Raw genomic sequence first — 138,303 nt, forward strand, 5'->3', positions numbered from 1 at the left:
CACGGTGGTCGCATTTTGCTTGGTAGAGGTAGCCACGTTCCCAGCTGATGTCTGGGTAACATCGCTGTGCCTGGACGAAGAGAAAAAATGACGAACGTCAGATTCACAGTACTCGTACACTACAGCAACACTAAGAAATCATAGTGAAGTCATGGTAACGTCAAAGAAGAGTAACGCGAATTGCGTGGGCGCTACACCCTAATAGGCCAACAGGGGAGGAGATGATATGTTCGGCTACACAACATGAATTTCGCGGACGTAACAGCCACAAAACATTAATTTGCAGTAACAAAATCTCTCACGGCGTGAGTAAGGAAGCCGCTATTTATGGTCTGCCCATGACGCAGGGAATCATGCATCTTCGCTCCTTCCGTAAATCTACCCACATAGAAGACAGAATCCCCTTCCACAAACTATATATCCATAAACAGCTTCCCAACAATTTTGGTAACATCACTCCATCACCCTCCCCCCCTCCCCCTTTCTCTAAACTACAATACTTGGTAAGAACCTATGATCAGAGAAAGTACACTAGGCCGCATGTGAGATGCGCCACAGGAGGAAAAACTTCTTCGTGTCTGGTTAGAAAATATGTTTGCGCGCATGTCAGCTGAACATTCTAGAACATAAGTGTCTCAACCACAGGGTATAGTACAACGAGGTTTTGTCCCATTCAGCACTTGTATGTCTTTCGCTTCTCCACACCTGTACTGAACCAACAGCATATTTCCCTGGCGGAATGCGTACAGGTAAGTATGTGTAAAGCATGACTTTCATGCATTAGCTTTCGAAAAGCATTTGTGGTACTATGACCTTCACCAGAAAGGCGGGAAACGCGTATAGAGCGAGTTTAGTCTATGATAACGTAATACCTGTGTCGCACGAGCACAGAAAATGGAAACATCCTAATACCTTAAAATTTACTGATATTTGTGCGGTGCTACACGGCTAAACCAAATGGCATTCCTCTTAATGTCATTTGTCATCTAATGCCTTCGCTAGAATCCATTCGACTGAGAAATCCGTACTCACGACACCAAAGCTTGCTCACTCTCATAATATCTGGGTATTTACGTCCCAAAACCATGATATGAATATGAGAGACACCGTAGTGGAGGGTTCCCGGGTGTACTTGACTGTGCTCTGATATCGCACAGTACACCTACCTATACCAATGCGGCTCCACCAATATACGACTGCCGCGGCCGGGATCGAACGCGCGACCATTGGCTCAGCAGCAGAGCACCGTAACTATACTGATCCACCGTCGCGGACGCTTGCTCACTCTAGTACACATGAAAAATTTGAAATAGCATCTGTCATGTCAAAAATACGTTATACATGACTGTTAACAAACCCCATGTCATTTGCCAATTGCACTATAGCAAAATTCACTTCAGAATATGAACAGCTTTCACAGGACAGGAGCCATGTGGGATTCCTGCCTTCGGATTCATATGCAATGACCAAAGTCGCTGTGACCAGTTCAAAAAAGTCAGCAACAATCTGAAGCTGAAGGCACTAGAGTACGCTTACTTCTGCATTTCACTACTCCTGAACGCAGATTAGAGTTGTTAAAATGTCTGTTCATTTTTTATGATTGCCTTAAAATTCTTCATTTCAAATGTACCTGTGATTTACATCTTGTCATATACTTTCAAATTTAGACGTGTAGCACCTCCGCCAAAAAATTGTCATTCAGGAACTTAATACCTTAACTACTGAATGTCATATCTCGTGCCCGCGGGGCACAGGTATTACACATATTTTTGCACTTGATTTCACTTGTGCCTATACCTGATTATGAAGGTGATTTTTTAACAAAAGCGTATGAATATGCCATTAAAAGGGATGCAATGCAGACAGATGTGGGTGACATAAACGTGAGGGATACTAAAGATAAAAAACCATTGTTCTTGTATCAGTAAATTACTGTTTCCCCGTTCCAAAATCACCGCGCTTGCTGCGAGAAGACACTTGGTTAGCGCAGAAACACGCAAAAAGAAAATCAGGGTGCCGACGCCACCTTTAAATTCCCGCCCCAAACGTCGTGACGTCATAAATATTGACGGCACCTACAAGGTCCTACTCAGTTGAAATGAAGTCATGTCCTTTGAGAGAGCCATAGAGTGAGCATACCAAGTGGCAGGAAATTTCGTTGAGAGAATGTCGCGAAAATACGAACCCGTGACGCCGCGTGGGGAGATTTAGACGTGAAGTCTAGAAATGAAACTTTGACCGTGACTTTCTCCTCTATTATTAAACCTATGATGGTGAAACTAAGGACATTAGAGTTCTCACAGTACAATTTACCTACCTAGACCGGTTCATAGTTACACTGTATTGTCCCTTTAAGGCACTGTGCTTTTTCGGAAAATAAAACAGTTGGCCGCATAAAGGACCATTTTCCCGCGGATAGGGAGCGCGAAAGTGGCGTCGCACTCTTTTCATGCAAAGCTCCACAAAATTGTGCGCAAAACAACGCTTCGCTAAGCAAAACTACTAGAACCTTTGCGACTTAGACACTATACTGTTTTAGCTTTACCTTGAGAGACGCAATATCTGTGAAAATATCTGAGAACCGAACATATCAGAACTACAGACAAAACTGAAGTTCTAGAAGTTCTTGATGTTGTAAAAAAAAGCGAGGAATAAAGAGTACATAAGTAACACCGCAAGTCAAGAAAGACATTCCCAATTTACGATATAAAATATGAATTACGCAACAATAATGTACAAGATAAGCAGACAGCTAGACGGCATGCAATAGTGGTGATGTCTGCAAAAGATGAGAAAAGGCGCCCTATAGCTGTCTTGTAATAGCGTGATCTAATCGGGGAAACATTCGAAGGTTACGATATGGGACATAATCATCACCAGTGTATCTTATCGTTATTTCGAAGTTTGATCAAATGTTTTAGTGAGGCAGTTCCATTCAGCAATAGTTCTTGCGAAATAGAAAACTGAAGTACGTGAGCGCTAGCAAAATATTGGGTTAGGGTGTTTTGTTGCTGTTGTCCGGTGGGCCTGCCGGTTAAGGATGTCAAATAAAAGGATGGGATCTAGGGCTAGTTTGTTATTCAAAAGACGAGAAAGTAATTCTAGATTTTTGCCTTTCTCCCTGCATTTGGGAAATGTTATTGGCTTGCATTAAATAAAAGGGAGTGTCTAACACGGAAGATTCCTTAAATAGAAATCTAACAGCCTTTCTTTGAATAAGTTCAAGACCAATAATATATCGCCTATCAGGGTTACATATAATGCTCGCGTGCTTCAATCTTGGTCACACAATAGCAGAGTAGCGTAGGGGTTCATCGTGAGTGGGAGCCGTTTTAAGTTTATGTTTACACAACAAAGCTTACGCATAACCGATCATTCTTATTAATTCTGCTGAAAAAGCTTAATTATCAGAAGCCAAACAAGTGCCCTGGAACTCTCCTGCAGGCCATTGACCACATTATAATTCTACCCCTTTGGACCATGAAGCGGTTGAATATTACCTGCCCTTTAATGCTATAAGAGGGAACTACCGTTCCATAATTTTAGCACTGTTGCCCCTTTTTGCAGTTGTATGACTTGCCTTATTTGCTTCGAAAAGGGCCCCGCTGGAATGCTGCGCGGACGTGCGCAACAGTGAAGGAGAGGCAAAGGCAAACTTTGGCCGATCTTGTGGTTGTTCAGTTGGAAAATCTTTTTCTCACTCAAAGGCTACTCTATTCTATTCATGACTTGTTTTGCGCAAAATGTACACGGACACAAGGAAAAAGAGGCAGACAACACGGGCGCAAAACAGGTCTTGCAAAACAGGAGTGGTATACCAGGTTCCGTTCAGCTGTGTCAGATCTTATGTTGGGCAATCTGGAAGATGTATAAACACCAGGTTGAGGGAGCATGACTGCATTACGTAGTTCAGGACGAACACATTTGGTGGATCACTGCAGGTCTTGTGGGTGCGCACCAAATTTTACAGACACAAAGATTCTGTCAACCACAGGAAAAAAATTAACAGGGAGTTGATTGAAGCATTCCATATTAGAAACATGAGAGGAAATTGTGTTAGCCAAGCTTCCGTCACAATGCCCGATAAAGAATTCAACTTCTTGAAAGGCACGTGCAACAATCCGTCTACAGATGCGTGAACTGTTTGTTCTTTGCTCCTTATGACGTAGCGCTGAATAAGTTTTCTTTAGTTTTCTCGTGTGTTCTTGGGTCCACCGGTGGGGGGCGTTTGTTATACGTGAAGATAAAAGTACAGTTCGTTGTTCAAAATAAATCAGTTGCGAGTTTGCGCCCGTGTTGTCTGCCTCTTTCTCCTTGTGTCCGTGTACGTTTTGCGCAAAAGAAGTCATGAGCGAGTACCAACTCGCCCAACTTTCACCACTGTTACTCTATTCTAGCTTTCTGTGTCATACCAACAAAACATGCTACATAACGATTCATAAGACATATTTTTACTTGGAAGGCTACATTGCAAAAATGAAGTCGCAATACGGGTCAAAATGCTATTTTTCCATAATTTATCACATTATTGTGGCAACGTTTCTGCTTCATTCCATTCTGCATTACATTTCCATTCTGCAGTATATGTGAATATAATACGAGGGCGGTCCGATAAGTACTTAGCCTTCAAAAGAAAAACGAAAATTTTGGAATGGTGTCGATTTATTTCTCAACATAGTCCCCTTCCAACTCTATGCACTTGATCCAGCGATCCTCCAACTTCTTGATCCCGTCAGAAAAATACGTTTTCTCCTGAGCTGCAAAGTAGGCTTCTGTGGCGGCGATAACTTCTTCATTCGACTCAAATTTTTGTCAGGCGAGTGATTTTTTCAAGTTGGGAAACAAGAAGAAATCACTCGGGGCCAAATATGGAAAATACGCTGGATGGGGCGCCATTTCGTAGCCTAGTTCGACCAACTTAGCCATGGCGACGGCGCAGGTGTGAGCTGGCGCATTGTCATGGTGGAAGAGCACCTTTTTCTTCACCAAATGTCGCCGTTTTTTTCGTAATTCGGCGTCGAATTGGCCCAGTAATTCAGCGTAGTAGGGTTCTGTCACCGTTTTGCCCTTCTCAAGGTAGTTGACGAAGATCCCACCTAGAGAATCCCAGCAAATGGTGGCCATCACCTTTCCGGCCAATGCGACAGTCTTCGCCTTCTTCGGAGCAGGTTTTCCGTGTGCAGTCCACTGTTTCGACTGTTCTTTGGTCTCTGGTGTGTACCAGTGGATCCATGTGTCGTCGACGCTCACAAAACAACCCAAGAACTCCTTCGGATTATGCGTAAACAGCTTCAAACACTGCTCTGAAGTGGTCTCACGGACACGCTTGTTGTCCGGAGTGAGCAAATGCGGCACCCATCGCGCCGACAGCTTTCTCATGCCCAAAAGTTCATGCAGGATATGATCCACGCGGTCTTTTGAGATGCGTACTGCCTCAGCTATCTCGCGCACCTTCAGTCGGCGGTCTGCCCTTACGAGGTCGTGGATTTTTGCCACGTTATCGGCCGTGGTAGCCGTTTTCGCGGCCCCTGGGCGAGGCTCATCAAAAACCGACGTGCGACCATGTTTAAACTCATCGAACCAATTTTTTACGGTTGCCATCGAAGGAGAAGACTCGCCGTAGACGGTATCCAGTTGCTCTTCGATTTCGCTGCACGATTTTCCTTCCAAAAACAAAAATTAAATCACCGACCGATATTGCTCTTTTTCCATTTTTAACGGACACACGAACAACACCTGCTTCCTCAAGCGGCCAAAACAAAACCGCGAGCCCGATTCGACTGAACCTTCGCATGTGTCCCTCTAAGAGAGCGTACTTAACGTCAGTATATGTCTCATGCGATAGAGTCGCGCCCTCGCGGTGAGGCTAAGTACTTATCGGACCGCCCTCGTACTCACACAAAATTAGTGCTCTTGCTAAAAAACGCTAAACATGCAGCATGTTGCAATTTTTCGTCAAGGCCAAATATAATGAATGTCAAAACAAAAATGAACGAACTATTATAGTCATGAATACAGACCGGATTTTAGGCAAAGGCCTATTTTGTATCCTTGCGCACCTATCATATCACTTTGTCATGCCATGAACATGAATTGGAGGTTTTGAAAGGCTGTTAAAGTGTTTTTACAGTGCCTAAAGTTGCGTATTTTTGGCGTTTGTGCCTAAATGCTCACAATTCGCTATAAATGCCTATATTCAAAATTGGCGCTTGTATGAACACTATTTAGCCTCAAGTTGCGCTACCGGGAGCAGTTTGAGACCGTTATTCATGCTACCGCGCCACACTAACTGTTCGGAACTGTGGGGTTCAACCTCGTCCTGTAGTTCAACCAACTCCCGGAAACAACTGCTAGCAGCCGTGAAGTGGGACACGCACATTCGCCACCGCAGAGACATGGCGTGCTCGGTTCGCGAATGCGAGACCGTGGAGAGCCGTCAGCAGGAAGAAGAGTGAAGAGCAAAAAAAGAAAGGGAAATATGATGTGCACGCGGCTTTTTTTTTGTGAGTTAATTTGTAAGGTGTTCACTGCATCAGCGTAGCCAGAATTTTTTTGTAACAGAGGGGGGGGGGGCGGGTTTAAACCATACTCTGTGTATGTTCGTGGGTGCGCTTGTATGCATGCGTGCATATATAAGCACGCAAAAGTGAAAAGTTTCGGGGGGGGGGGGTTCACCCCCTCTCCCCCCTTTGCCACGTCAGCGATTAACTGCCAGAGGAGAAATTTGCTCTACGTGATTCGACCCGGAGAATGGGAGGATTCCCTCCCATCTGGGGTTTTAGCGATCTGGCTATCTGCTCGTGCTCTGCCCTTCTCAGTCATGCCGAGAAGACACCCAGGAGTGTGTTGATTCGACAGTGGAATCTTGATTCACCGTGCAGAACACGGAGGAGAGACCGTGTTCTTCCAAACCGTGTTCGCCGTATCCTGCCAAATGAACAAGTACCAGCTAGCCCAATTAGCCGCGCTACTTCATATATACTAGCCCGATTTGTTTTAGCATGATAGGATATGGTCGAAAATTGACATAGTAGCATGTATTAGACTTCGTGTCACAGCAACAAGCTGTGGCACTGCACAGGTTGTATATATATATATATATATATATATATATATATATATATATATATATATATATATATATATATATATATATATATGTATATATATATATATATATATATATATATATATATATATATATATATATATATCGGTTCCAAGCAATGTCCAAAAACCTGAAAATTCTGGAAAATGCGTTATTTTCTCGCTACCTTCAAAACTGCTTTTTCTGTAGTCGCAGGCACCTTAATATGGTTAGGGACATCATTTGGGACTGTAATTAAGGAAGTTAAATAGTTAACTTTTTAATTAGCGGAGTTAGGCGCTTATGTCAAATAGGAGAATTGACGTTCTTCATTCCAATAACCCATCGCAGCTTTGAGATATATAGAAAAAGTGGGCCTCTAGTAATTATTGTGGCGTAATGGAATGCAGCCATATACAACGGCGAAACCGAAACCGACGAGCGCAAGAAGCAGACGACCAGAATGACGTCACTGTTCAAGACAACGGTTACAGAGCTATTAGCCCCGCCACGGCGGTCTAGTGGTCATGGCGCCGGACTGCTGACCCAAAGGTCACGGGATCAAATCCCGGCCGCGGCGGCTGCATTTTCGATGGAGGCGAAAATGTTTGAGGCCCGTGTGCTTAGATTTAGGTGCACGTTAAAAACCCCAGGTGGTCGAACTTTCCGGAGCCCTCCACTACGGCGTCTCTCATAATCATATCGTGGTTTTGGGACGTTAAGCCCCAGATATTATTATTACAGAGCTCTTGGCTGCGAGATCGAGCAGAGTCGGCACCTAGCGGCGAGCGGACGAAACCCCGTGGTGTGGATAGCTCGTTGCGTCGTCTGCTAGCCACACCGTGCTCACATGTGTGCGTTGCGTACGTCATGCACGTCCTCAGATTACAGCTTATTCCGTTGTGCTAGAACACTATCAAATGCTTGTACGTATGCCTACACGATACACATAAGCATTTTGCCTCACGAGACTTGTATGCACTCTAATAATGAGTACGTGCACGTGTCGGGGGGAAGGGAGCAATGTCAAGCCGCGACTGTGCGGCTTTTTTTCCCTCCTCCTCAGCCATGTATATATATATTTTTTTGTATGCATGTCTGAAATAAAGACTCAGACTCAGACTCAGACTCAGACTCAGACGTGCACGTGTCGACTGGTGCTAGGTCCAACCATCCTACAGTCCATTCGCCAAAATCATTTCAATGTGGGTACCACTTTCTCGTTCAAGCGCATCACATAGTGCATTTGGCGTCGTCCTCAACGAAAAAAAAAGGACTAAAAGCCGAGGTGTGAATGCAGCACTTTAGCGACACCATCTCGTGATGTCTTGGCGATTTGGAAATTCGTGTGATGCCGCAAAGCATGAACTAGCGTCTGCAGAGGATTGTTAGCGGTGAAAAATACCAGAAGCCACGCATTTCTACAGCAGTACGCGTATTCACGCAAACAGAAAATCAGGAAAACGAGAGAGAGGAAAGACAGGGATGTTAACCAGTTTGGCATAACCGGTATGCTACCCTGTACAGGGGGAAGGGATGGGGGGATTGAAAGAAGAGTAAAGAAAGAGAGAAAGAGAGGGGAACACACACGCACACACATAACTTCACAGCGCAGAGCGGCAGTCTTGTGCGGTATGCGGCATCATTAAAAAGTCTACAGCCGCTCGTGTAAGCCTGTTGTCCTTAGGAATTTGAGCAATGCCTTGGTTGCTTGAATTGTCGATGACTTATCAGGATGACATTGTAGAACTGTTTCTAGTGTCAACGGTCTGTTGTGAAGACGAGCGAGAGCGAATATGAGGGATCGTCTCTGCGCATCGTAGCGAGGGCAGTCGCAGAAGATATGCTACAAGGTCTCCTCGGTGCCGCAGGCGTCGCAAAGAGCGTTGTCGGCCAAACAGAAAATCAGAAACAGAAAATCAGAGTGCACAAAGTTCTACTTCATCTAATTACGCAGTAATACAGGCTCTCTTTCTTTATAGCCGCTAGAGCAAGAAGTAAATACTTCATTGGCTCAGTCGCGAAACACTGTTTATATTGTGGTATGGACAAAACACAATTTAAACACGTGAAAATAAAGCAAGAAAAACATCGAGCACAGTGCAAAATACATGAATGTGACCGAAGGCCAGTACGCCATTGATTGGCAGATTGCGCTCCTCTCACACGTAATAGGAACGTTAGGCCGGTTTCGTGTATTCATGTGCAATGGAGGGCGTATACATCACCAGGCTGCAGGCAACGCGCTTTATTCGCCGACAATCGACTCAAACCGCCTATGGCGAAGCGCCGCTGCGTACATTTGTATACGCGCCGCCGACCGCCTATCCACACAAACGCGGCGACGGTGCTGCCCCCTATAGCCCGATCTCGCGACGAATAGTTCCTTCGCGTTCGTTAACCTATATGCGCCATTAGCGCTATAATTGGCAAGCGCAGCCCGCACACCCACACAGCGTAGTCGATTGATGGCTGATATAACGACGCTCACTCATTCCGGACGTCTCAAAATAATATTGTAGTTGCGCTCTTGCGCGTTTCTTTTTCTGTTTCGGGGCTGAATACTGCTAAACTTCATTAATCTACAATTAATACTAGAGGCCGCTTTTTCCAAAATCTCAAAGCTGCAATGGATTCTTCGTATGAAGGACTTCAATTCTCCCAATTGACATAACCGTCTAACTCCACTAATTAAAACGTTAGACAATTTACATTTTTTAAAACTGTTCCAAATGATGCATTTAACCATCTTAAGATGTCTGCTGCTACAGCACAAGTAATTGTTTAGGAGTCCAACGAATATCGTGTTTCCCTGATTTTTGAGGATTTCGGGCAAATTTGTTGAAACACTCGGTATATGCCACCGTGAAAGAAGCTGAGGAAATATTCCACCCTTAGTGATAGTAAAAGATACAAGATGGTAGAAAGCGGAGGCCGGAATAACTGACTGACGTCATTCGCTCCAAGGGCACTATAGCAAGACGGCAAACGTGACCTATCGCACTGTCTGAAGAGCGCATGCCACGTGGTCGAACCTTCATTCTTTGTGTCGTGATCACTGTGGCTGAAAAGACGGAACGCAAAATGAAGGGCGAACGAAGTTTCCGGCGATAACAGCCGTGGAGAACTCCCTGTTACGCAGTTCCCAGAAGAAAAAAAAAAACCTTCTGTGCTTTTGCCGCATTGATCGGTATATACTGAGAAATATGTCGGTAGGCTTTTCTGCAAGGAAGCTTTCGCACCGAAGACTCCTTCCCAATATTAAAGGCCAGAGCGCTAAGTTGGTAAGCGACATTGAAGAACACACGCAGCATAGGAGAAGCGCTAACTTTGAATGTACAATAAACAGAGGTAAGAAAGTTTTGAAGAGCGAAGCTGTTCTAGCTCGGCGTAATGTGTGTGGTTGTGTGCGACCGTGCCCGAAAACTACCATCATCATGAACGAGTATGTGCCACGGAGATTGGGCAAATCCCACTACTCACCGAAGGGGACACCTCGCATTGCCGCAGAGAGAATGAGAGGACTCTGATAACCAGCGCGGAGAAAGAGATAAACAAATACCTTGCAAGTACGTCACACCGCGGAACTCTGGGATACGATCTCCGCATGCGTCGCCATCACGGAGCACGTGGCAGCAGACGACACCTGTACGGATCTTGCATTTCCCGTCAACGCCGTACGTCGCAATGACGATTTGTGGGGTGTTTGACTGCCGCACGAGAAGTGTAAATCAGATAAAAAAAATATTGGCGAAGCTCTCACTAAGCCGCGCAAGGCTTGAAACAGCGAAAATGGACGATTCCGAATGCTAGTCTGGTTGCTTTGTTTGTAGGTCTTAGCTAAGTGATGCAGATTGCTTCTTGGCTGCTTCTAGGGCATTGCTAGGCTTTAGCTAGGTGATGCTAGGTTGTTTCGACGTTGATAATCAACGCATTGAAGTTCGAGTTAAACCACACAGTCACAAACACGACACGGTTGTCCAAACTCCTGAGGAACTCGCGCTGAAACCAAGCTTTCGCAACTCTCATAGATCTACGGGCCTGTCGTCGTCGGCGTAGGCCTTCCATCGCTTCCGGGTCTTCTCGCAGCCGCCATTGCCTTTCCCGTTCTCTAGTATTCCCTCATTGCACGCGTACTCGGGGTCTTCGGCTCGCCGCCGTCGCTACGCAGCCATTTGGTGTTGGGCTAACTGTTGCCTTCTTCATTTTTAGTGTACCAGTGGTGAGCACTCCGATTTGCGCTATTTCTGTGGCACATGCCCATTTATGACGATGATAGTTTCTGCCTTCTTCATTTTTAGTGCACCAGTGGTGAGTAATGAGATTTTCCCAATTTCTGTGGCACATACCCGTTTATGATGATGATAGTTTTAACATTTTCGCTGTTACAAGAGCCAGACGCGCGGACGTATACTGTTTGCCAAAGGTGATCACAAACCCGTGTGACCGTACGAAAGAGCTGTCCGAGAAGCGGAGCCCATGGCTCATGCGCGCATAAGCAGGAACACTCAACAACGTCCGTGTGTGCGGGCGTCACTTCATAACAGGCGAGTGATGCTTCAAAATCTCGCGCGAAGATGTTCCGCCCATTACGTGCGACACTGCAGACACGGAGGATCTGAGTTCCCCAGTCAACACTGCTTCGCTGCAGGCTGCATAATGTCCTGAACGATTCTTCTTCGGCATAAGCGCAAGGCAAACGATAAAAAACCGCGCACTAAGCGAAACGATCCGCCGCGCGCTCACTGAGACGTACACTCTTAAAAAAAAAAGGTTGTAGTACTTACAAACTTTGCTTTACTAATATGCAAAGCTTAAGCTTCACATATGTTATACTACCCTGTTAGTAAGTGCAGTTAGTAACCGTTACTACCGTCGCCGTTACTACCGCAATTTGTAGCGGTTACTACCCTTCTCATTGCGAACTTGTAAACTATACGTAGTAATGGTTACTACACGAAAAAAGTAGTGACCGTGATCCTTTCGCCTCACGCATGGAGGAAAGAAAAAGAAAGGAGGTAGCATTACGTCTAGCAGCCAGCCATGGCAAGCCAACTCGCTTTGAAGCCAGCAGTGTCGGCCCAACACGTGACCTTCACGCAAGAAATGAGGTTTGCCGAGATGTCGGGTATGGCACCCGGTGGCTTTTAATCGAAGCGCGCTTGTTCGGCGCAGACCGGCCGGCTCACAGAGGACGTTCAAAAACGGAACTCCACCGGTAGTACTAATATCTACCCGCGCGCTCTGACGTTTTGATCACGTGGTGGGCCGACACTGTGGGCTTCAATCGCGTGACGTCATGCTCCCTCCTTTGTTTTTCCTTCCTCCATGGCCTCACGAGTCACTTGTTTTTATAACGGTGAAATTCGGGGCATCAACCTTGCGATATATCTTTTGGCAATAGTAACAACTTGATGTGGGCTAGTTGGTTCATAATTCGGGAGGCCTTTTGGATCCATAACGAAGGTAATAAATGTATCAGTTCGCCCTTTCTTGTACTCTCGGAGAAGAACTAAATTTCTTAAAAGAAGGAATGAGAGTGTGATTAGCGAGTGTTTGTTGTGCGCATGTTCATTCTGAGAATGTTTAAAAGGCTGGTTTTTCTTGAAATAAACATTCAGTTGGCAGTCAGCGCTTGTCCCGTGGTCTTCGTTCCTTTGTCGTCCTTGTTTCATTCGCGCTGTTACTTTCTTTGTTCTAATTATTTGGCAATTGTGCACAGACTGTAATGAATGAAAACAGCACACATATACAACGACAAGGCTACGCGACACTTTTTTTTTCTTTATTGAACAAGGCTACGCGACACGCTTAATTAATAAGCGGTTCCAGGAGTATTTATAGCCCTACCTCTGGGGTACGCAGCTGTTGCCGGTGAGGAATTAGGCTTTAAGACGAATAGCTTAAGTTATGCGCCTATATTTAAATAGCGCACAATTTTATCAAGTGCGCGATGTAACGTAGCGTAGGACTTTTAATCAAGCATATTAAGACAAACAATATGTAATGTTTATTTTGCGTAATATTGCCTCAACATGGCCTAATATACAAGAATGAAGACGGGGTATACGCCTTAATGAACGCCTTAATATCGGGGTATTCGCCTTAATGAGTTGATTTTTTAAACAACTCATTAGGTATAGCATACGCTATTCCTTGCCACCCAAAAGCCATTCTATGCCTGTTGACATGCTCTTACTAATGGGTAAGCACACTTTATGGAAAACTCGCGTGTTAGACAGGCATGCGGAACCCGTGGTATCATCGCTGTTCCATTTCATTCAAATGGCTCTTCAGCTAAAAGACTTTTATCAACAATAGCAGTTTCAACCGGACTGGTATCCACTCTTCATGAAATGTACTGCTGGTAGAGGCCGCCTTCTATATTTTGTTCGCAATCTATGCTAATTACGCACATTTGTAATAAATACTGTGAAAGAGAGAGAAAAAAAATGGGGAACGCTTAAGCTTCGCCTTTAAGAGTTGAACGCGATAGCGATATCCTGCCCCTAGTGCGCACTTTGAACACTACGAGTGTTTAACAGAATGCGTGCACTAAGGTGTGTGCCTTATGTAATGGGTAGGATGCTTTAAACCAGGAGCAATTATGCGCGAGAAACTTTTTCGAAGTTGCGATGCACCCACTACGTGGTCCTAAGGGAATACGCTCAGTAATGTGTGTGCCTTTTGTAATGGGTGGCTGTCTTTAAACCATGAAGTCGTTACGACATTGACATGGTGTGACGCCCGGTGGCAATGTACGCTTGTACCACGCATTATTACTGCGATATTACATCTCCTACTGTGACACCTCTGCACAGGACGCGTATTTTTGGGATGCATGAAAGTTCCTTTCAGTGCAGCTCCAAGCTGAGGCGTGGCTGTGTGCTAGAACACCTGCTTGCCACGCAGACGGCCTGGGTTCGATTCTCACTCGGACCCAACATTTTTATTATTTATTTTATTTGAAGCTTTTTCGATTTTTCGGTCACGGACAAGAATATGATTTTTCGCTCACAACCAACGGCGCCGACGCCGACGGCGGAATTTCTGCGATACGAGCTCTTTAACGCTATCGCGTTAAAATATCGTCTTAATGAACGCGACATGTGCCGCTCTGAACTGCAAGGTCACTGGTTCGATTCGTGGCACTTGCTTGTTTTTTTTTAGTGTTCTCGTTTTTTCTTTTTTGAGATATTGTATTAACACTCCTGTTCCGGAGGGGCCGTATTTTTCTTTTAACAAAAAATCACGCTTCGGTGATAGCGGCGTTGACGCCCCTAGCACTGGCTGTAGCGACTAGAGCAAAATAATGATCAGAACCGCCAAGCGGCACATCGTAGGTACTATGATGCAGAACTATCGATGGTACTATCGCTACTATTGGTAGCTCAGTCACTATGGAACTTTCGATAGTGAGAAATAACTATCGATATTGCTATCGTTAGTAAATTAGATGGCACTATCGATAGCATACAATCAACCGCGCGAGCTTATTGAAGCAGAAACTTAGTTCCCCGAGTGCGTGGTATATAGTTGAGCAGGAGGAGCAGGCTGAAGGGCAAGAAAGTTGGCATGTTTGTGTATTTTACCTGAACGCTTGGCTGACATATGATAATTAGGTTAAAACTGTTCAGCTGTAGCGAAAAAGACGCCGTTACATGTTGCGGAACTGGGCGGCTTCATATTTATATTGCTTTCGAAAATTTCAAAATAACAAAAAATAACAAGAGCTAAGTTTGTTAATTGTAAGGTCTAACTGGTTGCTATTCAGTATGAATTTATTGAACGACATATTCCGCAATTTTCACTTTATTTCTCTCGCCATAAATTGCTCATCACTTAAGCGAACAGAGTATTGCTGATAGTACTAACAGTAAGCTATCGCAAATGTTTTGGCAATATTGCCGGCCAGCAACAGCATCGTTATGCGCACCGCTTTCGATAGTACACTCTTAGAAAAAAAAGGCAGGCATATTCACTAACAAAATACTAATAGTAAAATGCAGGTTAGTGATATTTGCTACCTTGTCAGTAAATGAATTGTAGTAACTCGAATGGTTAGTCTGTTACTAAAATGTTAGTAACCGCACCAGCAACTTAGTTACCCTACTAACTCTAGCGGACTACAATTGGCGAAGTAGAAATTTACGCCTATTTTGTGTATATGTGCGTTTGCATTGCCATATCACGTTGATTGTACCGCAAAGGTATGTATAGGGCGAAATAAAAAAAATGGCATGGCTTGTTGCGCACAATTAACGACCGCTATTTTATGTGATTATTTACCACGGTAAGTATGCATCATAATAGCGTAGATTGAGGCATGAACGGATTGTAAGTGAGTACACACACAAGCACACATAAAATACCAAGGCTTCTACGCACGCGCCATCTACCATAATAGCAGTTTGATGGCTATTTATATACCTACTTTGGAGTAGCATACACTGCAGTACCGGTTAGCAGTAATAAAATTTATAAAGATTATTTTTTAGCCAGTCTATTGTATCCTAGTGGTAGTACATATATATGCCATCACGTATCACGATGCTGTTATTCCAACATTCCAAGTTCTGCCTAAATTTTCCATAAAACTTTCACAACTACAGCATAATAATCAACGGCATCAACGAAGCACCTGGCAACGTTGGTATTTTAATAGCATGCTTGAATACACCAAGAAAGGCTCCCCTATGAGTAACGGCAAAATTTACCTGCTTTCCTAGCTGCTGGGTACTAAAGGGATGTCGCAAAATACGCCCGATATTATAGTAAATGCATGCATGTACTAGCGGTTTACTAACTTGTTTCTACGAGTGCATTATCGCTAGTAATATTACCGATGGTACTATCGATAGTTTATCGATAGAACTACTATCGATAATTTGTTTACACAATCGACTGTTTGAAATAAGTCATAGATAGCCAAATTACCTATAGTTCTGTATGACTACTAGTACCCCCAGTCATAGAGTTTCATATAGATATACACCAGAGGGAACTCTGGCGCTAGTGTTTATCGGAGCTGCAACGCATGGCACTTCAGCCAGCATGGGAATGATGGGTAGTACACGGATTTGTCTAAACTTCGTTCTTTCGGCTTCGTTTGGCTTCGCGTCGCCTGCATCCGATTTGTCGCAAAACGAAGTTCAGCAAAAGTCAGCCGTTCCACACTCTAAGCCAAAAATGAAAAAAAAAATGGGGGTAACGGCGGGTTTTAGTCCTAAAGACCAACTGTTACTCCCCAAAAAGACCAACTGGAACAAGATGGCTGACATGTCTCAAGTTGGGGGAGTAAGCGTTTAGTGTTAGGTTGAAAGAGAGCAACAGAAGGACGAACGGCAACGGTTCGTCCTGCAGGAGAGCAACGGTTGCACTCGGCGCGCAACCGTTGCTCTCCTGCAGGACGCACCCTGTATCGGTCGATGCATGGGCCACATTTTCTTGCGAGCTGGCGTAAGGAAACTACTTTTTGTAAACTGAACAGAGAGATACGCCCGCTAATAGGGACATTTAGCTTGTACGCATACTTTTAACCGTTACCGTGTTAACGGAACGCATGTTTTAGAAAAGTTTTAGCTCTCCGTAAGTAAACATTTACGCACGTACGTAAACGGATACCTTTACGTTTGAATAAATCATGAGGTGGTGATGATAACGGCATTTAGATTATATTTAATTTAGATAAGATTGTATCACCGCTGCGGCAAAATCACGAGAGGTTTTTAGCCTGTACAGTGTCACGGCATGCGCAAAGGGGTGACGATAGTGTTGCCATCTTGTGACACTTCGTGCAACCATAATGTCATGGACACGTTTGTTTTCGCCTATATAGTGTTTTTCAGGAAAAAAAAATGACTGAAAAGGTAACTTATTTGTAATTATGCCGCGGCAAGGCTTCTACACCAGAAGTAGAGAAGTAGAACGCACGATGTTTCTGCAATAACAATTTTTTGCTTGCCTGGTTCATCTTGTTCCCGCTAGATGGCATCACCTATCCAGCCTGTCGGGGTATTTATGTCAAGGCTTCTCACGTTCTTACGGCTTCAGTATTCTATTTCTAGTTCTAGGTCACTCAGTAACTTTAGCCGCTGAAACAAGTGCGATCACAATTGGCGCTCGCACTTCGGCTTATTTTTACTCGGCGGCTGGAGCCTCGGCAAAGCGGGTATCGCGAGTAGCCGTGAACGACGGTGGATTTGCGAGATAGGGCCGTAAACGTAAAGCCAATCCGGCGAGTAGTCCACGTTCCGTAAAGGCCCGCGCTTGCGCAGATTCCTTTCGGCAACTCATAACACGGTAACGTAAAGCTAAAAGCCCCTAATACAAGCTAAACGCTCCTAATAAAAGGCATGGTTGCATTGAACACCAGTACCTGAAGCTGCTGTCGTCGCAAGTTAAATGACGTGCTTGCGTATAACATTTGGCATAAATATATAGCTTGAGAATGTGACAATAAAATGCGAAGCTTCGCGAGACTCCGTGTATACTTCACAACAAACAAGCGGTTGAGAGAAATACACAGTTGATAAACTTTACGTCTGCGGTTTTATGCTGAATGGCAGTCTCCACTACAAAGCAGCAAAAGCACCGACCCCATGGTTGCAGCAGAGATCACGCAACACACACTTATATCGCGATGCGCAGAAAGACTGACAGCGAACGAACGCCGCTGCCTCCCCCCCCCCCCCCCCGTCATCTCTACCTTGTCACTGGCTGATTTTGGCGGGAAGGCAGCTATCGCAATCGGTCCCGGTAGTTTGACTTTGTGTTTAATCTCAGAGCAAATGGACATTATCAGCTCGGGCGGTGTTGTCTTTTCAATGGGGAGGCGACTCTTCCGCAAAAAAAATTATTATTATTATTATTATTATATTTATACTGATAAAAATAAGAATAATGATATTAAAGAAGAAGAAAACACACCTCCGGGCAAAAAATAAAAAAAGAAATTACTGGCCTTTTAGCTAGCGCAAAGGGGAGCACTGGCAAAGCCTGTGTTTTCGCGAGAGACTTATTACCTTGACGTTTTCAGATGTTTACATTGTTACTTTCTATTCTCTTTCGAACATCACCATTGGTTCTGCACGCCTATGCTCATTTCACTAACGTGTCAGAACGCGCAACGACCCGTCGGTACCTACATAACCCCGTTTCCTTTCAGACAGCGCCGTAGCGTGTGGTGGCGTAGTGGCTAGCGTACGCGCATGGCGGTTAAGTGGTCGCGAGTTCGGATCTTGTGTGTTTGTTGCAAATTTTCTGAAATTTATTTCTGAATGAGATGTCTGTATGTCGTTTGTACATCTAAACAAATGTATGTATAGACCTCAATATGCTGTAGCAGTAAATAAATAACGATTTTTTTTTACCCAAGTAGAAACTAAGGAGTAACGGGAAGGAGCATCTGTTGCTCCCTTGAGGAGCATAATGAAGGAGTAACAGTTTGTCCTCAAGGAGCAACTGGGCGGACTAACCGTTCATCCCCTCAAGGAGCAACTGAAAGGAGAGCAACGGTTCATCCCCTTGCCGTTGCTCCTTTCGGAGAGTAATGGAAGTGGCAATGCACTTACTCCCTCAAAGGAGGAACCCCTATACCCCGGTTGCTCTCTTTTGGCTTAGAGTGCACTTCATTACTTTAACCTTTTTATGCTCACCAATACAAACCTGGTCTCGCAGTTCACAATGGTCCATTCTTTTATCCGAAGCGAATGCCAAAACACAGCACTAAACAAAGCCGCAAGTGCGTTCGAAGCCGTAAGCACGAAGATTGGGCAAATCCGTATACTACCCATCATTCCCATGGTGGCACAACGATCGCTGCGCCAGAGTCCCCTCTTAGAAGAATTGAGCGTTGGGCGAGTTGGTATTGCATTCCAGATGGCATTTTGCGCGAAAAACACGAACCCGAAGGGAAGAACCACGAGACGAGCGCAGTCTACTGCGCTCGTCTCATGGTTCTTACCTTCGTGTTCGTGTTTTTCGCGCAAAATGCAATCTGGAGTCCCCTCTAGTTAATTTTAGAAAAGTCTATATCCCCAGGGACTAGGGCAAACCCCGGACAGTGGCAAAATACATAGAACCGCGAAGCGGCACATCGTAGGTTACTGCACTGGCCCCCCAGTCAAACGGAAAGTTACACGACGGTGAAAGCACGACGTCGAAGTCGTCGTGTACCCAGCCATATCCGGCAGTGGTGCACGCCGTAATGCGCATAGCATCATCTGTCTTTTTTTTTCTTTTTTGCTAACTGTACCTGTCAATTCTTCTGACCATAGGTCGGCAAAAGATGTTGAGCTCACTCACAGTCACTCTTGAAATTGATTTTGCCCTTAGAGCTCACTCGGGCTCAGACTCACGAAAGTTTTCCTCAACCGGACTCACTCGAATCAAGATGACCAAATTATTACTCGGACTCACTCAGACTCAGACTCACGGCTCTATACGAGTGCGAGTGAGTCAACTCATGAGTCCTTTAGCGTATAACTGGCTTTATCGACCATGGTGTCAGTGCTCATTCACACCAATATCTCGCATAATCGGCGCTATACAAGGCGCCTTGTGATCTCGTACCTTCATATACGAGTTATGAGTGGTTGCAATCCAGTAAGGACATTTTTATTGAAAGGGATGACTCACACGAGGTATTTTTTGTCAAGAACTTCCTGTCAAATAGTTTGCGGGAGCAGGTCACGGTAACTCGCCCCCCCCCCCTTTAACTCACGCCTTTGATCAATAAATATTGAGCTGGCGTATGAACTCCAGGGCTTTGAATTACCTGTGAGTCGACGGGAGTATGAACGTGAGCCGACATAAAGCTGATAGTAATGCTGAAATGGGGTAGATAGAACAATAGGTCGGCAAAAAGGTGTGGAACTCACTCAGATTCACTCAACAAATACATTTTGCGCTTAGGGCCCACTCGAACTCAGACTGACCAAAGTTTTCCTCAACCGGACTCACTGGGACTCAGACTCACTAAAAATTTTTGTCAACTGGACTCAAACTCACCAAAATATTACTCAGCCGGACACACTCAGACTCAGACTCACGGCTCGATCTGAATCTGAGTGAGTGACTCGACTCATGAGTGTGTTTGCCGGCCTATGCTTCTGACACAATCTCAAAGAGTTGAAGAAACAAATGGTGAAACTGCTACGACCATAAAAAAAAAGTTATCTTTCTGAAGCCGTGATTCATTCCCCGGTGCACCTCTACCCTTCCTCACGTTAATAAATATCTAAGTTTTGATAAATGTTTACCGGGAAATATTCCGGAAATTATACGATTCCGATTGTGCTAAACTGTAAAAAAATGTATGCTGAATAACATAAATTGATAGCTATTTTCTCTTTTACCTAGATGTAATTTCTTGTTTTAGGAGAAATGGATACCCGCTTTTTCAAATAATGTATATAATTTCCCAGTTCTACCCAGTAAACAAATAGCTTCTGTAAATATCCCAACCACTTCGTAATATATACAGAACATTGTTATAGTTTACCTGTTCTTCAACAGAAAATATATGTTAGAGCCCTCTGTAAAACAAAGCGTCAAGACAATCGACACTGGCAATCTTGCAAATTGGAAAAATTCAGACATTGCGAAAAATTGATGCCAAACCCCAGATGCGTTTCGATGGTCACGGGAAGTGCCTTCTGTCGAGACGTTCTCCACGATAACGAACGCTACACAAATGAAAATGAAAAAAAAAAAAAGGTGTGCCTATGCCACATCACAATAAGGTTGCAGGGAAGGCCGCATAACATAAACGAATACTCGACACCGTTGGGAACAAAGCGTGCACTACTCTGATATTTGAACTCCATTCTAGGCAGAGAATAGCTTCGGTAACATAACAAAAAGAAGCATTAACACAAAAAGTGTGTGCAAATACAAAAAGCCTGGTTTACAGTAAGCTTCCATCTTTTCTCGCTTTTTTCCTGAAGACTTTTCGTGTTCGCATGACCGACTATGGCAATAAAGAGGTCCTTACGAAAACCAACAGACAATGAGGCCAAGGGGGTGTCATTTGTAATCTTGAACTACAATGTGCTAATTACGATATAAATTTACGTCGTAGTTGCCACAATACAGTTCCGGACTAAAAATAATGCCAATATACTTTCCTCGACTTCGTTGTCTGTTGATTCTCATAACATTGTACATAACAAAGGAAACGAGCGCTTGATCGGTTCCCCTTCGTTTGTTCACTAGAGATACGAAAAGACGAACACACTCGCAAACTTCTTGAAGTTCTAAAATAAAATGGTGTCTAATGGCGTCATGAAAGGGCAAACATACCTAGCCTCCTCGCGGCCATCGTCGCGTCCTCCAGAATCAGGTGGACTCGTTGACGTTGAAGCCATGTTGACGACGCACGGGTATTCGGTGTCCAAGGCGTCAAGGCAGCACCGGAACGGAATAAGGGCAACTGCTTCAATCAGTCGGCACACGAGAAAGCTTTGAAGCCAGACGCTGCGACGTTCTTTTACGCTTCACCCTCTGGGGTTGGGCGGGGCAAGCGGAAACGTATGCGCTTAATTATTGGTGAGTCGGAGTCACGTGGTACAGGGACCTCCTCCAATAAGTAAGGTACCTAAAATTTCTAGAATTCCCCCTTTTACCTAAGTAGCGACAACTGCGTCCTCCCCCGACCCTCTCTCACGCGCAGCCGTTGTCTGCCGCCTTGTCAAAAGATTTGCAAAGCCACGTGCGTTTAAGTACATTAGCCACGCACCTTTTAGCGGACAATACGCCATCGCGACACGCATTTCTCCGCCCCTTAATCGCCCGTGCGGGGGACGCGTCCCCCGCACTCGGTGGAAAAGTGTTAGGAAGGACAAGGCAAGCCAAAACGAGCCTTACCCAAAAAGATTCGTGGGTGGCGTTCCAGAGAATGCCGTACACCGACCGGTTGGTCTTTTTTCAAGGAAAAGACGTACGCTGGGGTAAGGTTCTCGGTAGCATGGTGGACTTACAGTCATGAATCTCCAAAGGTAGGGCGCATCCAAAACGGGACAAAACGAATGTCACACAAACACATGCACACGCTGAACAAGCTTAAAACTACGGGGATACACAACTTGACGAAAAGGACTCTCCGTTCCGCTATATTTAATTTTAACTCCCCTCCCCGCGTTCCTTCCAAGATGCTGCGCCTTCAAGTGGCTTTGAGTGCTTGTTTTTTATTGTTTTGTGTGTGTCTACTTAGCGCTGCAGCGTTTAGCTAAGGTGCTTCCTTCTTGCTTGCCGATGTCAACGTTTCCTAACTTGAAGAATTAATTATCAGCGGAGCCACATAGATGAGTCATCTCCAGCCCCTTTGTGCGCTTTCGGAGAATTCACCAGTCACGTGGTTGCCACGAGGCAAGGGATACAAGTTACCGATGGCAGTTTGGAAGGCTACAGGGACACTACAGTCAAACAATAAATCGGTTTACATTGATAAACAGTACTCTGAAAAGCCAGTGTCGTTAGTTTCACCATCATAGGCACATTAACAGACGAGAAAATCAAGTTCAAAGTTTCACTGCTAAATTTCGCGCTGAAATCTGCGCGCGTGACATTACGGATATCAAACTGAACTTTTAGTATTTTGCCGACATTGGCTCAACTAAATTCATTGAAACTTAGCATGTTAAGTCTCTGACCCCCTCGGAAGACAGTGAACTTATTTTTTACTGATTAGGAACTTCATAGGCCACAATAGAGTTGTAGACGCCGTGTAAATCTGTGACTTGAGAGCGATTGGGGCGAAAATTTGAATGCGGCGTCGCTATACATATTTTATTTTTGCTCGTTTACTTCTCTTAACAAGCGTCTTCTCGCGGCAAGCCGAGTGACTTTTGCATTGTGAAAGACTAATTTGCTAAGACGAGAAAAATCGTTGTTGCTGTTTAGCGTACGTCCCTTTAATGCTCGCAGATTTCAAGCACACGTATCTTAGACAAAGAGGTCTTATTTTTTAAATTTAGAACTGAATGACCAAGAGTAAGCACAATTAAATTACACGGGTTTTGGGTGGGGTCAAAGTCGTGCTAACAGTTTGAAAAAGCTACCGCAGTTATGGCATTATGCTTTTATTGCGGATTAGGAGCATATTTATCTGCTCCTTAGGCAGGGTTCGACAACGCTCGTCTTTTGCTCTTAATTATAAATGTGTTATGGAGAAGGTGGTGCTTATGTATGGCTTCGGCTTCTCCGCTTCTCTTACATAATAATTTGCGACATGACGTTATCAATAACAATACAGTGAAGCAAAAATGGCGCACGAAAATCTCCATTCACAAGAGCAAAGTTCATAGGTCATAAATAATGCTGACCCATCAGTAACAACGTGTTTTTATTACGCGTTTACTCGGCAATCATTAGAGATAGAATAGCATACCCTGCTCCAGTGCTATGGGGAATATCTCGTAATTTGAATGAAACCGTCCAGAGAATGATGGCCAGATGCCTTCGTATATGTCTTGGCGTGCAGCTCGCACCTTCTCGCCCTTTGGTCGTTGCAGAGTCCTAAAACCAACTTTTCAAACCCTTAGATTTACGCAAACCTGTCGGCACTACTTTCCATTGGCGACACAACACACTAATCATTCTCTTTGCCGAGCTGTTCAGGATAAAACTGTGGCAAGCAACCATGCAGATATAATGCAATGTAAAAATTTCTACGGCATGCGAAACTCATTCTTCATGGCGAGTCGGCGACTTGCCGATCCAGAAATTGTCACTTCAGTTCCGGGATTAACTCGAAAGTGTGCCGTGCCCGCCGTTGCAATAAAATAATTAGCTTTAGCCCATCTTTACACGATATATGCTGGTCGTATTAACGTTTCGGCTGATGGATCCTTTCGGAATCAAAGATCTACGTCAGCTTTCTATGTACCTATATCACAGGAGAGACAAGCTTTTCGGCTATGTCAGTTTACAACGTCAACAACGCCAGGACTGTTTGCTATACTTTCTTCTTTACGCTTAATTCATTTGCGGACAGTCGGGTCCTGTTTTCTGCGTAATTTTAAGTCATTTGCAAGCCTTATTATTGTGTATAAGACGTCAATTTACGAAAAACAAATAACATATGGACTTATGAAAGTCGGAGCGCAACCGCCATATTGCGAAAGATTTACGTCACGATATAGTTTTCCAGTGGATCCGAAGTCACTGTTAAATCTTTGTTGCTAGGCGTTCCACGGCGAACCTAGTTTTTCACGAGTTTTGCTTGACTATATTGTTCGCCGACTGGAATCGCGTTCCGTGAAAATGCTCAAACAACGCGAAGCTGCCGATGAACTTGCGCCGGTTCATGGCTGGTGCGAAGCTTGTCCGCCATCTTGTCAGCTTCTCGGTTCGTGAGAGTAAACCGTGCTCGCTCAGCTCGATTTGCGATAACCACGCTTAGGAGACTAACTGCTGTTACATCTGCCGTGCAGGTACCCTTAACCGTGGTTAGCCGTAACCGTAGGCAGCTTAACCACGGTTAAGGCCGTCCGAGTGACTTCGTGTACGCACTACTTACACTAAGAGCTTCCTGTATAGGATAAAAAAAACTGTGCTACATGCACATGTGAAGATGCAGAAGAAGTAGTGATTATATGAATTTCCCTATATGTGCTTGTGTTTGTTCATTTGAATCACCGTAGTGATTATCTTCCAGCAGTTATTACCTTAAATTCAGTGCTGATCGCATTATATGCCGTTGTGCCTGTTTATTGTGAACCATTTTCTTTAAACCGTATACTTACCTGTATTCGTATACTGTATTTATTCTTATTTTTTGCCAATGTGCAAATTCAGCAAATGTGTATCCTCTCTGCTAAAACCCTAAGTGAGGGTTGCAGTACTCATAAATATATTACAAATAAAAAAGGCATGGAGCACTTTCATCTACATTGTAAGAATTATGCTGTTCCCCATAAGAAATTTTTGAAAAACTAAAAAGGTTTAATAGACAGCCGCTATCACTAGCAAAAGTTTCAGGCGCATGGTCAATAGAAACTTTTCAAAATACCGCTGCACGCGCACTAGCGCAGTTTTTAGAGCAATCAGGAATATCAAAAGGATACTAATTTCTCTTAAACAATTATTGTTCGCATTGTTAATTATTGCCAGATGCTTCTGCTCTCATGTCTCGCATTGTTTCTCGCGTTTGATGACGGCTGTGCTTAAAGTGCGGACAAGCGTCCAGTGACTGTTGTGTGATCACCTTCTGTAACGAACAGTAAGATGAACTCTTTTGTAGAGCGCGAACGTTTCTTCTGTTTCTGGTGTGTCAACATTTTGTACTTTTTCTTTCCTCGTATGACACCTTTAAGGTAATTAATAATAGCATTTTTTTAAACACTTCCGTTACTCATTGATGAAGAAAGTGATTTTAGGAGCACTTATAAAACACATTACCTTTAATCGGCGTGACACATTTATTTATTCGTGCACTTAGTACTCTTGATACTTCGATTGAGAAGGGGCAGTAATTTTTGTCTGTTTTTGCCAGAGACTAATGCATACAACCACGTGGCCGAGGCTTCGCACGAGCAAATTTCTAACTTGGCTTTCCTGCAACTACTGCCTATTGTCACCTTACTAAGAAAACTTCATGGGAAGCTCTTCTCGCTCGAGCTCGCTAATCCTTCCACATTCCAGAGAAGGTCTCCGTGCACCACAAAGCCTTTTCAAAAATTACCGTGGTAATGTCCGGCCTCAAGCTCTGCAGTGAACAGAGTGAAAGGGGGAAACCAAAGAAAGGAAAGGCAGGGACGTGCATTGAATGAGAAAAGATGGTTTTGTTGTGCTAAAGGTAGATATTTGGCCTTGTTAGTGCGACATATTCATAATGTAAAGCGCCGAACTGAAATGACGAGGGCGGGAAAGGGAGTAACACACACACACACACACACACACACACACACACACACACACACACACACACACACACACACACACACACACACACACACACACACACACACACACACACACACACACACACACACACACAAAGTGTGTGTGTGTGTGTCACTCCCTGTCCCGTCCTCGCCATTTCAGCTCCACGCTTTACAACAATAATTCGTTCTGCTACTTGCAACTGGAGGGGTGCACGAATACAAAGACATGTTCACAAGAGATGGGCAGGATACGAGAGGGTGCCCCCCCCCACCCCCTCGTTGCACCACGTGGCCTAAATATACATTTAGGCCACGTGGTGCTTGCCGTATACAATAGAACGGGGGATCGTAAAATAACAGCGCAAAAGACGACGGACGAACACACAGAGGCAAACGAGCGCTGACTTCCAACTGGTTTATTTATGCGGAAATAGAAATTTATAGCATTCACATATCAAAAGAAACAGAAAATTAAATCATGCGCAGAAAATCCTTTTCTTTATGAAAAAGCTATGGAAGGAGTGCTGACGCACTGATCACCAAGCTTATCAATCAGGTCAGCTTCTATGATCTCACGCCTAATCTGCTCCCGGTTTTTAGCGACGACACTCGACTTGACAAACAACGGAACGCACCCGCAGCGAGAACAGTGATGAGCTTGATTGCCTTGCTTATATTTTTCTACATTGTACTTGTGTTCAGATAATCTAGAATATAGGCACCTGCCCGTCTGGCCAATGTACTTAATGGCCGGGATTTGATCCCGCTACCTTCGGGTCAGCAGTCGAGCACCATAACCACAATACCACCGTGGGGGGTGGCATTGTGATTAACACAAAAGTATATAATAATGCATTTGGTTACCTAATGTACTTTGGGAATATTTAGAGAATTTCGCTTTTTAGTTCACATTTGCCTCTAATATTTTCTACGCATCTCCTATAGTTACCTCTGTTCTCGGACCGGCTTCACCGCAATCTCGCAAGTACATTTTTTTTTACATTTCGAGACTCCTAATGCTGACACATGAAAGTATCTTGCGTAGGGGAGCGCGGATTTGGTTAGAAAGACACCACGACAGAAAGGACGCTCACTTGCAACTGAGTTTATTCTAAAAAACTGAGTTTATTCCTGTTAACGACACAATCCAGTTCTTAGATTTAGCCCTGTTTCTTAATTGTGACGACCATATTTGCTGGGAGTATAAACCGCGGTCAAAGAAAGCCATTTTACCCTTTGATTCATCTCATACTAAACTAGTAAAAAGGGGCATTGCTTCCTCATGCCTCAACTCGGCGCTGACCAAGTCATGCACTCATAAGGTCAGCCATAGTTTCGACAACCAGATTTCTCGCCTTTTAGCTTCGGGTTTCCCCTCCACCTTGCTTGTTGCCGTGGCATCCTCCCTTCTTAAGAAGGGTGCTTCACCTTCCGTTTCACCACAACAGGGTCCTATCAAGTATGTTGTCATGCCCTACATTCACACCATCTCACACAACCTTAAGAGGTTAGGATTAAAGCACGGCGTAAACCTCGTCTTCACGGCCCCCTTTAAGCTTTCCCGTTTGTGTGCTCTGGCCGGTGAACAAACCAAGAAATCAGGGTGCGAAAAGAAACACAAGAAGCCATTCGTCCCCTGTGATACGGAAGTGGTATATAAAATCCCACTCAGTTGTGGTAAAGCTTACATCGGCCAAACGGGCCGATGTCTTAACGATAGATTAAGAGAGCATGCGACCACGCTGGTGTCACAGAATGACGGGGCGCACCTTCCTGCGCATTGTAGGAAGTGCGGGTGCACAGCACTTTTTGAGGAGGCAGACGTAATGAGTAGAGCAAAGGGAAGGCGTGAAAGAGAGATACTAGAGGCGGACCAGATTAAGATTGCTGCAGACGCGTGCATCAGTGCACCTTCGTTGCATTTGACGAAGAAGGAAATGGACTTCCTTCACAGCGGCTGATCAAAGGTCGCACCTTTTAAGTGTTCTTAGATTGTTGCCGCATGGGCCAGTGATTCGCATTTTTTTTTTTGTGTATGACAGTGGCTGTTGTGAACGCGCTTGCGCATTAGCTTTCTTGGTGAGAAGTTTTTTTAGAATAAACTCAGTTGCAAGTGAGCGTCCTTTCTGTCGTGGTGTCTTTCTTTCTAACCAAATCCGCGCTCCCCCACGCAAGACATGTTTAACCAACTAGCCCAACAACTGACCATTTTGAAACATGAAAGTATATGAAATTGAAATTGAATTAACTGTATTACCCGGCATTCCATGAGGTCTGTGTCATTCAGGACTAACAATGCGCAAGTATTATACTTACGCGTTTTGTAATTCGTTATTTTATTGCAGTGTAGAGACCTCAACACTACTTCGTCGATCAACATGCATATATATACAGGGCGTTTCAAGAAATGTGTCCGAAAATCCTCAAAAAATCAGGGAAATGCGATAATATGTTCGATGCCTTCACAATTACTTTTTCTTAAGCCGCAGGTATATTAAGATGGTTAAAGACGTCATTTGGAACAGTAATTAGGACGTTAAATAAAAATGTAACTTTTTAATTAGTGGAGTTAGGTGGTTATGTCAAATGGGAGAATTGAAGTTCTTCATGTGAAGAACCCATTGCAGTTTTGAGATTTCGAAAAAGTAGCCTCTAGTAATAGTTGCGAAGTAATGAAATTAAACCAAATTTGGCGGCGAAACCGAAACGCGGTAGAGCGCAACTGCCATATTCTTCTGAGACGTCCAGAATGAGTATTGAGTAAGCGTCATCAGCCATCAACCGACTTTGTTGTATGGGTGTGCAGGCTGGGCCTGCAATAATACGCATGACGCACATACGCTAACCAACGCGAAAGACTACACCACTGTAATCGTTGTCTTGAACAGTGACGTCATTCTGGTCGTCTGCTTGTTGCGCTCATCGATGCATTCGGTTTCGCAGTTGAATTTGGTCGAATTTCATTACGCCACAATAATTACTGGAGGCCGCTTTTTCTATATCTCATAGCTGCGATGTGTTCTTCGCACGAAGAACTTAAATTCTACCATTTGACATAACCGCGTAACTCCACTAATTAAAAAATTATTTAGTTTAACTGTCCTTATTAGTCGTAAATGATGGCTTTGACCATGTTAAGATGCCTGCCGCTACAGAAAAATCAATTGTGAAGGCAGCGAGCGAATATCGCATTTTTCTTATTTTTGAGGATTTTCGGACACGTTTCTTGAAACACACGGTATAATATGCCGCTTCGCTGGAGCTTTCATGAACCACTCATACTGCCACGCGTACTTGTTTCTTCATGTTCATGTCCCCGTGTTTCCCTCACAAAATACACGTGTTAACACCGTTGGGCGCAGGGTGTGCCGGAAAGTTTCGGAACCTTCGTGATTGTTTAAGACTGCTCAGGTAAAACTGCGCGCACGACGCGAGTAGTTGAGTTTATTCTGGAGCTAGCGCGAACATCAGCGATAACGCTGGAGTATTCTATCACGCATCTACAAAACACGATGTATTTCACCGACGATCAGATTGTGGACGACCGACGACTGTGCTCGCCGCTGTTGCGCTGCGAATGTTGCTCGTTCTGTGAGTGTGCCCTTTTCGGGGCACAAGTTCGCCCCAATAAGTGACTCGATCTGAAATTCCAATAAATAACCGATTTGACTGATGGCTTCTTCACTGTCACAACCATGTGACAATATAGTTTTTATACTTTAAATATTCACGAATTTTTCCATCGAGGTATTGAGTGACCGGTTAATGCAAAAGACAGGTGAACGACGTTGTTAAAGCTTCGCTTTGTGAGTTTTGCCCCAGAAGGAGCTGCTGATTTGCACCTGAATGACGTTATGGAATAACATGAGCGAGTAAATATTGCACATCATAAAAGAGTGGAATTATGAAGGAAAGAGCCTACACTCAATATACAAATAAATGACAAGAATAAGTAAGGACTCAACCTCCTGCTTGGAAAGGAAACCGCGGAAAATTTTTTTAATACATTAAAGCTATTTTGTTGTCTTTGAACGATACGCTCATGTACAACGACTTTCATGAGCTCTCATGGCCAGTTACTACTCTTCTATGAAAATATGACGTCACACAATATATTAAACAAACTAAAAGATTGTTCGGATGAACTTTATTCGTGCTGAGTAGGTAAAATTAAGCAGTGCCCCAAAGTGGGAGCAGCACTTAAATATAAATATTAAGTAATGTTCTTCACTGCGAAGGTCTAGTTGCTTTTATAGCTTCTATAGTTTGTTGTTGTCTTCAATTATCATCCTTGCTCCCTTGTCGCCAATCATCAAGACTGCAGCATTGATGTTGCCGGATGTGATTTGGGGCATCACTGAGGCATCGATGACCCTCACATTTCTCAATCCTTTGACCCTGCGTATTAAATGAAGAGAGGCATTTAGTAACAAGAACACTCAGGTTGGATGGTTGGCGGAATGTAATGCAAAGGACAAATAATTTTGTTTGTCAGTCATCCTGTAGTAGCAGCATTAAAGGTCGGCGAATAGTTCTTTTCACAACTTAACCTTTACTCCACAACCTCTTTATGGGATTTTCGAATTTCTTGAAATATCATGCCCACAGCGTGTTTACGCGTTAAACATCTCACTTTTGGGGCATTGGATCAAGGTATAAAACGAGAAAACACCCGCAAAGTCCTGTTTTACAAAAACGTGGCCTAGTCTCAACATCAAATTTAAAAAATACCTCTAAAGCTGTTCATAGCCTACTTTATAGGATACGAGCACCCACTGCAAGCCTGTGACGCTTATGTTAAATGTGTTTTCTGTTTATGGTACGGGGCATCAGCGGGTAAATAGGCATTTGTGTCTCACACCGCAATGTCATCTGCATATGCCAGCAGCTTAACTTCGACTGCTGCCAAGCTGAAGCCACGTATTTTTTCGTTTACAGTTATCGCTAAGCACATCGCTTCGATGTAAATACAAAACAAAAGTGGAATGAGGGAGCAGCCTTGACGCACAGAACGCATCACGTGAATGGGGCCCCCAAAGACTTCTTACCAATTAACCGTGTTGTGCAGTTCTGGTACGCCTAGGCCACTCCCTCCTTGATGATGGAAACAACATCAGTATGATCTAAGATGACAAACAAAACATCATGCGCAACACAATCAAAAGCTTTCTCCAGGTCTATCTGGAGCACAGCAACGCCAAGTTACTCCTCGTCACAAAACTCTAGCACACACCGCATCTTGTGAATATTTGAGATAATAGTTCTGCCTTTGATTCCACAAGTTTGGTGCTCTCCAACAATTTCTTTGATGATACCTTGAAGTCGCGCTGCCAGAACCTTCACAAAAATCTTGTAGTCAACATTGGTCAGCGATATGGGCCTATACGTTGTCATCAGTTTAAGTATTTCCCCTTCGTCCGTTTTTGGAATTAATATTGTATGCGCTTTGCTAAAGGAATGCGGCAGAGTTTTCCTTTCGTAGGCGTCATTGAAATCTCAGCTAACCCCGGGGACAGTTCTGTTCTAAACGTCTTATGCCACGCAGCGGTTAGGCCATCGGGTCCCGGTGACTTTCCGGGGTTCAGATGACCAATCGCACGTTCCACTTCGCCTTCCATTATTTTGCCTTCTAAAAGCGTTTCTATGTCGTCACTAAGCCGCGGCATGCGCTCAAGAAACTCTTCTTTAAAACCATGTACATTCGCTTTTCGAACTGCGAAAAGTGACTGATAATACGGAATAAAATCCCGTTTTATGGCTTCATTGTCGCTCGCGAGAGTCCCGTTGCAATAGACCTTATGGATGTGGTTTCGGCGTCCTTGCGCTTTTTCGAGACCAAGCGCCCCTTTAGTGGGCGTCTCAGCTGCGGCAAGATCATTTGCTCGAGCGCGAACCCAGGCGCCTTGATGACGCTCTCTGTCATACTGTGCTAATTTTTCCTTGACACTGCGCTCCTCGTCTTTACAAGTCCCAGGGTCCCGACTTTGTAGGGCTATCAGCTGCTGCAGTGTTTTCTCCAGACTTGTTTCTTTTATTTGTGCTTCGAATTTTAGCGTGCTTGACCTGTCTAGCGCTTTCATTTTCACCTCGTGCTTTAAACACTCCCATTTCTCTGCCACAGTTTCCGTTTTTCCATAAGCACTTCGTTAATGGTCTCGTGCACTGCTTCTAAAAAAGGTTGATCTTTTAATAACAATGCGTTCAGTTTCCATAAATCCCAGTTGAAAGCTTTACGCTGTTTCTTCATGCCTATGTGGCATACAACCAAACAGTGATCTGAAAACGACACTAGCTCAACCGAAAAATCGTGACACATAGGCAAAATATCTGGGGATAGGTATATGCGGTCTAAACGCGCATGGCTATTGCCTTGAAATCGCGTGTACATCACTTCGCGATTTGCTACGACACATTCATACACGTCATCCAAGTCTTTTTTGTTTATTAATTTGCCTAGCACGTCGCTGCTTTTGTCACGGAAGCCAGTGCTATTGACTCTATCGCGAGCACTTAAAACACGGTTGAAATTTTCTAACAAGACCACCCTCTCATGACATTTTGTCCACTGAAACAGGTTAGAAAAAATCTGGGCACGCTCTTCTACACTATTCGGTGCGTATACGCATATTGCTCTGAATTCAGTGGCATAATAAACAAAGTCACAATAAACAATTCTGCCTGACTGGCATGAAAAAACACTTTGCTCAAGAAGGCTTTGCAATTTTTTCACAAAAAGAACACAACCCGCGGACGTTCCTATCGCATGGCTTAAGACCGCGTAATATCGGTCAGTGAAATGGCGCACCATGCTCCCGGTCTCCTCCTCTCCATCTACCTTGGTTTCCTGGACGGCTAGGACGTCTATGTCTTGGTCTGTAAGCAGCCGCAAGAGCTGACTTTGCCTACGCCTAGCCGCCAACCCTCTAACGTTAAGAGTAGCTATGCTGAATGGCGGAGTCAGTGCCATGGTGACTTATTCACTAAAGGAGTAGACCCGGAGCATGGTGCACCTTTCACGACCAGCCCTCGGCTAGCCGCCTCCAGGAACATCCTGATTCCCGGCGCTGTTTTCTTTTGCCTTGTCCGCTAGTCTCCTGTCGGTAGGGACTTTCGGCTTAGGTTTGAGACTAAGCCGCCTCCCTTGCGGCGCCTTCGCAGGTGGGTCCTGGCTGTTGGTGGACGACGCCCCGTCGAGCTCCCCCGAGTCGTCGAGTGGACGTTTCAGCGTGGCGCTGGTCACGCACATCTCGTCCTCGCTGTCCGCCGCCGTCTCTCCCTGACCCTCTGTTGTGTCGGCTGCCCTCACTGGTACCACGTCCCTTTCGACCCGCTCAGGCTCGACGGGGCGCTGGCCGGTGTAGTCAAATGCTGGAGAGCCCCCGGAACCTTGGGTGTGTCTGCTGGCGCCGCCCCTCCAGTAGTCACAGGGACCACTGGTCTTACGACCCCTTTGGCGGGGTCCTCTGCCTCGGCCGCATCCATGACATGCTCAGCCATCGCCTCGTTCATCGCTGGCCCCATTGCACTTGCGTACGTTCTAACGCAGTCGGCTTCGGCGTGTCTGAAGCGTTTGCAGCGAGCAACGGGGGACCTTGCACTCTCGGCGGACGTGCCCTGTGCCTTAGCAGCGCAAGCATGGTATCGGCCGACCAGGCATTACCAGCAAGGCCAGTTCTCCATCGATCCTGATCTGGTGCGGAAGTTCTTCGACCTTGACGCCACTTTTCAGCTTTAGGAGGGCTGTTCTTGTCGTCGAACACTTGTCGGACATGCCCGGTAGACGCCACCGCTCACGGCTCACCTCCACCACCTTGCCGAAAGCCGAAAGCGCCGTCCGTACTTCTTCGTCGCTCACCCCGTGAAGCAGCCAGTGTGTTCGCAGCCAGCACCTGCTGGTCCTGTGGGTCGACGATGACGCAGCGCCGCCCCCTCACCTGCAGCTCCTTCAAGGCGAGCAGGCGTTTCGTGGGAGCGGAATACTGAATGTCGACGCCCACACGTGGTTAACCTGCTACGCACCGAGGCTTACCACATCCGGCAGCAGGCTCGTTGGCGTCAATGCGTCCCTGAAATCTTCGACCTTGTATGGCCTCGCTCGTACATCACTGTGTAAAAACACGGTGTTGATAACAAGTCGTGCTTTAGGCAGTGGCGGCAAAGTAAACTGGTATTCGTTATCCCCGTTCCTGTTTCCGCGGCTAAGACTGGCCGCTATCGCCGCTCCGCTGGAGCCCATGACCCTGCGTTCCGTTCAGCACGGCTGCCGGAAACAGAATGAACCACCGACGCGATGTGCTCCGACCTGCACTCACGACATTGATATTGCGCAATACTCCACACATTTTCTAAATAAAAAATAAGTGCGTCGGCCGGGAATCGAACCCGGGCCACCCGCGTGCCAGGCGAGTATTCTACCACTGAACCACCGACGCTATGTGTTCCGACCTGCACTCACAGCATTGATATTGCGCAATACTCCACACATTTTCTAAATAAAAAATAAATGCGTCGGCAGGGAATCGAACCTGGGCCACCTGCTTGGCAGGCGAGTATTCTGCCACTGAACCAACGACGCGATGTGCTCCGACCTGCTCCCACGGCATTGTTATTGCGCTATACTCCACACATTTTCTAAATAAAAAATAAGTGCGTCGGCCGGGAATCGAACCCGGGCCACCCGCGTGGCAGGCGAGTATTCTACCACTGAACCACCGACGCTTTTTTTTCTTTATTGCCTGCATGCATTACAAAGGAGTACATATGTACATGCTAAAACATGTCAACCACAGTTTGGCTAACATTACAATATTAAAATCTCTTAAATTTCACTAAATCATCAAGAATCTCCACCCACACGGGTGGTTCACTCTGCGCACGATATATTTCCCGAATATACGCAATACTTTCGATGAAGTTGACTCTCGTTGAACGGGCATCCACATCAACATGTCTAACCGCAATTCTCGTTTTCCACAGACTGTGGAGGCCAAGAAGCATAAACATATCGTACGGAACTCCCCCCGCATTATCTGTTGGTAAAAAGCGAATTCCCAAAGGCGTAATCGGTAGTTCTTTTTTAAGAGTCCGCTCTAAGACGTCCCAGTGGAAGATTGCATCCCAGCAGTCGATGAAAGCATGTTCGATGGTTTCTGGTTTGTTGCAAAGTAAGCAGTTTACAGTCCACGGAACATGTATGCCTTTTTCATCCAGCCATGTTTTTACGGGTAGCGTGTTTGTATGTAGCTTGAAGAAAAACGTTTTTTGAGAAGGTCTAATTGGCATCTTTTTAACCCGTTTCAATACATCGTCTCCGTGGCCTCCCCAGTTTACAGATCTGTACAAAGGTATGGGCAACATTGAATCAACTAAATCTCTGTACAGTGTTTTTCTTGTCGCAGAACACAAATACTCCATTGAAAAGCGAGTGCATAAAAAACGGAAAGAATCAACCACTTCACGCAAATAGCCAGTGACGCTTCCTCCACCATTTCTGCGGAAGTTACAAGAAATTGCGGCAGTGCTTTCCCCAATCGAACTTGAATCACTGTGCGCAGAAAATCGTTTGTCTGCTCACGCAAAAAAAGAAACCGAGACACAATTTGTCTGATAAAGAAATGTGACAGACCTAGCCCACCACTGCGGACGGAACGAAACAAATTGGTTCTGCTTGCCCTCTCCCAACTTGAAGCCCATATGAATACGGCAAAAACACGGTGCATTTTTTGCACATTCGAACGACACATAGATAGGATTTGCAAGACGTACCACACTTTCGCCATTAAGAAAATATGACACACGGTAGCGCGTCCAAACATTGATAAATCGCGCCCCTGCCAAGCCTTTGTTTTTTCCCTCATTCTCTCTGCCTCGTCACACCAATGCTGCGTACTGTCCTTATAGTGCTCAAGGGGCACACCCAAGTACTTAGCTGGCGTTGCTGACCACCGGACGTTTGCAAAATGAGCCGGTGTGTTGTCCCAGTGACCGTGCCAAATCCCGAGGCTCTTCTCCCAATTTATCTGAGCTCCAGATTGCTCACAGTATGTCTTTACGAGGCTTACAGCTTCAAGAACGCTGTCGCGATCCTCGCAGAAAACAGCGATGTCGTCGGCGTATGCCAGTATTTTAAATTCAGCACGTTGTAATTTGAAACCTCGGATGTTTTCATTGCGCATCACTGCTAAACAAAAGGGCTCGAGATATAGCGCGAAAAGCAATGGGCTTAGAGGACACACTTGTCTGAGGGAAGACATCACTGAATGCTTTGCGCTGAGAGACTTGTTAATTATAATCTGTGTACTACATTGGTCATAGGCCATTCTCACGCCATGTAAAATTATTTTTCCAACATTCACGTACTCTAAAATAAGAAAAAGAACATCGTGGGACAGACGGTCAAAGGCTTTCGCCAGATCAAGCTGCAACAAAGCAACGCGTCCAGCGAAAGCATCGCAACACTCTAGAACACTTCGTGCTACGTGTGTGTTTGTAGCAATCGTGCGACCTTTAATGCCGCAAGTTTGCTGCGGGCCGACTAGTTCAGTTACGACTGCTTGAAGTCTCTTTGCCAACACCTTCATGAAAATCTCGTAATCGGTATTTGTAAGGCTGATTGGCCTGTAACCACCCACCGATAAGAGCGTCTTGTGGTCATCTGTTTTAGGTATTAAAACCATGTGCGCACTCCTGAAAGACGGCGGCACCCGTTGCTTTTCGTATGCCTCCGCGTATACATGCTGCAATACTTTAGCAAGCCAAGGTGCAAATGCCTTGTAGAAAGCAGCTCCTAATCCATCGGGACCTGGCGACTTGCCTGCAGTAAGTTCTTCGATTGCGCGTTCCTATTTCCCGTGCGCTTATCGGTACCTTCCAGACTAGCTTTGACCTCGTCATCGACACGTGGCATGTAATTTAAAAACCGTGCTTCATATTCATCTCCCGCATGGATTGGGATCCCGAACAATTGGCGGTAATGTTCTATGAAGGCCTGTTCTATCATATTCTTGTCGGAAGTAACACCATCACGATAAGTCCAACCCAGGCGCATGCCAGTTCTTCAGCATAGACGTAGAAGATCTTTACTACTCAATGCCTTTCGACGACCTGTTAAAAAGTGTCCGCTTATGCATTACTAATGAAAATGACGAGATCAAGTTCCGTAACTCCTGTGGTCTGTCGGTGAGCACTTTTTTGTAAATATTGTCCGTTTACTTACAATCCACCTTTGTGGAATGGTAAGGCAAATTCTACCGACAAAAAACAGGTGTTTGCATCGGATCTAAAGTTGCCCCTTTCCTCAGTAGCATTTATCTGGGCGGAATCGACAAAAAAATTAATGAAAAATTGGGAGTGGCAGCAACAAAGATTGTTAGATATGTAGATGATTTTCTTGTGTTCGTCAGTCCTGGGTGTTTTGGAACAGAAGGTTTCTGATGTTTTGAAACTGTTTAAAGAATACGGTCGCGGGTTAAGCTTCACTGTAGAACTACCGAAAGACAAACAATTACAGTTTTTAGATTTAAGGCTGACGGCTGGGGGTAACCATGTATGCTGGTCGTACTTTCCCCGTTCAAAGAAGCCGATACTGAACTTTAATTCAGGACATTCGAAAATTGTGAAAATGGGAATTGCAGCGTCCTGCTTGCGAGCAGCGCTAACCAAAACGTGTCCCGACAAGATAACGACAAGTTTCGGCCACCAACTACAAAGGCTAAAAGAAGCTGGTTTCCCGCAGACAGTCACACGCAAAGTGACCCAGAAGCTATTAAAATGCGTGAAATCAGGTTGGGAGGCACGAGAAAAAGCAAAGGAAAGCTGCGCACGTCGAAACCCGCAGTGATCCCGTACATTCATAAAATGTCCCATGGCTTAAAAAACGTGGCTAATTGTTTCGATGTACAAGTTGTTTTTTCGGCTACAAATAAACTCAATAAAGTATGCGGTAAAATAGACAGAAGGATAGCAGCAAAAGCGAAGTGCATAGAAAATAAGAAGTGCCAGGTTAAACACACCTCGCCTTTTGTTCAATGCGCAACATGTGTCGTGTACCTCATACCACTGTCATGTGGCCGTGTATACGTTGGCCAAACTGGCCGTTGCTTAAATATTCGCCTCCAGGAGCACAACGGAGCCGTGGCGTCAAGAGAGGGTGCCCACTTGTCCCAGCACTGCACCACGTGCGGATGCTCACCTTTTCTCGTTGACGCGATGGTTCTATCTAGGCATCGAGATAAAACCACGCGCGAACTAATTGAAGCTTTTCACATAAAGAGATGCGGGGATAGATGCGTCAGCCACCCTTCTATCGCCATAACAGAGATAGAATATTCATATTTGATCAACGCACTGCATTAAACTTGTCTGCCCTCCTCTCTCCCCTCTCCTCCCCCCCTTCCCCCACGCAGTTTGAATTTTCTTTAGTCCGGTTTTCTTCGAACTTCCTTTGTTTTTAGACGCATGCGCCGTCATGATCTGTTGAGGGGATACCCATCTCGTTCTGTTTTGTTTCGGCGAGGAAAACTGCACCACGTGCCCTTTTTTTCTTTTTTTAACGTATTTATGTGTACTCCTTCAATAAACCTTCAGTTGCGAGTGTGCGCTTTGTGTCGTCGGTTCCTCCCTTTTGTCCTTGTTCCCATAGTGCGCCTATTTGCTTTAAGATATGAACCGTTACCAACTAGCCCAAATGGCTGTTTTGCTACGATAAGTAATCCGTCCTATCTCATTTTTTCTCGCATACCGCTTTTCATCAGCAAGAGTGCGTTTGTTCGGCGTTCCATTCCTTCTGGAGCTTGTTTTCTTTCATTTTTTCATTATAGCGTCTAGTGGTGTCTATCTCAATCGCAGCCATCTTCACGTGGAACTTAAAGTCTTCCCATGCTTCCGCGTAATGTAAAAACTTATTTCTTAACAAGTTTCTAATCTGGCTGGTAACATTATTCACAAACTTGTCATCATCCAGTTGTTTTTCGTTAAACTTCCACATCGCCCAATCAAACCGCACTTTTTTGGACTTGGTGCCCAGTGTAAACCATACTATGCTATGGTCGCTAAAAGACACCGGCTGTACAACATAGCTATCGCAAAAAGGCACTAGTTCTAACGATATATAGGCTCTGTCGAGTCTTGCCTGGCAATCTTGCTGATAATGCGTAAATCACGGCTGCAATGTACTGGCCATAAGGGGACCTACATCTTCTAGGTTGTAATCGCTTATTAAAGTGTTTAAAAACACTGCACTCTTGTCACGAGCGGTAGTACGTTTAGCGCGATCTTCTGCATAGCACACACAGTTAAAATCACCCAGAAAAATGATCTGTCTGTCGCATTGAAGGTACCCCGTTCGACATTCGTGAAGAAAACTTCCCTTTCGTTTATGTCATTTGGCGCATACAAACAGATAAGCCTCCATTGTGATCCGCTAAAATGAAAGTCGAGGACTATCAGTCGTCCGTTTTCGTTCACAGTGACGGCCTCTTCACTTATACCTATGCCTCTTCGAACCAAGACAGCGCAGCCATCAGACGTGCCGACAGCGTGACAGACGCATACGTTGTAATATGTTTTAAAGGTCATTACCATTTTGTTTGTTTGCTCCTCACTTTCAACTTTCGTCTCTTGTATGGCGATAATATCAAGGTCCTTTTCAACGCATAGACGGCTCTGCTGGTACTGCCTCCGCCTTGCTGCGAGTCCGCGCACATTAATAGTAGCAACTCTAATTCCCCTCTCCAAATTCATTGCTAATACTTGAAAGTATTAAACACAACACATAATACATAATCACACGTAGCACCGTTAACTCTACTCATAGTTATGTCAACAAGTGTTCATTACGGCCAGAGCAGCTGGTTTTCTAAAGTGCAGTCCATAGCGTACCTTTCTCGAGGAGCCGCTGTTCACGCCATTCCTTCGGTATTGGTTAGCACTCGAGGGCGCGCCCGAGTGCTTTCGCAGGAACAGGTCTCTCAGTCTACTTAGGTGCCGTTTCCGCCGTTCTCTTGTCCGGCGGGATATTCGGCGTGGGCCGTACTGACAACCGGCGCTTTCCCGCCGACTTTTGCGGTGGTTCCTCGCTGTTCATTGCGTCGGTCTTCGTGCCGTCGTTCGTTGACTCCTCTCGCGTCCTCTTCCCTATCGAGCCTCCAGCCTTGGTAACGTCCATAGGTTCACTGCCAGCTGATTCCGAGGTGTCCGGCACTGTCTTCGTCGCGGTGTCCTTTTTTTGGACGTCGATGGTCGGGTCCTTGTTCACATGTCTTGAAGATGTTCCTGGCCCACGCGCTGCTCCGGCCGTTTGTCCCTGCGGTTTCGCCGATTCCGTCGCAGAGGCTTTCGCCTCCTTGACGCTTGCGGCTGAGGCTTCCTCAGCTTCCACTTCATCCATAAGAAGTTCAGCGTTTTCGTCTGCGGCCGTTGGCACTGCCACGTTTGCGTACGTCCTCACGCACTGCGACTCTTCATGGCCGTGACGGTGACAACGTGTGCAGCGCGGGACGCGGCAGTCGCGCCGGATGTGTCCTGTGTTGCGGCACCGAAGGCAGAGTGGTGCTCTTCCAGGAATAACTACTAGGGCTTCCTCACCTGCTATGCGTAGCAGATAAGGTACGTCATCCGCCCCCAGGCCCTTCCTCGGCATCAGGGTGACCAGTCGAGTCGAAGAGCCTTTATCCTGAAGGCCGAGCACACGCCACTTTTCCCTCGCCACGTCGGTGACTCGGCCGTAGGGTGCCAGGGCTTCACGAATGTCATCATCCGGCACGGTATGCAGCATCCAATGTAGCTTCAGGTGCAGTGCTTGATTGCCGGGGTCAATGACGATGCACCGGCTGTCCTTCACATTCACTTCTTTCACCCGTAACAATTCTTTCACTGCGTCACAGCTTTTGAACGTTACGGCCCAAACGTGACTCATTCGATACGCCCCCAGGGCAACCACGTCCATCAGCAATTTCATGCTTGACAGCATATCACGGAAATGTTCCACCCTGTATGGCCTTGCACGTACGTCGGCGTGTAAAAATAACGTATTAATAAAGAGTCGCCCTGTCGGTAGTTGAGGCAGAAGTACCTGGTAATCCGGATCCTCGTTGGCAAAAAACCTTGAACCGCGGCCCTGCTGGGCCGCTCATGTCAGACACGTCCGCACCCTACGGTGGCCGGAAGTAGCACTGAACCACCGCCGCCCTGTGCTTATCCCTATCTTTGTGGCATGTTTTATTGCGTAATAGTCCATAGCTTTTGTAAAGAAAAAGCAATTGCGTCGGCCGGGAATCGAACCCGGGCCACCCGCGTGGCAGGCGAGTATTCTACCAATGAACCACCAACGCCGTGTGTTCAGCCCTTTGTTCGTGGCATGTTTCATTGCGTAATATTCCATGGCTTTTGTAAAGAAAAAGTAATTGTGTCGGCCGGGAATCGAACCCGGGCCACCCGCGTGGCAGGCGAGTATTCTACCACTGAACCACCGACACTTTTTTTTTTATTGCCTGCTTCGACATACACATGGGAACAGAATCAGAGGTCAAACATAAGAATACATATTACGTAAATGCATAAAGTGGGCTTGGATAAAACTGAACCACCGACACCGCGCGTTCAGCCCTTTGTTCGTGGCATGTTTCATTGCGTAATAATCCATAGCTGTCGTAAAGAAAAAGTAATTGCGTCGGCCGGGAATCGAACCCGGGCCACCCGTGTGGCAGGCGAGTATTCTACCACTGAACCACCGACACTTTTTTTTATTGCCTGCTTCGACATACACATGGGAACACAATCAGAGGTGAAACATAAGAATACATATTACGTAAATGCATAAAGTGGGCTTGGATAAAACTGAACCACCGACACCGTGCGTTCAGCCCTGTGTTCGTGGCATGTTTCGTTGCGTAGTAATCCATAGCTGTCGTAAAGAAAAAGTAATTGCGTCGGCCGGGAATCGAACCAGGGCCACCCACGTGGAAGGCGAGTATTCTACCACTGAACCACCGACGCCGTGTGTTTAGCCTTGTGTTCGTGGCTTGTTTTATTGCGTAATAATCCATAGCTTTCGTAAAGAAAAAGTAATTGCGTCGGCCGGGAATCGAACCAGGGCCACCCACGTGGAAGGCGAGTATTCTACCACTGAACCACCGACGCCGTGTGTTTAGCCTTGTGTTCGTGGCATGTTTTATTGCGTAATAATCCATAGCTTTCGTAAAGAAAAAGTAATTGCGTCGGCCGGGAATCGAACCAGGGCCACCCACGTGGAAGGCGAGTATTCTACCACTGAACCACCGACGCCGTGTGTTTAGCCTATGTTCGTGGCATGTTTTATTGCGTAATAATCCATAGCTTTCGTAAAGAAAAAGCAATTGCGTCGGCAGGGAATCGAACCCGGGCCACCCGCGTGGCAGGCGAGTATTCTACCACAGAACCACCGACTTAATTTTTTCTTTATTACCTGGCTTTGGTACAGATAGAACACAGAAACACTGGTTGTAGAAACACTCAATGTGCAATGTACATGTTGTAATGGTTATCAACCAGCAGGTTGCTGGTATCGTCAGGTTAAAATTCTCGCAAAGTCACCAGCGGCTCTACTCTTGAGAGCCAGTCGGGTGGTTTGGGTGCAGCTTTTTGTATCTCGAGAAACCAATGTATGTTTTCTCTGAAGTAGGCTCGTGCAGGCCGCGCATCTTTATCGAAATGGTAGCCTGCCATTCTCAATCGCCACAAAGAGTGGAGGCCCATGAGCATGATTGTATCAAATGGTAGCCCATCTTCGGAAAAAACATTCAAGTACCGAATGCCGTACGGATTTAGTGGCAATTCTTTCTTAATAATTCTTAGCAAAACATCACAAAAATAAACCCCTTCCCAACAATGTAAAAAAACATGATCTATAGTTTCTGGCTGCTCACAAATAAACAGTGTATGCCCCATGGCATAAAGCATCCCTTTTTCTCTAAAAAAGCTTTAACTGGCAATGTACCAGTATGTCGTTTAAAGAAAAAGGTTTTAGTTCCCGGCTGCACATGCATTCTTTTAACCCTCTTTAAGACATTGCTACCAGGGCCTCCACTGTACAGTGACCTGTACAACGGCACTGGGAAGACAACATCACATAGTGCAAAGTAAAGTTCCTTCCGTCTCACAGTGGCCAGGTACGCTCTCGAAAATCGTACAGCAAGGAATCTTACACTAGACTCTATTTCTCTATAAAAGCCACCGATCCCTCCTACGCAATCTTCGGTAGACACAACATACTCAGGCAGAAGCCACCGATCCCTCCTACGCAATCTTCGGTTGACACAACATACTCAGGCAGAAGTCTACCCAATCTCAATTGACATAGCGTGCGCAGGAAAGGATCGGTGACATCTCTAAAAAACAAAAACCGGTTGACAAGCTGCCGTAAAAACAAGCGGCCGAGTCCCAGTCCGCCGTCTTTTACCCGACGAAAGAAGTTTGTACGGCTGCACCGTTCCCACTCAGAAGCCCAGACAAATATGGCAAAAATCCTATGGAACTTCTGCACATTAGTCCGAGAACAATGCAGTACCTGCATTACATACCAGAGCTTGCTTATGAAAAACAGGTTGCAAACGGTGGTTCGAGCTAAGATCGACAAGGCGGCTTCTTTCCACTTGTCCGCTTTTTCCCGTGTGTCTTTGGCCTGCTGTTTCCAATACTGATTGCTGTCGCGATAACCGTCGAGCGGGACGCCCAGGTACTTGCCCGGGATCATCGTCCAAGGCACATTAGCAAAAAAGTCTGGCTTCGTTGGCCACGGCCCATGCCAGAACCCTAGGCACTTCGACCAGTTAACACCACTCCCTGTAATTTTGCTGAAGTCACACACCGTTTCAACAGCCTGTTTGATACTATGTTGATCCTTTGCAAAAATAGCTACATCATCTGCATATGGAAGCAGCTTCACTTCGACTGCCTGTAACTGAAAACCACTGATTCTATTGTCATTGAATATTTTCAGGCATAAAGTTTCAATATACAAACAAAATAACAGGGGGCTGAGGGGGCAACCCTGACGTACGGAACGTTGCACGGTAATGGGGGCCCCCAGACTCTTATTGACAATCAACCTTGTCGTGCAGTTTCGATACGCCAGGGCCACTCCCTCGCTGATAACAGAACCCATGGGAGCGTGATCTAAAACAGGAAACAAAATCCTATGGTCAACACAATCAAAAGCCTTTTCTAGATCAATTTGTAGGATGGCAACCCGCTCATTTGGATAATCGCAACATTCAAGCATGCTGCGCGCCTTGTGGATATTGACAACAATAGAGCGCCCTTTGATCGCACAAGTTTGATGAGGCCCGACGATATCCTTCATCACGGTGTGTAATCTTTAAGCTAATACCTTCATGAAAATTTTGTACTCTACGTTGCTCAGTGCTATCGGTCGGTACGCAGCAACAGATCTAAGTTTATGTGCATCCTCGGTTTTAGGAATGAGTACTGTGTGAGACGACCGGTATGAAGGAGGCAATGTTTTTAAACTGAAGGCTTCATTGAATATAACAGATAAGATAGGGCTAATTTCGGACTTAAACGTTTTGTTTAATATATTTTTCAAATATGACTGTGTGGCCTTATTGCATTGTGTAACGAATTCTACTAATCCTACTAATCCTAATTCTACCTAATCCTAATAATCCTTATTCTACAATCCTTACTATCCTTATTCTACTAATCCGTAAATCATTTGCTCTTTGTAAAAATTGAATACCACATGTATTAAAAAAAAATCTGTAACCTATTATCATATATCGCACCCACTGCGTTTTGTGTATGCTTGGTTTCCAACGGTGTACTGTTGACTCTGTAGTGTTGCATGTTTCCTTCTTTCTTTTTTTATATAGCATTGTGTTACTTTCCCAGAATTTCAAAAATTTGTGTGCCTGTATAATTTCGCTTTTTGACTGTATTTATGTATTGTATATTCTTGCCCTCCCTGCAATAATCCCTCTTGGGATTGGCAGTATGATTAAATAAATAAATAAATAAAAACCAGCTGTAAATCCGTCCGGACCAGGTGATTTTCCAGCGTTTAGTTTATCTATTGCTTTTTCAACTTCGGTTACAGTTATTTCCCGTTGCAAAATATCTTTTCTTTCGTCGTCCAGACGGGGTAAACCAGGCAGAAATTCATTTTTAAAGTTCTCAATGTCTACATTAGGCAATGCGAACAGCGCCCGATAGTGCTCAGTAAAAGCAGTTTTGATGCCGTCTGTATCGGTTGTTAGGGAGCCAGCCCATTCTATTCCCTGTATGTGGTTCCTTTCGGCTCGTGCTTTTTCCAAACCAAGCGCGCGTTTTGTTGGCGCTTCTCCTGCAGCTGTGTCCTCTGCCCTTGCCCTCACAAGCGCACCCCGATAACGCTGCCCATCCAGTTGCTCTATCTTTTGCTTTACTTTTCTAATATCTTCGATCCACTTTCCTGGGGCTCGGCATTCCTGCTTGAGTAGCTTATCGAGAAGCGCTTTTAACTCAGCCTCTTTTCTGTTCTCGTCATATCGAATACGCGTAGCCCTATCAATTGCTTTTATTTTTAAAGTTTCTTTACACAGTTCCCACTGTTGCCAAATGTGCAGGTTTTTGCTGGGGTCTAGTATGCCAATTTCCTCCCTAACTGTCAAATAAAGAGTTCGTCTTGGAGAAGCTTATTATTGAGTTTCCATAAATCCCACGAGAAGGATTGCTTCGCTTTGACATGCTATAGAGCACTGAACTAAACAGTGATCAGAAAAAGACACCGGTACTACTTCGTAACTGGTACATTCCGGAAGGATGTCGACAGATTCGTAAATACGGTCGAGTCTTGCGTGGCTTGTACCTTCGAATCGAGTGTACTTTACGGCACTCTTACTTTGGAAAGTATCTGCGACATCCTCCAGGTCCCAGTTTTCAATAATCCGCATCAGGGTTTCAGTGCTCCTATCCCTAAATGCATGAGTGCTCGTCTTATCGTGCGCACTGAGGACACAGTTGAAATCACCAAGCATGATTAGCTGCCTTCCTGAACACAGCCGTTCTTCTATGCCTTGAAAAAACAAGGCCCTCTCTCATCTTATTGGGCGCGTATACGCAAACAATACGCCACGCGGTGTTGTAAATCGAGCAGTCGAGAAAGACACACCGGCTCGACGCACACGAATAATGGGCGTTAACCTGAAGCCCCGGCACCTTCTTAACAAAAAGTAAGCATCCGGCCGATGTGCCCACTGAATGACTGACTACGACAAAAAATCTAGACGCGAAACTTTGCACCACGCTGCCGGTCTCTTCTTCTCCGTCAACTTTCGTTTCCTGAACTGCCAGCACGTTTATCTCTCGTTCCGTTACAAGTCGGTAAAGCTGCCTTTGTTTTCTTTTCCCTGCCAGTCCTGTAACATTTATCGTCGCGACTTTTAACGGGCAGACAGGCGCCATATTAACGAAAGGAAAAGAGACCAATAGCATGGTGCCTACCTCTCGCGTCTAGCACGTGGCTAGACGATGCCATCGCCGGCGCTGCCATCCGGCGCCGGTACTTGGACTTGCCCTACGGTCTCCGCGTTGCTGCCACGCTTCTCGGAAGACACGTTCGGGCGCGGTCGCAGAGGCGACCACCGTACTTGGGCTGACTTTGCCGGGGGTTCCTCTACGCCGGGCGTCGGCGGTTGGGTTCCGTCGCTGCTGGTCTCGGGGTGGAGACGCTTCGACGCGGCGGCGGGATTGGTAGGCGTGTCGACGCCACTCTTCTCCGGCTGTGGCTCATTCGAGGTCTTAAAGTCGCCGACCTTGGCAGCTGGTTGACTGTCCGTAGCTTTCCCAGTCGTCTCGGTTGACCAAGCCGAGTCTACCGTCGCCCGTTGCTGTGCTGGAACGACACCTTTTCCGGTGTGGCCTCCCGACGACGCTGCAGGCAGGACCTGTAATGACGGCTCGTTGTCCGTTGACCGACACGAGCCACCAGCACTTAGTTGGACCCCAGGACAGTCCGGTTTCGGGGCGTCACTGCCGGAAGTCGCCGTCGTGTCGTGTGACCCCGCCCGCTTTCCTGCCTCCTCGGTTCCCCTCGCTGCCTCCTCAGCCTCGGCGACGTCCATAAGTTCGTCGTTGTCGTCCGCTCTTGGAATCCCGGTCGCCGACGCGTTGGTACGGACGCAGTCCGCGTCCGCGTGTCCATAGCGCCTGCACTTCGAACAGCGGGGCACCTTACAGTCTCGGCGAACATGACCCGTGCCGTGGCAACGCAGGCATTGCATCGCCCTCCCGGGCACCACCACGAGGGCCAACTCGCCGGCGACCCTAACCTGGTGTGGCAGGTCGTCCACTTTAAGGCCAGTCTTCAACTTGAGGAGAACGCTTCTAGTGGTTGAGCCCTTATCTCGCATGCCTTGGACGCGCTAACGCTCTCGCGTCACCTCGGTGACGTTCCCGAACACTGCGAAAGCTGTCCGGATATCGTCGTCCTGCACGCCATAGAGCAGCCAATGCATGCGAAGTTTCACCTGCTGGTCTTCAGGGTCGAAAATGACACAGCGGCGCCCTTTCACCTTCAGCTCCTTCAGCGCAGCCAGTTTCTTCGTGGCCTCTGCGGTGTTGAGGGTCACCGCCCAGACATGGTTTATCTGGAACGCCCCCAATGCCACAACGTCGGGGAGCACACCAGCTGTGACAAGGGCGTCTCGAAAATCTTCTCACGCACGTCTCTCACGCACGTCTCCGTGCAGGAACAACGTGTTGTTAACAACAGGACCCGTGGGCAAAGTAGGCATCACGATTTCGTATTCCTTATCTTCGTCGACGGTGGTCCTGTTACCGTTTCCGGCACGGGCCGCTATCGACGCTCCATCGGAGCCGTTCATTCTGCGCCCGTTCGCTGGCGCGCCCGGAAGTGGCATGGTGAACCACCGACGCCGTGTGTTCAGCCCTGTGTTCGTGGCATATTTCATTGCGTAATAATCCATAGCTTTTGTAAAGAAAAATTGTGTCGGCCGGGAATCGAACCCGGGCCACCCGCGTGGCAGGCGAGTGTTCTACCACTGAACCACCGACGCCGTGTGTTCAGCACTGTGTTCGTGGCATGTTTTATTGCGTAATAATCCATAGCTTTTGTAAAGAAAAAGTAATTGCGTCGGCCGGGAATCGAACCCGGGCGACCCGCGTGGCAGGCGAGTATTCTACCACTGAACCACCGACGCCATGTGTTCAGCACTGTGTTCGTGGCATGTTTTATTGCGCAGTAATCCATAGCCTTCGTAAAGAAAAAGTAATTGCGTCGGCCGGGAATCGAACCCGGGCCACCCGCGTGGCAGGCGAGTATTCTACCACTGAACCACCGACGCCTTTTTTTTCTTTATTGCCTGAATTCAGAAATCAAACAGCGCAATGTAGTACAGTTCACAGAAAATCAAAACTTTTCCATATGAATCAATTCATCAAAGATTCCAACCCACTCAGGGGTTTCTTGTTGGGCCCTGTAAATTTCTCGTACATACACAACATGTTCAATAAAGTTTTCCCTTACTGTCTTCTGGTTGACGTCAGAATGTCTCACCGCCATGGTAGTTTTCCATATACATGGAGGCTGAGGACGATTATCATGTCGTACGGTACACTTGAATGGTCTTTAACTGGTAAAAAAAATCACAGCATATCCACGGGGTGAATGATGATGAGTGGGCGAAGCTGCGGAGGTTCATCGGTAAACCGTGAATCTTCCGTGAATTCTGCCCAGTACATCATCACCGACGTGAGATCGGGCGCGTTTATACTAAAGGTTCGATGAGTTATGACGATTTGCAGCGCACTTTAATTTTACATGTACGCTGTGAATTTTCATTGTTGAGAAAACCATTGCTTAGAAAACATCTGGCGTCTTTCGTTAAGCAGCTGGCGTCTTTTCGTTTTGCTTAAGAAACATCTGGCGTTCTTTCGTTTTGCTTTTACAAAACACCTGGCGTCTTTTGTTGGTTTATTTCATAATCAACGGCGTTTTGAACAAAATTTTTATTGTTTAATCACGCACAGGAGAAATCTCACCAGGCACTACCTTGGAGGTAAAGAATGGCTGCTAACGGGAATGAGAGACAGAAGAAGTCGGCTTTTAGGTAACGCTGCGAATTTTTTATTGTTCAACAACGCACAGGAAAAATCTCCCACCGGCACCACCTTGCAGGTCAAAGCGTAAGACTGGTTACATACTACGCTACGAGGGACGAACGGGTGCCGCTATAAGGAGCTTCGCCCCTAAAACCGAATCCCGTGGGATGTGATAGGGAGCTCTTTTTTAATAGTTCGCTGGAGGATGTCCCAATAAAATACGGAATCCCAGCAGTCGATAAATACGTCTTCTATTGTTTCAGGTTTATTACATAATATGCAGTTTACTGTCCATGGCACAGGAATTCCTTTGTCTTGTAGCCACGTCTTAACATTGAGAGTGTTAGTGTGGAGCTTGAAGAAAAAGGATTTAACGTGTGGTATATTTGGCATTGTTTTAACCCTTCTTAGTACATCGTTTCCGCAGCCTCCAGGGTATATGGTTCGGTACAACGGCACAGGTAACATGTTGTCCAATAAATCTCTGTATAGTTGCTTCCTTCTTACGGTACTCAAGTATTCCATAGAAAAACGAACACTTAGTATGCGAAAAGCAACAACAACTTCACGCCAATAACCACTGACACCTTGCATTGTCGTCTTGCTGGTTCATACAATGAATTGCGGTAGTGCTTTTTGTAGTCGAGTTTGTATTACTGTGCGGAGAAACGGGTCGCTCTGATCCCTTAAGAACATAAAACGTGACACAGTTTGTTTCAAATTAAGTGTGACAAACTCAGTCCACCCCTTTTCACAGACAGAAACAAGTTAGTTCGTCGAGTTCTTTCCCAAGTGCTTCCCCAAATAAACGTTGCGAAAAGTCTGTGAAGCTTTTGTACGTTTCCACGTGACATGAACAAAACTTGCATCACATACCACAGCTTTGCGATTAAAAATACATTGCAAGTAGTGGCGCGAGCAAACATAGGCAGATTTCTGCCCTGCCATCCTTGTATCTCATCCTTCACTCTTTCTGTTTCTGCTTTCCAAAGTTGGTCTGTGTCATCGTAACATTGAAGCGGTACACCTAAGTATATCGAAGGCATTGCTGTCCATTGTACACCGGCGAATTTGTGTGGCTTTTCGTGCCACTCGCCGTGCCAGAAGCCTACGGTTTTATCCCAGTGTATTTAACAACCAGTTACCTTGCAATAAGCTTCCGCCAATTTAACTACTTCCTTTATGCTTTCCTGGTCGTGACAAAAACAGCAATGTCGTCGGCATATGTTAGCACTTTTATTTCCATTGTGTCAAGCTTAAATCCACGAATATTCTGTTTACTAATTATACTTAAGCAGAAGGGTTCTATATAAATGTCAAAGAGCAATGATGAAAGCGGACATCCTTGACGGATACTGGAGAGAACTTGAATTGTTTCACTTAAATGTTTGTTTACTATAATACGAGTGGTACACTCTGAATATGCCATCTTTACTCCCTCTAATATAACCTTGCCTACATTTACATATTCTAATATGGAAAAGAGAATCTCGTGGGAGACATTGTCAAACGCTTTCTCCAAGTCAAGTTGCAGCATTGCGACCCGACTCGAGAAAGCATCACAGCATTCCAGCACAGAACGAGCTACATGTGTGTTTGTGAATATTGTCCGACCCCTTATTCCACATGTTTGATGTGGCCCTACTAGTCGCGTTATGACACTTTGTAGCCTTTTCGCTAACACTTTCATAAATATTTTGTAGTCACAGTTTGTAAGGCTTATTGGTCTATAAGATTTTACTGACAACAGTTTAACCGAGTCTTCGCACTTTGGAATTAATACAATATGGGCTGTTCTGAAAGAGGGTGGCATTCGCTTTGTTGCATACATTTCCTTGAAAACTTCTTGCAATAGTTCGCTTAGCTCATATTTGAAGGTTTTATAGAAGGCTGCGCCTAAACCGTGAGGTCCGGGGGCTTTTCCTACACTAAGCGCATCAATTGCTTCTTCTATTTCTCGCACCGTAATTGGAAATTCGAGGTTCGCTTTGACGTCATCTTCTAAGGTTGGCATATATTTGCGAAAGTCGCTCTCAAAGCCTTCTGATAGCTTTTTCTTGTTTCCCAGTAGTTCGCGATAATGATCGACAAACGCTCGCTCTATCAAGGTAGGCTCCGAAGTTGTTTTATTTTGATATGTTATTTCTTGTACGTCATTTCTTCTCGCGTATCTTTTTTCATCACTCAGTGCCCATTTTGTAGGCGTTTCCCCGTTCCATAATCGTTCCGCTCGGGCTCGTATCATAGCTCCTTTGTATCGTTCTTCATCGATAACTTCAAGCTTAGTTGTAATTTGTTTAATCTGCTTCATAAGAAATCCTGAATTCTCACGCTCTGTACTCGTGAGGAATTCTAGTTGTCACTTCAATTCATTTTCTTGTTGTTTTTCTTCCCGTCTTATCGCAGTAGTCCTTTCTATCGCTTTCATCTTAACATTGGTTTTAAACATTTCCCATGATCTCATAGGGTCTTCCGTCGGCCCCGGACTGAAAGAATGAATCATTTCTGTTATATCGCTCACAAAGCCTTCATTGTGAAGAAGTTTTGTATTAAATTTCCACAGTTCTCAATTAAATTTTGATTCCTGCCTTTTTTCTCCTAAATTAAACATGACAAGGCTATGATCAGAAAATGACATGTGTTTAACATCGTAACTTTGGCATAGCGGTACAAACTGTAATGGAATGTAAGCTCGATCTAAGCGAGCATGACTTTCACCTTGATATGCGTGTAGGCTGGTGTTCTTCCTGTCGAAAACAGATAACCGACATCCTCCAATTCGTATTGGTTCACAAGTTCAGCTAGTAGCAGTGCGCTAACATCTTTACGCTGCTGCCTTTTTGCTCGGTCTTCTGGCCTACAAACGCAATTAAAATCACCCATCATAATTACATATCGTTCGCATTTTAAGAATCATTCCAACTGTTCAAAAAAGACTTTGCGGTTACCTTCATCATTTGGGGCATACACACACAATACACGCCACTTGAATCCAGAGAAAGAAAAATCAAGTACGACAAAACGACCAGCTGAACATACAGTAACTTGTTCTTCCACGATACCTATACCGTTTCGAATGAACAGCGCACAGCCTCCTGAAGTGCCAACAGCATGACAAACACATACGTTATAGAACAATTTAAATGGCTACCATGCGGTCCGTCTGCTCCTGGCCCTCCACCTTTGTTTCTTGCAGAGCAGCAATATCTAAATCATTTTCTTGGAAAATTCTGCTTACTTGGTATTGGCGTCGCCTGCTTGCGAAACCGCGAACATTTATAGCACCTACACGAAGGGGCTTCTTAAGGTTCAAAGACATGGTAAAGCTTGATCAGGCAGACCGCATGGAGCTTACCTTGAGAGCATTGTTCGGGGCACTGTCGATACGGTGCTGCGATGGCCTTGATTTGGTTTATTCAGCAGTTTCCAGAGGTTCCACTGTCGCTGCGTACGCACGTAACATGATGCCATGGTAGATGCTGCGAAGTGCCCATTCGAGGCTACACTGAAGCAAGTAGAAACGGTCCCTAAAGGAGGGTACGAGGGCGTCGTAGCCTCCTTTTTTCGATCTGGAGGGATGTTTGGCTTTGGTAGAAAGCGCATACGTCTGGTAGTGACCGCCTTGGGGGGCGGTTCGTCTTCGTTTCCTGCTGCAACCTTGCGGGTTTCGTCGCCGGCTTCTTCGAACGGTCTCTTGGCAGAACCGGCAGTCACTTACATCGCGCTTTCTTCCGCTGACGGTTTCGGAGTCGGTGCATCCTCGTTTATTGTGGCTTTTGCTGTGTTCTGGGTCTCGCCTTTGGAAGGTTCTTGGCTTATTCGCGACTTGCTGTCGCTTTCAGCAAAGGCACCTTTCCATGCACTTGTCCGGGTGACTTCCGAGGTTGTTTTTTCCGGGTCTGCCTGGTTATACCCATTGCTAGCGGCTTCCTCAGCGTCGGCTTCATCCATGATAAGCTCTGCCTCGGTGTCGTTTTTTTATTTACTCGTTATGCTGGCGTAGGTCCTTACGCATTCCTCGTCAGTGTGGCCGAAGCGCCTGCACTGCAAACAACGAGGGACACGGCAGTCACGCCGAATGTGCCCGGTGCTGTTGCAACGGAGGCATAACGGTGGGCGGTTCGGCACTACAACAAGCGCGAGTTCACTCCCCACACTTAGCTGGTGAGGAATGTCGTCGACGGTGACGCCAGCCTTCAGTTTTAAGGCCACAAGTCGGGTCGTTGACGCTCTGTCTGTGATGCCGCGTACGCGCCACCTTTCCCTCGTTACTTCACTAAAATTTCCGTATGGCGCCAAGGCGGCACAAATGTCTTCCTCGCTGACTCCGTAAAGAAGCCAGTGTAGCTTCATACGTATTCCACGGTCGTTCGGGTTCACGACAATGCACCGGTGGTCCTTGATTTGAATGTCGCCTGCTTCCAACATTTTCTTCATTGCTCCCGAGTTCTTGAGTGTCACAGCACAAACGTGGTTCATCTGATACGCCCCCAAAGCGATAACGTCGGGGAGCGCACAGAGATGATCCAATGCGTCGCGAAAATGCTCGACGCGGTATGGCCGCGCTCGTAAATCTGCATGAAGGAAGATGGTATTGTTGACGACCTGACCTGTTGGAAGTTGAGGCAATATAACTTGGTAGTCCTGCTCGGCTGAAGAAAAAGACCTGTTACCGCGGCCCGCGTGGGCCGCTGATGCCGATCCTACGGAGCCCATTTCACCCACAACCGTTCACCACGGTGGCCGGAAGTGGAATCCCTGAACCACCGACGCCCTGTGCTTACCCTGTGTTCGTGGCATGTTTTATTGCGTGATAATCCATAGCTTTTGTAAAGAAAAAGTAATTGCGTCGGCCGGGAATCGAACCCGGGCCACCCGCGTGGCAGGCGAGTATTCTACCACTGAACCACCGACGCCGTGTGTTTAGCCCTGTGTTCGTGGCATGTTTTATTGCGTAATAGTTTATAGCTTTTGTAAAGAAAAAGTAATTGCGTCGGCCGGGAATCGAACCCGGGCCACCCGCGTGGCAGGCGAGTATTCTACCACTGAACCACCGACGCCGTGTGTTTAGCCCTGTGTTCGTGGCATGTTTTATTGCGTAATAGTTTATAGCTTTTGTAAAGAAAAAGTAATTGCGTCGGCCGGGAATCGAACGCGGGCCACCCGCGTGGCAGGCGAGTATTCTACCACTGAACCACCGACGCCGTGTGTTTAGCCCTGTGTTCGTGGCATGTTTTATTGCGTAATAGTTTATAGCTTTTGTAAAGAGAGAGAGAAAAGGTTTATTATGGCAGAAAAGCTGAGAGGTCGGCCTGAATCAATGTTCTGGCCTGCTACTCAGCAGTAGGAAAGGGGAGAGTGGTAGTATAGAGAGTGGAGAGAAGATGCGGATGATGATGATGGAAAAAAGTGGCGACGAAGTAAGTCCTTGAATGTCCAAAAACTATTTACAGTCTCTCGTCGAGCTCTGTGTCGCGCAAAAACATGTTCAGCGCTTTCAGAATATCGCGCTGATGACATGGTGGTGGTCCCAACAGAACTTTTTCTGAAACTTGTTGCTTCGATGACAACAAGACGGCCGCCATTGAATTTCTTTGCGTGAGGTATCGTGGGCAGACGCACAGGAGGTGTTCGATAGTCTCAGGAGTGCCACACATCTCGCAATTGGGACTGTCGGCACGGCCGATAAGGTGTTGGTAACGGCGAGTGAATGCCACACCTAGTCGTAGTCGGTGAAATAAGCTTGTAATACACATTTTCATGGTTGGTGGGATTCTAACACTCATATTTGGGTCAAGTTCGTGAAGCCGGCGGTGACGATGGCTTGGTAAAGACCAATATGCTGCTGTAGTCTCACTCAGGAGTGTGTACACTACGGTGTTAGTATCCGGTCGGGAAAAGGGGATAGCTAGTACTCTGGCGTTATCATGGGCCATCTTTGCCTCCGCATCGGCTTGCTCATTGCCCTGCAGACCGCAGTGCCCTGGAACCCACTGACACATGATACGATGGCCAGTTTTCAGGGCGACATCGTGTAATTCGGCCACTTCGTGAGCAAGTATGGAATAAGGAAAAGTAATTGCGTCGGCCGGGAATCGAACCCGGGCCACCCGCGTGGCAGGCGAATATTCTACCACTGAACCACCGACGCCGTGTGCTTAGCCCTGTGTTCGTGGCATGTTTTATTGCGTAATAGTTTATAGCTTTTGTAAAGAAAAAGTAATTGCGTCGGCCGGGAATCGAACCCGGGCCACCCGCGTGGCAGGCGAGTATTCTACCACTGAACCACCGACGCCGTGTGTTTAGCCCTGTGTTCGTGGCATGTTTTATTGCGTAATAGTTTATAGCTTTTGTAAAGAAAAAGTAATTGCGTCGGCCGGGAATCGAACCCGGGCCACCCGCGTGGCAGGCGAGTATTCTACCACTGAACCACCGACGCCGTGTGTTTAGCCCTGTGTTCGTGGCATGTTTTATTGCGTAATAGTTTATAGCTTTTGTAAAGAAAAAGTAATTGCGTCGGCCGGGAATCGAACCCGGGCCACCCGCGTGGCAGGCGAGTATTCTACCACTGAACCACCGACGCCGTGTGTTTAGCACTGTGTTCGTGGCATGTTTTATTGCGTAATAATCCACAGCTTTTGTAAAAAAAAAAGTAATTGCGTCGGCCGGGAATCGAACCCGGGCCACCCGCGTGGCAGGCGAGTATTCTACCACTGAACCACCGACGCTTTTTTTTATTTATTGCCTGGCTTGGACATTGTACAGGGCAATCATTGCACACTCACATAATACAATAATAAAGAACAAGCATTGCCATCAGTCCCATTTGGACTGATGTTGTCCTCTTAAAAATACTTAAGGGTTGCCAGAGGTTCAAACCTTGACAACCATTCTTGGTCGATATCCTGTATTTTGCTACACTCAATGAAAGCAGACATGCTTTGCCTGAAATAAATTACTGCTGGCTTTGCATCCGGGTCGAAGTGGTATCCGGCCATTCGCGCACGCCATATACAGTGGAGACCGGTCAACATCACTACATCAAATGGGACTTCCTCATCATTTGTTACTGCGAGATACCTTATCCCGTGTGGATCCAGTGGAAAATCTTTCTTTATTGTCCTCTGCAAAATGTCCCAAAAATGTACCCCTTCCCAACAATGCAAAAAAACGTGGTCTATTGTTTCTGGTTTCTTACATATCAAGCAGTGTGACCCCCATGGTGTAAAAAAGCCCCGTTCCTCTGTGAAAGTCTTTACTGATAGTCTCCCTGTGTGTAACTTGAAGAAAAATGTTTTCACTCCTGTAGGTACCTGCATGTTACTCACGCGCTTCAGTACATTTTGTCCCGGTCTTCCACTGTATATGGCCCTGTACAATGGTACTGGAAAAACCATATCACATACACCTTTGTACAATTCTTTTCTTCTAACACTTGCTAGATAGTCTAACGAAAAACGAACAGATAAAAAACGTACACTGTTTACCACTTCCTTGAGATAGCCACGCAACGTCACGGGCCGGCTGTCCGTAGTGACAACAAGATCTGGTAAAGCACTTCCTAACCTGAACTGGCATACCGTACGCAAAAACGGATCCCTGACGTCACGGAAAAACAAAAATCTATTTACTAATTGTCTCACAAATAGGTGCGCCAAACCGAGACCCCCGTCCTTCATGCGTCTGAACAAATTGGTCCGTCTGCACCTTTCCCATTACGAGCCCCATATAAAAACTGCGAACACTCTGTGCAGCCTTTGCACGTTGATCCTTGAACAATGTAGCACCTGCATTACATACCACAGTTTAGTGATAAAAAACATGTTGCACACAGTAGCCCTAGCAAAAACAGACAGGTTCATGCCTTTCCATCTGTCTGCTTTTTCCTTCGTCTCTTTTGTTTGACGCGACCAATACTCCTCGCTGCCGTTATAACATTAAATGGGAACACCGAGGTACCTTGTCGGTGTTTCCGTCCAATGCACATTCGCAAAATGGTCGGGCTTTGAAGGCCACCTTCCGTGCCAAAGCCCAAGAGATTTCCCCCTGTTAACGCGGCTCCCTGTGACGCTACAAAAAATGTTTTACAACACTTATCGTTTCCTCTACACTTTCTTTGTTCGTACAACACACCGAAATGTGATCTGCATATGCCAGCAGCTTAACTTCCACTGCCGCCAAGCTGAAGCCACGTATCTTTTCGTTTTCAGTTATAGCTAAGCACATCGCTTCGATGTAATTACAAAACAAAAGTGGACTGAGGGGGCAGCCTTGACGCACAGAACGCATTACGTGAATGGGGGCCCCCAAAGACTTGTTAACAATTAAACGTGTTGTGCTGTTCTGGTACGCCAAGGCCACTCCCTCCTTGATGATGGAACCAACATTAATATGATCTAAGATGGCAAACAAAATATCCTGCGCAATACAATCAAAAGCTTTCTCCAGGTCTATCTGGAGCACAGCAACGCCAAGTAAATCCTCGTCACAACACTCTAGCACACACCGCATCTTGTGAATGTTTGAGCTAATAGTTCTGCCTTTGATGCCACAAGTTTGGTGCTCTCCCACAATTTCTTTAATGACACCTTGAAGTCGCGCTGCCAGAACCATCATAAAAATCTTGTAGTCAACATTGGTCAGTGATATGGGCCTATACGATGTCACCAGTATAAGTGTTTCCCCTTCGTCCGTTTTAGGAATTAATATCGTATGCGCTTTGCTGAAGGAGGGCGGCAGAGTTTTCCGTTCGTACGCCTCATTGAACACCTCAGCTAACCCCGGGGACAGTTCTGTTCTAAACGTCTTATACCACGCAGCGGTTAGGCCATCGGGTTCCGGTGACTTTCCGGGGTTCAGATGACCAATCGCGCGTTCCACTTCGCCTTCCGTTATTTTGCCTTCCAAAAGCTTTTTTGTGTCGTCACTAAGCCGCGGCATGCGCTTAAGATACTCTTCTTTAAAACCATGTACACTGTCGTCCTTTATGAAAGGGAACACGCGAGCGCGCGGCCTGCGCGCTGTGGCAGCTGCGTACAGCACCATCAACCGAGAGCTGAAGAAATCACGTCCGCTTCTGGCGGCATCGCCCGCTGCGCGACCGAAGCAGGAGCGTAATCTAGCAGCGCTTGTTCACCGGCCATGACTCGTTATTTTATTTGCCAATAGACGACGACAAAAGCGGGCGCGCTTTCTTTCGCTGTCGGTTGATGGCACTGTAGGCAGCCGCACCAGAGCTCAGGCCGCGCGCTCGCGTGTTCCCTTTCATAAAGGACGACAGTGTACATTCGCTTTTCGAACTGCAAAAAGTGACTGATAATACGCAAAAAAGCCCGTTCGATGGTTTCATTGTCGCTCGCGAGAGTCCCGTTGCAATAGACCTTATGGATGTGGTTTCGGCGTCCTTGCGCTTTTTCGAGACCAAGCGCCCTTTTAGTGGGCGTCTCACCCGCGGCAAGATCATTTGCTCGAGCGCGAACCCAGGCGCCTTGATAACGCTCTCTGTCATGCAGTTCTAATTTTTCCTTGGCACTGTGCACCTCGTCTTTACAAGTCCCAGGCTCACGACTTTCTAGGGCTATCAGCTGCTGCAGTGTTTTCTTCAGACTTCTTTCTTTTATTTGCGCTTCGAATTTTAGCGTGCTCGATCTGTCTAGCGCTTTCATTTTCACCTTCTGCTTTAAACACTCCCATTTCTCTGCTACTGTTTCAGTTTTTTCCATAAGCACTTCATTAATGGTCTCGTGCACTGCTTCTAAAAATGGTTCATCTTTTAATAACAATGCGTTCAGTTTCCATAAATCCCACTTGAAAGCCTTACACTGTTTCTTCATGCCTATGCGACACACAACCAAACAGTGATCTGAAAACGACACTGGCTCAACCGAAAAATTGTGACACATAGGCAAAATATCTAGGGATAGGTATATGCGGTATAAACGCGCATGGCTATTGCCTTGAAATCGCGTGTACATCACTTCGCGATTTGCTGCGACACATTCATACACGTCATCCAAGTCATTTTCGTTTATTAATTTGCCTAGCACGTCACTGCTTTTGTCACGAACGCCAGTGCTATTGACTATCGCGAGCACTTAAAACACAGTTAAAATCACCTAACAAAACCACCCTCTTATCACACTTTGTCAACTGAAACAGGTTAGAAAAAAACTGGGCACGCTCTTCTACACTATTCGGTGCGTATACGCATATTACTCTGAATTCAGTGGCACCATATACAAAGTCACAATAAACAATTCTGCCTGACTGGCATGAAAAACCACTTTGCACAAGAAGGCTTTGCAATTTTTTCACAAAAAGAACACAACCCGCGGACGTTCCTATCGCGTGGCTTACGAACGCGTAATATCGGTCAGTGAAATGGCGCACCATGCTCCCGGTCTCCTCCTCTCCGTCTACCTTGGTTTCCTGGACGGCTAGGACGTCTATGTCTTGGTCTGTGAGCAACCGCAAGAGCTGACTTTGCCTACGCCTAGCCGCCAACCCTCTGACGTTAAGCGTAGCTATGCTGAATGGCGGAGTCAATGCCATGGTGATTTATTCGCTAAAGGAGTAGGCCCGGAGCATGGTGCTCACCTTTCACGACCAGCCCTCGGCTAGCCGCCTCCAGGACCATCCTGCTTCCCGGCGCTGTTTTCATTTGCCTTGTCGGCCAGTCTCCTGTCGGTGGGGACTTTCGGCTTAGGTTTGAGACTAAGCCGCCTCCCTTGCGGTGCCCTCGCAGGCGGCTCCTGGCTGTTGGTGGACGACGCCCCGTCCAGCTCCCCTGAGTCGTCGCGTGGACGCTTTAGCGTGGCGCTGGTCACGCACATCTCGTCCTCGCTGTCCGCCGCCGTCTCTCCCTGACTCTCCGTTGTTCGGCTGCCCCCACTGGAACCACGTCCGTCTCGACCCGCTCAGGCCTGACCGCTGACGGGGCGCTGGCCGGTGTAGTCAAATTCTGGAGCGCCTCCAGAACCTTGGGTGTGTCTGCCGGCGCCGCCCCTCCAGTAGTCACAGGAACCACTGGGCTGCCGGCTGCTTCAGCGGCCTCCTCCGTCTCTGCCGCGTCCATGACCAGCTCGGCAACCCCCTCGCTGTTCGCTGGTCCTGTTGCAGAGGCATACGTCCGAACACAGTCGGCTTCGACGTGCCCGAAGCGTCTACAACGGGAGCAACGTGGCACCTTGCACTCCCGGCGGACATGCCCTGTGCCTTGGCAGCGCAAGCACTGCATCGGCCGTCCAGGCACAACAACCAGGGCCAGCTCCCCGTCCACGCGGATCTGGTGTGGAAGGTCCTCAACCATGAGACCACTCTTCAACTTCAGTTGAACTGTCCTTGTGGTTGAGCACTTGTCTCCATGCCCGGGACCCGCCACCGCTCACGGCTCACTTCCACCACCTTTCCAAATGCTGCCAGTGAAGCCCGCACATCTTCGTCGCTCACCCCGTGCAGCAGCCAGTGCAGCCTAAGCTTCACCTGCTGGTCCTGCGAGTCTACGACGACGCAACGCCTCCCCTTCACCTGGACCTCCTTCAGTGCAAGTAGGCGTTTCATGGGAGCACCGTCGTTGAAGGTCACCGCCCACAAGTGGTTTATCTGATACGCGCCGAGGCTCACCACATCGGGCAGCAGGCCCGTCGGCGTCAGCGCATCCCAAAATCTTCAACCTTGTAAGGCCTGGCCCTGACATCTCCGTGTAAAAACACGGTGTTATTGTAAGTTTTCCTTTTGGCAGCTGAGGCAAAATAAACTGATATTACTTGTCTTCCGTATTCCTGTTTCCGCGGCCCATAGTGGCCGCTATCGCCGCTCCGCCGGAGCCCATGACACTGCGATCCGTTCAGCACGGCTGCCGGAAGCAGAATGACTGAACCAGGGGAGTGAAACTTCCTATACCATCCATGGAACACGATATTCGCTCGCAGCGCCGGACGAACACCTGGTGTTTGGGGGTGGTACTAAAACATGGCGGCGCATTGCAGACACGCACTGGGGGATGCCATCTTGATGAGGACTGAGGATCCGAGTGGCGGGGGGGGGGGGGGGAATTTAGCGCCAAATTCAATTGGGATGCACCAGCAAGCCAAATTGAGCGAGTGGAAGGTATTCAGATGGCGAGCGCGCGACCTTCTTCCTGTTGCGCAACCCACCACATGATAAAGCGGCAATCATTGCGCTCTGATTGATGAAGGTTTGCCCATCCACCTGTCTTTGCACCATTTATTATAAGACTTTGTTTTTGTTTACGTGTACACATAAATTAGACAAAAATAAAGAGCAGAGTTTGTTTGAATGTTTTATTGCCTAAACGTACCATTCATACAGTAAATTCAAGCATACAGTATAATTCAAGCTGCAGAGCAGACAATCAGAATGTAATCAATAAATCAAGCACTTGCATACTCAATTAAATTACACAGCTACTGCTGCAACCGCATCCTGATATGCCGTGCAAGCGTAGAAAAACAAAACGAGCATCATGCAGATCGTACCTTTCGTCCGTCGGGATCCGAAAAAATTTATGCCGGTGTGGCGTGAAGAATTTCGACACCACTCAGCACAGCACGATTTGTGATAACGGCGCGAATCCACTGACGCGTCTGTTTCGCTGAACCTTGCAAAGTTTTCGCCAGTTTCGCTTAAACTTTACGGTGGTAAAAGCGGCCTTTGGGACACCGCAGGCCGTAGCATACATAGGCGCGCGACAAGAAACGCCCCTTTTTCGCCGTGAGAGATAGGACGGCGCAGCTCCCGTTTTCCACTCAGGGTGGCGCTCATATTTTCGCAACCTCGAACTGCAACCTTTAGGTTCACTTGAGTATTAAAAAATCGGGAGTTAATAAGTAACCTGGTAATAAATATAAAATGAAACAACAACGTTCATTTATGCTCGTAGATAGTACAGCCCCCAAACATTAGGATCGCTGCAGTCACGGGACAGAAAAACAGCGAAGTTTCACCCCCCCTGACTGAACCCCGACGCTGTGTGCTTAGCCTTGTGTTCGTGGCATGTTTTATTGCGTAATAATCCATAGCTTTCGTAAAGAAAACGTAATTGCGTCGGCCGGGAATCGAACCCGGGCCACCCACGTGGCAGGCGAGTATTCTACCACTGAACCACCGACGCCGTGTGTTCAGCACTGTGTTCGTGGCATGTTTTATTGCGTAATAATCCATAGGTTTTTTTAAAGAGAAAACGTAACTGTGTCAGCCTGGAATCGAAACCAGGCCACCCGCGTGGCAGGCGAGTTTTGTACCGTTGAACCAGCAACGCAATACTTACCCCGCACAACAGTACTCAACAGCGCTCAACGTGTACAGCTGCATGTTGGTTAGTGGCCAGGCGGAGGTGATATTTTCCGTGCACATGCGCTTTGGTAGAGCAACAAGTACTTCTGTTATGCAAATAGGGGTTTGTAGAAATGGATGGGGGCAGCACAATAGCGCATTCATAGCGCAAAGCGAGATTGCGATCTGCGTTTTAAACAACGTATTCCGGATCGTAAAACAATTTCATTCTGCCGTCTTCATCGTGAATGTGAGGAGCATTTGCTTAACGTATCACAATGATCCATGATGCACTTTTCATAGCAAATTTTGTGCGGCAATAGATTCCATAGAAGAACGACACTAGGTTTTGGAAAGGCTGTCGTGACCACAATGCGAAGCTGACTAAAAAGGAAAAGAAGAAACCGGTTCGGCCCGAACTCATGTTCAACGCACTCCGATAATGCTGCTGTTCAGTTCTGGTTTAGACAAATTAAATTTCATAACTGTTCTCGACCAGCTATGGCCCAGTAAACGTTGTCTTTATGTATGGGCAGACGTGTGCACAGGCGAATGCCTTGTCTGAGGGAAGAAGTATGCTTCTCGGCTCATGCTGGACAGCAATCGGCCATTATTGCATAAATATCATTATCATCATGTTGAAGTTTAATGTTAAAGAACTTCAGCAAGCATACTGGTAACCACGATATTATTAGTGAATGGCCGCGCTATAGTGTGTGCCACGCCATACAGCCCTGTGACACCAAACACTTCCACATTCTCGCAATTATTTATGTTGGCAGTCAAGCCGAGTATAGGCAAGTAGTTTATAGGTGTTCTGTAAAAGCAAAATTTCTGAGTCGGATAGAATATGAATAAAACGTTGTTTCGGTCTACTTGGTAATTCATGCTTGGTTTTATAGTGCACTAGGCCGAACATTTTTTTTCCAGAAGGTGCGCGGATGGTTCGCAAAGAAGTATCGGTTATTCTTTTAACTTATCTGGGAGAGACTGGCCTAAGTGACACATTGCGAAAAATACTCCGCGGAAAGAGACGCTCAGGTGAAGCAATGGATAGCCTGGTCTGCCATGCTAAAACTACCTGCAGGAACATAACCACCACCACCACCCCACCACGAATGCTTTGTTAACAAAACACGTCGCGGGGGTAGTTGATGATGCATATTTTTCTTCACGAAAGTAAAGCAGCGCTAATTATTCTAACGTGTTAGAAAAATTAGAGCTGGTATATTTTCGAGAAGAAGAAGGTGAATTCTTTCTTCACTTACATTTCCAGTTCATCGAACTCTAGTGCCCGCAACTTTGCTGTGACTGTGTGTTCTTTGTAGATACCTGCTATAAAACTAATGGTAGCGTGATTATTAGGAAGAAAACTCTTTTATGAAATATTGGTACTTGTTAAAGAAAGTACAATTAAAAAATTCGTGACGTCCTTATGTTATCCAGAAGCCAGTTTATATTATTTTTTACATTTACGTCTAATGTGAAGCGTAATAATTACATGTGGTGTAGTGTCACATTGAAAATACATATTAAAGAGGTACGTCATGCACCCATCTGTAGTGCTCGCTAAATGAAAGGTAATAAACAGGTCACAGCGCATCAGTTGAAATGGTAGATTCCTGTGTGTAAATTGAGGTATTGAACTTGATGGCAGTCTCAGGCGAAAGATGCTTACTCAGCGGCTGTGAGATAATTTGCATATGTGAGCTCTTCCGTGTGTTTGTTCGATAACTTGGTCGTCTGCGCAACGACAGCGGTGCTTGTAAATCAGCATAATGTAGATGAATATCCGTTTGGATCAGTACTTCTCACTGTGGACAGCAAGAACTATTGCTGCGGTGCTCACACTAGCTTCATTCTACTGGACCAATAAATATCTCTGACAACTATTACATTAAGAAATTCACGTGGTAACCACTTGCACAATGAATCCACTACAGGGGCCGTATTCTAAAAGGCGACAATCGCAAAAGTGTCGCCTGTGGTGCGCGCTGATTGGCTATTGACCAAAACAGGAAAAGTGAGGGCGCCATCTAGTATTTCCGTCGGCGTGACGGTGCTCTACGCCGCTGCTGCAACGCCTGGAAACACACCTTGGGTGCTATTCTGGACTTTCGCCATTTTCTGTCAAATTTGAAGTAGGCGTAACGTTTACACAATGATGACGCAAACGCATGAAATGCTTGCGAAACGTGACGTGAAGGGGACATAAGATGCAAAGAAACGTGTAATTAAATAGTATTTTGTATCTGAAATTATTAATGCAACAACAAAAAAATAAAAGAAAAGTGAAGCGTTTAGTTTTAAAGTTGTGAAGCAGACGATGTCGTCTGCAATTTAGCGCCATATTTGGAGATGAGCGACAAAGCCGTAGTAACTTTTTTAGCCAATAAGCGAGCCAGCCAAGCCAGCGTCGACATTGCCGACATCGTTATCTCGCTGGTTGTTTTGTGTAGGTGTTCTGTGGTTATGTCGGCAGATCGCCGAACAGTGAGCCGCGATGTTGCATTTTTTTACCTATCGTCCCCGTATGGGGAGGGTGGTTTGCGACTTACTACCGGAGGTACGACGGGAGCCCTGACAGACGATGACAGAGCGCCTTTACCGCGTGGGCCCCAGCAGCAGGTCGCCGCCGGAGTGGCGGTGGCTATTGGGAACTAAAGTGGCGGCAGCTCGAGCTCGAGGCGCGTAATAACGGTGCAGTCAGGTACGCTTGCGTTTCACTCGGTTGGTGTTGACGTTTCAGCTATGCACATGCTTATTGCAGGAGAACAGGCGGAGGGCCGTTCGATTAAGCGACGCACGTTTCGGTGGACGACGCCCGCATCGTTACAAGTGTGCGCGTCGACCCCGTCTTGGGCTGCGGGGGCCCTTCGTTCCCAGGGCCTGCGGCGTCCAGAAGCGCTGCCGATGGTATAGAGATAAGGAGCTGCACAGCATTGCAAGTATTCATAATGCCCCTTCTGTTCCTTGTGTTTTTTTTTTGTTGTCGTGGCTGTTCCGCGTCTAGTTTATCTTAAGTAATGTGCCAACTAGCCCAACAGCCAGCTGAGTTATTTATAACGTCTCCGATGCGCGAAGTATCTTCCTGAACTGTCGTGATCATTAAGATGGTGCTATATGTTTTGCTGAGGATGCGTAAGGACTACTGTAAGTAAAAGTTACAATCATGTAAATATACATAAGCAGAAGCAATAGGAGTTAAGCTTCAGGACCTCACGTTACGCGCGATCAGTTGAATCTGAAAGATAAAGTCTAGGCGAATCTCAATCCACAGAAGTGATGCATCTCCGAAGGTGTTAACTGTGGAAGGTACTTCCACGTTGCTTACAAGATACGGATAAGAAGTGCATAATGGCCATAGATAAAGAAGAGGAATTGTAGTATTTCATGCAGTTGATGTTAGATTGAACTGGCAGCACTAAGAATTGCACAAACTGCATTCAAAGAGATGTCTTTTATGCAGATGTGCTGGTACAATATTAGAGGCATCCTTTGTTGTTGTTGGCAGCAGTGAATGATAAGACGATGATGTAAGCAATGAGACAACTTGACTGCTTTTTATTATTGCAAGGATCATGAATTGACTCACAATGATGAATTGACAGAACATCAATTGACTCACAATACATTCTGAAATATCGTGTATTACTCTTGCATGTAAACTTTTATAGTCCACCAGAGAAACCAGGACAGAAAGTAGCTACACATTGCTGTGCCCACGTTGCCCCTTTCGGTACTGGTTCGTTTTGTGCCTATAAGTGTTTACAGAGATTACCAACCACAGCAAGCTTGTGCTCTTGCATGTACGAGTGGCTACTACATGAATAGAGCTTTTATACACACCTGCCAGACTCGTACAGTCATCACAAGGGCTCGCATTGTGAATAAACTGCTGAAAACAATGCTCTGCAATGGCATTCAATGTTGCATGCACAGCTGCAAAATAACACAGGCTGTTTACAGAGTCACTATGGTCTCAACAAACTAGTCCTGCTATGATTTGCGGCAGAAGCTGAGCATGCTTTTGCCTAACTGCTTGGTACAATTAGCATGCTCTCAATGAACGAACACAATGAAGCTTTTGTCAGAATACAATTCCTGCAAGAACACAAGTACAGGGAATAGGTATAGGATCGAACACAATGCAAGTGGCTACTTTGTCATGAGAAACAGGAAGAGCTTCTTGTGTTTCACGTTTCTGTGCACATCTCGCAGGAATGTAAACCCCATTACATCGAGTCGCGCCCAGCTGTGAACCACTACAGAGCGTGATCCTGCCTTTGCCTACCCGCCTGGTACATGTCTACTGCAGCCGTACCGTCGCTATTGTTGTTGTAAAGGTCCGCATATTCTCATTCGAGTTCTTCAGTGCAAGGGATGTCGTCTGGCTCAGGCAGCTGCTGCCAAACACCGAGGTTGTGAAGCACGACACAAACTGCGATGACCTTCGACGTGAAGAGTGGGCCATAGAGCAGTATTCCGTACCTCTGCATGCACCGAAAGGGGGCTTTGAGGACTCCAGTGCACAGTTATACGACGCACCGCAGTGAAGAGTGGGTGCGGTGGAATCGGGCAGCAGAGGATTCTGCAGGATGTGCTCCGGGGATGGGGTTAAGCAGCCAAGGTTGAAGCGAGTATGCACTATCACCTGTGGAGGACAGTGTTCCAATTAGCATAATATGAATGTATACATGAATATGTACTATTCCTTTCTCACTTCTTTTAACTTATTCGAAGACATCGTGTCACTGATATGCACTGCTTTCCTTTTTTTACAGCTAGACATATTGACAGAATTGCTTGTCTGGTTAGGTTACATAATTACGGCTTTTGAAATGCTCCAACGAAAAAATGGCTTTATCACTCAATTCCTTCGTCAGGAGGAATGACAACGAAGGTTCTGAACTGCAACCTTTAACTTCTTTCATAGAGAAGAAGGGGCGAGTGACAGAAGGCGCATCTTCTTTGGTGGTAAGGTTGTTGTGCTTTCTCTTGGTTGCATGGGACTGATGTGCGGCTGCAGGCGGTCAGCGCACTCAAGGCTTGATTTCCCTTAGTTCTTTTTTTGTGCTTAGGCTGTCAACGAAAAGTGACAGCAGGTTTCTTTTGCAACCGTTTGAGTTGTTTTTTAGTGCTTTTTATGAACCATGACTGAAATACCTTTGAGTTGTCAGTTGACTTATTTTATTGCTCTATAGCACGTGACTGTGCTTGCTTATTTGTATTTTTTATACAAGTTGTCCTTTCTACACATAATTGTATTTATGAATGTACAACATATATGACAGTTGTATTTGATGTATTCTTTTTTTTAACATAGCCTCAGAGTTTAGCATTTTCTGTATCATCGCATGCTTACTATTTATTATTTCAACACTTTATAATAAAGGATCATACAATGTCTTCATGAAAGTTTATTTCATGCTTGACCTTTCTATTGCACTAGTAGTCTTTTCCATGACCATAGAAAGACAAGTTGCAATTATACACTGAGAGCAAGTCGGATTATTGTGCGCTGCCTCGGGTCTCAGTATGACTTGTTTTCTCGAATATGTGCATGAGAGAATTTCCATTCAAGGGAACACGAGTGCCACTAAAGTAGATAGTGTTCGACCAAAGTAGTTGCCAGTAATAACATACGGGGCAGAAATTTGGACAAAGAGACTTGAGGAGTTAAGTACCATGCAGCGTGTAGTAAAATTACCATGAATAATGTTTTTGCTACACTAAGACACCACACAAGCATTCTCACGCTTGCATACCAAGCAGCTATTCACCAACCTGGCCACGGCGTCCACTGCCCAGTACTGCCTCACGGTGGATGTCTTTCACATAAAGGCGTCGTGCACGGGCCCCGAGTGCGAGGGCAGTCATCGGCAGGGTTGGGCACATACCTGCAGAGTGTTGTTTGCATTGGAAGGAAGTCGGCAACAGCAATACAACCAGCTACATGCATAACAACTGTAACTGTGTGGTCCAACGCCCTTATTTCTCTCGAGTTGCTTTCGGAGCGCAGCTTCGACAGCTGTATCTTTCATTTCATATGTGGCAGTTACTGCATGTCTGCATATCACTGTTTATGAAATTAGAGCACAATCAGCACGTTTTATTTCCTTTCATGCATTATTTTTCTTAAAAGCTGCCACGATCAAATATGGAGCTCGATTAACTTTTTATGGTGTCAAGTCACCCCTGTCAAAACTAAATAGTGACGGAAACTCCGTTTACCGCGACTACTGCGTTCTTTTCTCTCACTGCAGTTGGAGCCACACCAAATGTCGTTAAAATACTGGAGAGTGGCGAAAAGCTATCTTTCACGTTCCTGCTTTGCATTCTACTAACGGCATGCGCGAGATTCAATAACATGAAATTTGTTCTCACCACCATGACGCTGAGGGCGTAAAAGTTCTTGCGGCAAGAGTAAGCAGCCTTGTTTCCGTCGTTTTTTTCATACGGCGCACTTATGCACACAAACGTGTCGTCGACCCCCTCGACGCAGCCTTCAAATCTTGCATCTACGTGGAAAAAGCCTTCCGTTTGGCAGGAAGGGCGATCCACTCATTGCCGAAACGCTCGACGATCGCTTCCATGACAGTATGAATCGTGAGACCCACACTGGACGAGCTCGTCGCCACGTCCTCGTTGTTTTCGATCGCCTCGTGGCAACTGCCGATGGCGAAGAAGCGAAAGGCGCAAAACACTTGTAGCTCAACAAAAACAACAACATTGGTCCGGGCTGTTCTCGTGTCCGTACGCCGCCTCTCCAGGTCCTGGCGAAGCTCCCCGCACAGCCATCGCACAATGTCCTTCGTCAGCCGGCACCGCAGTTGAAACAATTGATCGGTCATCACAAAGGCATCGCGGTACTCGCGGAATTCTTTCTTCCTGCAGCTCCAGCCACTGCACGACAAAGGGCAGCGCCATTTTTCTTCGCTTATCTAGCGTTCTCTTGCGGCGAGAACCGCAACTTTGAACAAGCCAAATTAAACAATAACCTTTTATTTCAACGAGAAAGCTTCATGTACAACACTTTATAATATTACTAACCGAAAACATGCTTGTAAAGTAATTCACGGAATGACATCTACACATACGTATGTGAGGCTGCACATCGAACAAGCAACTCAATTTACAACAATATGGCGGCCAATTTTGGGCACTTCGTCGTTCTCACATTTTAAGCTGAAAATTTGGCAGGATGCAACGTCACGCAACGTCAAACTGACGTTACAAAGAGTGAGGTCCTGTGACGCAATGGGCGCCATCAGGGCAATGTCCAATCGTGTTGCAGACATGGCGGCTCTTCGTCAAGTGAGCAGTAGTTTCGATAAATCGCAAGTTGACCGTAGGCACACTTGAGTACCATATTTCGGTTTCGTTGTTCCACCCAAACCTTTATTTCTACATGACAGAGTACCGCGAAGCGTTACTTCGGAAAAAAATAACTATTTTTTTGGCACGTTACGTCATCGCGGATTCCTGTGTCGTAACGCCATTGCAGCGCCACAATGCGAACGACCTCGCGTGACCAGTCAAATCAGCAACATGGCGGAATTTGACAACATGGCGGAATTTGACAATGTCCAGAATAGCACCCCTGATCACCGTAGGTTGGTGATGAATACTAGCATTTCAGTGACGTAGGCGGTAGCTTCTAGTATTCAATCCTCGGTGGATATACCCAGCATTTTTTACGCTGAAGCTTTCACCGAGCATTACCTTGGGGTGTTATCAGAACTCGTTCTGTGCCAGCGCCTGCTTTTTCGTGGTTTGAACGTCCCAGGAACATGAACCGTGCGTTGCTCGCGTGGCTTATCGCGAGCCGGCAACATGCTGAGATGTGGAGACGATATCGCTGCGGCGGCACACTACAGCTGAACTCTCCGAGTACGCCGTGTTAAACTCTCAACGAAAATACATTTCACGCAAAGTTGGATTCTTTAAATGTCATACTGTGCATTAAACAATCGCACAAAAAAGCGTTGAAAGCACTTTCAAACGCGCTATATTTCAAGTAGCCACAGCCAAGCCTGGCCACTGCGTAGAAGCCAGCATACGCTCGAAAACGCCGCCCTCGGGTCGCTCTGCGCTCGTCTCATGTGTTGTGAGACATTCGTAACACCAACGGCCGGTGCAACAGTGACGTCACAGGCATGTGTTTCTTCAGTTATCGAACGCATCAGATTCTACGTCACCAAACGTGATACTATCGCCTTTTGCAATCGTTTGAGAATACGGGCCCAGATGTCCCTAGGAGCTTGAAGTGCAGTAGCATTGGCAGTACTGGGAATGCCGCGTGGTATGCGAACTGGATGATCGGATGCGCCAGGCCGTACGTCGCTGTCTGTTTTCTCCTAAAATAGTGCACTGAATGTTGGTTTCATACTGAATGCAATCCAAGATTAGCGCAGGAGCTACAGGCGCGTAATGCCTGACAGGGGCCCCTGTACCAACAACATATTATGGGCCCTATTACATAAATATCATTTAACTTTACCGTTGCACAACTACAGCATGCACACTGGTAAACACGGTTAGGTTAGACAGTGGCGTCTAGAACATATTCGTAGAGATTGTTTTACTCGTGGTAGTTTGTTGGCCCTGAACAAATACAAGCGACATTATTTGTTGTTACATACTTTAAATCAATTAAATAGCGAACTTGCCAAAATAATAATGTCACACTTTTGCAGTTGGTTTTAAAAATGGTCAACAATTTCATAAGACTGTAAGTAATGACTAACAGACAATAAGGAAAAAACAAATAGACAAGTATGTAAAACAAAGAAAATGTACAGCACAGTGATATGCAGGAAATATATGTAAGTAGGATACTCCAGTGCGGTTAATGCACATGCTCACATAGGTGTCATCATCGTTATCATTGTCAGCCCGTTATATGTTCACTGCAGGGCAAAGGCCTCCCACAATGATATACAGTGTACTTTATCATTCGCCAGCTGATTCCATTGTTTTCCTCTGCGAACTCCTTAATTTCGTCATCACGTTTGATTGAATGCTGTCCTCGTCTGCATTTCCTATCCATTGGTATCCATCGCGTTACTCTTCCTGACAGCCCATTGTCCATACTCCGCATTACGTGTCCGGCCCAGGTCTATTTCTATATTACAATGTCAACTAGCATATCGGCTACTGTCCTCTGAAGCATTCTCCTGTATTCCGATATCAGTGTTGCGTCTAACACTTTCTGTTTTATTACACGTTGTGTCGTCCTTAACTTGTCCTTAAGTTTTTCTCGAGTTTCACCGTTATATTCTAAGTTTCATTTCCATAAGATAGACACGGCAGTATGCAATTATTGAACGCCTTTAGATTTTAAACAGCGGCACTTTGCCAGCCATGATTTGGGAATACGTGCCGTATGCGCTCCAATACGTCCCTATTCTTCGGTCAAGCTCGTTTTCATGAGTAGGTTCTCTTATTAGTAATTTACCCATGTATGCATACACTTGTGCCGACTCCAAGGTGGGTCGCCAGGAGTAAACTTCTTGTCTTTCGTCGGGCTACTGAGCATCGTTTTTAGGGGCGAAGCTCCTTAAGGCGGCACCCGTTCGTCCCTCGTAGTCGTAGTCGTAGTCGTAGTAGTCGTAGTGCGTAACCAGTCTTACGCTTTGACCTCCAAGGTGGTACCGGTGGGATATTTTTCCTGTGCGTTGTTGAACAATGAAAAATTCGCAGCGTTAGCTATAAGCCGACTTCTTCTGTCTCTCATTCCCATTAGCAGCCATTCTTTACCTCCAAGGTAGTGCCTGGTGAGATTTCTCCTGTGCGTGATTAAACAATAAAAATTTTGTTCAAAACGCCGTTGATTGATGAAATAAACCAACGAAAGACGCCAGATGTTTTCTAAAAGCAAAACGAAAGAACGCCAGATGTTTCTAAAGCAAAACGAAAAGACGCCAGCTGCTTAACGAAAGACGCCAGATGTTTTCTAAATAATGGTTTTCTAAACAATGAAAATTCACAGCGTACATGAAAAATTAAAGTGAGCTGCAAGTCGTCATAACTCATCGAACCTTTAGTATAAACGCGCCCGATCTCACGTCGGTGATGATGTACTGGGCAGAATTCACGGAAGATTCACGGTTTACCGATGAACCTCCGCAGCTTCGCCCACTCATCATCATTCACTCCGTGGATATGCTGTGATTTTTTTCTTCAGCCTATTCACCTTCAGCCCTAATATAATACTTTCTCGGTTAAGCTCTTCGATTCTTTTTTTCTCCATTAGTCGCCATCATTACTGGAGAACACTACGTCATCTGCAAATCTTAGGTTGCCGAGATATTCTCCGTTAAACGTTATTCCTTTTTTTGCCTCCAACCCAGTTATTTGAACACATCTAAGCATGCAGTGAACAGCATTGGAGACATCGTACTTCCTCGTCTGACTCCTTTGTGTTGCTCAATTCTATTGTTCTTCTTGTGGAGAAGCGAGGTACTGTGGAGTCTTTCTGGTTGCTGGCTAAGGTATCTGTAGTTGTTTGAAGCACTCCTTCATGACGTGACGCTCCCAGGACTGCTCATATATCTGCGGAGTGGAATGCATTTTTGTAGTTTAAAAAAGCTGCTTAAATAGCTGTGATTTATTGTAGAATACCACTTCTTGAGGCTGGCTCGCTCTTTTGGATGGTTAAAGTCAAATAGGTCGCTTGTTCTGTTTTAATTATTTCGCAAACATTGTGTATTTGAAGGTAAGCTTAGTTCGCTTAATTTGCTAAAAGTAAACTAACTTTGCTTAATTTGACTAAATAATCGAATAAAAGCACCCACTCAAATAGTTATTTCTATGCTCGGCTCATTTCGCGCATATAAGCTACATTTTAAGTAAAACTTTTTTCTTTTCGTTTTTCAAACAGGGTGGACATTCGCGTCAATATAACCTACCGACATTCTTGTACACCGTTCCTATACCGCGGGGGTTCGGTAGCACAAGTAGACGATATCGCGCGTGCAATAATTAGTCCCTACTTTAAAGGCGTGTCGCAAATTGTTCCATTCAAAAAAGATGTGCTCCAAGAATCAAAGAAGACGATTTCTTGAACTAGTCTCGCAGGCACTGACGTACATTTGTTGCGTGGACTGCAGATCGCACAGTCTATAAAGCGACTAAACCACCGACCTCGATACTCGATCAGCAGAACTTGTGTCCTTAGCGAGCACGTAGAATTTCGCAATCTTATAGCTATATCGAGGTCACTGCGGTGGCGAGCTGTCGTTCGCTCAAGCTCAGCTCTGCATCAACTGGGCGCTTTGGAAACGGAGCACGATCCTCCAAGGCGAAATATAACGCTTGCGATAGGATCTCATCGTTGTAGCAGAGCAGCGCATTCATATACTAACCCTTGGCGCCGTTGTCGGCACCTGGCCAGCAACGCAACACGGCCGCAGCGGTGCGTGGTCGCGCACTGCTGGACAAGTCCTTTCGTGGTTTACTAAAGACGATAGTCTTTCTTGGGACACTTCAACGGAAAAATTTTGGTCTGTCTTTCTGTTTGTCGGCACGTCCCTCGATTCAGCCACTCGGCCAAAGTTGAACCACTTGCCCAAGGGCCAGCCATCTTGAACGGTCGACTAGGTTCATACTTATGTACATTGTCGATCAAAAAGCAAACATTACGCATATCTGAGGTGCAATATCACTAGGTAAGTATTAGGTGGTGTGTTCCTTTAATAGAAAATGCATACATACGTAATTCTGAAGACCCTACTTTCTTAAGCTGCGCTGAAAATGCGACTGCGCTGAATCTTGCCTTCCTCCATGCCCTCTGCACGAGCTCATTTTTGTGTTTCGGTTTCGGTTCTGTATTGCACTGTACGAATGCCATGGGGCGCCGCTCTGGCATTCCTGTTTTACTTAGGCGACGTTTAAATAAAAGAGTGTGTGGAGAGTACTTGTTGAGTAAGGACGTTTCTTCTGCTTCAGCGCTTCGCGCCAAACCGCGTGTTCGGGCTGCCTGGCGCCCCCGCCGGTCGCGTTGGTCACCGCCGGTCTTAGCCTGCTGCTGCGCCGGGACTACCAGCCCGCAACACAGCACTCATGTTTCCCGTCGTATTGCCAGATGGCGTCCATATCATGCAGCGCATCTTCTATCGTATTTAGACGACATTTGCAGCGAAGCACGCAGATACGCGGCCAATTTTTTCGCGCGCACGTTTTCTCGCTACATTATGCGTCCTCTGTAAAACAGTAAGTAAACTACTTTCACTTGAGCTTTGAGTCTTTTACTTTCGGACCAGAACGGAGGGAAGGTGGGAAAGGTTTCGGACCGCAAAGGGCTAAGGCGTGATTGCAACGTTCGAAACTGCGTCTATGCTACGAAAATTTCTCATATTTCTCATGCTGCTGTGTTTCCTTAAAGAAGTGATTTCTTCAGTTAGACCGAATATGAATTGTTTTAGAGAGTGCTCACCGCAAAATATGAACAAAGATCACATTTAGAAAAGCAAATCATAATTGCAGAGGTTTTGACAATGACACAAGGCACTCGAGCAATCCAGCTACAGCTATGGTATCTTCCGCACAGCCAGTAAACATTTTATTCCACAGAGGGGAGAAGCTTACGCCCTTGATTGGATGCACGGTTAAGCTGGGCAGACAGATTTTGTCACGTGGCGCAGGCTTGCGTTTAATATGGCACTCAGGAGTCTCGCAGGGCTGAGTGTCAGTGTCACAGAGTGTACACCTGTAGCCACACACTTTATGCAAAGTCTCCATTAAAATTGTACTTCACTGGTCATTGTGTAACAAAAGCAAAGTAGGTTACAGAATCAAAGAACGTACTCGAAATGACCATGCAAATATTTGCATCTTATCGGAAGACTATCTATTAAGACACAGTCTTATTGAAGCTACAGTTAATCTATAGGAAAGGGTTAACTTTCACAATCATCATCACCATCATAATAATCATCGTCATAATTTTCAGCCTATTTAGGCCCACTGCAGCACGAAGGCCACTCACAGTGACCTCCAACTTACCCTATCTTGAGCGAGCTCATTTTATTTTATTCTTGCAAACTTTTTAATTGCGTCACTGCATTTAACTCGCTGCCTTCGTCGACTGAGTTTCGCACCCCTTGGTAACCGTAACCCTTATGTTGCTCTAAGTGTCCACCTCTTGTCTGTCCTACGTGTGAGGGGGCCAGTCTCGGTCGATTCCTTTCGATTTATGTCAACCCGAATATGGGCACCCCTGACCCATTCTGCCGTCATACGATTTTTTAATGTTACTTCTCCGTTCCGTTCCACAATGCGCGGTCTTTCACTTTTTCTCTAGTTCCTTTGTTATCCCCCGTGTTTCAGCCAATATGTTAGAACTGGCAACAGTGATTGTATACTTTTTACTTTCAGGACAGTTGCAGATTGCCTTCATTATTTGGAAGTATTTGCCCGTCCTGCCGTATGCGTGCTAGCCCATTATGTCAGGGCCCAATAAACCGTTTGGTGGAGGCGACATCGTAACTACTAATTTCACAGGTGCACATTGTAAACCTCGAATAAGGATTTGTGGCGCCAGCCCTTGATGTATTCGAGTGATTGTCAAAGCTGGGCATCTTTTTTTTTATCCACAGAAACGCTGCTCACCTCTTACGCACACCTGCGTTCCCTTCCTACACAAGTGCCACCACCACGGAAGGTGCAGTTGTAGCGTAGTAATCGTACTCACACTCCGGCCTACTCCAGCGATTTGTCGAGGTCAGTGGATCCCAATGAAACTACGTTGCTTTTCACACTTAGGTCATTCATGAAAAGTTACAGGCTTGATAGACACGCGTATTGCTTACAAATGAATTTTTTTGATTGCCTCAAACCTCGCACCTGTCTTCCCACAATTATTGACCTCAATGTGGGTGTGTGTGTTTGTGATGTCATTGCAGTGAAAGCGGCAGTAGTGATAGAGGCGAGGTACCGCTGCCGCGTCTGCTGTCCACAAGGCAACGTTCATGTGTTTTTGGCCAGCGCTTCGCTGGTTTGGCGTGCGAATTTCATCTCCGTTGGGATGGGTGTGCGATGGGTTTCAAGTTGTGTTGCGTATTGGGCTGCAGAATCCACGCACGGAACACGCAGAGAGTCTGCTATTGCAGCTTCCAAGTGACAGTACTCTCCGCGAGAAGTCGAACAGTGCTATCCGGCGCGACAGCTCGCTGCTGAGGAAATAGGCTCCCGTGTGGTCTAATCATATATCGCCGGAGTCGTATAAAGATAATGTTCACTTGATGGAAGCCTTTAGATTGTCAAAATCAAATTTTAAAGGGCGCTTGAAGACGGATGCTGCGCCGATAGCGTTCGACGAGGCGAGCCAGCGTCACGAGGAAACGCAGTAAAAAGGAAAGCGAAGGTACGTGAGGGAATATCTCAAAGGTCTTTGTGCACTCGACCACAATATAATATGGACCACGCAAGCACATGGCGAAATTGCAGTCTGTGCCGTCTGCTGTAGAGATCATATCTCTGGCGATTGTTAGGCCAGAGAAATGCTCTGGACTGCAGACAACTCGCCATCAGACGGCGCCGACGTAATTTTGCCACCACTCGCGCGGTCCGTATTATTTTTTGGCCGACTGTACATATCTAGTCGTAGCAGATCATCTAGGAAAGTGTCACTGTCGTGCACAAATAATGCTAGAGGGACGTACGAGTATATGGCGTCATTCTACAGCTCGCTCTACTGTCACACTGACCGCTGAAATCGTAACTGTACCTTTACGGAAATTCTCGAGCGCAGTCGAAAACGACGACCGCTACGCAAGTGAACTATCCGAATTGAGTTGGTTGATCTTACCGAAATTTTGCGATTGCGAAGCATGATCGCTATTCATGGGAGCCGGCTAGAACGAAATCTGGCTCTAATGTAGATATATGGCAGAGGTATATGTTCTATTCGCCGAGAAGTTGACGTAAAACGAGGACGTTCGCAGTTGTCGGCGCCGAAGTGGCTTAAGTGGCCGCACTATTTCGAAACAATGCCTACACAGGCGACTGGCAGCGTCACTTGGGACGCATTATTTGCTCTAGAAAAAAATAGGATGTTTAACAACGTCCTGAACCACGAGTGGAGCACTCTCAAACATGCTGTATGATTCAGAATATTTCACACGTTTCACATTTCTTGCCACATTGCCCAGTTGTAATGTTTTTATGTTGCTGTTCCGTAGACTTACTTTATGAAATCAAGGTGTCATAAATGTTTATATTTCGCTTACCATGCACATGTAATAATATCTCAGTGTGTACCCGCCCATAATGTCCTGATTGGTTCCAAGTGGTATATTCGGTTTCCTAAGCTTTTGCCTAGAATCCATGAATTCTGTGGTCTTGTGTGCACGCGCTTGTATGTACGTGTCGTTTACCTTGCGGGTGTCTGTTGGCGCTGGTGCTTCCTTCCTCCATGATCAACCAACCAGCCCAAAAAGAAGCAGTGATGCCGGTGTTTTCTAACAGCCTTCTAGCAAATCACCATCGAAAAATAGAAGAAGATAGAGCCCGTGAAGAGGATAGCAGCTGTGCAATTTCCGGCCACTCGAGTGAGTTGGTCCCGAACGGCTGAGATCTTGCGGCAGCATAATGTTCGTCCCTTAGGAAAGGCCGGCATTTGCCACAAGTGCATTCGCCGCAAGTGAACGCAAGAGGCCCTGATCCCTCTTGCGTTTAGGCTGCGGGGAATTTCCCTAGCAAGTCCCCCCTCTGAGATTTATATTTCGTAGATCATATTTGATAATTTTGTTTGCTTGACCGTTAAGTACAACGCACTCTCCGCAAAACAAACTCTGAAGTTTCAAACCCTTGCAAATACAGAAAGGAAGTACAAAAGTGAAAGCTGCTTTTAATTTCAAGAGGGACTGTCGAGCAAGAGTTTTCTGGAATGCTACGGTTTACTTCGGACATTTGGTTGGTTGGTAACAGCTTTATTGATAGTCCTGCAGAGCTTTCGCGGGACTTAGGTCTCCCTCGTGGGGACGCTGAGGCCTTGCCTCACCGCCGCCTCGCGGGCCTGCTGGACAGCCCAAAGTTGGTCGCCGAGGCTGGGGTTGCGCAAAGCAGCGGCCCACCTGCCACAAATATTTATAATCTGGGCTTTGAAAAGAAAAGTAAGTGAACGATCCCCGATTATCTACCGTTATTTATGTCGACGATTTGGTGGTAGCCATTCACAATGAAGTATGAAGCGGATTGGTCGACTGTTACTGAAGAACTCCTGTCAACACGGACATGCCATACACGGAAATTTCCAGGGGTAAATCGGGGAAGGCTTTTATAACAGGTATAACGATCTGGATTGGATCTGAAATTGAAGCAAAGTAATACCTTTATGCATTAAAAAAGTGCGAGCATTTTAATTGGATGATTTAACCCGAATAACATGTTAGCTAGAAATATGCTAGAGCCTACGTACGAGTGACAGTTCGAAAACTAAATTTGCCAACGCACCTTTTTACGATAGGCTGCTCAGTGCTGTTACGCTAAGCCCCCGTATTAGGCGCCGGGGCTGTCAGTCATGCTGATAACGTACGTGTGCAAGCTTAAGGCACGTGTGCAGGCACGTGTGCATCATAAGGCACGTTTGCAAGCTTAGATCGGCATACTCTTTCAGGCTCGGCGTCTGTTCCGGCATTTTCCTCCCCACGGTCCAGAACGCCAGAACCGAAAAGTTATCGACGAGGCAGCAGCGGTACTCCGGTACATGCGCACGTCCAGCCGCCAGTACTCCAGAGAAGTAGAGAGTGCTGTCAGGATCATGTTGGTGGTGCCGACTTGTTCCTCTGGAGCGGAGCGATCGTTCAGTGCCTTGAGAAGACCGAAGACATAGTTGCGTAGTACGATGGGGAGAAACTGCATGGCTCTGGCACATGTCCAACAAGACGTTGCGGACCTCATAATATTGCAAGAGTTGATGGAAAACGGTCTTTAAGAAATAATAATAATATCTGGGGTTTAACGTCCCAAAACCACGATATGATTATGAGAGACGCCGTAGTGGAGGGCTACGGAAATTTTGACCACCTGGGGTTCTTTAACGTGCACCTAAATCTACGTACACGGGCCTCAGACATTTTCGTCTCCATCGAAAATGCAGCCGCCGCGGCCGGGATTTGATCCCGCGACCTTCGGGTCAGTAGTCGAGCGCCATAACCACTAGACCACCGTGGCGGGGCTGGTCTTTAAGAAAGGTGCTCTCGTTTTTGGACCATCTGAAAATATGGAAAGCTAGGACACCTAAGGACTATGCCAGTGGAGGGCATAGTTTGATCTCGTAGGTGGTGATTACTCATATTGTAGAAAATACTTCTTATTCAACTTTCGTAACGCCTGTTTATTTTGTAGGGCGTGTGCCTCAGCTGTATGGAAACTATATTAGAACTGCAGCTGCCGTTGGACCGGTTTCTGAGAAGACTCAGTAGCATAATCAGTTACGTGAGGTGCGACCCCATGATCGTTTCTTTTTTGAACTTTTATTTGAAAGCATGATGTAAGTACGTCTTATACGATAGAAAATAAAACGTACACTTATCAAAACAAAATGGCCGCCATGACAAGATGTCCCCCCCCTTGTAATTTTTCTGGATTTACGCCACTGCGGCGAAATATTGTGTGATAGGAAAGAGGGAATCGCGTAGAATAAAAAAAAACGAGAATGCGACATTTCCTCTATTTTAATTTAACCAGTTTCTTTTCTGAATGACGCCAGTAATACTTATTCCGACTACCTAAATGAACATACGTCAGCATACGTAGAGTAAATGGAGAGTTTTGGGAATAAATTAGATACGTTTATGCAAAATGTAGATCTTTAGGAAACCTCACGTTCGAAGCAGTTTGGTCAAATGGCTATGATAATTTTTCTTCTATACTACTACTACTACTACTACTACTACTACTACTACTACTACTACTACTACTACTACTACTACTACTACTACTACTACTACTACTACTACTAGCCTCGTGATGTTAGCTCGCGAGGAGAATTCTCCACGTATGTCCCCCACTCAGACGGACGAGGCGAACGGAGAGGGAGACCAGTGTTACCAGACTACTCTGGTGGCTTGTACCGCAAAGTTTCACCAACAGCTGACGACGAGCTGCAGACGAAATGCTGCAGACTGGACACCCACTGCCGCTCTCTGCAGGAGCAAGTGCAACAATGTGGCCAAACGAGCCTCAAATTCTGCTATATCTCCCACCGCCGGGGGATCATTTGTCCTGTCGGGGAAAAGGTCCCCGTGTCCTCCGAGGAGGCACGGAGGGGTCGCGCCCACTCACTAATTCGTGACGTCGCGGTCGCATGATCCGCAATCCCCCCGTGTTCCCCGCGGACTTCTCCCTCGTGTGGATACTCATTTACAGTAAACAGCAGCAGGGAACATCACATATATTGGATTTTCATTCACAAGAAAGCAAAAAAAAAAGAGAGAGAAAGAAGAACAATGAGTGAAATGCATTTCCACGTGTTTCCTTTTGCGGCATGTGCATTGCACACATATGTGGAGAACGAAAACGTACAAAGACGTACAAATCACGTTGGCAAACATTTAGCACAATATAGAGAAAGGATAACATTAAAATTTGTACTATTGTAACATATATTATTGGAGTGACATTATATTTTCACGCATTCTTTTGTTTAATTTGCGCGTTGGTCGCTGCTGGCTCTGTGAGTATTTCGAGCATTTCTGCTGGAGCAGTCACGTTCTCCCCTCATCGATCAGTAACACAACGCCAAACATTCCTGACGAGAGTAAGCCACGCAATTCGGAACGTCTTTCTTGTTTAGGGTCTGCTTACACCCTCTCTTTAATTCATTGTTATTTCCGTCATTATTTAAGCCATTGGCGAAGGCACAGTTTCTCTTCAAACTTCATGCGCTTCGAAGTTGTTGAGTCATACTGTATGTACCAGCTGCGATCATAACCACAATCACGAAGTGTCACATACAAGATTTGAGCAATGTCACGTTGCGCTAGATTTGCAATGCTGCGACGTAGGGAATTTGGAAGTTGTGAATTTTGTGAGCTACTATGTTTATCGCACGTTATTAACGCTGCGACGTCGCCTATTGGCACTCAAGTTGCCAACACTTTCGTGGTTGTTCCCCACTACCCATCTTATTGTCAATATATTGTAGGTACGTAGCGCCATTGTTATCACGTCGAAGTTCTTTATGCGGTCTTGGCTGTTTAGACAAGTGTAACTAAGAAATAAACACAAACACACGACCATATTACCAACAAGAATTACTTACCATGCATATAATGCCATATTTGTCCTCTGTAAGCCCCCTGCGCGAGAGTTTTTCAAGACATGAGGCGACACCTGCAGGCGCGAGGGGGCTAAAATTGAGCAGTGCAATGTCTGACTCCAAATTTAGGTCGGCTGTGCGGCTATCCAACGCGAAGCCGGTATTTCATTCGACTTCGCCACGTGTTACAAGTTTTATGAGCTCTTAGAACTAAGAAAAATAGACGCACATTTGCGCGCTGACACATAATTAGCTTTGTAGAATAACGAATGCATATGCTTTGAGAAACGCTCTGTCTCTTTTTTCTTAAATTTGAAATATCTGCCGGTTTACAGCCTAATTGGGACTGACGTAATGTTCTCATCTGATGTGTCCCGCCATGTGTGTGTATATATAGTAAAGCGTCACGTGGTCGTGACGTTGAAGTAGGCGGCACTTGGTGTTTTCAAAACGACTCTTTATTCTTGCGAACTTGTGCCCAGGGAATGAAAAGTTAAAGTAGAAGCAATACACGCTGTACAGTAATAGCGGCAAGCACTGTCGACGTTTTTCGGTAATCTCATCTCCGGTAAGGCGCGTCGGCATTCATGCACGTTGCACCGAAGATTGCTGCTTCCTGAAGATATATATGTATATATATGTTGAAGCGTTGCAACGGAGGGCTCACTACTACTCACTCAACACCGAGGCTGCCACGGCGGCGCTAGCTGTCGATTTTTATTGCGATAGCAATTATATGGACAGTCTCGGCTGGAAAATATCCGTCCCCGTCGCCGTCATTCACCGTATATGTATAAGTATGTATATATATAGAAAGGCCACCAAGAAAAATAAGTAAGGAATTCTTTCCGACGCGCGGAATCGAACGGGCGACCTCTCGCTTTGCAGCCGGCCGCGTTAGACGTTAGGCCACCACAGCACCGTCGCTCAGCCTGCTAACGGCGAGCTATTTATATATACCATGTAATTCAGCATGCTTTCTTAGTGGCCACATAGATGGCGCGATGTGCGCGCGTGTTGCGCGCTTTAAAGATCGTCGCCCCGCCCCTGCGACCGCCGTTGCTGTTCGCTCTACAGGGCGTCGTTGCTTTCGTGCGCTTATCTCAAGGAAAGAAGGGGCGGCCGGTGGGGTGCTTCGCTTCGCTCGCTGCAGCGGCCGCGTTTGCGAAAGGAGTGCGCTGTTCAAACAGAAATAAGTAACAACTGTGACAATTAGTTCGCGCTCGTCTTGTGTGTACCTGTTCGTTTGTTTCGTGCGTCCTGCTTCATGTTTGAGCAGTGCGCTTCAAGTGTCGAGCTGTGACGCATTAGTTCGCGCTCGTCCTGTGTGCGTTCTTTTCGTGCGTCCTTTCGGCTCGAGCGATGGGCTGGCAATTTCGAGCTGCTTTCCGTTCTTCGCGTTACATTACAATTTATTGCTATCGCAATCATTGCTTCGCCGTTGCGGCGAAACTGTGAATTTTTTTCTAAAAGTCTTTGCAGAGCACCAAGCAGTGCAATTATTATTCAGCACTGTTAATTTCGGAGAGCTCCGCAGTTTGCACACATTATTCCCAATTTCAAATTAATAATTTTGGTATGTAATCAATATTATTGAAGAGACACGCGCGAGACCATAGAGGCATGACGCCGAGCTGCACTTAAATGAAATGCGCACCTTCAGAAAGGTGACAATTGTGTTACGTTACCGTTCTTTTGCTTTAGCTTATTCTCACTTGTGCTATGCATCTTCTTCGATGCCCCTGTAAAAAAAAGGGGATTAATTATTTCATGTGGAGTCTCTTAAAATTAAAAAAATATATATATATATTGCGTCGGCCGGGAATCGAACCCGGGCCACCCGCGTGGCAGGCGAGTATTCTACCACTGAACCACCGACGCCGACGTTCAACTTGCAGAACAGCCCTCCAATAATAGGTCGGAATATTGCGCGACGTCTACAGCTGTCGACTCGCGGAGGTGCAACCAAGGTGCAACCAAGGTGCAACTCTGCGCGAACAGCGCGCTTTGGTAGAGGAGAAAGTTCTATTGCGACGAAAGGTACTGTGTTGTAAAATGGATGGGTGGCGGTACAAAGCGAATTGATCGAGAAACGCAAGATTCTTGTTATTTATTATTAAGGCGAAACCTTACATGCCTCACTAAACACGAAATTTGACCGTCGGCGACGGCGGCGTCCCGCGTCCTGCGGCGTCGGGGACGAGTGGTGCAAAAGGTCATCATCACGTGATGACGTCACAAATCACTAAACTTTGTAACGTTATCATGTCGTCACAAATTCTGGCGTGACGTCACGTGACGTAACCCCATATATTGCCGCGGGAGCGCCCTCCTTTGGGCTGCGAGCAAAACCGCAGAGCGCGCGACCTCAAGACAAGAAAATAAAGACGGCGCTTCGCAGTCTCACGTGAAGCCACCGCTCGTCTTCCCTGCTGGTGTCGATTCTGGTTGAGCCGTCTCGTTCCTTCGCTGCTGTGGCATAAGACTACACCTTTATCAGATGACATCGTAGTTTGGTCAAAGGTTGGCTGATCACGGAGGCAGTGCAAAACCAGGTGAGGTGCCTCCGATCTTGGAGGCAGTGCGAAACCACGCTAGTTGTACAAAGCTTTCGGAGGGTGGCGGGGTACGGGGGATATGCCGAATTTTTTTTAATATCTTTTCAATTTCATCCTGCCTCAGATGTTAACATGATGTGTCACATGTGGCGTCTTTGTATAAAATAATGTAAATAGACCTCTGGGTGATGAAGATACCTGAAAACATTTTTCAATGCAACCTGTTTAAAAAGTACAAAAATTGGCGAAAGGTCGTTATTGGTCTGAATAGTCATAATCGAATTTCTAGCACGTATTCAAAAAAAGAAGAACACAGTCACCAAAAAAGCGAGCCCGCTCTTTTGGTGACTGTGTGCGAGCCCGCTGAACTAGCAGTGCAAGTGAAAAAGAGTTCGTTCAGGCTAAATTTTAAGGCATGCTTACACGTATAGAGAGCTAAAAAAACTAATAAGTATTGATTCTGATCTAAACCTAACCAACGCTTTGCTTAGTTACATTTCTTGTTCAACGGGCGGGTGCCTGCTCCTTAACTGTCTCTGTCGGTCCTTCTTTATAAATTCTGCGCTAATGTCAAATAAGTAGGGATAATCAAGCAATCTGAACTAACGTTGTAATCACATTCTACCCAGGTTGAGATATCTTGCTATTACTGGACCCCCATAAATTCCTTGCCTGCAATCAGTATAATTATCAATACAATAAATTACGGGAATGTGGGCGCGCAGAGATAGATGTGGTGCAAGGCTACAATGCGTGGCACACATTATTGCGAGGCCACTGTCTAGGATGGCCGCATTTAACAGTGCGCCTGCTATATATATATATAACATTAAACATATATTTGCGGGACATTTGTGCAAAGCAGCTGATCGCTGTTACGCATGGACGCAAGGAGCCCATTTCTTCCGCTTTGACAGAACTATAGCACGTGCGCCACGCGCACAACGGTGGCCAAAATCGAGATAATGCAATGGAGGAACGAAAAAAAATCTAGGCGAGAGCATCACATGATTCAGGTAGCCTTAGTAAGCCAACTTCCTGTGACTACTCCTCTCCCGGTTATCGGGTCTCCGTGCGCAGTACCTAGGCCCCCGCAACGGCCGCCGCAGACGCAATCAAAGCCAGCCGACCAATACTAGCGCTTGCTTATCACGTGACAAGGGACCGTTTACCTTTTAATCTTTTCATGAATGGGTTTGAAGATTGTGACGTTACGCTCCCTTCTAGTCTTTTTGCTTCCTGCATGGTTGACGCCAGACTCTTGAAACGTAAAAATTAAAATTTTTCGGAGCAGCACTGAAGTGGAGAAAGTCATAATAATAATATCTCGGGTATAACGTCCCAAAACCACGATTTGATTATGAGAGACGCCGTAGTGGAGGGCTTCGGAAATTTAGACCACCTGGGGTTCTTTAACGTGCACCTAAATCTAAGTACACGGGCCTCAAACATTTTCGCCTCCATCGAAAATGCAGCCGCCGCGGCCGGGATTCGATCCCGCGACCTTCGGGTCAGCAGTCGAGCGCCATAACCACTAGACCACCGTGGCGGGAGTGGGAGAAAGTCCTAGCGCGTTGAAGGATAAATCGAACAGTACGGTTGTCGTCTTTACCTTTGACAGACATCGTGGGCAATGCAGCCTTTCTAAAACCTGGTATCCTATACCTGGAATCTAATTATACGCAATATTTCCCGCTAAAAGCGCATCACGATTTCTGTTATTATACTTTAATCAATGACCTGCTGCTGACGTTCATGATAAAGCCGGCAGTGTTACAAATGCTTCGCACGCACAAGTGCATTGTCTCAAGGACAGACTGCAATCTCGTTTTGTGCTATGATTAATCTATTGTACGGCCACCCATCCATTTCTACAAGGCGGTATCTTGCGTCGCAAAACAGCCTTTTCCTCTCTCAAGGCGTGCTGTCTGCGGATACTTGCACGTCCGCGAACCGACTGACCCACATACAGCTGTACCCGTTGCGCAATTTCCCTCACTGTATTTGGCGTACTGTTGAGCAGCAGGAGCATCGGCGTCGGTGGTTCAGTGGTAGAATACTCGCCTGCCACGCGGGTGGCCCGGGTTCGATTCCCGGCCGACGCAATCTTTTTTTTTTTTCAGATTTAAAGAGATACGACGTGAAATAGTAACCTTTTTTTATAAAGCAACATCGCAGAATCTCAGAAGCAGACGCGAGGATTACGTGAAGCAAAATAATGGGAACCAAAACGCAATTTTTGCATTTCTTAAGATATACTGTTCATTTCATTTCATTTCATTTTATTACCTTAAAAGCCCAACATGGGCATTACATAAGGGGTGGGTTTACATATGTTCATTATACAATAATTAGAATAACATGTGTATAAGCATTATTAAACACGGTATGAGTAATATGGGTACATGATTCTGCAATGTATACAAGCAGCCCGAATGATGAAAATGACACCCAGTAGTTTTATTCTGCAAAATGATCGGATATTTTTTGTATGAATGTGGGTGCGCTGGTTAGGGCGGCGATTTCGTGGGGCAGGCCGTTCCAATCTGTGGCTGTGCGGAAAAAGAAAGAACCTGAAAAAGTGGCAGTATGAGTACGGGGGCGGCCCACTTGGTTTATGTGCCGAGTTCGATGTGACGTTCGGCCAGCGGGAATAATGTACGGTGGTTGATTCACGGAAGTGCGGCTCGGGGTCATGCCTGTATGGTCTCGTCTCTCCATTCACCTTTAATACATACATGAATAGTGGATTTGCTGTTAAATATTATGCTCGGCAAGAGCAGGGAAGACGAAGAAGTGAAAAGCGAGCGGATACCCGAGCGCGGACCCGAGCGCGCACCCGCATTCCATTTTATTGCGATAGCAATTATATGGACACTCTCGGCGGCTTTTCGCCATCACCGTCATGCCCCGGATATATATATGTATGTATATATAAATAAAAGGCACAAATAAAAATAATTCAGAAGAAAAAAAATTCGGAAGCGCTCCACCGGGGTTTCGAACGTGCGAACGTGCATTAGACAATCACGCCATGCCTCACTTTTTTCTTTATTACCTGGCTTAGGTACAGAACATATAATACTAATAACAGTAGTATTAAAATCACCCGATGCATTCTGTACATGCACTGACTCAGTAGTCAACCAGCATCGTGCTGGTATCGTTAGGTTAAAATTCAGGCAAAGTGACAAGCGGCTCTACTCTTGAGAGCACTCGGGCGGTTCCACTGCTGTTTTGTGAATCTCAAGAAACCAGTGCACACTCTCTCTGAAATAAGCTCGGGCAGGCCGCGCATCCTTGTCAAAATGCTGACCTGCCATTCTCGAGCGCCACAAAGAGTGGAGGCCCATGAGCATGATCGCGTCAAATGGCACGCCATCTTCGCTTTCTACACTCAAAAAATGGATGCCGTGCCGGTCCAAAGGAAGATCTTTCTTAATAGCTCTCTGGAGCACATCCCTAAAATAAACTCCCTCCCAACAATGTAGAAAAACGTGATTTATGGTTTCCGCCGGCGTACAAGTTAAACAGTGCGTACTGCAAGGCAAAAAAACACCCCTTTCCCTCCAAAAAGGTTTTAACTGGTAGTGTTCCCGAACACAGTTTAAAGAAAAACACAATCTCCCTCTAAAGGGAACCATGAGGCGATGCGAAGCAGCGTTTCGGCATGTCGAGCCCGCGTTTCAGAGGGGGATTATAGAGGGGTGGTGGAGAGGGGGAGGGTAGTGACGAGGGAAGTGAAGGGGACAGGGGAAGTGGAGAGGGAAGTGGAGAGGGAAGTGGAGAGGGAGAGGGGAGTGGAGAGGAAGTGTGTGGAGAGGGCTTGCGCATGCGCAGTAAGGGTGGTCACGCCGCACAACACCGGTTTGAACTCCGCCATAAGATGCTGGGCATCTAAAATGTTTTGGTTCCCGGCTGTACATGCACTGTTTTGACCCTCTTTAAAAGATTGCTGCCTGGGCCTCCACTGTACAATGACCGGTACAGCGGCACTGGGAAAACAGCATCACATAAAGCAAAATAAAGTTCTTTTCGCTTGACATCGAACACATACTCTCGTGAAAACCATACACATAGGAATCTGACACTGGACGCTATGTCTTCATAAAAACCACCGATCCTTCCCACGCAATCTTCGGTGGACACAACAAATTCAGGGAGTGGTCTACCCAGTCGTAATCGACAGAGTGTGCAGAGGAACGGATCTGTCTCGTCTCGAAAGAACAAAAACCGGTTTACCAGCTGACGTAAAAAGAGGTGACCCATTCCGAGCCCCCCGTCTTTTACCCGTCGAAACAAGTTGGTACGGCTGCACCGCTCCCACTCAGAAGCCCAGACAAACATGGCAAATATTCTGTGAAATTTCTGTACATTCGTTCGTGAGCAGTGGAGCACCTGCATTACGTACCAGAGCTAGCTGATAAAAAAAAAGGTTACAAACGGTGGCTCTGGCAAAGCTCGATAGTGAAGCTCCTTTCCATTTCTCCGCTTTCTCCTGTGTATCTTTCGCCTGCTCTTTCCAATGGTGGTCACTGTCGCGATAACAATCGAGCCGAACTCCCAAGTACTTGCCCGGGGTCGTAGCCCAAGGGACATTAGCGAAATGGCTTGGCTCTGATGACCACGATCCGTGCCAGCCCAAGGCTCTTGGACCAGTTCACGCCACTCCCCGTAGCGTTGCTGAACTCACGCACTGTTTTGACGGCCTGTGTTATACTATTCCGGTCCCTTGTGAAAATAGCAGTCATCTGCATATGCTAACAGCTTCACTTCGACTGCTTTTAAGCGGAAAGCAAGGATGCTATTGTTATTAATTATTTTCATGCACAGAGTTTCTATATAAATACAGAATAACAGAGGGCTTAGGGGGCAACCCTGACGAACCGAACGCTTCACGGTGATGGGGGCCCCCAGACTCTTATTTACAATCAACCTCGTCGTGCAGTTTTGGTACGCCAGGGCCACTTCCTCACAAATACGGGAACCAAGGTTAACATGATTTAAAACAGCAAACAAAATTCTATGATCAACACAGTCGAAAGCTCTTTCAAGGTCAATCTGTAAAATAGCGACCCGATCATCAGAGTAATCCCAGCACTCGAGAATGCTTCTCGCTTTATGAATATTTAGGACAATGGATCGCGCTGTAATATCACATGTTTGGTGAGGCCCGACGATGTCCTGTATCGCTGTCTGCAATCTGCGAGCCGACACTTTCATGCAGATTTTGTACTCTACATTTGTTAGGGCTATGGGTCCATACGCTGATACAGATATGAGTTTATGTACATCCTCGGTCTTTGGTATAGGAACAGTATGGGATGACCTGTATGATGGAGGCAATGCATTTAATTTATACGCTTCATTAAATATAACTGTCAAGATAAAGCTAATCTTGAGTTTGAACATTTTATAAAAGGCCGCAGTGAATTCGTCCGGTCCAGGTGAATTTCCAGGGTTTAACTTTTCTATAGCAACCTCGACTTCGGCCACTGTTATTGCACGCTCCAAACTCTCTTTTCTTTCATCGTCAAGACGGGATAATACAGGCAGAAATTCATCCTTGAAGTGTTGAAAGTCTATGTCGTGCAATGCAAACAGCTTCCGATAATGTTCAGCAAAGGCTCTCGTGATACACTCTGTATCAGTTGATACGTTACCGCCCCATTCTATCTCACGTACGTGGTTCTTTTCGGCGCGTGCTTTTGTAGCGTTGGCTACACTGGCCTAGCCGAGCCAGTTTCGCGTGGCTCTTCAAGAGCCGTTCTGCGCATGCGCGAGGATCAGTGATGTCACACAGCTGGCGCATCGGAGCCGCCACCTCCCGCGCACTCTGCCGCTGCTGCGCACGACTCGCTGCCGCCGGTCTGCGCTTTCCAGAGGAGTGACGTCGTAGCCGAGGTGGACGTATTGGCGCCGGCGCGCGTGCAGCTATTCGCCTTCGCTGTGCAGTCGCCATCTGACACTACGCTGGAGCCGCTTGATACCGCCTCTAACTGGCTTGTGCCAGTGTGGTTTAGCCATGCAGAAGGAGAGCGCAAATGCTGCTCAACGGCGCAGAAGAGCGGAGAAGCGTAACTCATCGGATCCCGAAGTAGTTGCCTGGCGAAATAAATATACATGTGCCACATAATATGTGTATCATGTGTGTCATTGGAGCAGCAGTAAGCATGATAATCAAGCTGATCCTAGACAATCAGGAGAGCTAAGAACAATCAACTGAACCTTTCCTGATGCTACGTTATCCTGGCATAGCCGAGCTAAGCCACTGCAACATTTTTTCCAAGCCAAGCGCTCCTTTCGATGGCGTTTCGCCTGCAGCGGTGTCCTTTGCCCTTGCCCTCACTAGCGCTCCACGATAACGCTGTTCGTCCAGCTGCTCTACCTTTTGTTTTCTTTTTCTGATGTTTTCTATCCATTTTGCCGGGGCTCGACATTCCTATTTTAGTAGCTCCTCGAGAACCTCTTTCAATTCCGTCTCTGTCTTTTTCTCCTCGTACCGAACGCACGTAGCCCTCTTGATTGCTGTTAATTTTAAAGCTTCTTTACACAGCTCCCACTGTTGCCAACTGTGGAGGCTTTTGCTGGGATCTAATTTGCGAATTTCCTCCATTACAGTTCAATTAAATTCTTCGTCCTCCAAGAGCTTGCTATTTATTTCCAGGTATCCCACGAGAAAGAGTTGCTTCGTTTATTAATTCCGATAGAGCACTCGACTAAACAGTGATCAGAAAACTACACCGGGACTACAGCTTAACTAGTACATGCCGGCAGGATGTCGACGGATACGTAAATGCGGTGAAGCCTTGCATGACTAGGGCCTTCGATTCGTGTGTACCTAACCGCACTCGTATATTGAAGACATTCTGCGACATCCTCAAGATCCCATTTCTCGACAATCGGCGTCAGAACATCAGTGCTCCTATCTCTGAAGCTCCGCTTGCACAGAACACAGAACACAGTTAATGTCGCCCAACAATATTGCCTGCCTTTCTGCAAAGAGTCGTTGCTCAAAGCCGTGAAATAACAGGGCCCTTTCTTCTACCTTGGCGGGCGCGTACACACAGACGATACGCCACTCGTCACTATTCAAAGAAACGTCAAGAACTACGCACCAGCCCGTCGGACACGAAAAATGACCGTTCACTTGGAGCTCCCGCAACTTCTTGACAAAAAGAACGCAGCCAGCCGATGTGCCCAATGCGTGGCTGACTACAACAAAAAACCTTGACGTGAAACGTTGCACCATGCTGTTGGTCTCTTCTTCGCTATCAACTTTCGTTTCGTGCTCCGCCAGCACGTCTATGTCGCATTCCGTTAAAAGCCGGTGAAGCTGGCTTTGCTTTCTTTTTCCTCGCTGCTTCCTCAGCCTCAGTGACGTCCATGAGCTCCTCGTGCTCGTTCGCCCTCGGCAGTCCGGTCGCCGACGCGTAGGTACGGATGCAGTCCGAGTCCGCGTGTCCGTAACGCCGGCACTTCGAACACCGGGGCACCCTGCAGTCCCGGCGGACGTGTTGCGTGCCGTGGTAGCGCAGGCACTGCATTGCACGCCCGGACGCCACCACAAGGGCCAACTCACCGGCGACACGAACCTGGTGGGGCAGGTCGTCGACCTTCACTCCCAGCTTCAGCTTCAGCAACACGGTCCTTGTGGTGGAGCCCTTTTCTCACATGCATTGTACACGCCAGCGCTCTCGGGCAACCTCGGTGACGTTCCCGAATCCAGCGAATTGCGGTTCGGATGTCTTTGTCTTGGACGCTGTGAAGCATCCAATGCAGGCGCAGTTTGACCTGCTGGCCCTCCGAGTCAAAAACCACACACCGGCGGCCTTTGACCTTCAGTTCCTTAACCGCTGCTAGTTTCTTCGTGGCTTCACTGGTTTTCAGGGTCACCGCCCAGATGTGGTTGATCTGGTACGCCCCCTAACGCCACGACGTCAGGGAGCACATCAGCAGGGGCGAGGGCGTCTCGGAAATCTTCGACCTTGTAGGGCCGCTTACGCACGTCTCCGTGTTGTGAACAACACGGCCAGTGGGTAGAGTAGGCAGCACAATCTCATAAGTGTTATCTTCGACAGCCATACTGTTACCGCTGCCGGCACGGGCCGCTATCGCCGCTCCATTGGAGCCGTTCATTCTGCGTCCGCTCGCTATCGCGTCCCGAAGTCAAATGACGCCATGCCTCATCCGTTCTCCATGGATAGTAACGGCAGAATATAAACGCACGCGGCGGTGTGCGAAACGCACGGGACGCCACACGTGGCGAAATTAAAATTACGTGAGACGCGGGCCTTGCTGCATCGTCGCCCGCGCTGCTAAGCCACCATAGCGATATGTTTGCGTCGTATTGCTGGCGACCCACGCTAGTTTTCCATTTTGGGGATGTAGCTCCACGCCATTCGTGGCCATTCGGCCAGCGAAAAAGAAGAGCGTCCTGCGGCTCGTGGTGGCGTCAGCTATTTGAATTGCTTTGGCTCTTGTAGACTGATGCCATAGGAGAGAATAAATGAGACGGCCGAACCAGAATCACATCACAGTACATATATTACACCGCGACCAGAATCCTGAGGCTAAAATTAGAGTGCAAACGCACAAGACACCCACGAAGAAAAGAAAGGTACGACGCAAGCGCTGAACAAAAAGTCTTTTATTCTTTCATACGCCAATGCATATATAAGCCCAAGGTAAACCTACCGCACATGCACACACAACAATAGCTCTAAAACAAATCGTGTAACAACGATGATAGTGTATTACATACGCGGAGACATTAAATTATATATAGATGGGTACAGGGACAAAGGAGTAAAGAAGTAGGATGGACACAGAAGTGCGTTTGCGCTGTAATTTTAGCTTCAGAAATGTGTACCAACTAGAGCCAAATGAAGTTTTATCTTAGTGACCAGAATCGGTCACTGAACGACAAATTCCTACGCATTCGCGCGCTTATCGTACAGTCGCATGTATACACGCGTCTCTACCCATACATAAGCGCGACACAAAACTCGCCGAATGGAAGCTAGACCCTGCTTTCAGTGCTTGAGTAGAGAAATTGGGCATATACAATACCTTTGAGGAGTATGCGAATGCGGTGTTTTTATCTCAAAAGGAAATGCTCAATTTAAGCTATCATGGAAGAAGAATTCCGGGAAAGATGGGATACACACTGCGACCGCTATATTGTGACTAGGAAACGGTGCTAATAGATGCGGAAAAACGCACGCATTTAACTGTGGTGCCTACCCCCAGAAATATGCATCCCACGTATTACGCAGGAAGGAGGAAAGCAAGGGCAGCCTCCTTACGCAACGCATTTCAAAATAGCCCAGAAGCCGTCTTTACAGACGTAAGTAAAGCGAGTAGAGGGACACATGTAGTGGCAATTGTAGCACAAAATAACACCACAATGGCGTCGGTAAAAACGTTTTTCACACGAGTGGCAGAGGCGGCGTCAATAGCCATAGCCATATCCAACGCAGAAATCGGGGGAGAATCAGTCGTTGTGCTCACGGATTCAGAGGCGGCACGCCGCATGTTTCTCCGAGGAACGCTAGCTAAAATAGCGTATAAATTTTTAAATAAACCCATAACAGGAGATCACCACGTTATATCGTGTCCTGCTCACGAAGGTTTGGAGGGGAACGTCATGGCAGACCGTACTGGCGGCGAGATCGAGCCGAGTCGGCACCTAGCGGCGAGCGGACGAAGCCCCGCGGTGTGGATGGCTCCTTGCGTCGCCTGCTAGCCACACCATGTTCGCATGTGTGCGTATGTCATGCGCGTCCTTAGATTACAGCTTATTCCGTTGTGCTAGCTCAGTATCAAATGCTTGTACGCATATACACGATATACATAAGCATTTCGCCATTCGAAACTTGTATGTACCCTAATAAGTGAGTACACGCCCATGTCGGTATGGCGCTAGGTCTAACCATCCTACCGTCCATTCGCCAAAATCATTTCTTTGTGGTACCGCTTTCTGGTTCAAGCACGTCACATAGTGCATTTGGCGTCGTCCTAAACGAAACAAAAAGTACTAAATGTCAAGGTGTGAATGCAAAATTTTAGCGACACCATCTCGTGATATGTTGGCGATTTGGAAATCCTTGTGATACCGCAAAGCATGAACTAGCGTCTGCAGAGGATGGCAAGCGGTAAAAAAGACCTGAAGCCACGCATTTCTACAGCATTACGCGTATTCATGCAAACAGAGAAGCAGAGTGCGCAAAGTTCTACTTCATCTAATTACGCAGTAATACAGGTTCTCGTTCTTTGTAGCCGCTAGAGCAAGAAGTAAATACTTCAATGGCTCAGTCGCGCAACACGATTTATATTGTGGTGTAGGCAAAACACTTTAAACACGTGGAAATAAAGCAAGAAAAAACATCGAGCACACGGCAAAACACGAATGTATGTGAGGGCCAGTACCCCATTGACTGTAAGATTGCACTTCTTTCACAATTAATAGGTACATTAGGACGGTTGCGTGCATTGATGTGGCAACGGAGGGCGCATACATATCACCATTAGGCTGCAGTCAACGCGTTTACTCGCCAACAATCTACTCAAACCGCATACGGCGAAGCGCCGCTGCGTACATTTGTATACGCGCCGCCGAACCGCCGACCGCCTATCCACACAAACGCGGCGACGGTGCTGCCACCTATAGCCCGATCTCGCGGCGAATAGCTCGAGGCATCTGTGGGAAAACATTTCACCATCTCCCACTAAAGAGAACCATGTGGGGACGTGAAGGAGCGCATGTGTGGACTTAAAGTTCCGTTCATCACGGGCACCTTGCCGATGTTACCGCGTCCTTGCAAGTGGAACGCACCATTAATTCACTGTAGTTTCTGTTGCTGTTACTCGCCCCAAACTCTTGTTGGAGCACGCCACGCGGGTTCATCGCGCGTCTGCAGACTCTCGTTCCCCGACGCCATCACGTGACTGCTGAAAAAGTGTGAGGGGGAGAGACCACAGAGTCTTACCGAGCCCCTTACACAGGCCCGAACGCGCTAGCGCGTGCCAGCTCACGTGGTTTTGTCTGCGTTACGCCAAGCTAGGACAGCATACGGCAGCCCGGGTCCCTAAAGTGCTCTGCACGCATCATCATCAAGGCAGTGGAATAACAAGACGAAGAAGACTTCTCCTTTGCGCGAACACGTGCTCAATATGTTACAGATGGCTATGGTAGGTTTTAGAAAGCGGACGGTCGCCAATGGAACTACGAACAAAGGCCAGCGCAAAAGCTGCTTCGCATCTAAAATACACTACTGTCGGTTTTATTGGCGCAGAGCGCTAAGCCGTTCCAACATGGTGACAACAGATCGGTCACAAGCCACCGTCAACGTTCTTCTAGTGGCGCGCATCCCCTCTTTTTTCTCTTCATCCAAGCGCCGCATGAGCATGATTTCCAACATCCTCCGCGGCCAACAATGTCACTTGCACAGTTCCAGAGGGCAAGGAAGTTGAACCGGTCTCGTGCGTTCCTTGCCGTCTGCTAGTGTGACTTTACATGCTCTGACGTTCCCATTGTTCCCCTTTAAGATTTCTACAACTCTAGCTAATTTCCAAAACGTGATAGGCACTTAGTTATCTCTAATATTGACAACATCACCGCACACTAAACTGTTTCCAAGCTTCTGTGACCTGCTGTGCGCGCCTCTTAGCGTCAGTAGGTATTCCTTGTACCAGCGTTGGCGAAATTCATTTAGTTTTTGTTGTCTACGTCTTCAGGCGCGCAGCGTCTCTGTGCGGCCTCCCGAGTTCTCGCTAATTTGTGCTTGTGGAAGGGCCATGAGACGCCTACCTGACAAAAAGTGCGAATGAGTCAGTACTTCTGCTTCGGCAGTATCATCAGAAATATATCTCAGTGGCCTAGAATTTATCACTGCCGTGACCTCCTTTGGTGACGTTTCAGGCTGCTCGAAGCTGAAGCATCCTTTTCCTTGAGTTTTCCTGAGGCAGTTTTTAACTGTTCGAATCACTCGTTCCCAGAAACCTCCCCACCATGAAGCGCGCTGAGCAATGAACTTCAGAAGGGTTACTGATCGGGCGAGTTGGTCATCCATGAACGTAGCGTGTATTAGCCCGGCACATAAAAGAAAGGGACAGGACACAGACGTAGATATAGGTAGGCGCTAAACTTCCAACTGTTTATTTCATGCCAATCACACCCATTTTATACATCCGCGAGAAAGCACAACTCATCTTGCACGTGTTCTTAAACCAAGGAACGTGATCTCCTTTTCCGAGAAGGAAATCGATGACGAGCTTACACACAAGTGTCCTAATTCTTTTATAGCTTCGGCTTCTTTTATCTCCCGTGTGAGCCGATCCCTAGACCTACCGATAACAATACAGCTATACAGATCAGGGGAGCACCCACAGCCTTTGCAGTGTGCCGCCAGGAACCCTCCCGCCGTAAGCTTATTTCTCGCGTTGTAGCAGTGCTCGCGCAATGTGTCATTCGGACACCGTTTTGTCTGCACAATATAGTACATCCCGCAGGATAAAGAAAACTTGTAGATGACACAGGACACACAATCAACGAATCTAACGGGGTGTTTCTTATCACAAGCTGGGGGAGCAACATTTCTTGGACAAGTTAGCTTGCAAAGCTCCCCTTGTTTTTTGGGCGCTGAAAAAACGACGCGTACGTTAGCCCTCTGGGCCACTTTTTTTAAGTTGTGAGAAACTGTGTGCATGTAAGGAATCACACCTACTTTGCAGCCTGAGTACTCGGAAACTTCACGCCTGTTTTCTTTGCGAGACTCCTTGAGAATGCGTTCGGCTACGGAAACCTGTAGCAGAATTGGGTAGCCCGCGTCATTTAGACGCTTGCTTTGGGTGTCGAAACTGGACGCCATCTTGTGGTGACACGATTTGGTCAGGGCATTTTTAAAACACAAGTTCGCGATGCCCCTCTTAATGAGTTTTGAATGCGCGGAAGCGAAGGAAAGAAGAGGCTTATTTGCTCGCGGCTCATACCACCAGCACGTGTGGTTTTCTGAGAAAAATAACCTGAGGTCCAAAAACCGAATAGAGCCCCCTTGCGGAAGTTCGCAAGTGACCTCCAGGGGCGCAAGGCATTCCTTAATCGCGGGCAACACCTCATCAACCCTCGCTTCTACGTCACGAGAAGTGCAGTCAATTAAAAACAGGAAGTCGTCGACAAAGCGAAAAACTTTGCACACTTTGGTGTTTTGTAGCGTTTTAGACAAGGTAATGCTAAGACCAGATGCTAAGTGTGTAATGCTAAGTGTGTATCGGTTCGTGTATAGCACCCATTCTTAGTGATTTGTTTTTATCTGGTCTTAGCATTACCTTGTCTTAAACGCTACAAAACACCAAAGTGTGCAAAGTTTTTCGCTTTGTCGACGACTTCCTGTTTTTAATTGACTGCACTTCTGGTGACGTAGAAGCGAGGGTTGATGAGGTGTTGCCCGCGATTAAGGAATGCCTTGCGCCCCTGGAGGTCACTTGCGAACTTCCGCAAGGGGGCTCTATTCGGTTTTTGGACCTCAGGTTATTTTTCTCAGAAAACCACACGTGCTGGTGGTATGAGCCGCGAGCAAATAAGCCTCTTCTTTCCTTCGCTTCCGCGCATTCAAAACTCATTAAGAGGGGCATCGCGAACTTGTGTTTTAAAAATGCCACATGTGTTTTAAACATGTGTTTTAAAAAAGTTTCGACACCCAAAGCAAGCGTCTAAATGACGCGGGCTACCCAATTCTGTTACAGGTTTCCGTAGCCAAACGCATTCTCAAGGAGTCTCGCAAAGAAAACAGGCGTGAAGTTTCCGTGTACTCAGGCTGCAAAGTAGGTGTGATTACTTACATGCACACAGTTTCTCACAACTTAAAAAAAGTGGGCCAGGGGGCTAACGTACGCGTCGTTTTTTCAGCGCCCAAAAAGACTAGGGGAGCTTTGCAAGCTAACTTGTCCAAGAAATGTTGCTCCCCCAGCTTGTGATAAGAAACACCACGTTAGATTCGTTGATTGTGTGTCCTGTGTCATCTACAAGTTTTCTTTATCCTGCGGGATGTACTATATTGGGCAGACAAAACGGTGTCTGAATGACAGATTGCGCGAGCACTGCTATAACGCGAGAAATAAGCTTACGGCGAGAGGGTTCCTGGCGGCACACTGCAAAGGCTGTGGGTGCTCCCCTCATCTGTATAGCTGTATTGTTATCGGTAGGTCTAGGGATCCGCTCACACGGGAGATAAAAGAAGCCGAAGCTATAAAAGAATTAGGACACTTGTGTGTAAGCTCGTCATCGATTTCCTTCTCGGAAAAGGAGATCACGTTCCTTGGTTTAAGAACACGTGCAAGATGAGTTGTGCTTTCTCGCGGATGTATAAAATGGGTGTGATTGGCATGAAATAAACAGTTGGAAGTTTAGCGCCTACCTATATCTACGTCTGTGTCCTGTCCCTTTCTTTTATGTGCCGCGCTAATACACGCTACGTTCAATGAACTTCCACGTGATATTACTGGATGCACAAAAGTTCTGTACCTGTTCATCACGTAGAGGTCCATATGACAGCTTCAGTTCACGACTGGCTGCCTTAAACGTTAGAGCATTGTCAGAATAAATTACACTTGGCAAGCCACGACGTGAAATAAAACGACGAAAGGCCAATAAAAAAGAATTCACTGTCATTCACTCGCAACTTCTGAGTGAACTGCTCTCACTACAGCACAGGTAACCACCACAATGAATGTTTTCACAGAGCTGCTTTCCTCTACAAAAACTTGGCCAGCGAAGTCTACGCCCATGACTTCAAATGGGTGAGACTTCGAAACTCGGTCGATAGGTAGCGGGGCTGCCCATTGGGCATTTAAACTCCGATGAGCGTCCACTGGATATCCACCTTGGGATGTCTTGGTCGTGCAGTGGTTATCCGCAAATGGCCGATAGACGTACAGCGGACATCCGCAGGACTGTAAGGCGCATACTAACTGGCAATCCAGCAGGTGTCCTGCGGATGTCCACGGCGGATATGCGGATGATCAACGGACGCAGGAGCTCTATTTCATTGTATTTATGTTTTCATTGCCATGGAGGGGAAAAAATGCCCGTGGCAACCGCAGATCAACCGTAGTCGCTTCGTCGCTTGCAACGATCGAGTAAAATTTGTTGCTTCAAAATATGTGTAATTTGTTTTAAAGGGCGTCGCCACCTCGGCGTGACTTAATTTGCACGCCATATCGTCAAATATTAAAGACGATAGTTTTTCTTGGGGAACAAACGCAGATACTTTGGTGTCCGTCTGTCTGCCACCCATTTCAGCCACCCGGCCAAAGTTTAACTACTTTCTGAATGCCCAGCCATCTTGAACTGGTAGCGGGGTTGTGAACATTCTCGATCAAAAAGCAAATATTACGCATATCTGAGGCGCAACATCAATACGTAAGTATTAGATGGTGCGTTCCTTTAGTAGAAGATATATAGACACGTAATTCTAAAGAACGTAGTGTTTCTGAGGCTGCGCTGAAAATGCTAGTGTTTTTTGTGCTGTGCTGAAAATTCGACGCTGAGCCAGATGCGGCGATTCAACATACAGGAAGAGGAGGACTCACAAAGTACGGCCTGCAGAAGATATCGTCTTTCGACGACATTTGCAGCGAAGCACGCAGATATGCGGCCAAATTTTATAAAAGAAAATACATTTACTTAAAACTTATTTCCCTTAATACTTTCCGAACAAAACTATTAAGCGCTCCATGAGCTTAGATTTTCACAATATATTACAGGGGAGGCGGATTCGCCGCCTTTGTTCTCTTGCTCCGCGCCAATAAAAATGATTTAAAGCATAATGCTAATCCCCGACATTGATTGCAGCTTCTAATAAACACCCGTGGTGGCCATACTGGCAGCTTGCGGGTTTTCTCGGGCGTGGCGCGCTTTCTGCCCTGTAAGAAATGATAGAGGAGTTTTTGAAAGCGATATATAGGCTTGGCTGCTGTAGTTCTAAGTACTTGAAAGGCGTAGTGAATTATGTACATTACATTTTCTGTTGAAAATTCGACCTATTGCGCGCATGATGGCCCTCAAAGACATATCTTTGATTCATAAGTACCGAAAACCAGAAGTTCGCAAATAAAGCCCGAAACAAGTTAAAATCGTACGCGACTGGCGATATGTCCTGCACGTTATGTCCCGAGGACGTCCGATGTAGAAAAACAAACGGACTTAAAAATTTAATCCGACATTGGTATCCATCGGTGACCCCTGGACAACCGCTTAGGACGTGGACGTTCGGATTTTATTCGGATGTCCAAGGCAGCTTCAATGCCCATTGGGTGTAGGAGCTGAAGCGGCGTTCAATCGAAACCTCGCACAAACACCGCACTGGCCAATCACCTTTTTAGCACATTGACGGCCGCGCACTATCCAAAACTTCTCACGCAGCTCGGTGAATGTGACACCGACACCACTGTGCAGAAAACGTCGATGTTCGCTGTCTACATGAGGCGCGTGCAACGATGATCTGCGGGTAACAGCACATGGCATTTCACATTTTCCGAAGCCTCTACGTTGTCTAGGCGAGTATTGATCCTGATGATGCCTTTGTTATCCAAGAAATGGTCAAGGTCTCGTATGGCCGACGATTTGTCGAGAGTTTTTACAGGTTAGGGCCACAATCTCCTTTCCAAAGCTTTGTGCTTGCACCTCATCCACGTGTCTTCGCTTTCTACAACCTCCTGAGCCGACAGAGGACCTTCTCTTCTCGTAATATTACTTGCTCGGCAGTTGTGAAGGAACCTCCTCACACAAGCCGTGATTAGAAGGGCTGTCTTCCAGCGACTGTATTTAGTGACCTCGAATAGAGGTTCCAGCGTCCTGCTCTGGGCCATTAGAACCACGTTTTCTGTTGGGTTTCTTTCGTCGAGTAACATTTCAGGTGAGTTCTCGAAGTTCTTGTCTCGGCCAAGTTTCTTGAGGCGTAATGAGCCATTCGGGGCCAAGCCACCATAGCGAATTCGTGCAAAGGTTCTGGGCTGACACACCTCTTGTTAGGAAATCAGCTGGGTTGACTTTCGCGGCGCAGTGACCCCAGCAACTAGGATCGGTGCGCTCTTAAATTTGCATCAGTCGGTTGTATACAAAGTATTTCCACTTAGTGGGTGACGACCGAATCCAGCATAGACAGATGTTCGAGTTGGTCCAGCTGAAGTATTCGTCGCATTTCCCTGGCGTCTCACGTAGAAACGTTGATATCCGCGCACCCAGGCAAGCTCGGGCAAATTCAAGGCGCAGTAATGTCAGCTTTTTTATAGGAGCGACCCGAGCTTTCGCGAGCAGCTGTTGGACATAGAGGATTGCCGATGTATCATCGACCCTTAAGTAGGTGACGACACCGTATGCCTGCGGACTTGCGTCAGAGAAGAGATGAAGCTGGCAGTGAGCTTCGTCCGTGTTGATTTTGATCAGTGAGCTCCTCTTCAAAGTTAAATCTTTTATGTCTTCAACCTTTGCCGTATACTTCTTCCACTCATCTTCGAAAGCTTTCGGAAGTGACCCATCCCAATCTATTCCTTGCTCCAAATATCTTGAAATAGGATCTTGGCTGTGATGGTGAATGGAGACGAAAATCCCGACGGGTCGAAAATTCTCAACGTCGCTTGGAGCACCGTTCGCTTCGTGGGTTTTCCGTTCTTGACAATATACAGGAGTGGTTCAAGGCTTACACGAAGTGTGTCTTTCTACGTGTTCCAGTACAGGCCGAGTACCTTCGTTGGTGTATTCTGTATCGCTGACCCTCCGTTTCCCTGTATTGTCTGTCGCAGCTTGTCCTCATTGGTCGACCATTTTTACATGTTCATTCCTGCTGATTTCATGATCTCGGTTGTTTGGTCGTACAAGTGGCAGATCTCTTCAGGCGTTGAAGCGCCGAATACCAAATTATCCACATAGAAGCTTTCCTTGAGCTGAACAGCTGTTGGTATTTCGAATCTATGTGGTTGAAATGATACCGAAGTGTAGCTGATAGGAAAAACGGACTCGACGTTGTTCCGAAAGGCACCCGAGTCATCCTGGTCTCCTCGAGTCGTGGGAGCGGTTGGTCCTTAGTCGGTACATTCTTTGATATGAACGCCATATGAACGCCATCTGGCAATACGTCGGGAAACGTGAATGCTGTGTTGCGGGCTGGTAGTCCCGGCGCAGCAGCAGGCAAGACCGGCGGTGACCAACGCGACCGGCGGGGACGCCAGCCAGCCCGAACACGCGGTTTGGCGCGAAGCGCCGAAGCAGAAGAAACGTCCGTACTCAACGAGTACTCTCCACACACTCTTTTATATTCACGTCGCCTGGGTAAAGCAGGAATGGCAGAGCGGCGCCCCATGGCACTCGTACAGTGCAATACTGAACTGAAACCGAAACACAACAATGAGCTCGCGCAGAGGGCACGGAGGAAGCCAAGTTTCGGCGCAGTCGCATTTTCAGCGCAGCTTAAGAAACTAGGGTCTCTAGAATTACGTATCTATGTATTTTCTATTAATGGAACACACCACCTAATACTTACCTAGTGATGTTGCGCCTCAGATATGCGTAATGTTTGCTTTTAAATGCGAAGCATTTCTTAGCGAACCTCTGGCACTTTGAGCGTTTCTATCTACGTATCTATCTATCTATCTATGTAGCCGCCTACGTCTGGGTGCTCTCATGATCGCCTCCTTAACTTGGTGTAGACCAAACTTTGCATGGGAGGGTAAGAGGATTTGACGAATATGACTGCCGGGTCATGACATGAATAACTTTAAAATCTTGTCGCCTACGTCGTCAAACCCTTTCCACTAGACACGTGTGGCACATACCCGTTTACCACGGGCCGTGGTGTACGGGTATGCGCCACAGGTGATTGACAGTTTACATCTACCCAGGAACGGCGAGAACAAACATTGTTAACTTAAATGCTAGGCGTTAAGGAAAAACAACATCGGCAGCGTCGACGCAACAAATGGAAAGAATGAAAATTAGGATCCCAGCAGGAATCGAACCCAAGCATTCTGCGTGGCAATCAGGTATTCTACCACTGAGCCACGCCAGGTCTATAAATTGGTTTGGAAAAACAGCCTACGCAGGCGTAATATCGGTGCAACGTCAATTGTGGTTGTGGTGCTGGCTATCTAATTTTACAAGAAAGCAATAAACACTACATGATACTCCTACGATGTCTAATCCTACGATAAGCCGTCATATCAGATTAACGTCTGTAGTTCCAGTGTTGGCTCCGCTTTTATAGCAGTCTAATAAACATCACGTTTGTATTCCTATGATTTAGCAAGCTATATTTAAGCATTGCTCAACCCCGGAGGAATACATTAACGAAAGTTACATGTGATATCCACATCACCGCACCGTAAAGCGCATTTAGTCCGCCAGAACGACGCAGTGTCCTCTTCATTTCTTACGAGGCTGGGCGATGGCCTCATGCTGACGGAGGATGACGTAAGATTGATTGACAGTCACTTTGTAGACTAGGCTACGTAGGCCACATACGCCGAGGTAGTCTACAAATACGACAAACACCATCCACTGATGTTGGTCTTCGTAGCACTATCCAGGCCTACGAGCCTCAACGGCCTATACCTCACCAACGCGAAGGGTGGCTTCAGGTTCCGACATGTCGCCGGCTCTATCGACAGACAATTTGTCGACGAAATGACCGAGGCATCCACGAATTCGAACAGCTCTACTATACCACATATTTCACTACACATGGACCCCTCGTCACCACGATCACGACCGGATCCTATAACAAGTCGTGACCAGCTGCTGGTGCTCACTGATCACGGTAATGATGCCCTTGTTCAAAAACTGTCAAGAACTTCTCGCACACATGCACACGGGTTCGTGAAACGCGCGTGCGTTCTCGGGACACGTATAAGCACTACATATCAGCTTACCGCTTCTGGTGTTGGTAATACCCACGTTGGCATTGGCAGCGTTACGCAACCCTAAACAACTGGTTATATAACACATATGGGGCTCTTCAACATATATAAGTGTGCGTGTAAAATTCATACAAATCTTTAGCGTCATTTTGTAACGTGTCGCTCAGTAAAAAAAGGTTACGCCACAGTCACCTAGCCGCCGCATGCTTCGCATAACATCGACTCCCACGGTACGTGGGATCTGCCGAATTTTTTGATCAACCATGTACACAAGTATGAACCTAGTGAGCCGTTCACGATGGCTGGCCCTTGTGCAAGTGGTTCAACTTTGGCCGAGTGGCTAAATCGAGGGACGTGCCGACAAACAGAAAGACAGACCAAAATTTCTGCGTTTAAGTTCGCCAAGAAAGACTATCGTCTTTAAAACCAACATCGGCAGCGTTGACCCCACGAATGAAAAGAATAAAGGATCTCAGCAGAAATAGAACCCAAGCATTCTGCGTGGCAATCATGTGTTCTACCACAAAGCCACGCCAGGTCTGTAAAGTGATTTGGAAAAACAGGTTGTGCAGGCGTAACGCCGGTGCAGCGTCAATTGTGGTTGTGGTGCTGGCTAGAGCACTGCACGGGCTCGGGTAAAGTAGTTTTCACGGCGGGGCCGGGCTCGGGTCTGAAGCTCCGGGCTTAGGGCCGGACCCGGGTTTGAGGTGGCGGGCTCGGTTCGGGCCGGGCTTGGACTTTGCTCAGTTCTTAAAGGGACACTAAATTGAAACAATGAAACGGTTTAGACTGATAAAGTATACTCTGAGAACTCGAATGTCGTTAATTTCATCATCATAAGTTTATTCAGGAGAAAATCAAGGTCAAAGTTCTATTTTTTAATGTTGCCCCGACGTCGTTGATTTCAAACTTAATTTTTGTCGTATTTTGAGGACATTAGCTCAATGATATTTCCTGAAACTTGGCTTGTTAAGTCTGTGACTTCCTCAGATGTCAATGTACTGCATTTTTTTACCGATTAGGAACTACGTAGGCCCCAGTAGACGCCGTCAGAATCTCTGACGTCACGGTGTTTGCAGCGCGAAATGCCACGTGGCTTCGCTACTCGCATTTTCCTTTTGCGCGTTTTCACGCTTACGAAGAGTCTTTGGAATGGTAAAAGAGTAATTTACTTATAATAGAAGAAGCGTCTTTCTCTTTAGTGTCCTTTCAAGTTTCTTCCACATACGTAGTGCCTACATACATGTTCCAAATTATGTCCCGAAAAAACGTTTCATATATGTGGTGCAGGGTATTTGGGGAAGTTTATGAAGTACAGGTACTGAACTTCGTTTACTTCTTGCACATGGGACTACTTGGATTAGCTGAAACGGGCGAGCTAAAATTATATAGATCAGGCGCTTATAACATCTCGCTAGTCTGTGCTTCATTTGCATTCGTTGTGATTTTATATCCCAAATGTTATTCTTTAATCGCAGTAATAAATGTAATATAATAAAGTGATGTCTTTAACTTATCATCACAAGAGCGATCACAGAGTTCCAAAGCGGGGAAACGTTCTTGAAAGTTCCAGCCCTCTACTAAAGCGAAAGTACAGCGCGGAATCTCGTTACATCGAATCCCTATAAATACACATTCTTTTTTCATCGCTCCGCCACAGCTCCCAGTGGTCATGTGACGCACTATGGACATGCACAGCCTGCTTTGTGTGCCCACATTGGTAATGTCTTAGCTTTCGTCTTGCTCCGCTATATCAGGGGTCTCAAAATCACCTCAGCGAACGGGCCGCATTGACGAAAATTTACTCCCACGACGGCCAGCACAACGTGCCGGAGGTAGGCGCGCGGGGGCATAGGTTGTTGAAAACGTCAGCTAAGGTTGTCATTTGAGGAAGGACTTTTCCCACAGCTCATGTATGGGTCATTTCTGAAGGGGATTTGGCGGCAGGGTTCCCACAACATATCGAAAGCTATCTTCAAAATGACTAAAACCAAAGACTTGATTCATGGTTATGTATCAACGCATGGTGACCGCAGGGGGTGCCTCACGAAAAAAAAATGTTTTAGACCTGTCATGCTTGTCTAGCTCAAGAAGGTACGTATAAAGAAAATTAAAAACAAATAAACGAAGACAGTAATGTGGGGGCAGCGGGCCGCTAGCGAGAGGTGCGCGTGTTTGAGACCTCTGCAATATATAGTGCGAGAGCTACATGATGCTGCCGCAACAGCTTTGGAATATGCAGGAACAGCATAGGTGACGTGACGAAGTATCTGGCTTGAAAAAAAAAATTACGAATTCCGTGCCGGATGATGTCCCCTTAGCTCGAACCATATGAATTCAGTGAGTAATCGTCGAGAAGCTTATTCACACCTTATCAAAGTGGAACGAAATCACTTCGTCCACATCCTGCCAGTCCTACCTGCGTGTTCCAATGGCCACCTTCTATCGGTACAGCATCGTTAGGAAGGCATACACCATTGTAATATAGAAAAAAAAAGAGCACGGTGCAAACTATGCATAACATGAACTGCTGAAAACTGCAAGTAGAAGCCCTCAAAGAGGAGTTTAATAGATGCTATTGAAGAATGGCACGACGTTCGGGAACGAGAAAAATGAAGGGATGAGCTGGACAGCTGTGTTCATTCTGCAGAGGTCCACAATGACATTATAAACTAGCTGCAGTGGTGGAAGCTAAGAACAACGACTGCCGACACCTTCAGAATTCGTAAGGCAGATGTGCGCCCCTGCGGCTAGCGAAAGCAGTGCAACAAATTTTAGCGCGCCAAGATATGTGGTGCAACAGCGCATGACATGCTAAAAGGCGGAATCCCCTGATAATTGGATATTTTGCACAAGAACATGTGAAGAAATAAACTAGAAACTATGCCATAAAACCTTATAGACTGTATATACTCGCAGTGATGCGATATATCATAACGATGCTATGTCAAATTGTTTTTTCTTCCTTTCGGCTGCTTATACGTATATGAAGTACACGTGGCGCACACGGATCGTTATAATTTTTATCTAGGTTAGTGTACTTAAAACAAAGGTAATAAATTTGGCTTTTTTTCCTCGACTTGTCTTGCTCTGGCAAGGTGCTACTATGTGGAAGACAGGTGCTACATATCCAGAAGGGTGCACGATTGGCTTTGTCGTTAGAGCATGCTTTAAATTTCAATAGAGAGCAAAATAACAACAAAGAGAATACTGCGTACCGTTCCCTGTCTCCTCTGTTTTTATTGCGCTCCCTATCGAAACTGAAAGAATGCTGCAAATTCATTTCCTTGCTACAATATCTGCTACAAAACGCTCTTGGTGATCCCCATTGTGTGTGCAGAAAAAAATAGGTACATTATACCTCTGCCGAACGAACGTTCATCGTACCCAGTAAGTCCGCTCAACTGTTTCCACCGTGAGCCCCTTTTTACAAGAAATTACCGTAGGTTAAAGTATAATTGTTAGCGATGCATGCGCCAACAAAGCGTAGATATTTCATACTTAAAACGCCTCGCTGTCGATTCTATGTTCGAGTAACACCACCTAGATTATTGGCTCGGGCCCCTGTCGGGCCCGATCTGCGGTCGGGCCGGGCCGGGCCGGGTAGCTGAAATCTTTTCTCGGGTTCGGGCCGGGCCCGGGTCTGGCTTTGAGTCCCCGGGCCGGGTTCGGGCGGGTAAACTTTAACGAGGTCCGGGCATGGGCCGGGCCCGGGCCGAGAATTACGGCCCGTGCAGTGCTCTAGTGCTGGCTACCTAATTCTACAAGAAAGTAATAAACATTACATATGTACTCCTACGACACAGGTGTCATATCAGATTAACGTCTGTGGTTGCAGTGTTGGCTCCGCTTTTATAGCGGTCTAACAAACATTAAAATTTTGTTACTATGATTCAGCAAGTTATATTGGAGCACTGCTCGACCTCGGACGAATGCATTAACGAAAGTTACGTATGACATTAACGTGATTGCACCATAAATTGCACTTAGTTTCGTTAATACTGACGCATGTACTCTAAGGTGAGGGCTGACGTTACGTCGCACCATAAATTGCCCTTTAAACACCAGTGTTGTCGATGTGCCTGGTAAGCCCACGATGTGCACACAGCTACTACACTTACAAAAACACATCGATCCACCTCGTAACGTTTTCCTCAAAGCCGTAAAATACAGAATAGAAATACTCGCTGACTGATTCGCATGCAACCGCGATTCCCACAACGCGTGGGATCTGCCGAATATTTTGGACAATAGATCTTCAACTTGCGAAACATTTAAGGTAGTCTGGAAACATGCTAAAAGAAATGCATTCTTTGGAACCTTTCTTCTGAAAATGCTAAACAGTAACAGAGGTACAGAGTTCAGTTCATGAAAATGCAGCCGCAAACTTGTAGAAGTAGCAGCGCATCGTGATTAGAATATTTGCTTGTATTTGCATGAAATATGAAATACGCCTAGACTGCAGTTCTTTTAGTTTGCGCCAAGGGATTATTAAGTAATCTGTTTTATATTAAATATAGAAGCTATTTCACGTGCATATTCAAGAATACATTTTTCTTTGATTTAAATAATCTTTTCATTTAATGCAAACGCAAAGTGCCGAACATATGTGGGTAGTAATTTCTCATACAATAAGAATTAGTGATACCCGAAAAACAACATAAAATAAAGGTTTTAGGAACAGGAGTTTGACTTCAAAATCAACCTTTTGTGGCTATAGTGCCCCCTGCAGCTCATAAATATGTCTGTAGAAAATAGTTCTTGCAACATCACTTTTTTCTAGATGCAAAACTCAGAAACTTGACTTGTATTCGGATAAAATCTGCAGAAGTTGTCTGTAAAATACAGGTCTTGCAACACAACTCTTTTCAAAGACTGAGAACACTTGATGAATTGTGGCACTTGGATACAATCTGTAGTAGTGAGCATATACTGTTAAAGTTCAGAGCATCCTTCGTGATCAGAACCTGAATAGAGGTCTAAAGTAACATCAACTGATCGACATCATGCAACTTCAACACAAAGAATGACTGTAGAGAAAAACAATGATACTGCAAAACTTTACAAGTACGTAAAATATCTGTGAGACAAGTATGAACGAATGACACTTGGATACACAATTGCACTTACATACAATCGGTAACACGTTGAAAACACCTATGTTGATCACGGCCCTAGAATAAACCTTAAGGGCAGAAATGAAAACTATAGCTTATGATTACGTAACTTAAAAGAAACATTTTGCAAGCAGAACAAGGTTACACAAAAAGGCTGCAAAGCTCTATAACCTGAAAATTTTAGAGCTGTGGAACTAGAATGTAGCTGACAAAGGCCAACGCTCGTCAACAGGACACAGGTAGAGCCGTAGAATATTACAGTGAATTAAAATAAATATTAAGGCAGCTTCGCACTAGTGATGCCAAGCCTGAAGGAGGTGCGGAGCTGGGCAGCCTTCTTTGTTTCTCTTTGGTTTTCTCTTTCTTTCATCCTCTCTTTTTATCCTTTTCTCTTTTCCAGTTTTTTGTCTTCTTTTCTCACTTTATTTCTTTTTTTGCTTCCTGTTCCTTTTCCTTTCTTTCTCCTTCTTTCTATTTTTCGCTTGCTTTCACTTTTTTCCCATCTTTACACCTGGTTTGCCTGCGTTACGCCAAGCGACGACAGCACACGACAGCCCGGGCCTCTAAAGGGCTCCGCACTTGACATCATCACCGAGGCGCTCGAAGAGCAAGAGGAAGAAGACTTCTCCTTGGTGCGAGTGCGCGCTCAGTATGCTACAGATGGCTATGCTACACGTGGTTTTGCCAACGTTACGCCCAGCTACATGGGACGACGACAGCATACGACAGCCCGGGCCTCTAAAATGGTCCGCACTTAAAACTGAGACATGAACGCAACTAAAGGCTTCTTCTCGCATACAACTTCGGCAATTTGCAACGGTGGCACCTTGAAAACGTTTTTCTGGTTGAAGATCGTGGTTGCTCCAATGTAACCTATTAGGGAACCAAAATGCAAATGGTATATTATGAACATGCAACTAAGAGTTCGTTAGGCAGAACTAAGCTACGTACATGCTGCACAGCGCTGCAACAGTACGAAGTAATATGCGAACTGCGGCCCAAAATGTAACTCACACGAAAAAAACAATGCTGGCATTGTAGAATAAAATGATTTTAAATGGTACTCTAGACGTACGGGCATTGCATGCGAGATAATTTGCGTATTTAGAAGTAAACACAAATACAAACACGTCTACAATACCAACTTCTATACTTTAAACAATAGCGTTGTGAGGCGAACAAAGCAGTAGCGACGAGGTGACTGACGTAACTTAATTGGGCCCAGCTGCTGGGATGCACGAGCCTGGCGCGTGAACAGAGACGATCGGCGAAGGTCACAGATGCCCTAGCTGTAGCTCTAGTTCACAGGCCGCACTCGGAGCCTGCACAGGAAACACTTCACGGCGTCGACGTGGAATTTGAACTTTGGCTTTGTTCCTTCAGCGGTGCTGCTTTAGTACAAAAACAGTGCAACGTATACTGTAGTAAGAAGGTGTTATTAAGAAGCGAAAACGAAAGTGAAGAAGACGACGGAGTTCGCGCGAGAGAGGCCAACGTGAAGCGCGTGAGCTTCAGAACGGCGACGAGAGAGCGTCCGTGGCCAGCGATAAAGCAAGAAGCAGCATGTTCGATCCGCGAGCTGGGGGCCTTCAGACCAGCCGGGACGAGCATGGCGTTTCCTGTGGCGAACGGGTGTCCCAGGCGAGCCCTTGCGGCGTGTTCCTGCGGTGGACGTGCGAGCGGGCCAGGCCAAGCTACTGATAGTGTGCCAGATGGTGTGTCCGAGGCCAGCAAGCTACCGAGTCGGCCCATGGTGTTGAGGCTGCTGGGGTCCGGCACTACCGACTTCTGAGGGCGTGGTCCTGGCGCCACGTATTCCGGTCCGGCACTACCGAATGCTGAGTGGACTCGGTGCTACTCCGGGTACATCGTGGTCCGGTGCGGTCCTGAGCGAGCAGCTCGGGATCTGGGTCTGCCACGTCGACGGCTCATCGTGCCTCTCCTGCTGCGATCGTACGTCAGCTACGCGGTCTTCGGTGTCGTGAGTGACGCCTACGGAACCATGGACTCCGTATTAGGCAGAACGCGCGGGTACTCGCGTAGACGTATAGGACTGCTAGGACTGAGGCTTTAGGGAAGAGTACTTGTGTATATTCGTGTCCAGCAAGTTTATGTGTGTATTTGTCTTTTGGTGAGTGTTGTGTATGAATGTTTTCTCGTCCCTGATTCTGTCTGTGTCTGAGGGCCCACGAACCCATCATCACAATTTGGCGAGCCTGCCAGGATGGCTAATTAAAATCTGAAGCCATTACTCAGATACAGCCTGTGTCATGGAGAAGGAAAGATTTATTGCACTTGGCCGAGAGCTAGGGTTGGAGAATGCTGAGCTGAGAGAGTGGGTAGAACGAGAGTGCGCTCAAGCTCGCGATGAACGCGCTAAAGGACGCGAGGTCGCGAAAGAAAATGCAGAGAGACAACAAAAGCTACTGGAGCAGCAGCAGAAAGTACAAGAACAGGAGCTGAAGATCCTAGAGCTGAAGCTTCGACTTCAGGAGAGTACGGGAAGGCTGCAGTCAACTGGGACTGATGAGCAAGGAGAATCTGGCACGAGCACGAGAGGGATAACGGAGGTCTGCAGTCCTCATAAGCTGATACCGCCCTTCAATGAAACACGGGACGACCTCGACGCGTACCTGCAGCGATTTGCAGGGGTCGCAACGTGTCAAAGTGGGCTCTTTCGCTTAGCCTTTGTATGACAGGAGAAGCACTAACCGTCATAGGCCGGTTAGACCCAACAGCCGCGCTGAATTATGATCAGCTAAGAGCAGCGCTTCTCCAGAAGTTCCGCTATACTGCGGAAGGTTACCGTGAATAATTTCGTAAAGCCAAGCCCGAAGAGAACGAGACTGGTCTGCAGTATGCTGCAAGACTCTCCGGCTACTTTGACCGTTGGCTGGAGATGGGCAAAACGGAGACAAGCTTTGCTAGCTTGATAGAACTTATGATTTGTGAGCAATTCATGAAGGGTTGTTCCCCGGCACTCAGGATCTTTCTCAAGGAAAGAAGTTGCAAGACACTGAGTTCGCTGTGCGAGACTGCGGATAACTTCATGGAAGCACAGGCGCTCACAAACTTAGCAAAAGAACGTATTCCCAAGGAACCAGGACCGTCGGTGTCGAAGTCGGAGTCTGCGAAGAAGATGGAGAAAGTCGCAAGTCGCTGTTACCTGTGTGACAAGGCAGGTCATCGCGCAGCTGACTGCTGGTCCCGCACGAAAGGGAATACTTCCAGCCGATGTGGAGTATGTGAAAAAAGCGGTCACAGCAGTGACAGATGCCCTAGTAGGGAATTCGGCGAAAACCAGGCATCATGTATGCTGTCGGAGAAACGGAAAGCTTTGACACCTGAACAGCATAAGAGTGGCTACGTTGTTCTCCAAGACGGCGAAACAATACCCATCGTCAATGCCACATCATGTCGACGACCAGAGACCGTTGGAGTCGCTGACATGCCTGTTGTGGAGGGGTTCGTAGAAAACAAACCAGTTCATGTACTTCGAGACAGCGGTTGTAACATGGTGGTCGTGCGGCAATCCTTGGCTTCCGAAGGAGAAATTCACGGGAACAATGACCCCAGTGTACTTACTGGACTGCACTGTGCGATACCTCCCGGAGGCAAAAGTCCTTTTGCAATGTAAATGGTTTGCTGGGGAGGTACTCGTTAAGTGTATGACTGACCCATTATACGACGTCATTTTGGGCAACATCAAGGGCGCAGCATTGCCGCATACGTTACCTCCAAATGAGTCAGCACCACATGGCCATGTGAAAACAAGTCATGCACCGTGCACAGACTAGCAAAGGAAATGCTGTCACTGGTGCGCAGAATATATCTGGCGATTTGCCCGCATCCCAACCAAGATTGAATGCAGAGGAAGCGTATGAACGCTCACGCGAATACATGGAAAAGCGGCCCCAACCTGAAGAAGTCCTCGCTGGGAAAGCAGGAGAAACGAGGAAGCATACTTCCTTACCTGTGATGACGCTGCCTGCTTTAGAAGTGGGAAGTGAGGCGCTTAAAAAATACCAGGCGGATGACGAAACTTTACGAAATTGTTTCGAGGCGGTTGGGAAGAAAATCGTGTCGAACAATCGGGAAACGGTGTTTTTCATTCGGCACGGAACCTTATTCCGCAAGCACAAGTTGCCAGATGGGACTGAATTGGAGCAACTTGTTGTGCCACGTCAGTTGCGTGAGGTAGTGCTGAAACTAGCTCACGAAGGCATCTTAGCGGGCCATCAAGGTATCACGAAGACAGTAAGCAGGGTCAGTGGAGACTTCTACTGGCCAAGTGCCCAATCCGACACAAAACGCTTCGTGAAACCTTGCGACATCTGTCAACGGACAGTGCTACGTCACCTGGTGAGACGCCCTCCCTTGGGCACCACGCCTAGAATCGAGACACTGTTTACGAGAGTCGGCATCGATATCATCGGTCCATTGCCACCAACCTCTGAAAAGGGCAATCGCTACGTAGTGACAATGATAGCTTTTGCAACGCGATACCCCGATGCGGTAGCACTTCCCTCCATTGAATCGAGGCAGGTTGCAGAAGGTCTCCTGGAAATGTTCTCCCGCGTCGGCATACCAAGAGAGATCGTCAGTGATCGCGGCACATCTTTCATGTCAGCAGTCATGAAGGAGTTCAGTCGACTGCTTTAGTTCAAACAGCTGCCCACTACGCCACACCATCCGATGGCTAATGGTCTGATTGAGCGCTTTAATGGCACACTAAAACGCATGATAGGGCGCATGTGTCACGAGCGTCTAAAAAGTTGGGACCGTTACATTGGTCTATAACTGTTCGCCTACAGAGAGCTTCCTCAATGTAGCACTGGCCTCTCACCATTTGAATTATTATATGGGAGATACGTGCGAGGGCCAATGGCTGTTCTCAAGGAGCTCTGGACGAACGCTGGCCTCGATGAAGAGACCAAGACAACATATACACATATGGTAGAGCTGCGGCAACGTTTAGAACACACCTGTGCACTTGCACACAAAGAACTGGAGAAGGCGAAGAAGCCGCTGAAAGGCTACGACAAAAAAGTGAGAAAGCGCGAACTTTTTCCTGGTGACCAGGTGCTGGTATTTTTACCAGCTGATACCAACAAGATGGTACTCTCCTGGAAAGGTCCCTTTCCAGTTATCGAAAGATGCAGCAAACGCAATTACCTTGTCAACCTTGGCGATAAAATCACGCTCTTTCATATAAACATGTTGAAGAAATATGAAGAGAGCAAGCCACTACGCCAACAAATGACCGCACGGTCTACCACGCGAAGCCGTGTATACTATAATCGGAGGAGAAAACCTCACAGGAGTGGCTCCTATCCACAAGTAGCATGTTTCTGTATGACCGGCCGTTCACTCTACGCTGCTACCGGTAAACACTGACGTGAAGTCAGTCAGTGAAACACCGAATTGAGTGAATTCTATGGTGGAGTCTCCTTCTTATATGGAGTATGACTTTCACGTAGAACACATTCGTGGTGTGAACAACGTTGGTGCTGACTATATGATTCGTGCGGCTTTTACTGACCAGTGATTGCCGTTGTACACACTTTTCATCACGTATTGTGATCATAATGCTGTAGTTCTTGCATTTGTGGACATTTCATTGTGCTTGAACTTGTGTGTTATATTGAACTTGTGTGGTACGTGTGTACAACGTACAGAAAGTTGGGGGGAATGTAGTAGGAAGGTGTTATTAAGAAGCGAAAACGAAAGTGAAGAAGCGCGCGAGAGAGGCCAACGTGAAGCGCGTGAGCTTCAGAACGGCGACGAGAGAGCGTCCGTGGCCAGCGATCCAGCAAGAAGCAGCATGTTCGATCCGCGAGCTGGGGGCCTTCAGACCAGCCGGGACGAGCCTGGCGTTTCCTGTGGCGAACGGGTGTCCCAGGCGAGCCCTTGCGGCATGTTCCTGCGGTGGACGTGCGAGCGGGCCAGGCCAAGCTACTGATGGTGTGCCAGATGGTGTGTCCGAGGCCAGCCAGCTACCGAGTCGGCCCATGGTGTTGAGGCTGCTGGGGTCCGGCACTACCGACTTCTGAGGGCGTGGTCCTGGCGCCACGTATTCCGGTCCGGCACTACCGAATGCTGAGTGGGCTCGGTGCTACTCCGGGTACATCGTGGTCCGGTGGGTCCTGAGCGAGCAGCTCGGGATCTGTGTCTGCCATGTCGACGGCTCATCGTACCTCTCCTGCTGCGAGCGTGCGTCAGCTACGCGGTCGTCGGTGCCGTGAGTAACGTCTACGGAACCATAGACTCCGTATTAGGCAGAACGCGCGGGTACTCGCGTAGACGTATAGGACTGCTAGTACTGAGGCTTTAGGGAAGAGTACTTGTGTATATTAGTGTCCAGCAAGTGTATGTGTGTATTTGTCTTTTGGTGAGTGTTGTGTATGAATGTTTTCTCGTCCCTGACTCTGTCTGTGTCTGAGGGCCCACGAACCCATCATCACAATACACATCTCAAGAAATGGTGGTAATAGATACAGTGCTGAGTAAATTAGAGCACTTAAGAAACACTTCGTGGGACAAAAGGGCAACAATCAACGTTGGGACACAGCCCCTTCAAAGAAATTTCTGGCATTTGTATAAAGCTCACCAGAAACAAAATTGACGAGCAGCTTGCATATAATGAGTTTATGGTAACATAAAGTTTCAGTGACCTAAGGCTGAGTGCGGATTTATCATATAATAGGTAAAGCGTGCAAGCAGAGACAAAAGAGAAGAGATAAAGACAACAAATTTATACTATCAACTGAGAGGGCGTGATGTGGGAGAGGAAGGTAGGCACCGAAACCTATCTGCGCATTCGCATATATCACAACACCAGAATCAGGCACACGTGCGTGTTTACGTGGTCGACAACTCTCCAGGCATTTCATTTATTTTTTATGTAAATGTTTGGACGGTTGAACGTGTATGCGCTGCCAGTAGTATCCAGATGCTGGGTCTCAATCATTGCATGTGTTTCTTCACTCTTGAGCCTGTATACCACTGCACATTCATCGAACTTTTATGTGCATTTACACTCTTGACAAGTTAGGAAAACTTAGATGGTGAGCCTCCGGTTAACGTCTGCTTATCCTCCATTAATCTCTAATTAACACAACGGCCTTTCTGCTCTATCTAGAAGCGGCCACAGCTAGAAGCACACCGGTACAACAATCTGTGAATCTGTTTTAATGTTCTTTACAAGATATATGCCTGCCCGACTTTTGTATATTACCAGCTTATTCTTTCTTTGTGCCGCGCCACGCATTTCACCAAGCGAGCCGAAAAAACAATGTTAACGTTGCATCTACCAATGCAAATTCTTATTTTTGCAGAAAGACGCGTTCTTTTCAACCATTCAACAAGCTTCGACTTTGTATACATGGAAAGGATTTCCAGAAAAGTCGCCGTTCAAACACCGCTTTTTAGAAGCGAAGCTCCTCAGGGTGTGAGCCTGTCCCTCCTTTGTAGTATGTAGTATGTAGCCACGCATAGTGGGATGTATCCACTTCATGTGATAAAGATGACGATGACCACTGATGACCATGAAGAATAAGCGCGTTCCAGTATAGTGGAATGTACCCACTACACGTGATAACGATGACGATGACGCTGATGACCATGAAGTATAAGCGCGTTCCATGACGATGACGCCTGATGACCATAAAGAATAAGCGCGTTCCAGTATAGTGGAATGTACCCACTACACGTGATAACGAGGACGCTGATGACCAAGAAGTATAAGCGTGTTGCAGACCACACATTCTCTTTCTGCGATGGATGAAAATAATAGTGAAGGCGCTCTCGCCCTCGAAAGGCAAAACGGCAACGTCGACAATAAACGTTCCCCTGAGCTTAACGTCATATATGAGGACCCCCGCGTTTGTGTGTCAGGTCTTTGTATGATGATCGAGTGGGCAAAATTTACGGAGATTGGCGGTTTACAAGATTACCTCCGGAGCTTCGCCCACTCATCATCATTCACTTCGTGGATATGGCGTGATTTTTTTTTGCAGAAATCAGAACGTGGCATTATTTCTGAGGTGGCCGAAAATTTTAATGATCTATAACCTATCTAGACTGAAGAATGCTCAGAGGTCGCGTTAAAGGGGCCATGCAACACCTTTTCAGCATGGTCAAAAAACACTGCCAATCGGTAGTCGAGGCTCCCGAGAACACGCGAGCCACACATTATAGCGTCGCGCGCAGCCTGGAATTTAGAACAAATTCTCAAAGTCCGCTAAAAATTGCTCCCTCTTCTCTCGACAAATGAGGCTATTTACTCAAAATCACTGCGTCATTGACTCAAGTTCCACGCCATTGGCTGCTTTGAGCATGGCGGGCTCGGCATTGACTGCGGCCGCCGCGGGAGGCGGCACATGCCCCAGGCGTGCGCGCGAACACACTGAAAGTGAGCCGCGCGTTCGAAGAAAAAAAAGTGCTCAAGATCAGGAGGTGCGTATGACGTACCTTCTTCCCCTGTGCCACCCCTGCCTGCTTAGCTTCCAACGTTTTCGTCGGGACGAGAGAAGAGAGAAACGAATTACAGCGTCCATCAAATTGTGTGTAACTCCCTTCGTACTGATAAAAAAAATCACAGCATATCCACGGAGTGAATGATGATGAGTGGGCGAAGCTGCGGAGGTTGATCGGTAAACCGTGAATCTTCCGTGAATTCTGCCCAGTACATCATCACCGAAGTGAGATCGGGCGCGTTTATACTAAAGGTTCGATGAGTTATGGCGACTTGCAGCTCACTTTAATTTTACATGTACGCTGTGAATTTTCATTGTTTAGAAAACCATTGCTTTAGAAAACATCTGGCGTCTTTCGTTAAGCAGCTGACGTCTTTTCGTTTTGCTTTAGAAACATCTGGCCTTCTTTCGTTTTGCTTTTAGAAAACATCTGGCGTCTTTAGTTGGTTTATTTCATCAATCAACGGCGTTTTGAACAAAATTTTTATTGTTTAATCACGCACAGGAGAAATTTCACCAGGCACTACCTTGGAGGTAAACAATGGCTGCTAATGGGAATGAGAGACAGAAGAAGTCGGCTTTTAGCTAACACTTACACTTCTACTTCTACTAACTTTTCCTACTGGAACATGCCAATGTCTGCTAATGGGGAATGAGAGACAGAAGAATTCGGCTTTTAGTTAACGCGCACGCTGCGAATTTTTTATTGTTCAACAACGCACAGGAAAAATCTCCCCACCTGCACCACCTCGGAGGTCAAGATCTGGTGCTAGCGTTACGACTGGTTACGCACTACTACGAGGGACGAACGGGTGCTGCCTTAAGGAGCTTCGCCCCTAAAATTTCCCGGTGGTCCATTCGTGAGGCAATAAGCTTCACTAGTGAAGCCATTCCATGGCTACTTGGAAAAATGTTGCAGGGCCCCTTTAAGTAACCGTATGAAGTAATTCCTTACTTGGGCAATTGATTTTTTTGTAGAAGTCACGAACTAGAATGCGGGGTTAACAGTTTAAAGTAAATAGAGCAGGGTCGAAATTTACTATATGTCTCAAAATGGCATAATTCAACTTGGGGACGTTTAATTAATGTTTCATGAGAGCACGTATCCTGGCAGTACTCTACTACCTCTTCAGTGCTGCTGATAAACTTGTCATCGAAGCATTCTAAGGTGGTAAAAAAACACGACTGCCATCTCATGCCTTAAATCCTCTCTCACAAAAGGGTGTGTGCACAAAATGAGCGCCCCCTTTACCGCAGAGGTTAGGCGTCTCTCTGAGGCAGATTATTCTAGTTTTGCAGCGGCCGTTGTCGCTGAACGCTTAAAGAAGCCAATTTCTTTAAGTCCGCACATCGTTGTGGAAAGCAATAGTAACAAGAAGCGACACGTTGCCATTCCACACCTCCTTTCCTTATTGCACAGGCTGAAGAAAGTAGGAAATAGATACGGCTGCCAGTGAGCTTGGTACCATATGCACTGCCATACAGATAAGGACTGAGCCGATAGTAGACAGAAGGCGGACTGATAAGTGTTTCATAAAACACTCCCTCAAGTTAACAGACTGCACTACTGGTGCGGTTTAGAAAGCTATTTTTAGTTGTGGCCACTTCTACATCGAGTTGATTGGACACTGTGCTGACCAGAAACTAATAGTGCATGACAGGTCGTTAACCACCAATACAATAGACGGTGAACCAATCCAAGGTTGGCTCACCATCCAATCTTTCTTTACATTCTTGAGAATCTTTACATTCTTGAGTGTTTTACAGGCACAAGAACGGAGAAATGGGTCGAAAGATTCAGGCTTGGTATATCGTTAGTTGTGGAGGCGCATGCGTGAGCCAGCCTTCGAAACACTAACATACGGAAGAAATGAAACCCCTGGACAGTTATACCACGTATTGGAACCGCATATGCGCTTGATTGTGGGGCCACCAAACCTGCGCATGCGCAGATAAGAGTTTGTGTCTAGTGTCTACTTTTTTCCACGGCAGCGTTCCCTTTCAGTTGATAGTCTGGTATTTCTTTCGTCGTGTTCTGTTCGATTGCACCCCTGTTTGCATGCCTTACCTTTTATGATAAATTTTCAGCTGAAGAAAACTCGCGAAGCTGGATTGGACACCATGGATGCAGTTGTGCTGTGTGCCACTTGAATTCACCTCACGAAACCTTTAGCCGAGACTTCCTTGTCCCCGACACGCTCATCGCCACGAGCATTTCCCAGAAGCCACTTCTTGTGACACTTTCAAAACTGCCCTGGTGGAACAAACTAATAGACAGAAAGAATTTATTAGAGAGGCATGCAGTTAAAGCGGCCCTGCAACACTTTTCCAAGTAGCCATAGAATGATTTCACTAAAGGAGCTTATTGCCTCACGAATCGATCGCTGCAAAAAGTTTTAGAATCCGTGCAGTACGAGTGGAGTTAGAAAAATTTGTCAGACGCAGTAATTGTTTTTCTCTTCTCTTGTCCCGACGAAAGCGCTGGAAGCTAAGCAGGGAGGGATGGCACGGGGCAAGAAGGTACGCAACGCGCGCCGTGTGATCTTGAGCAGTTTTTCATTTCTTTTTCTCGAACGCGCGGCTCACTTTCAGTGCGATCGCGCGCGCGGGCATCTGGCGGCCTCTCGCAGCGGCCGCAGTAATTATCGAGCCCGCCATGTTCAAATCAGCCAATGGCGTGCAAATTGAGCCAATGACACAGTGATTTTGAATAAATAGCATTATTTGGTCGAGAGAAGAGGAAGCGATCTTTAGCTGATTTTGAGAATTTATTGTAAAGTCCAGGACGCGTGCTGCGCTATAATGTTTGGCTCGCGTGTTCTAGGGCGTCTCGACTACCGATCGGCAGCGTTTCCTGACCATGCTCAAAAAGTGTTGCAGGGCCCCTTTAGGTTGGCCTGTGGTAAGTCCGGTGGCCGGCTCAAGTGTTCAGAGTGAAAGAAAAAAAAAACAGGGTCTTGCGGGAAGGTGAGGTTAAGCACTTGCATATAACAATGAATCAATTTAAAACTATTTTATCGTGCGTAGAGTTGGGACTCAGCCTTTTTTAGGAAGAGAATAGGAAGCAGCACACAGAGAAAAATGTGGAAATTTTACCACCAACCGAATCACAACAGCTGGGCAGAAGAAAAAATCATCGACATACCGAGGAGATCAAACACACGGCAGCTTGCATTTTCATGGTCATGGTCATTTTGATACCCTGAACAGGAGAATTAAATGGCTCTCCGATAACTGACCTTTAGTTATGGATAGCCAGATGGGTATCCTTTGTCCCAAGCTCACTCAAATGAGTGCACGGCGTAATTTCGTGAATTGAACGAAAAGAACCTCCAGCTTATGAACGTCTGCAGATATAGAAGAAGAAAAAATTTTCGTCCTTCAACACCGAGCTAAGACCTTTAAAAGCCGCGGTAGCAAGCAGTAAACTTTCATTTCGCTTTCAAGCTTCGCGCCACATAGACGTGGGTCACACACACAACACACAACTATACATGCGGACTGCGATCTTTTCAGCTTCATTAATGAGTATAAAAAAGTATTTCCAATCACAATTGCTCTGCTCATGGGAAACTCGCAAAGACACATGCGTACCAGCTAGACGCGATGGCAGGCACTAACGTTTCGTCTCGTAAAATATCGCTCCTCATAAGCGTGGGCCACAAAACACCACTACACATGCAGCTTAACATGAAAGGAGGTGCGCAAAACAATGTATTTCAGAATAATGCTTACTTTCAAGAGCAGAATGCCGACAGCGTCCCGGGACAGCTTGATTTACTATATGGTGGAGCACGCTGTCTGCGGGCGCGCGCCGAAGCGCCGCCGTAACCAGAGCCCGGCTTGCGCGCCAGCATTCCTCTCTCCTCGAGAAGCACGAAAGAAAAGGTATCAGGTGAGATTTCGTGAGATGGAACAGCCACGATGCCTTCCGTGGAGGCGTGAAGAAAAAAAAAATTTCAGTTATTCTTTCGGGCTCACAGCTCCCGGCTGGTCGCATATTATTCTTCTTCAGCGCTAGCATCCCAAAACTATTTCTTCATTCGTGGCATGATCCGTCAGCGACAGTACCACGCACAGAACTACACAGTTCTGCCACTTATGCATATGTAGTTTGTGGATTCGGTTTCACTGCAAAGTTTTGTTTTCGAGTTCATACACAATATGGATCTCAATAGTAACGCTACTAATTGCTGCTGCCGTACGCGCGGTTCGACCCTGCGAAACACTAATGTAAAGTAAAATGTGTTTTACTGTCAAAGGATCAAGTCTGTCATCGTAAGAACTGCGAACGTCCGCTTTGGAGCATTTTCCGTACGACCAGTGGACGTTTGGCCACGGCTTTGCCCTTGTCATACACATGTACAACACCGTAAGTCCCGCTTATGTCCTGTGGTTATACCACTTGGGACATCCGCATACCCGTGCTCGGCTCCGGACGTACGGATCTGAACGGACATCCGCCGTACTTGGCGTGTCGTCTGGTGTTTATGGAGGTGAAGAAAACGCGGCACGGCTGCTTTGTTTTTCTCCGAAAAAAAAACACCTGCTCGGAGCTCAACGACCAGCTCTGGGCCGTCCGGCAGGCTAAAGATGCCGCCCGAGTTCAGGGACTCAGCGCCGCCATCTGAGGCCACCAAGACCAAACTGCCGGCCAAGTGCCAATAAAGTTTCTTCTCTGTCTCTCGGATGTCGTGCACCGCACAACGTATACTACAGCTAACCTTCTGAAAATTTAAGGGTGTCACTAATAGACGGCCGATTTTTAAGTATATTTTTGAGGGGATTGTTTAACAATGTTCTGGGTGCAGCTATTACATGGGTATTCCAAAAGGACATGCTTCTGGGCTAGTTGGTGCATGTATTGCTTAGGTACAGAAGACTGAGGCGCGAAATACATTTCTTGAAAAAGGGAGAAGCAGAAGAGAAGACAGAGAAGCGCCAACTACCAACTGTTTAATGACAGACTACGAAAGGTACAGTAAAAAAAGGAAACATTTCCGCGCATGCGTGAACAGGGGACATCAGACGTGCAGCGACATGGTCAAGCCCACATAGTATCTAGGAAGCGCATTTCTGTCGAATACAAAGATATCGAAGTGTCACTGACACAATCAGAGCCTTTCTTTTTTATATAGAAAGCTTCCAGCAGCTCTCTAGCCGTTTGTTGTCTGCTTGTGCCAAGAATCAGTACTTGCGCAAAGCATGGTTCACATCCGCAGGAGTTTCAATGCGCAGGAAGGTGCGCCTGATCTCTCTTACCTAAGCTGTTGGCATGCTCCCTCAATCTGTCATTAATGCAGCTGCGGCAAGTCCTACGTTGGACAAACGGGACGTTGCATTAATGACAGATTGAGGGAGCATGCCAACAGCTTAGGTAAGAGAGATCAGGCGCACCTTCCTGCGCATTGAAACTCCTGCGGATGTGAACCATGCTTTGCGCAAGTACTGATTCTTGGCACAAGCAGACAACAAACGGCTAGAGAGCTGCTGGAAGCTTTCTATATAAAAAAGAAAGGCTCTGATTGTGTCAGTGACACTTCGATACCTTTGTATTCGACAGAAATGCGCTTCCTAGATACTATGTTGGCTTGACCATGTCGCTGCACGTCTGATGTCCCCTGTTCACGCATGCGCGGAAATGTTTCCTTTTTTTACTGTACCTTTCGTAGTCTGTCATTAAACAGTTGGTAGTTGGCGCTTCTCTGTCTTCTCTTCTGCTTCTACCTTTTTCAAGAAATGTATTTCACGCCTCAGTCTTCTGTACCTAAGCAGTATTACATGGGTACAGCCATTACGTTAGTATATATATATGGTTGTAACATGGTAGGGCGCAGACAAGAACTCCAGCGAAAGAAGAAGACGAAAACGGTTGTTGTTGGTGCTCGCGCTTCCTCGGCTTGGACCACTTATCGCTTCAGCTGTGGCAATTGTCTAATAAACGCGTTACTGCCTCACCGTTAAACGCATACCATCAAGTGGTGGAGAGTGCTGGTTCTGTTCTCCATCCTGGAACTCCGCAACCGGACTCTACTTTCCCCTTCAGCAATGCCAACCGATGTTACACCGCCGAATGCTACCACACCCGAAGCTGCCCGCTCTCCCGGTGGCCCAAGAGAGCGGGACCCCGTCATTTTCAGCGGTAATGATGGGCAAGACGTCGAGGACTGGCTCTCTTTTATGAACGAGTGAGTGTCAACAACAGGTGGGATGACAACGACAAACTTGGCCGCCTCCACTTCTACCTGAGAGGAGTAGCGGAACTCTGGTTGAACAACCACGAGGCTGAGATTTCCAACTGGGCCTCTTTCAAAACGACCTTCGCGGACGTATTTGGCCGACCAACCGTCCGCAAGGTCCGCGCAGAACAGCGCTTGCGTGATCGCGCCCAACTGGCTGGCGAGTGCTTCACTTCGTATATCGAGGACGTGGTAGACCTCTGCCGCCGCTTCAACCCTGTCATGTCCGAAGCCGATAAAGTCAAGCACATCTTGAAGGGCATTGAGGGACGATGCGTTCCACATGCTTGTGGCGAAAAACCCTGAAACAGTCGCAGACGTCATTCAGCACTGCCAGAGCTACGATGAGTTGCGAAAGCAGCGCATTTCCACGCGACGTCCTAGTTTGGACACGACCAGCACGTCGGCAGCGACCGTTGGCGCAATATCTTCGGACCCGGCGGTCTTGACACAGCAAATTCAGCAGTTTATCCGAGAGGAAGTGGCTCGCCAATTGTCTCTTGCGCCCTTTCTCCCAGGCAATACTCATGGGCTCACTTCGTCGCTGCGACAAACCATCGAAGAGCAAGTCTCCGAGGCACTTCCGCCCACGTACCAGCCACCGCCTGTGTCCGCGCCCCTCACCTACGCTGACGTCGCGAGAAGGCAGCCACATGCGCTGCCACCCATCGCGGACACTGCTCCCCAAACAAACGCCTTTTACGCAACGCGGGCGCCGGCAGGCCCGCACGTTCCTCTTTATCGCCGTCCTGCAACGCCTCCCAATAACCCTTGGCGCACATAGGATAACCGGCCAATCTGCTACTACTGTTGTCTACCCGGCTATGTTGAGCGGTTCTGTCGCCGGCGCGTCCCTCGTCCAGGTACATCGATGATAGCTACAGCTACGTCCGCCCAGAGCCACCACAGTCAATGCCTCCACACGCTACTTGAGAAACCTCTTCATTGAACCGCCGCGCCTTCAACCCACGTCGATCGCCCTCCCCGCGGCGACGTTCGCTTTCACCCATGGTTCGTCGACCACCACCCGCCCAAACGGAAAGCTCACCATCGCAGTTCCGGAGGCAAGAACTGCGCCGCTGTCGAAGTCTACAAGACATCGTTCTCTACCTGCCAACGAAATTTCTGTGTACGTTGATGGTGTTGCCGTGCAAGCATTAGTCGATACTGGAGCTGCCGTATCTGTATTGAGTGAAGCAATGTGCCGCAAGTTAAAAAAAATTACGATTCCGCTTTCTGGCGTCTCCTTGCGCACGGCAACCGCGCATCACGTAAAGCTTTCTATGACGTGCACGGCTCGGCTAGTCATTCAGGACGTTTTCTATGTGATCGAATTCGTTGTCTTTTCGCAGTGCTCGCACGACGTCATATTAGGCTGGGACTTCCTTTCCACACATCATGCCGTTGTTGATTGTGCCCATGCCGAGCTAGAATTATCAGCGATCGTCGAAGTCGATTCTTGCAAGTCTTCTTTTTCTCGTGTCCTCGTCGCCGCGGACACGGACATCCCACCTTTGTCTTCTGTTCTTGTGCCGATCTCCAGCGACTATGCTCCTTACTCTAGAGCCATGTTCACGCCATCAGCAGACTTTGTCTCTCGCAAGAACTTCATTCTTCCCTTTGCTCTTCTCACGATCGTCGACTCTTGCGCAATCATTTCTGTGACGAATCTGCTTTCGGTCCCAGCCACATTATTTCGCGGAGAATGCATAGGCCGACTTCAGGACATTGATTTTGTTTGCGCCAGTCCAATGCCCGATCGCATGACAAGCCTCCAGGTCGACAGTGTCAATTCCGTTACCACGTCCGACGCATCCTCACTGGACGTCTTCCTTCCATCAATTGATTCGGAACTTCCTGTTGCTCAACGGACCCAACTTTTGAAGCTGCTCGACCGCTTTCGGACGTCGTTCGACTACAAGCAACCCACTTTGGGCAGAACATCTGCAATCGTTCATCACATTGACACCGGCACCCATGCACCCCTGCGCCAGCGTCTATACCGGGTCTCTCACGCTGATCGCCGACTTATTGACGACCAGGCGACCGATATGCTTAATCGTGGCGTCATACAGCCGTCCCACAGCCCTTGGGCCTCCCCTGTGGTGCTCGTTAAAAAGAAGGACGGTAGCATCCGATTCTGTGTTGATTATAGGCGCCTTAACAAGATCACGCGCAAAGATGTTTATCCGCTCCCCAGAATCGACGACGCTCTCGACTGTTTGCAAAGGGCGGAGTTCTTTTCATCGCTGGATCTTCGATCGGGTTACTGGCAGGTACCTATGGATGAAGGTGATCGCCCCAAAACTGCGTTCGTGACTCCCGACGGCTTGTACGAGTTTAACGTGATGCCGTTCGGCCTTTGCAACGCCCCTGCAACTTTCGAGCGTCTTATGGACAACACACTTCGAGGTCTCAAGTGCCAGACGTGCCTTTGCTATCTAGACGACGTCGTCTTTTTTTCAAAGGACTTCGATACCCATATTCTGCGCCTCGCAAGTGTCCTGGAATGCCTCACACATGCTGGGCTCCAACTGAATTTGAAAAAGCGCCATTTTGCCGCCCGGAAGCTCACCATCTTGGGGCATGTTGTCAGCAAGGACGGTGTTCTACCCGACCCTGCAAAGCTCCGCGCCGTCGCCGAGTTTCCGAAGCCGTCATCACTGAAAGAACTGCGGAGTTTCATAGGCCTATGCTCGTATTTTCGGCGATTCGTCCGTAATTTCGCATTCATAATGGCTCGTTTAACACGCCTACTTGCCGACAGCCAAGGTGTCACGGCATGGTCTTCCGCTTGCGATGACGCATTTGCGAAATTACGTCATTTACTGATATCACCACCGATTCTTCGTCACTTTGACCCAGATGGCCCTACCGAAATCCAAACGAATGCTAGCGGAGTCGGCCTTGGCACTATTCTAGCTCAACGCAAGTCTGGCTTCGACGAGTACGTCGTTTCTTACGCCAGCCGCACTCTCACCAGAGCTGAAGAGAATTATTCGGTCACAGAAAAGGAATGTCTAGCCATCGTGTGGGCAATCACAAAATTTCGACCTTACGTATATGGCCGCCCATTTGATGTCGTGAGTGATCACCACGACCTCTGCTGGTTATCGTCACTCAAAGACCCATCTGGTCGTCACCATCGCAGTTCCGGAGGCAAGAACTGCGCCGCTGTCGAACTCTACAAGACCTCGTTGTCTACCTGCCAACGAAATTCTGTGTACGTTGATGGTGTTGCCGTGCAAGCATTAGTCGATACTGGAGCTGCCGTATCTGTATTGAGTGAAGCAATGTGCCCCAAGTTAAAAAAAATTACGATTCCGCTTTCTGGCGTCTCCCTGCGCACGCCATTTTGCCGCCCGGAAGCTCACCATCTTGGGGCATGTTGTCAGCAAGGACGGTGTTCTACCCGACCCTGCAAAGCTCCGCGCCGTCGCCGAGTTTCCGAAGCCGTCAACACTGAAAGAACTCCGGAGTTTCATAGGCCTATGCTCGTATTTTCGGCGATTCGTCCGTAATTTCGCATTCATAATGGCTCGTTTAACACGCCTACTTGCCGACAGCCAAGGTGTCACGGCATGGTCTTTCCGCTTGCGATGACGCATTTGCGAAATTACGTCATCTACTGATATCACCACCGATTCTTCGTCACTTTGACCCAGATGGCCCTACCGAAATCCAAACGAATGCTAGCGGAGTCGGCCCTGGCACTATTCTAGCTCAACGCAAGTCTGGCTTCGACGAGTACGTCGTTTCTTACGCCAGCCGCACTCTCACCAGAGCTGAAGAGAATTATTCGGTCACAGGAAAGGAATGTCTAGCCATCGTGTGGGCAATCACAAAATTTCGAACTTACGTATATGGCCGCCCATTTGATGTCGTGAGTGATCACCACGCCCTCTGCTGGTTATCATCACTCAAAGACCCATCTGGTCGTCTAGCTCGTTGGGCATTACGTCTCCAAGACTACGACATCCGTGTCGTCTACAGGTCAGGCCGCCGACATTCAGATGCCGACGCTCTTTCCCGCTCTCCTCTTCCCCATGAATACGGAACTGCGTCTGTTTCCAGCTACGATTCTGCGTCACTTAATACGCTGACATGCCATCTCAGCAGCCCCAGGACCCTTGGATAGTCTCTATCATAGAGTTCCTGTCTCAGCCATCACCACCTACCGCCACTCGTTCGCTGCGACGCACAGCTCGACATTTCACCGTACGCGACGGGCTCCTGTACCGCCGCAACTACCTATCTGAGGGCCGCAAATGGCTGCTGGTGATTCCTCGCCAGCTACGGGCCGATATCTGCGCCTCCTTTCACGCGGATCCCCAGTGCGGCCACGCCGGTGTAATAAAAACGTATGCACGCCTCCGGCTGCGGTACTACTGGCGCGGAATGTACCGCTTTGTCCGACAGTACGTACGCTCGTGCTCCAAGTGTCAAGCCGGAAGAGCCCAGCGCACACAGTCACTGGACCACTACAGCCGTTGCCTTGTCCCTCCCGGCCCTTTGATCGCATCGGCATAGACCTGTAAGGCCACCTTCCCTACACACCTGACGGGAACCGCTGGGTGATTGTCGCTATCGATCACCTGACACGCTATGCTGAAACTGCAGCACTGCCAGAGGCCACATCACGTGAAGTTCGGTTTATTCATTCTTCAAAACTCGTTCTTCGCCACGGCGCACCTCGCGGGCTACTCAGCGACCGCGGACGTACGTTCCTCTCTGAAGCCGTGCAAGCCCTCCTTCGTGAATGCAACGTTGTGCCATCGGACAACCAGCGCGTACCATCCGCAAACCAACGGAATGACTGAGCGCTTTAACCGCACACTGGGTGACGTGCTGTCCATGTACGTGTCCGCTGACCACACCAACTGGGACCGGATACTACCTGTAGCGCCTCAGAATGCGGCGTTCGGCAAAGAAGAAGTTGGCATTCGGCCGCGCGTCGGGTGCAGCGCAATAATAAAAAAAATCAGTTCGAAAACTGAACGCTGTCAGGCTGGATCTTTCTCGCGTTAGCTCCGACAGTTAATGGTGACCCGATAAAGAACACGCAGCCCCGATCATCCCGCATGGATCCCGCCGGCTCTGCCACCAATCCTACCGCTCCTGACGCCCAAGAAGACGCCAGACCTAGCGGTGCTGCGGTCGCTGCGATCCAACATGTCAACCTGCCACCATTTTGGCCCAACAGCCCCAGCACATGGTTTCTGCAGGTCGAGGCGCACTTCCGTCTACGGCAAATCACCAGCCAACAGACCAGGTACTGGCATCTGGTGTCCTGCTTACCCTCCGGACGTAGCCGACGACTTAGCTGATATTTTAGCGTCGCCGCACACGAGCCATCCCTACGACACGTTGAAGGCAGCTATCATTTCCCGCAAGTCTGAGTCCGAACACAGCAGACTCCAACAGCTCATCACGGCCACAGAGCTCGGTGACCGTCGCCCATCACAGCTCCTGCGACGCATGCGCCAGCTCCTTGGCGGCCCGTCTGCCCCTCAAGAGGAGAAGCTGTTGCGTGAGTTGTTCCTCCAGCGCTTACCGCAGAGCATGGTCCCGGTCCTCGTGGCTGCAGGAGATGTCCCAGTAGACACACTCGCTGAAATGGCTGACCGAGTGGCGGACTACTCGCGGGCACATAGCCTCAACACCGTTACCGCACCGCCACCGGCCACCGCTGCAGACCCGGCGCTCGCGAGCATCGAGAACCGTTTGGACGCCCTTGTCAGGCGCCTCGATGGCTTTGTACCTGCGCATCGTCGACCGTCATCCAGGTTCCAGATACACAGTCGCTCGTCGACGCCCCCACGTTCTCCGGAACTTCGGTCAACCGATGCGCCGCGGGACGTCTCATCCTCAACCGTGTGCTGGTACCACCGCCGATTCGGTGCCTCTGCTCGCAAGTGCACTCGCCCGTGCTCCTGGTCGGGAAATGCGACGACCGGCCACTGACTCGGCAAGTGGTACTGGTCAAAATTCATGCCGCCTTTTCTATGTTTCTGATAAGGTCACTGGCGCTTGCTTCCTAGTCGACACAGGAGCCCAGTTAGCGTCATACCGGCCTCGTGTGCAGATCGCCGTCGCAACGAACAGACCTGCCCACTCCAAGCGATCAACAATTCCGCCATTCGCACATACGGTCAACGCTCTCTTACACTCGACCTTGGACTACGCCGTACGTTCCGCTGGATTTTCATCCTCGCTGATGTCTCGCAAGGTGTTATTGGAGCTGACTTCCTCAGTTTTTTCAACCTTGCTGTGGACATGCATGCTCATCGCCTCATTGATCTCAACACCCGCCTCTCCATCAACGGTGTACTCTGTACTTCCTCGTCAACGGGACTGCGAGCTCTCACACCTGCTTCGCCGTATGCAAAAATACTCGCCGACTTTCCCAGCATCACGAAGCCGCACACCAGAGAGTCACCGGTGAAGCATTCCATCACTCACCACATTGTGACCACTGGACCTCCCGTTTTTACACGACCCCGTCGACTATCTGGAGAACGCCTCGCCATCGCCCGCCGTGAGTTTGAGCACATGCTTGAACTCGGCATTGTGCGGCCTTCCTCAAGCAACTGGGCGTCGCCACTCCACATGGTGCCGAAGAAAGATCCTGGCGATTGGAGACCATGTGGGGATTACCGCGCTCTCAATGCCCACACCTTACCAGACCGCTATCCACTTCCTCACATACAGGATTTCACATCAAATTTGGCTGGGTGCACAATCTTCTCTAAGATTGACTTAGTGAAGGCTTACCATCAGATTCCTGTAGAACCCGCCGACATTCCGAAGACGGCCATCACCACCCCATTCGGTCTGTTTGAATATGTGAGGATGCCTTTTGGATTGCGCAACTCGGCACAGACCTTTCAGCGCACTATCAACGAGGTCACGCGAGGTCTCGATTTCGTATTTGCCTACCTTGATGACCTCCTTGTAGCAAGCTCATCCGGCCCTGAGCATGAAGCCCACCTGCGCACCCTGTTCCACCGCCTGGATGATTACGGCCTCGTAATTAATCCCAATAAGTGCCTCTTCGGCGTCGCTACTAGGACCTTTCCTAGGGTATCCAACCACTCGCCAGCAAAGTGAAAGCTATTCAAGACTTTCCACCCCCGACTTCACTGAAGCGACTCCGAGAATTTCTGGGCCTACTAAACTTCCATCGCCGCTTTCTTCCAAAGTGTGCCACATTCCTAAAGCCCTTGACCGACCTATTGGCTAAAAAGAAAGACCCGGCTGCGCCACTGGAGTGGACCGAGGACGCTGCATCTGCCTTCGGCACTGCCAAGAAGGCTCTGGCAGACGCCACCATGCTCATACATCCCGTCCCTGATGCCCCAATTCGTCTCATCACCGATGCATCAAGCGTGGCAGTTGGCGCCGTTCTCGAGCAGCACGTATCCGGTTGGCAGCCCCTTGGTTTTTTCTCGCAAAAACTAAAGCCACCGGAAGCAAAATACAGTACATTTGCCCGAGAACTCCTCGCGGTATACCTCGCCATCAAACATTTTCGTCATTTATTGGAGGGTCGGGACTTTTACGTCGTTACAGACCACAAGCCCCTGACGTTTGCCTTCCATCGCAATCACAGCAATTACACTGCACGGGAGATCCGTCAACTATGCTTCATTTCCGAGGTCACTGTGGATCTCAGACACGTCCATGGGCCGGAAAATGCTGCTGCTGATGCACTATCCCGCATCGATGCCTTGTCGACCCAGCCACCACTAGACATGGAAGAGCTAGCAGCTGCCCAAAGCAACGATCCTGAGCTGCATCGTCTTCGTTCTTCATCCACGTCTCTATCGTTCACGGAGTGCCCGCTTCCATTTTCTACCTCATTAATAACGTGCGAAACGTCTACTGGTGTCCCTCGGCCCTTCGTGCCTTCAGCTTTTCGTCGTGCAATTTTTGATCAATTGCACAACATGAGCCATCCTGGTATTCGTGCGACCCAGAAGCTAGTCACATCTCGTTTCCTTTGGCCAAGCATCAATGCTGATGTCCGACGCTGGGCGCGAACCTGCCTTGAGTGCCAGCGGGTTAAAGTTCACCGTCACACTGTCACGGCAACATCCCCCTTTCGGCCTCCAGACGCAAGGTTTTCTCACGTCCATCTCGACATCGTCGGCCCTCTTCCGTCATCGCAAGGAGCCTGTTACCTGCTGACATGTGTGGATCGCTTCACCAGATGGCCGGAAGCGTTTCCCATTTCCGACATTACAGCACCAACAGTTGCTAAGGCTTTCACAAACGGCTGGGTGTCGCGCTTTGGATGCCCTTCTGTCGTCACCACTGATCGCGGTCGTCAATTTCAATCGGCCCTTTTCACCGCACTTGCCAATATCTTGGGCATTCGACACATCCACACAACTGCCTACCATCCTTCCGCCAATGGCATGGTCGAACGGCTTCATCGACAATTGAAAGCTGCCCTCACTGCTCACCAGCCAAGGGAACGTTGGCTCGACCACCTCCCCTTCGTACTTCTGGGTATCCGATCAGCATTGAAAGCGGATCTCGGCTGCTCATCAGCCGAACTAGTCTATGGCGTTTCCCTGCGTCTTCCAGGAGAATTCTTCGAGCCATCATCGCCACCTTCCACTCACGATGCCTCCACGTACATTCGAGAGCTGCGCACCACGTTTCGGGACCTTGCTCCTGTGATTCCTGCCGACCGACACCCCCAGTCTGTCTTCGTCAGCCAGGATCTGCATGACTGCAGTCACGTCTTCGTTCGGCGTGACCAAATACGGCCACCACTCACACCAACCTATGATGGCCCATTCCGCGTACTCCATCGTACACCTAAGACGTTCACGCTGGACATCAATGGCCGTGAAGACGTCGTGGCTGCCGATCGACTAAAACCTGCGTATATCGCCGCTCTCGCGTCCGCGGGGTTCAATCTTCAGCCTGGATGCCCTCATCCAAGCATGTCCACTGGGCGACTCCTATGGCTCTCATTCTACGGGGGGAGCCCTGTAGCGCCTCAGAATGCGGCGCTCGGCAAAGAAGAAGAAGTTGGCATTCGGCCGCGCGTCGGGTGCAGCGCAATAAAAAAAATCAGTTCGAAAACTGAACGCTGTCAGGGCTGGATCTTTCTCGCGTTAGCTCCGACATACCCTTTGTTACGTACGCCTACAATAGCGACACTCAGTCTACGACAGGATTCTCTCCATTCTTCCCTTTAAGGCCGTGAACCTTCCTCGTTTATGGATACCATTCTTCTGTACCGCCGGGACGCTTCAGAATCCACAACTTTATCTGAAGTCGCCAATTGTGCCGAGGAATGCAGGCAACTCGCGCGTTCTGTAACCGCCCAAGATCAAGCGCGCCAGAAGGACCGTCACGACGTAAACCTGCCTTCTCCGTCATTTTCGCCTGGAACGATGGTGTGGCATCGCGTTCCCTCCTCTGCTCCTGGCCTTTCCACAAAAGCTGCCTAAGTACGAAGGCCCCTACCGCGTCCTACGTCAAGCATCCCAGTCAACTATATTATTGAGCCTGTTCAATCATCTACGGACCGCCGTCGTCGCGGCCGCGAGACTGTTCACGTCGATCGCCTGAAGCCGCACTATGACCCACCAGTTGTACCTGTTCCTTAGGTCGCCAGGATGGCTCCTTTTCCGCGGGGGAGTGATTTGTAACATGGTAGGGCGCAGTCAAGAACTCCAGCGAAAGAAGAAGACGGTTGTTGTTGGTGCTCGCGCTTGCTCGGCTTGGACCGCTGATCGCTTCAGCTGTGGCAATTGTCTAATAAACGCGTTACTGCCTCACCGTTAAACGCATACCATCATGGTAATCAAGTTCTTAATACCCACACTCATTTCTAGTCATCTTATGATGCCTGCCGCCACAGATAACGTAGTTCCAAGCTGTTTCAACATTTTCGGACAGATTTCTTTAAACACCAGGTATACCGGCTTGAATACGTTGGACAAGAAAAGACTCGCAGAGACGGGCACTAAGCAGATAAGCATTCCTTACAGCACCGTGTTCCACCGCTGACGGCGCACAAAATGTCGCAGCTACTCGGCTGGGCCAAGCCGAGCGCCAAGGGCGCATAGCCTAAAGCACTCTGGTGATGGTCATTAGGATGGCTCAACGTGAAGGATGCCTCATAATTAAAAGAGAAAGCAAATAAAACCTGGCAGCAGCGCGAGATTAGAGAATCCGTGAGACGCCTGTGAAGCAGCGTTATCACATGAAAAGGCATGTTTATTTACCTTCTCTGTATACACGTAGCAATGGACAGTTTTAGTATCCCACGTCATCGACGAAAACTGGCTGATCATAACCTCAAGAAAATATTTTGGGAGCGTATTACTTCAAGCATAAACTGCCTGCGCGCGCGTACTGCCCTTCCTCCACCATGTCTTGTTTCACGGGAACACTATCTGAAGATGTTATCCGTTATCACATGACTTAAAGCAAACGCCCAACCAAGCTACGAGACGCACGTCTGTGTTGCCGCTCATTCGCAGCGACAAATGGCTACTGGTACGCGAGATCTCGGACGCCGAGCTCTGCACCGAGTGACCGACTCGGTCAGCGGCGTCAATATGCGCCCAACGGTGTTCGCCGACGAGGTGACGTTGAGTCGCTACGCCTGCTGCGTGTGCCACGTCCTTCCAAGCACGACGATCGTACTTCCCTGCTCGCACAGCGTGTGCCGGCAGTGCCAGGTTGGCTGCACCGACAAAGATGGCCGTAGCCTTTGTCCCATGGACGGAGAGCCATTCTGCGAGAGCGAGTGCCAGGAGTCGAAGCTTTCGGCAAGGGAGAAGCAGGACCTGAGGGTGCGTACCGGATATTTGTCACCCGGTTACGACTTCTGAAGACAGGCATTTCTTGCAAGGGATAGCAGTATAGCGACAAGGTATCTACAGGACTTTATTGGGCCAGAAACAAGTTAGAGTGTCGTTTACTTGGTGCACTGGCGCAGGCAGAAATTTGTTTCAGGGGGGTGGGGGGGGGAGGGGGATGAGGTTGCACGTCCTTGATTTGAAGGGGGAGCTGGGCAAGCAAGTGTGGTCGAGTATTCGGGCTCTGCATCTCACGGCAGAAATAAATTTCGGGTGGGGTACGTGCCCCATGGGCCACTCCTTGGCTGCGTCACTCAATTTGAGAGAGCGAAACACGAAAACTCAAGGCAGATTAGACAAACGTGTATCGTGCTCAGTTGCTCGGCACCAGGCAGATTTCTACGTGATAGAGTACCCGAAGAATACTCATCTCAAGGAAACCAATTGTTAATGTAGAAATTATCGCGACTGCTTCCAATGTCATAGGAGCAGTTACAGGAGTAACGCTTTGCAAGCATGGGCGCTGAAATGTGTATTAACTTATCAAGAATATTGCAGGAACGTAAGCGAGCACGCTTAGGGTGAGCACACGACGCGTGGGAAGCACGACATGTAAAGTGACTCGTAACTTAGCACTAACTGGCACTTAAAGGCATCACTTTGTGCCATTGGCTACAATATTTAGGGTATGTTCCAATACTCACATTAGACGGCTAAATAGAGCTAAGTGGACAGCAGCTATTTTATGTCCCGTACAAGTGCGCACGTAACCGGCAACATACAACGCTCAGTAAGACCGCATCGGAGACAAATAGGACGCTGGCCACATTGCCGTTTAAAGGGAACTCCGGTTCATTTCGACAATATTGAGTAATGCCGTTTTTAACTATAGAACAGTCATGTAACAGCAAGGGTGGTTCATTTTGCTGAGAGACTAGTCAATAATTTTAAATAAGCAATATACGAGGAGTCGAAACCGAAACGGAGCTTAGCTGCTCCGTGCTGGGTCAGCGCCTCCTCTAATTTTCTGTGCCGGGCGAAGGAGCGGAGCGCAACGGGAACCGACCGTCGGCGTTTGTGCGGCTTTTAGCCGCCGGGCGACGCCACCGTAGTAGACCTGCCGTCGCGTCGTCGCTCGCGGAAACGAATGCCGTGGCGGCATTCGAAGCTGCTATATGGTTGTTTTCGTCTGTATTCGCGTTGTTTAAAGTATAATGAAAACTTCAAACTGGAATCATGAGCACGTGTCGTTCTGGGCAACCAGCCATCCGAGGGCATGTCTTTCGCGGCTTTTGATCGAGACGCTCGCGCATCGTCTGCTAGCCCGATACCAGAGAGCGCATGCCAGGGTGTGCGGAAAATTGTTTTGTCACCGTTACGTTCTCTTGACTACTAGAGTCGGTTTCTGACTGTCTGAAAGTCGATTTTCGAAAGCAGCATTTGTCAAGAGGTAATATTGAAAGCTTGGGCGCTTAAAGTTCCCCGATGTGTGCTACCGTCTACTGGTGTAGCACACTATACGCAGCAAGCCTGCAGTTCATGCGCAAATAGCACGAAATGTAACTAGACTGCTTCCAGGGATATACGTGATCGCCCGTTCCCTCGTAAAGCTTTTGAGAAGTACATTTGTTGCCACCGGGAGAAAGCAACAGCTGGTGCCAGAAAAGGAGGAAACTATGCCAAGTGATTCCCCATTTCAGAGCTTAAACCAGTTTAATCGTGGTGGTACGAAAAGCAAACAAAGACAGCTACATATGCCGCGCGGTTCCGCAATATTGACCGATGTGTGAACAGACGCTGTCGTTGAAGTATAAAGTCGTAGTGCCGGCTCTCAAACTTGAGCCATTGTGAAAGGCGTGAAAAAGGCGCTGCCTGTTGTCAGTTGCTTGAGCTCGTCTTTGTATTTTATTTTGTGACATCATCGTGAAGTGACGTTGTCATATTACATCTTCGCTTGGTCAAAATGGGCCGATCGCGGAGGCAGTGCACGCCTCCGCTGATGTGCAGAAAGCTTGCACTCCCTCCGATCCTTGAGGCTGTAAGAAAACCACGTTAGGCGCAGGAATATCTCGGAGGGAGGCGGGGAATGTTCAATACATGATTGGAAGAGAAAGAAAAAGATTGCTTTCGCCTTTCAGTCGTCTTAGACGAATGCATAAGGGACCCTGTGAGATTTCTTTTCTTTATCAATGAAGGGAATAAAAAAGACAATCGTGATTTCTTTCAGTTCCATTTGCAGAGTGGAACAGAACAGTATGACATACTAAGGCAGTGGGGTGGTTGCAATAGCCTGAAATAGAAAATAAAACGCGAGTACTATCAAACTCGAATGCAAGTATGAACCGGCAGCACGGCCTGACAGACTGCCTGCGGAATACGTACAGCGGGGACGGAAAGACACGCGAACACGCGGCATCAGCATCTTTGCTGTTTCGCATTTATTTTCAGTGGTAATAGCCTGGATGACTAATGAAAAGACGGCGTCATCCATGGCACAATAAAATACCATCTATCATCTTTTATTGCCACCACGGTTAGAGCGTGATGAAAACAGCGCCCCGCTATGTTCGCGTTTCTTTCCATCCCACTGTACCCGTGAAAGCCTGCAAGAAGCACAACTGCAATTAAACTCGGATGCAAACACGAATTCGTGAGCTTCGTGGTACGCGCGGCCGTTCAGCGCCAGCTTCCGTAGTCTACTTGCACAGCGCCACCACGCGGCAGCGGCGAGCGGACGCGGAGACGCGTTAGACGGCACGAGGAGAGCGTTCGCCCAAGCACTGAAAAATAGGGGAGGCGCTGGCTGGGTATGCGATGACGTCACGAAGTGCGCTACACGCTGCCACGGGCTGGCCAGGGTGTAACGCCGTAGTGCCATAGCGCACGCGCTTCTTCTATCACGCGAAAAGCAAGCTGGCGATGTCATCGAATTGGTGTCAATGTGCCAGCCCGTCTCAACTTACCAGTGACGAGTACAGCGATGATTGCAGCTAATATACGAGCGCGGGGGCATCGCCTTTTGATTCCTACCCCCGGCGCATGAAGTAGCTCACGTGCCCGCATCGATCTCGCGTTGCTCACTATTTTACGTGCTTAATGTAAGACCCGATGTCAATGACGACTAAGACGCTATGCAGCTAACAAAGCCGAACTTTGCTCGCGTCGTCGCCGCCTCGGAAAGAAAGCGCGCGCTGCACCCGTCTGCTGGGCGAGGCGGGGTCGGAAAAGAGTAGGCACATTACGTCACATACAGAGGGTGGCCCGCGTTAACAGGCGTGATTCGGATTTTTTTAAATTGTGCTAACAGCGCAAATAAGACACGAGACAGAGAGCAACGAAGACGAGCTCGTCTTCGTTGCTCTCTGTCTCGTGTCTTACTTTGCGCTGTTAGCACAATTTAAAAAAATGGAATACCAATAGCCCGTACCCAGACCTGATTCCGGAATTGGCTACCAATTTTAAAATTCGTTTTCTAAAAAACTAAACTGAAAAAATTAAAAACTTTCATAAGTTTCTAAGAAAACTAAAAAAATTCTCTAATTGC

General features: G+C 47.2%; 1 protein-coding gene and 22 non-coding genes across 23 annotated transcripts in view; 2 read left to right on the forward strand and 21 right to left on the reverse strand.

The window, feature by feature from the left end:
- Positions 1 to 34,335: 34,335 nt before the first annotated feature.
- Trnaa-ggc (transfer RNA alanine (anticodon GGC)) lies at positions 34,336 to 34,406 on the reverse strand. The gene has a single exon. It is a non-coding gene; the product is annotated as a tRNA-Ala (tRNA).
- Positions 34,407 to 34,621: 215 nt separating this feature from the next.
- Positions 34,622 to 34,692, reverse strand: Trnag-gcc (transfer RNA glycine (anticodon GCC)). Its single transcript has one exon. It is a non-coding gene; the product is annotated as a tRNA-Gly (tRNA).
- A 6,540-nt stretch (positions 34,693 to 41,232) lies between these two features.
- Trnag-gcc (transfer RNA glycine (anticodon GCC)) lies at positions 41,233 to 41,303 on the reverse strand. The gene has a single exon. It is a non-coding gene; the product is annotated as a tRNA-Gly (tRNA).
- A 73-nt stretch (positions 41,304 to 41,376) lies between these two features.
- On the reverse strand, positions 41,377 to 41,447 carry Trnag-gcc (transfer RNA glycine (anticodon GCC)). The gene has a single exon. It is a non-coding gene; the product is annotated as a tRNA-Gly (tRNA).
- A 190-nt stretch (positions 41,448 to 41,637) lies between these two features.
- On the reverse strand, positions 41,638 to 41,708 carry Trnag-gcc (transfer RNA glycine (anticodon GCC)). Its single transcript has one exon. It is a non-coding gene; the product is annotated as a tRNA-Gly (tRNA).
- A 188-nt stretch (positions 41,709 to 41,896) lies between these two features.
- On the reverse strand, positions 41,897 to 41,967 carry Trnag-ucc (transfer RNA glycine (anticodon UCC)). Its single transcript has one exon. It is a non-coding gene; the product is annotated as a tRNA-Gly (tRNA).
- Positions 41,968 to 42,040: 73 nt separating this feature from the next.
- On the reverse strand, positions 42,041 to 42,111 carry Trnag-ucc (transfer RNA glycine (anticodon UCC)). Its single transcript has one exon. It is a non-coding gene; the product is annotated as a tRNA-Gly (tRNA).
- A 73-nt stretch (positions 42,112 to 42,184) lies between these two features.
- Trnag-ucc (transfer RNA glycine (anticodon UCC)) lies at positions 42,185 to 42,255 on the reverse strand. The gene has a single exon. It is a non-coding gene; the product is annotated as a tRNA-Gly (tRNA).
- Positions 42,256 to 47,952: 5,697 nt separating this feature from the next.
- Trnag-gcc (transfer RNA glycine (anticodon GCC)) lies at positions 47,953 to 48,023 on the reverse strand. The gene has a single exon. It is a non-coding gene; the product is annotated as a tRNA-Gly (tRNA).
- A 73-nt stretch (positions 48,024 to 48,096) lies between these two features.
- On the reverse strand, positions 48,097 to 48,167 carry Trnag-gcc (transfer RNA glycine (anticodon GCC)). The gene has a single exon. It is a non-coding gene; the product is annotated as a tRNA-Gly (tRNA).
- A 73-nt stretch (positions 48,168 to 48,240) lies between these two features.
- Positions 48,241 to 48,311, reverse strand: Trnag-gcc (transfer RNA glycine (anticodon GCC)). Its single transcript has one exon. It is a non-coding gene; the product is annotated as a tRNA-Gly (tRNA).
- Positions 48,312 to 53,913: 5,602 nt separating this feature from the next.
- Positions 53,914 to 53,984, reverse strand: Trnag-gcc (transfer RNA glycine (anticodon GCC)). The gene has a single exon. It is a non-coding gene; the product is annotated as a tRNA-Gly (tRNA).
- Positions 53,985 to 54,057: 73 nt separating this feature from the next.
- Positions 54,058 to 54,128, reverse strand: Trnag-gcc (transfer RNA glycine (anticodon GCC)). The gene has a single exon. It is a non-coding gene; the product is annotated as a tRNA-Gly (tRNA).
- A 73-nt stretch (positions 54,129 to 54,201) lies between these two features.
- Trnag-gcc (transfer RNA glycine (anticodon GCC)) lies at positions 54,202 to 54,272 on the reverse strand. Its single transcript has one exon. It is a non-coding gene; the product is annotated as a tRNA-Gly (tRNA).
- An 876-nt stretch (positions 54,273 to 55,148) lies between these two features.
- Positions 55,149 to 55,219, reverse strand: Trnag-gcc (transfer RNA glycine (anticodon GCC)). The gene has a single exon. It is a non-coding gene; the product is annotated as a tRNA-Gly (tRNA).
- A 73-nt stretch (positions 55,220 to 55,292) lies between these two features.
- On the reverse strand, positions 55,293 to 55,363 carry Trnag-gcc (transfer RNA glycine (anticodon GCC)). The gene has a single exon. It is a non-coding gene; the product is annotated as a tRNA-Gly (tRNA).
- Positions 55,364 to 55,436: 73 nt separating this feature from the next.
- On the reverse strand, positions 55,437 to 55,507 carry Trnag-gcc (transfer RNA glycine (anticodon GCC)). Its single transcript has one exon. It is a non-coding gene; the product is annotated as a tRNA-Gly (tRNA).
- Positions 55,508 to 55,580: 73 nt separating this feature from the next.
- Positions 55,581 to 55,651, reverse strand: Trnag-gcc (transfer RNA glycine (anticodon GCC)). The gene has a single exon. It is a non-coding gene; the product is annotated as a tRNA-Gly (tRNA).
- A 74-nt stretch (positions 55,652 to 55,725) lies between these two features.
- Positions 55,726 to 55,796, reverse strand: Trnag-gcc (transfer RNA glycine (anticodon GCC)). Its single transcript has one exon. It is a non-coding gene; the product is annotated as a tRNA-Gly (tRNA).
- A 6,333-nt stretch (positions 55,797 to 62,129) lies between these two features.
- Trnag-gcc (transfer RNA glycine (anticodon GCC)) lies at positions 62,130 to 62,200 on the reverse strand. Its single transcript has one exon. It is a non-coding gene; the product is annotated as a tRNA-Gly (tRNA).
- A 21,238-nt stretch (positions 62,201 to 83,438) lies between these two features.
- Positions 83,439 to 83,509, reverse strand: Trnag-gcc (transfer RNA glycine (anticodon GCC)). Its single transcript has one exon. It is a non-coding gene; the product is annotated as a tRNA-Gly (tRNA).
- Positions 83,510 to 86,220: 2,711 nt separating this feature from the next.
- On the forward strand, positions 86,221 to 86,291 carry Trnag-gcc (transfer RNA glycine (anticodon GCC)). The gene has a single exon. It is a non-coding gene; the product is annotated as a tRNA-Gly (tRNA).
- Positions 86,292 to 129,546: 43,255 nt separating this feature from the next.
- Positions 129,547 to 138,303, forward strand: part of LOC125757436 (uncharacterized) — a 40,576-nt gene continuing 31,819 nt past the window's right edge. The window contains exons 1-2 of the mRNA XM_049413030.1: positions 129,547 to 129,804; positions 134,439 to 134,753. Of these exons, the coding sequence (XP_049268987.1) occupies positions 129,547 to 129,804; positions 134,439 to 134,753 (573 nt within the window). The remainder of the gene's footprint in view (positions 129,805 to 134,438; positions 134,754 to 138,303) is intronic.

This window comes from Rhipicephalus sanguineus, chromosome 2 (assembly GCF_013339695.2).
Source record: "Rhipicephalus sanguineus isolate Rsan-2018 chromosome 2, BIME_Rsan_1.4, whole genome shotgun sequence".
Classification (NCBI taxonomy): Eukaryota; Metazoa; Arthropoda; class Arachnida; order Ixodida; family Ixodidae; genus Rhipicephalus; species Rhipicephalus sanguineus.